This window comes from Phaenicophaeus curvirostris, chromosome 4, assembly GCF_032191515.1.
Source record: "Phaenicophaeus curvirostris isolate KB17595 chromosome 4, BPBGC_Pcur_1.0, whole genome shotgun sequence".
NCBI lineage: Eukaryota > Metazoa > Chordata > Aves > Cuculiformes > Cuculidae > Phaenicophaeus > Phaenicophaeus curvirostris.
This window is the reverse complement of record NC_091395.1, coordinates 72,633,000-72,776,472: the sequence shown is the minus strand read 5'-3', so window position 1 is coordinate 72,776,472 and position 143,473 is coordinate 72,633,000. Positions and strand designations below refer to the sequence as shown.

Below are 143,473 nucleotides of genomic sequence, written 5' to 3'. Positions count from 1 at the left end.
CACTGGGGTTGCTCCTGCTTTGCATGGAGGGGAGACACTGTGGGTCATTGCCCTCTCAGTATAAGCCTTTTACTAGATCACACTTCCCTAGCAACTAAGCAACAGCTTGGACTGACCTGAAGCGCTCTGTATATTTTCTGGAGCAGATCTGAAAAGTTCTTCCTGCATCTTCCATTGAATATTCTGAATGTGGGAATTTTTTTTTATCCATCATTTTCAATTTGACCCATCTCTACTACAATTGCATTATCTGCTTTAAGTAATGCAGTACTTTGTTGAAGTGTTATTATGGTTCTCTGATGTTGAGAGTCTGGGAGTCCAGAGGGGATGTGGGCTGCATTGATCCAGGGTCAGCACTCCCGGGAGGTGATGAGTCCTGCTTAACACAGATTGAGTGAATCCATTTGGCTCTTTTCATAAGGCTCCACGTTTGCTCGAGCTAACTGCTCACATAGCTTCTGAGTGGGAAGTTATATGAGATAAATCCTGTTACTGATGTGGTAAGACTAGGAATAAGTTGCTCCTAGTCCTGCTACAGCTGTCTGTTTGATCAGTGAAACAGGCACAGAGATAGATCGATAGATGGATAAATGTATTGTAGCAGACAGTATTTGTCAGTGCTTGGCCAGCCGTCTGGCTAAATAGCAATATTGATCCTGTAAATAATGACATCCCTAAAATACCTAACTTACTCCTCAAGCAGTAAATACAGGCCTTAGGGCACGAATTTCTCCTAGTTTTCTTGGGAAAGGCAGTCATCCACCACTAGACTAGAAAGACTAGAAAGGTATCAGGTTTCTTTTCCCTCTTATTTACTGCATATTCATTTTTGAGTATTATTTAATCCAGAAATGGTCAAGATTTTTAAGTGGTCATTCACTGGATGAAGTATATTTGTTCCTTTATAACTGGAATGTTCCCTATTTGTTTGATTGAAATAAGCTAGAAGAACTCGCATTAAGCGCTTAGTGAGTGCACCACTTCTATGAAACTAAGTGTAAAAGCTGTGTTAAAACACAGAGTGCATATAGAAATGGCATATGTTCCCCTTTGTGAAGTGTTGCCTGCTTAGGAGCTTAAAAATTTGTCCATTTGACTTCCAGGAAAGAAACATCTTATCTTTTCTGTCTTTTTTACAGGGCTTAAAACTAATTTAATTGAAAAACAGCAAAGGGAAGAAATTCCCCAGGCAGGATAGATAAAAAAAATACGAAACCTGTGAGTAGCATTTTGATGTGATTTTGATTAACAAGTGGCAAAATATTGCTGGCACCTCCAACTGTACAATCCTGTGAGCAGGAAAGAATATTTTAATGATTTTTCTACAACTAATGATGTTCAATCTGCCAAAAGCTTTGTGCTGCCTTGCTTTAAAAGCTATAAAAAGTACATAGTGCTGGCTAGAGCCTGCCTTTGGCCAGCACAGCTGCTGCCAAGGCAATAGTGTCAAACAGAGCATCCAAAGAATCATAGAATCATAGAATAACCAGGTTGGAAGGGACCCACCAGATCATCGAGTCCAACCATTCCTATCAAACACTAAACCATGTCCCTCAGCACCTCGTCCACCCGTGCCTTAAACACCTCCAGGGAAGGTGAATCAACCACCTCCCTGGGCAGCCTCTGCCAGTGCCCAATGACACTTTCCGTGAAGAATTTTTTCCTAACGTCCAGCCTAACCTCCCCTGGCAGAGCTTGAGGCCATTCCCTCTTGTCCTGTCTCCTGTCACTTGGGAGAAGAGGCCAGCACCCTCCTCTCTACAACCTCCTTTCAGGTAGTTGTAGAGAGCAATGAGGTCTCCCCTCAGCCTCCTCTTCTCCAGGCTAAACACCCCCAGCTCTCTCAGCCGTTCCTCGTAAGACCTGCTCTCCAGCCCCTTCACCAGCTTTGTTGCTCTTCTCTGGACTCACTCCAGAGCCTCAACATCCTTCTTGTGGTGAGGGGCCCAGAACTAAAAAGAACTGCAAGGGAATCCTGACACATGTGGGCATCAAGGGTATGTGGGATACTGGGCTTTCTCAGATCTGTTGGTGCCAACAGCAGGGAGGTAGCAAGGCCAGAAAAGGCTTATCTTGCAAAGCAGTTGAGGAAGATCGTGGTCTACAAATTGGTGGCGTTTGGGGCAATGTGGAAGTTTCACAGCCAGAAGCTGCTGCAGTAATATCAGATAAGACCACCTCGCCTGCCTCGTATCTTTGTGCCTAACTCCCCATCTGGTGACAACACAGCAGACTTCGTTGGCACCCAATAATCGACTTAGTCTCACCTTGCTAAAAATCACCAGGAGTATAAATCTGGCATTTAGAATCCTCTGCTTTGAGGATAGGAACTCCAATTATGACATCGGTCAACAGGCCTGAATCTCTCTCTCTCGTCCCCAAGCAGGGACACCTTCTTGGTAAGATTTCTGCCTCCAGCCTTGTTGGATGTTACCCAAGAAATTACAGCTAACTGTAAGTGCTTAATTTGCAGATCTAGCTTGATTTTGCCATGAGTGAATTTATCATCAGCAATCTTGAACTTGCTATACTTGTTGCTTCAATAAATTGTTTTATTGATTCACCTTTGTGAATCTGATCAATGAATAACAGGCTCTGACAAGCAAACATTGGTCCTATCAACCTGGGGAAACTGCTCAGTGAGAATCCTCCGCAGGAGGCCTGGTTGATCGAGTCAGGTTTGTGAGACTGTTCAGTGAAAGTGCCTCTTTGGAGGCTGATAGGCAAATTGACTCTCAGACCCAAAAGTCCCTCTTTGGATACTGACAGGTGAGTTGACTCTGATGGGACGGCTTCCTTTTCCTCAGCCACACATCGGATTCTTTCCCCTTTTAACAAGACAAGATACCAACACGTCAACCCAACCTGTTCCACGAGCTGGTGTCTCTGTGGACAGGGTGAAGGGTGGGGGAGATCTGTACTGGAAAATGCACCCCCTGTACAACAACCCCATGGATTAAAAGTCAATTTTTTTTAATGGTCTTCAGCAATTTTTCTGTCCTGGAGGCGAGGGCTGTTGTGAGGAGATGGAGGAAGGAAAAGAACTTTTGTGGAGTCCCAGTTCTGTAGTTACCAAGGATGCTCACAGAAAATACTGCTGTGGGGTCTTCACTGCAGGCAGAGCAGCGATGGCTGTCACAGGGAAACACGAGAGTAAGTGGAATCGGCACTGGGGAGACCACACCTCGAATCCTGTGTTCAGTTCTGGGCCCCTCACCACAAGAAGGATGTTGAGGCTCTGGAGAGAGTCCAGAGAAGAGCAACGAAGCTGGTGAAGGGGCTGGAGAACAGGCCTTATGAGGAACAGCTGAGAGAGCTGGGGGTGTTTAGGCTGGAGAAGAGGAGGCTGAGGGGAGACCTGATTGCTCTCTACAACTACCTGAAAGGAGGTTGTAGAGAGGAGGGTGCTGGCCTCTTCTCCCAAGTGACAGAGGACAGGACAAGAGGGAATGGCCTCAAGCTCCGCCAGGGGAGGTTTAGGCTGAAGATTAGGAAAAAATTTTCACCAAAAGGGTCATTGGGCACTGGCAGAGGCTACCCAGGGAGGTGGTTGGGTCACCTTCCCTGGAGGTGTTTAAAAGACGGGTGGGTGGGGTGCTGAGGGACATGGTTTAGTGTTTGATAGGAATGGTTGGACTCAATGGTCCTGTGGGTCTTTTCCAACCTGGAGATTCTGTGAATCCAGTTCCTCTGAAACACTAATTTCTATTTCTATTTCCTAGTTGAAAAACACTTTCTTTTTCAGTCAAAAGACATCTCTCCAGCCTCACATAAAGCTATCTGGTACCCTTCCACTTCCAATATCTAAGAGATACGGTGAAGTAAAGAAAAGATTAATCAGTTTTATAACACCACATTTAAAACAAAATAATTTGTGAAGCATGTTTTGCACTGACTGTACCACTCTGCTTTCCATGTTAGTGCAAATGCCCAAATGCCACCTTGAGTTTCAAATATTCCAGTAAAGTAAAACTCAAGTGGACTCTGCAAAGAGTGGGCTCACCAATGTTTTTCTTTCTTCATTAGAAGCATTCCCACGTCAGTTAAGTAATAACTAGAGAGACAATTCTCTATATTCCCAATTACTATTCCCCAGTTTGTTCTCCAGTGTAACCTTTTCTTTGTTTAAAACTTAGATAGAAAGGTCACCATTGATGAGATGTTAATAACTCTTAAAGGATCTTTAGATGCTGTTCACTTCCTTTAATTCATCTGTTGCTTTCCAACAGGGACAGGCTCCATCACTGGCTGAACAGCCCAGCACACAGAGCTGGATATATTTGTGGCATCCAGATATCTACAAGCCACACTGCCAAAATCCTTGATCACACAATGATTTTGTTGAAAATCCTACCCTGGGCTCCTAGGATGAGTTTCTGCATTCAAAGATACAATTGTAGGCGTGGCGGTAAGGAAGAGAATGACAGTCTCCCATTTGAAAAACAAGTCATGTATGGATTAAAGGAAGGCAAGACTGTCTTTCTTTCAGTAGGGAATTAAGATAGTAAGGAACACATCACATTGTACCATCTAGATTTACAGCAGGGTTTTTCAATTTAATTTGTCATTGCCACATACTTTATGTTGGGACTAAACTGTACGGGTTATTAAATACTGATTACAAGAAGGAAGTGCACTGTGGCAGGCAAATAACTTACTGAAATTAACGTTTTGAAAATGTTTTAAGGGAATTAATGTTTAATTAATGATTTTGATCTATAAGGCATTCCAGTAATAGCTTCAGTAAGAGATTACACAAACCTGTGAGACATTGGTAAGTAGAAAGGATACTTGATGTTAGCATTTTTTTTAATTAATGCTGTATTGGAAGACCACCACAAGGGAATTTAGAATTTAGTGCGCAATAAAAAGACTGTTCCAGTTAGCAGGCACTTTGACTTCTGTGATTTTTTTTGTGTGATCAAATTTATGTGCATGTATTTTTAACAATAGAGCATGAGGAGAACTTTGAATTTAGCATGATTAAAAATATTCCTAATTTGACACTTCAGGTGAACTTGAGTATTAAAGTGTAGAGAGATTTACAAATATGAGATAGTGGCTTAACACTCACTTTTTTTCTTCCACTGAATTTCATCTGTTACTGACTTCCAGAAACAACATAAATCATCAGGGCATCGAAATTTCCAATATGATCCATGATTTATGTTAGAAAACTTATCTTAAACTAAGACATTCTTGTTCAGTTTTTTTCTCTTTTTCTAAAAAAGTGGTTAATGTAATTTCTTATAGTCAAGCCCAAGTCATCGATCCTTTACTGTTTTGCTCACTATGTTTACCTCAACGATCTGACATTACTTTCACAAGGCTATAAAGGTAATAAAGGAACTTTAAAAGACCTTTGTATCAATAGCTGTAAAAATACAAATAGGAAAACCTACTAAACTGAAAACAATAAATATCTGGTATCAGTTTTCCTACAGAGGTGATGTTAGCATGACTCTTCTACAGAAAACTTTTCATTGGGGAATTTCATAGTATTTTATAGCGTCCTGCCAGGAGATAAATCCCACATATGGTTCAAGATACTGAAATAGCGGATCTTCAAGTTCTGTAATTACATTTTTGACTCTTCTGATCCTGATGGGTTATGGCGATATGGGGATGATACAATTTCTATCAAAGATACTGGAAGGGGAAATGAATAAACTTTAGAAGTTCTAGGTACAAAAAAACGGCTGTTTATAGGTCTTCAAGCTGAAATGCATCTCCTTTTTGCTGATGTACTGAGTAAAATAAAAGTGCAAAGACATTTTGGAGGATTCACAAGGTTTGATAAATTTCACAAAATCACTTTGGAAACGAGGACTTCTTTCCTTGCCCTCCTTTCCTGGCACAGCTGGACCAACACCAATGTCACTACATAATTTTTGGTTACAAAAATTCCCTGGTTACAAAAGGGATCTGGCTTTATGTTTAAAAGATATTGATACTCACTACAGCTAATATTTATCACTGGTTATAATATGCTTACTTTGTCATTATCACTTTGACTATAATCATTTGGTTTAATACACAAAGCGCTCATATAATCTAGGCTGCCTGCTTGATTATTTTCATCTCTTTTTATGTCACATTTCTCAGAACAATCATAAATCTCATCCTATAGTGACAATAATAAAAACCTGACAAATAGTAATAGCTGTTTTACAACATGGAAAAGGTGATTCACTTTAACTAAACGCTTAATTTCTTTCTACTTAGTTTAATTAATCCAGTTTAATTATTTAACCTATTAACCAAAGGTTAATTAAATTGAATCGGAAGCTGTCTCTTACTATATTTATATTGCGTATTTTTTTTGGAATGGGACTAGTGTTTCATTAACTCTCTTGCTCATTAATTTTAGTGCTGCTGTTGCTCTTTCTTGAAACGTTTGTTTTCTCCAGGGCCAAGTTAATCCATAATTCAGGGCTAGTGGTAAATCATTTGTGCATTAATTGCTGTGCACGGTCCAAAAGGTGACACCAGGGTTTATGTGCAGGGCTGGAACTGCATCGTCTCACCATGGTCAGCACCGGGTAACAGGACCCACTGCGAGAACATATTCTAAATAGGCACAGCCACCCTGCCTTGGGCTTTAAAATAACACCTCATGCTGGTCTCTTCTCTCAAGTGTCAGGTGGACAAGGGGGAATGGCCTCAAGCTGTGCCAGGGGAGGTTCAAATTCAGAATTGGAAAAATAGAAAAATTTTTCACCTAAAGGGTCACCAGGCACTGGTGGAGGTGGTTGAGTCACCATCCCTAGAGGTATTTCAAAGATGGGTAGACAAGGTGCTTAAGGATATGTTTTAGCAGCAGATAAATATGGTTGGACTCAATGATCTCAGAGGTCTTTTCCAACCTGGTGATTCTATGATTTTATGATTCTCTCCACCTGCTTTTGATATTTATTTTTCCAATGTCCCTGCTCTTCTTCCCACACTGCAAGGAAGCAGGGTGGAATAGAGGTGGTAGCCCCATTTCTAAAGGCTTATTAAGGCTCTTTTGAAGAGCACCTTGAAAAATCAAAGTCCAAAGCAAACATCGTAGTGTAAACCAGCTAAGGTGTTAAAATCAAATTCAACAAACTGAAGCTCAAAAGCTGTTGGGAGCAGCTCACTGGTGTGGCCACAGCTGAACTGCCCCTACAGAGGGAAGTCATAGGTACCTGCAGTGCCTGTCTTTATGTAAAGATTTACCATGCCATGCTCACCTATAAACCATTCTCTCTCCAAAAAAAACATATCTAATAGTACTGGTGATTGTCTAGAAAAAGAAAGATCAGGGACTAGAAATACCTCTGCTGCCTGTACCCTCAATTTTCACCATGCATGCTCACGGCCAGGCAGTGAGGCATCAACATAAACAGGCTATGTTAGCCACAGCACGCCAAAGCCGCACTGGGATTGGATGGACTCCCTGCACTTGTCTCTGTGCCCCACAGATGCAGGCAGACATATATATGGTCATATGACAGAATCATGGAATCATTTAGGTTGGAAAAGACCTTTAAGATGATCATTAGGTCCAACCGTAAACCTAACGCTGCAGAATTCAACACTAAACCACATCCCTAAGCACCAAATCTATTCTTCATCTAAGTATCTCCAAGGATGGTGACTCAACCACTTCCCTAGGCAACCTCTTCCAATGCTTGACAACCCTTTCGGTGAAGTCATATTTCCTAATATCCAGTCTAAGCCTCCTCTGGTGCAACTTGAAGCCATTTTCTCTTGTCCTATTACTTGTTACTTGTGGGAAGAGACCAACGTCCACCTCACTATGACCTCCTTTCAGGGAGTAGTGGAGAGGAAGGTCTCCCCTCAGCCTGCTTTATTCCAGACTAAACAACCTCAGTTCCCGCAGCTGCTCCTCATAAGGCTTGTGCTCCAGACTCTTCCCCAGCCCTTTTTTTACACACTCCAACACCTCCTGGAGGTCGAGGAGCCTAGTAGCCTCCAAAGGAAATGACCAGACCTTTCTTAAGAGCCCCTTAACTCAAAAATCCATCCACTCACTCTGCAAATCTGAGCTGCGGCAGTTTGCACAAAAGAAATCTGCACAAATCCTTGAAAACCGGTTCAGAAACCAAGTTTTCTCCAAAACTTCAGGGATGTTAATTCTACCTCTGTAGTACAGTGAACTCCATATTCATAACCCACAGCCCACAACCTCCTCAAGTCCCGCTCCAGCGGAGGCATCTGTTGCAAAAGCACCTACCAGTGCTACCTGCATCCCAAGCACCCAGGGAAGCTCAAAAAGCCAGACCTGAAAACCGTCAGGTGATTTAACAAGCCCCTGCCAAGCACAAATCTGAATGAGATCACAGCTGGTCCAGGGCCAGAAAGTAATGGTGCGGTAATGGTCTTATTGGCTTTTTGAGAAGCTGTTTGATTTCAGAGAGAGAGAGAGGAGAGAGTCAACAGCAACATTCACTCCTGCTAATCTCATTTGCAGAAGCATGCTGAGCAAGGCACTTGGGCACAAAGCTTTGCTTGATTGCTCTCTGTTTATCTAGGATTAAATTAGGAGCCCAAGTTGCATCTGAAAACAGCCCATGGCAAGAACTAGGGTTTTACAAACAGCTTCTGCAGCATCAGGTTTGTGGGAAGAGTATTCCAGTATTTCCAGCAAGTTGTTGGCTGGATGGCAGCCTATTTGTGCTTCAGAATTAACAAAATAGATGTGCAGGAAGTGGAAAATTTAAAGATGTAAAAATAGCTCATTTTTGTAAAAAAGCTTCATCTAGATGTGCAGGATTTAGACATGCAAACTTAAGACATGCAAATTTAAGTCAGTCTTGAGGCAAGTACCGCAGCTAACAAGTGTTGATGAGGTAAATTTGGTTCATTTAAAATCATGTATTTACCTTAAGTAAAAAGAAATTAAACACAGAATAGTGAATTTGGCTTGGGTGAAGGGCCCTTGTAAGAGAAAAACTACAGCAGAAGTCAGCCTAACTATGATCTGTCCCACTGTCTGCAAAATAGTTACTTTAAAAACCAAACTACCACCAACTCCGGTTTACCAGCTCTTTATTTCAGTGTCTACAACACAAAGAGAGGGCTTGCGTTTTGACACCAGAACCATGCAAAGCACCTATACACCGAGAATAAGATATTGAACAAGTGTCTCTCTCCTGCTACATGTGGAAAATTTACGCAGGAAGACTCAGTTTTCCTGTGCGTTCTGCTCCATCCTTCCACAACTTAACCAGCTGCAAGGAGTGATCATTAACGTTCACTCCAAATCAAATAATTTGCCTCAAATAACATTATTCCACGTTGCCCTAGCTGCTCAAATATGCTCCTGTAAACTTCATCAAGGACTCAGTTCTGCTCTCAGTTTACAAGGACGAAGTCCCAAATGTCTCCAGCTACAGGAACAAACTTTAATCAGAGGTACTGAATTAATGGAGAGCAGAATTTGGCTCAAAGGATGACTATCTCCTCCATACAGAGGCCCAGAAAAGGCCTTATTAGTGTCCCCGACAGAGGGATGTAGAGACCACCATTGGCTCAGAGAATTGTCATGTGCACAGAGGACAAGCAGACATCCCGAAGTATTAAAAAACAGTGGTATAGAAAAATAAAAGGCTTAAAATACCGAACCAAAAAGGTTCCAAATAAGGCATCAGCAGGTCCCGACTGGACGCACTCCCATTACGTGCATCACTCTCCCAGCCAGGGTGGTTGGGAACAACGCATTAGGATTGTATTTCTGACCTCAATCGTTAAGCACTATGAGCAACCAGAAGGGTTCAAGTTCTGTTTGAAAAAAAGAAATAAAACAAAAAAAAAAAAACAAAACACAAAACAGGGAGTATTCTTTTTGGTAAGTATTTCTTAGAAAATAAAAACATTAAAGCAATTTGTTTAAATGGTTCTTTAAAAAAAGACAACATTCCTGTAAAGTAAAAATATATATATATAGAAATAGAGTATAATTTCTTGTTGTTTTAAAAAAAGACATTCAGTATCACGTCAGCGGATTCTGATCAACTTCCCATTCGTCTTCTGCAATAACCGCTGCTCGTTAAGGCAAGGTTGGCATCATTACAACAGCTGAATCAAACTGGCGGAAGGCAAAGCAGAGCCAGCAGCGTCCTGGCATCAGCAAGGCTCCTTCTTCTGCACGCTGACTGAGCCATCCTCCATGCCAAAATACACCACCTCTGCCATATTGATGAAGAGTCCTGTCTCCACCACACCTGCAGAACAAGAGTTCATGTGCCAGTTAGAACCAGAGCCACCTCATTGCTTGAATCCTCTGTCCTCAGGGGACGAGAGGGAATGGCCTCAAGCTCCGCCATGGGAGATTTAGGCTGGACATTAGGAAAAAATTTTTCACAGAAAGGGTCATTGGGCACTGGAACAGGCTGCCCAGGGAGGGGGTTGAGTCACCTTCCCTGGAGGTGTTTAAGGGATGGCTGGACAAGGCACTGAGGGGCATGGTTTAGTGTTTGACAGGAATGGTTGGACTCGATGATCCGGTGGGTCTTTTCCAACCTGGTGATTCTATGATTCTATAATGCACAGTGAGTGAAGGCACATGTGTTATGGACTTGTGGGGCAGGCAGGGATCTTGGATCAATTCAAAGATAAAAGTTACAATAATATGTATTCAAAAGCTGATCAGATTTGAGAGCAGCCTTTACCAAGGTAACCAGAAATATATCCAGGTGTGGCTGTGCCAGACTTTATCAACTGCTTCCAGTCCAGTCATTGCCACAGCCCTGAGCAGACCTGGAGCACCAGAAGCAGCTCTGGCCTGCGCAGCCGTTCTCATGCAAGGCAGAAGTGCACATGGAAAGGCTGTTTTTATTTGCAGTGTGATTGGCCACTGCTCCTCTCTTGCACAGCAACAGCTACAGCAATAACTGAGATACGCTGTGCTCTCACAGCAAGGTGAGCCCGTAGGGCCACACAATGGTAATGGGATGCAGAGCTATAAGCAGGTTCTGGAAAATACTCATAACCAAGTATAAACCCTCCCTCCAGAGCCCACCACTGTTTCCCATTAAAAGCCTCTCTCTAAATGGATATAAGGAGAGGAAGAAAGAAAAGGACCAGCATGCCTAATGTAAAACAGTATCATAAGTTACCCGGTTTTGTCCCAGGTTCTCACCACCGCATGGGAATTGCACATGGGTACAGTTGTACTAATTCAGCTGACATAGCTCTCAAGTAGAAACAAACAGGTTTAGGCTGAACATTAGGAAAAAAATTTTCACAGAAAGGGTCATTGGGCACTGGAACAGGCTGCCCAGGGAGGTGGTTGAGTCACCTTCCCTGGAGGTGTTTAAGGGACAGCTGGACGAGGCACTGAGGGGCATGGTTTAGTGTTTGATAGGAATGGTTGGACTCGATGATCCAATGGGTCTTTTCCAACCTGGTGATTCTATGATTCTGTGAAAAAGTATGGACCCATAAGAGGGCAGTAAACACACATACGTTTCCTCAAACTAGCTTTTGCCTTTTTTAAAAAAATCATAGACATTACCTGGTATCATTTTTATAGCGGTGTTCACTTCACTCCATTCATGAACCCTGTCAAACTTCCAGTCCAGGATGAAGTTCCCGTTGTCTGTCACCACAGGGCCCTGGGAATCAAACCCATTTGTCAGCACTGTAAGCTCCTTGTCTACTAAGCACAGCTAAGGACTGTCACAGCCTCTCACCACAAGCTGCCGTCCCCACTGCAACAGTTTAGAGAGTCATCATTCAAGTAAAGGAAGGCAGTCCACAATAAGCCTGGAAATAAAAGCATCACCTATGGCAACTGCTCATTCTTCATTCTCCTGCATAGAGATAGTCATGCAAAAGCTGGAGAAAACAATGCAATTTCATCACTGAAACAGGGGAGCCTTTTCACAAGAGCAAAACAACATCGATGTCCTAAAAAGACTATTACAGGCATCAGAAACCAAAATAAGTCCCCTCCATCCCAGTGATAAGTGTGCTGCTGGATGCCATGGGGAGGTTTTGGAGTTGCTGGACTTCAGCATCCAAGATGTGCCCAGCACTCTCTCAAGCCCAACAAAACGACCAGCTGGGTCCTTTCAACAGAGCAAGAGACAGCTGGGACTGTGGACAAGGCATTTCAGCGGCACTGAGCACTAAGCAGGGTTTGGAACTACATGTGCCAGGAGAGACCAGCATCCTTCAAGGATACAGCTTGTGCTGGAGCAGCATCAATGTGCATTCCTCGAGAGAAAATGGTCTCAGGTTCACTGAGAACAACTGGTTTTCTCTTCTCAGACTCTCAAATGCAGTCCCTACAGCCTCTTGGGATTAGACACATGGAAACAGGTATTCAACGTTCAGGCATTAACTCCAGCCCTCACTGTAGACAGCTCTCCTCTTCCCTTTCCATGTGACATTGGCTGAAGCCCTGCTGCCCAAGTCAGGATAGGAGAGTGGCAGCGGAGACAAAGCAGCTTCAGTTTTAATTTAGTCTGGCTCTGTGTGGTACAGAAGAGCCTGGGACAGTGTGAGCTGTCCCCCCAGTTCAAGACCCTCTTTGGCAGCACAGACTGCCCTCCAGCTCCCCAACATCCCTGCAGAACAGCAGGTCAGACCTGGGCTGGCAATCCCTCCTCTCCCTGCTCAGGGATGCAGTTTAGGAAATGCAGCCAGAGAGGCTTTCCATGAGCAGCCTAAACACACAGTCCATTAATTGAAGTGTAATGAGGAAGAATTACAGGAGATGCCACTCGCAGGAGTGAAAGCCCAGATTTCATTAGATGAAAGGCCAGACCTCTGCTCCTCCGTTTGCCCACGTTCAGGTGGCTGCTTTGGGGAAGCAGGGCTGCTCAGGGACACGTACCGCCTTGCTAACAGCCATCCGCAGCTCCACAGTGCCTCCAAAGTTTTTGGTCAGGGCTCTGGTGACGGGGACATAAGCCATGGGGATGACTTCGATGGGAATCCCCTTCTTCCACTGCTCCCCAAGGCTCTTTGATTTTTTCCTAAGAACGTTTAGAGGTAGGATTAGTGTCAGACATTGCATTGTTAATACCATTAACAAAACACGTTTATCACATCACCTCTTGCAAACTCCTCAGGCATAACATCCTGGAGGGCACAGCAATCCATCCATATGTGAACATGTGTAGGAAGAACCTGTTTAATGCACGATGTTCTATTCACTCATAAGCCTTGTTTTGACATGTTTTGGACAAGCAGGACACGAGTTGTTTTTTCTACAGCCCTGCAGCTCTATGTACAGAAGGGGAAATTGTATTCCACTGCTGACTATCAGTGAGCTAAAAGAACAGAGCAGCCACTTCCCCACAAGCTCTGCTGACTCCTAACCAGTCTTGTCAAGGCAAAAATTAAGAAAAAAATCTAAATTGAATTGCTGAAGCACTGGAAGTCAGGCTCTTTTCCACCTATTCCTGCTCCGCTGGCCCACTGGAAGGACAATAACGGACTCATACAGGACCATATGAATCCTCCCATGGGGCTGATAGGTATAATGAATAGTAATATTTTCACCTGTAATCGGCAATAACGATGAAGCATTTTGCATATCCTGCAACTATCTTCTCCTGCGTCAAGCAACCACTGCAAAAGGAAAAAAAAGTTATAAAAATCAGAAAAGGGACTGTTCCAACAGCGTGCCCAACAGTCTTAAAGCCCAGAGCCCTCCATTGTGTTCTTGCTGGTTTTGGTGCTGCTATTGTCCCACAGCAGGGCTCTTAACCTTGTCTCTTGCTTTGTCCTCCTTGTCCCTTGCACACACCTTCAGGAAGCCACATCCCACTGCAAGTGTATGCATGGGATCCCATCAGCCTCTCCAGCCCACCCCAGAGTCATCCGTAGCCAGAAAAGGACACTCAGAGGCCACCCATCAGCAGCACTGTACACAGATTAATGGACAGCAAGGCTTACCCGCCACCCTTGATAAGGTTGAGGTCAGAGTCCACTTCATCTGCTCCATCGATGGCAACGTCAAGCTGCAGAAAGAGGAGAAACAGTGTGGAAACTTTTCCCACGCAGCACCCAGGCGCTACTCTCAGTGCAGCTCAGGTCCCAAGCAGCAGCCAGAAATGTCACTAGAACTGGGACCACCTTGATGCCAGTCTGACCAGAGATGAGCATCTCATCAGCCGCCCAAGGACACCAGCCCCAGCTAAACCACACACATGCAAGAAAAAAAACAAAACAACTGCTGGGCTCCAAAGCACATCATTTCCACCTCTAGTGTTGTCAGCTATGGGGTAAGGGGCTCCTGGGGAAAATCTTGGTCACAACACTTCAGCAACGCCATATCCCCATCTCTGGCCAGCAAGCCTGAAAGAGGTGGCTTCTTCAGCATGGAAGAGGTGCCAGACACCCAGAGGAAACACATCTTGGCAGCCTACTTGCCAGCTAAAGCAACAAGCCAAGAGTAAGGCTTGGGGACAAAAATCAGCTAAGCTAGCTCTCGCTCATGTTCAGCAGCGTGGCTGCCTAAACTCTCTTCCTTAGGGAAGGACAAAACAGCCTGGCAGTTTATGAAGAACCAGGTTAAAGGCAGGTCAGGTGAGGTCTCACCTCCGCAGTTCCAATTACCTCTGGATGTCGGTCCAAGTCACTTAGCGTTAAGCCATTCTGCAGGATCAGCTGACGAGCCTGTGTATCAAGAAGACAGTAAAAATCACTTACCGGCAGAAGGAAAGGAAAAGAGATGTGTGGTGTCATTCCCCCAGCTGCAGCAAGGATGGAGTCTCCCTGAGAGAGAGCTGGTAAGAAGCTGCAGCCAGCTGCGGGCACGCATGGTGAGAAGAAAATGATGCTCCCAGACCACATTATTTTAATAAAAAGAAAACCCTGCTGCTGATTTGAACTAAAATGCTCACATGGTGCCACAGGACTCCTGAGTGCAGGTATCTCCGTATTAAAAAGTGGGAGGCCCCACCAGAGCGGTGAGAATCACTTCTACGTAAGCATTAGAGCAGTCACATGATTTTTTGAGTGTTGTGTTGTTTCAGTTTGGACATCATTCTCCCTTGCACCCATCCAGCCCCTCTGATTTCCTTTGGCTGAGTAATGGGAGCAAGAAAATGAAATATTTATACCTAATACAGGACTAACAACGAAAATATTTTTCATATTGGAAAGAATCAAACTAAAAGTAAAAAAAGAAAAGCAAAACTCATGGAAAAGGCGTGGAAAGCCTCCTGAAACCACTGTTGAGTGGCTCTGATGTACTTTTACTGAAGTAGCTGTGTATTCCCTCTAGCGGCAATACAACTCAGAGCAGCCAGAATTACCCTGCACCTGAACTGGAGTTACCCTCCACTTGGTCAGACAGCTTAAATAAAAATTCAATATTAGAGAATCTTGAACTGGTTTAATTTCCTGTGTTACAAATAATCACCTGAATGAGACTTCCTCCTCGCACAGACTCTGCTCGAGTCTGAGCTTCCTACCATGCTGTAGCTACTCCAAGAAACTCCAGTGTAATAGCCTGGATCGATCCATTCCCATGAATTTTAGCCACTAACACCAACAAAGCGCATTGGTCACATGTACAGGCATCCCAGAAACCTTAAGAACTAGCAGGTGGTACTCCTGGCAATGACGTATGATTTGAATCCTTTATTGCGGCATTTCATAACATGCAGTTTTAACACCCATGGGTTGTGGGCTCTTGATCTGTGCACTAGGATTCCCTAAAGACTCGCAGAATTAAAAGAATAAAAACCCGTGGGTTTACATTCATCACACAGTCTCCTTGTAAAGAAGTATTGGGGAGCAGAAAGCACTGGAAACCACTGTGCTGCACATGCAGGCCAGATCCTGATCACACTTAGAGCCAGCAGTGTGGAAACGAGGTGGCTCTTTTCAGGCTTTTTGCTTGCCAGATGATGGGAACAGATCAGCACAAATCAAAAGCAGAGCTCCCTCAGCTAGGGGAAAAGCATTGGTAATTGTGCAGCACATGCCAAGAATGGTCTCACTCTGTGCTCTCAGCACACGTCCAGGTGAAAAGAAGAAACACCGCAAAAGCCAAGGGAGATACTTACCCCAGCACTAGCTTTACTGATGGTGATGGAATCACCCAACCTGACAACAGGGGAGGGAGGAGAATAAAACCCACTGAAACCAATTCTTCCTTGCCAGCGACCTCAGGCAGGCATTTACACCTGTACGTAGTGAAAATAAGATGCTGTTTTGCTGACCCAGGAATGCTTCACTCTGAAATGGTTGAGGTCTAAGAGACTGCAGAAAATACAAGGCAGCCCTGCATCCAGGGGATTTTGGCTCGTGCACAGGTAGGGCCTGTCTCTTCCCTTTATCAGCAACCTTTCTTCTTTCCTAGTAAAAAATTCTGTAGAGCTACAGGAACTATCTCAACATTTCAAGGTAGGGCAGGCTCCAACCCACGTTCCCTGTGAAAGCTTTGTCAATATTTTCTGTAAGACCTAATGACTAAACACAGAGCACTTCTCCAAGGTTGAAATGGACATGGTATCTCAGGATGGGGATCATTTTAGACAGATGAAAGACAGACACTCACCACATATCATATATGCAACAGAAGTACTGATATAAGTTAAGAAAGAAAAAAAAAATAATCAGATTTCACTTTTAGCCCTGTGCAGCATTTTGTATTGTACCCCAGCTGTGTACTGGCTGTTTGCAAGAGCTACAAAGAAAGTCCTATCACCCCACACTCACACCGACAGAACATCTGCAGGGGAGGAGGATGTTAAGTTTCAATAATATATTAGGGTAATTCAGGTTGGGCTCTATCCAACCTCCAGCTCAAAGCAGGGTCAGTCACCAGGTTGCTCAGGACTTTACCACCTCAGGTCTTGAAAAGGATGGACTCTGCACAGCCGGCCTCGCTGCTTGATTGTCCTCACGGTGAAAAAGTGCTGATAAAAGCACAATCCCAGGGACGGTGGGAAGAGCACATGCACAATTTCTAGACCAGGGCACTGTCACCCAACCTTGAAAACCCCACAGGTCATTCATTACGTCTCTCCCTGCCCAAAGGGGACGAGGTGACAGCTGCTCCTCTGCAGCACATTCCCAACCTAGAGAATAGAGGCAGAGAGACCAAAGGCAGATCCTACAAAGCATAGAAGCAGTTCAGAAGCTTCCCCAGCAGCTCTGACTTTCACCACCAAGCCACATTCTCCCTGAAAACCTCTCAACAGCTGGCTTGGTACAAACCAATCCCTGCAAAAGATGCACAACAGAGAAAAGATTAAGCTGATTTCTTTTCTGCAGTTTCTTATAAAAGCCAGTTGATGCACCACAAGTTCCTCCTGAAAAAAACATGAGCTTGCTATTATTGCTTGCACTGTGACTTTTTACAGCTTTCAGGGCTTGATACAGAATCAAAGAAGACTCAGTGTCTCCAACGAGTTTTGCATTATGAGTCTGGTGAACAGCAGTTTTCTGTAAGTGGAATCTAGAGTAAGTCACACAGCAACACTGACATAACCAGAGCTACTGCACAGGTTCAAAACACGCCTCCTAGCCTGCTAGCATCCCTGTAGCTCAGGGTAGCTCAGTCAAGGTAACACAGCACGATCACCACCACTTCAAGGCTGCATCACGGCTGCTTTCACCAGTGTTTCAGTTAAATCCCATGGCAGTGAGCCAATCCAGAGAGCGGCATGGGTGCCTCCCACAGCCAAAGGGAAGATGGCCTGTGTGAGTGTTTTAACTAGCAGCAAGCAAAGGAGGAAAGCACTTACCTGAAAAGATGTAGGGATGCAGACGGTTGTCAGGTTCTCCTGTTTAACCCGCTCGGCTGTGGGAGAAAAAGCAGAAGCCTCAGTTTGTTCTCAAGGAAAAAACACACCAACTTTCACTTTAACAAATCAGTCCGGAGCAGTACCTCTGAATCACTACAGTTACTTGCTTGGCTTGCTAATAACTCAGTCATGCTCAAAATGCAAACAGGTGCCACCCTGCATAGGCTAAGGCTCAGTTTCTACAGCCAGAAATGTTTAAACACCCACCCTAGCTCAGCCCAAGATACCATGAGCCATAAACTTTTGCATCTCCAGCAGCTGAAGAGCCTCGTCAGCAAATCAGCACCTGGGAAATCAGCCCCACTCCCCTCTCTCACTCCATTAGACAGGTTTGTGCTGCACTCCTTGTAAACAGAGAGCTCCAGCAGCTGTCTGAAAGGCTTTCTGGCTTGTTGCCTTGGGGACATCACATTCATTTATTATAGAACATTTAAATATATGGCAGGGAGAGGACTAATAAAATACAGTATTCCATTAAATGGAAGGAAATATTTCCTCCCTCAGGTTAACCTCAAATGACTAAAATCTATTACTAAGATATTATTATGGACAAAATGTTATTTTAGCAATTACAATACTTAGACATGAGCCGAAAGTCTGAGAGTCAGCAACAGCTCTCGCAGCAGAGCAAGCATCTGGGCTTCTGCTGCTGGAAGGACTGAAGATGTAACATACCGGGCTGTATTTTGTTACAACTCACACCCCAGTGCTAATGCACTCATGAGACGTGAAAGCTCAAGACTTTGCAGCCTGGAACAGGCAATGCACTTTCAAAACTATACCTTCTTTTTTAGGGATTGATTCTGTCTTGGAGCGGCTGCAATACTGAGCCAAACCCAGAAAGCTGAACTGCTGCTCCCAAACCAGCTCCCAGACAAATAAGTGTATTGCACACACAGCATGGGGTGAGGTGGGTGCCAAGGAGCAGGCACAGAATGATCTTTGCTGTTTCCTTGGGAAGCAAAGGACTGTGCTGCGCTCAGACCTCTGCCCCGCTCGCCTGCGCTGGGCTGGGGATGGCTTTGCTCAAGGGAGCTGGGGGTCACAAGGGGACTTTGCAGCCACATAGAGCCACTCAGGTGGGGGACACGGAACTCTGCTTTCAAACTGGAGCCCCTCTCTGTGTCCAAGCAAACCACTCATGAACAACAGGGCTGATACTGTACTCCAGATCCATCACACATGGCTGTTCTGGTTTGCAGCCAAGGTACAGCACCTCCCCCAGGCAGATCTGCCTTAGGGCTGAGAGTATCCTGGGAAAGAAACTTTAAACTTCTGCACCCTCTGTAATGAGGCGTGGGGATGATTACCCTCAGATTCAGTTTGCAAAAACGTATTTGTCTCACATGGATATTTTGCTGAATTTTTCTGAATCACACCTTATGCAAACCTGCACCTCCTCGGGGCAAGCGGATAAACCTAGCTTCAGGGTATAAAAGAAGCAGCAGGATTACATTCCTCATTTCCATTACACCTCAATGGGACCCTGAATATGAATAATGTGGATGAGAACAAACAGTGTCAGCTGCATACAAATGGGTTAACGGAAGCAGAGCAGCTGCATGGCCCAAAGCCACAAAGCAAGTTAGGACGAGGCAGAGCTGGAAGCAAACAGAGGGGTTTAGCTCCAGTTTCTGGTGGATGCCAGAAAAGCGCTTTGCCTGGCTGTAGAGAGAGAACACATGGCAAATCATTACTTCCTCAGGACTCTATGCAATAAATTTGGAGCACAAGACCCAGTTTTAACCTTCAGCTTTAAGAAGGACATGGCAGTGGGTAAACAGACCCAACATACCAGCTGTAAGTCAGCATCCAGAGGATTTAGCATGTTTTTTCAAGTTGTTGGGGACAAAGGAACTTTCTGCAGTGGGAGAGACACGAAGGGGAGCATCCTACCTAATCGATGCACCGCATGCACAATCGTAGAACCGCTTCCAATCCCAAGAACTTGATTGTTCTGCAAATTAAAGAGAAGCAGAGGAGAGCTGTTACTGAGGACTTGGCACAAGGGCTCTTCTCGACATTACAAACACATGCAAGAGGAACCTTGTCCAGCCATCTTAGCACGCTGCAGGCAAGGAAGGGAACACACTGTGCCAGCAAGGGTATGACCACTGCCTGTGGCAAAGGGGTTTTAAGCAACTTGCCCTCTCATTGACAGATATGTGCTTGCTAAATACCTCCACGGTCTGAATCCCACAATGCTCAATGCACACACTGCTGGTTGTTGGCACTCCATGCACCCTCTCCTGCAGGAAAGCTGGGAGTTTCAGACAATACCACAGAGGAGGAGTCTGAAACAACCTCAAGATAACATCTCCCAAGGAAGCCGCAGAGTAAAAGCATAGGTTTGCTGCCAATGGTATTGTTAGTAAACACTACGGATGCACCAGCGGCCAATGCAAAGAGCACAGCAGCAGTTCCTACTGTAGAATAAAACCTGCCCTCCAGAACAGAATATACAACTGCCTATATGAACAAAGTCCAGAAACACACTTGGAATATGGGTGAGGCTGGCAGCATGTGCCCTGGACACAGCTCAGCCCTGGACCTTCTCTGCTTGTGGTCTAGTTTAAGAAGGATCAGTACTATCTCATCCAAAACACAGACACGCTTCTAAAAGGTGCTGCAGGCTGAGGCTGGATGGGTGCAATTGTGTTACCTCTGCAAGAGGATGCTCTGTGATGTAAATCTCTGTTTATTATCAGCTTAATCTCCCACTCACTGAGAACTACCTGCAGCCCCTTGCATACTTCCAATTATCAAAGTACTTCCCCTTCTTTGGATGGAATCTAAAGCTTAAATTGACTTAAGGAGGCCCAATATCACTACAGAGATGGCAGATGAGAAAGACTTTGAGCCAGCCAGATATGCAGGTGCAGAGCTGTTGTGTGTTATCTCTTGGTCATTAGGCAGGTCTGGAGCTCCTTCTCTATGTGCAGCAAATCCAGAGGTCAGGAGCTGTGGAAAAAGCCATACTTGCAGCATTTCAACCAGGTAAAGTCTTACTGGCACACAAGCTTGCCTGGAAAGGTGGAACTTAAGGCAGGCCACATTTCCCTACGATTTACAATTTCCCTTGCTTCTGCAGGCTAAAAGCTTAAACACCCAAAAGTTCTCCGACACCCAACACACAACCAGAGGCTTATATCCCAGGCCTCACTGATCACCGTGACTCTGCAGAAGACAGGGAAAGCAACAGATTGCAGCTGCACACCAGCAACATTGCCAGCAGAAACCCAATAGCTCCCGAGGTTTATTGAAGGGCACGGCCAGCCAAGGAAGGGGCAAGCAATGCTGCGCGGAGGCTGGCATGACAAAGGCAGTACCCATGTTTCCAAGAGAGTTGTTTCAACCTGGGAAGAGGCAGTTTCTTCTCTCTGCCCTCATTTCTATAGAGTGGGACAGGTTCTTGGAGCAGCTGAAGGCCCTGAAGGCATGGGGAAAGCATCAGCCACTCCATTGTAATTAGGGAAGAGCTCACAAGGGTGCCAGCCGAACCCTGGCAATAAACATAAACGCATTTTATCAGTGAAGAGGGGTGAAGCCCACCCCTTCAGGCATTGGCAAGACCTTAGGCTAACCGAGTTTCCAAAAAAAAACCAGTTTAAATCAGACTAAACTGCTGTTGTCACAACCCCTGCCTCACCACGCCCCAACATCTACCTCCTCAGCTCCAATTTGGGCACAGCAGGGGCAAAACCAGCCCAAACCCATCCACTTTTAAAAGCAGAGACAAAGGGAACGCTGGTGACAAGCAGAGCACAAGGTCAGCATGCAAGGGACAGGTCCAGCTACCAGTTCCAAGGAGCAGCACCCCATCCAAAAAAAAAAAATAAAATAGACTCCACAAGCAGAGTCAGCAATGACCAGAACATTGTCCCTGCTAACCCAGAAGCCGAGGGATGCCCATCATTGGAGATGCCAACAAGGCAACACACACCGCGTAGCTGTCAGCAGCACCACACGGGCTGGCCGGTCTAACATCAGTTTCCAAGACTAACACAGTTCAAAGCCCAAAGTTTCCCGTCATTAATCCTCATCCCTTTGGGGCAGCAGGACCTACAGCTCTCACCTCTCTTTTCATTTCTAATGGAGCTGCTAACAAGGCCTGTCTTCGGAGTTGTATAAATGCAAAGCCAGCTCTCCTCAAGCAGCTTACGGCTCTAAAGCCCCAAGCCCTGTGCAAGCCTCGCTCCTCCAAGCCATGACAGCACCAGAGCCCACAGTTTCTGAGGTTGGTCTTTTCACATCTCCCACACATCCCCCCCATGCAAGGAAGGGAGTCTGCAGCTTTGCTTTTGGAGATTACGCTGCTCCCTCTGCTATCAGCGATAGCTCTAGCAGCCAAACACCCAACTATCCGTTACAAACAGCAGCTGCACCCTCCCAGTGCAAACCAAAGGGGAGATGGGTTTTCTCTGACAGCTGAGACCATCTAACTCCATGGTGACCCTAACCTGCTTCTCCACCATTCCTTGAAGCCAACTTGCACAACAAGCACTCCTGTGTTAGCCTGGACACTGCCTCTTTTAGTTAATAAGTATCAGTAGCCAGGCACTGAACTTTAACCAGCTGGGACACAGCCAGAAACATTATCCTAAGTTTGCTTGACTGTAACACAATGCAAAGGCCACCTTTTTCACTAGGAAATTTCACGTTTTAGCACAAATTGAAGGCTAAAATAACCCACAGCAGCAGTCATGCCTCAGCTCCACATCTTGCAACACACAAGTCCTTCCTCCTGCAAGCCCTTACGTGTAAGTTTGGGCTACAAATGAGGATTTTATGCAACTGTGGGTCCGACTCCCAAGGCTCCTTCCCCACACCACCCCGAGCAGCTTTTGAGCACATTGGCCTGGCAGGGGTAGGTCTCAGCATTGTAGGCAGATACAGACTGCTGAGAGGAAGGAGAGGCTACAAAACAAGTGAAATGTTCATGGGACACCATGGGAAGCCACCAGCAACTGTACCTTAAGGCACCAACCCAGTGGAGGGGAGCAGGAAGGCAAAGGGAATTTTGTTCCTTCCTGAGCACTATTATCGACCTCTTTGGCAGTGACTCTACTGTTTCATCACCGCTGTTGCGAAACGATTTGCACAGCAAACATTGCGATAAAGCACTGCATGACTTTTAACCGTTGATCTTCCAAGCATTCACGATCAGCCAGTGCAAAACCTCAAACAACTCCAGCCCTATTTCAGACCTCAAGAGGCTGATTAAAAGCTCCTCCCTACGATGGACAGGACACAACCCAAGCCCTCGGTTAGGGGTTGCTGCTCCTTCCTCGGGTTCTTGGGAACAGGGTGCAGCAGCAGAGCCCCCCGGACTTGGAGAAAGGAGCAGGACCCAGCATTAGACTGACCTCCCACAGCAGCCCAGCTTGCAGGACGGTGCATGGTGAAAGTTTAGAGGTGCAAGACACTAGCCCAAACTTGGGGTGCACCATGCTAAGCCGGACAAGGCACGCAGCTGCTGCCTGGAAGCTGATGCTGGGCAAGCTCAGATGCCATAGGGGAAAAGCAGTTTTTGCTCTTCTCTCCAGGCTAAAGGAGCACAGCCTGAAGCAAAGGAGGAAGAGTCTTGGTGGGGCCCGGCATTGCACTCCAGGACCTTCTGCGCTTCAGGGTGAGCGAGAAGTCTCTGCACCCCACAACCGATTTGTGCACCCTGGGGCTGCTCCATGAACAGGAGGAATCCATGCAACCAGGAGTCTGCCCGTGTGCTGGGAAACTCCATCTATCCCATAGCTGCTCCGTGCATTGGGAGGTTCGTGCACCCCAGAGCCTCTATATGCATTGCTGGGGGGAGAGGGGAGGAGAAATTCCTGCACCCTGGGGGCCACTCCATGTACTTGGGAACACTTTGCACCCCAGGGCTACTCCATGCACTGCAGGAGTCCATGCAACCCAAAGCCCATCCACACACTCAAGAAGCTCAATGCACCACATGGCCTATTCCTGCATCCCGGAGCCGCTCTGTGCATTCTGGGTTCCATCCCTGCACCTTACAGCCACTCCATGCGCTCTGGGGCTGCTCCATGCATTGTTGGGGACTGTGCACCCTGGAGCCCATCCATGCACTGTGAGACTCCGTGCACCCCACAGCCACTCCGTGCATTGGGGTTCCCGGCATCCCATCGCCACTCTGTGTACAGGGGGGTACCACTCCGTGTACTGGGGGGCTCTGCACCCTGATGCCACTCCACACCGGGGTCTCTACAACCTGAAGCCCATTCGTGAACCCCAGTGCCACTCAGTACACTGGAGGTCCCTGCACCCTGGTGTCGTTCCGTGTGTGTCTCTGTGTCCCAAAGCCCATTCCTGCACCTCGTTCCCGTTTCTGCACCCTGGGACCACCCCGTACACTGACAATCCCTGTACCCCAAGCCTATTCCTGCATCCTGGAGCCACTCCATGTACTGGGAGTCCCTGTACTCCAGTACCACTCGGCACAGTGGGGGTACCACTCCAGGAACTGGGTGATCCCTGCACCCCTATACCACTCTGAGCACTGGGGGTGCCGCTCCAGGAACTGGGGGTCTCTGCATCCCAGTGCCACTCAGTGCCATGAGGGTGCCACCCTGTGCCCCGGGGTCCCTGCACCCTGCTCCCACCCTGTGCCCCTGCACCCCAGTGCCCCTCAGTGCACTGGCGTCCCCACGCCCTGGTGCCCCTCGTTGCACTAAGAGTCCCTGTCCATGCACTGGAGATCCCAGCACCTCAGTACCACTTGGTTTTCTGAGAGTCTCACTCTGTGCACTGGGGTCCCCACACCCTCGTCCCACCCACTGGGGTCCCTGTTTGTGCACTGGGGATCCCAGCACCTCAGTACCACTCCGTGCACTGGGGGTCCCAGCACCTCAGCACCACTGCGTGCACTGGGGCTCCCACTCCATGCACTGGGGGCCCCCTACCCTGTTCCTACCCCGTGCACTGGGGTCCCTAACCGTGCACTGAGGACCCCACACCCTGGTCCCACTCCATGCACTGGGGGTCCCTTCACCCCATTCCCACGCCATGCACTGGGGTCCCTGTCCATGCACTGGGAATCCCCGCACCTCAGCACAACTCGGTGCACCGGCGATCCCTGATTCCTGGTGCCACTCTGTGCACTGGGGGTCCCAGCACCTCAGCACCACCCCGTGCACTGGGGGTCCCTGCACCCTGGTCCCACCCTATGCACTGGGGTCCCTGTCCGTGCACCAGGGATCCCCGCACCCCGGTCCCACTCTGTGCACTGGGGTCTCACTGGGTGCACTGGGAGTCCCACTCCTTGCACCGGGAGTCCCAGCACCCTGGAACCACTCCATGCACTGGGGGTCCCTGCACCCTGTTCCCACCCCGTGCACTGGTGTCCCCCTCCGTGCATTGGGGCCCCCACACCCCGGTCCCACTCCGTGCACTGGGGATCCCAGCACCTCAGCACCACTCCATGCACTGGGATCCGTGCACTGGGGGTCCCAGCACCTCAGCACCACTCTGTGCACTGGGATCCGTGCACTGGGGGTCCCAGCACCTCAGCACCACTCCGTGCACTGGGGGTCCCAGCACCTCAGCATCACTCTGTGCACTGGGATCCATGCACTGGGGGTCCCAGCACCTCAGCACCACTCTGTGCACTGGGATCCGTGCACTGGTGTCCCACTCAGTGCACTGGGGGTCCCCGCACCCCAGTCCCACCCCGTGCACTGGGGGTCCCAGCACCTCAACACCACTCCATGTACTGGGACCGTGCACTGGGGGTCCCAGCACCTCAGCACCACTCCATGCACTGGGATCCGTGCACTGGGGGTCCCAGCACATCAGCACCACTCCATGCACTGGGATCCGTGCACTGGGGGTCCCAGCACCTCAGCACCACTCTGTGCACTGGGATCCCATTCCATGCACTGGGAGCCCCTGCACCCCGATCCCACCCCATGCACTGGGATCCGTGCACTGAGGGTCCCAGCACCTCAGCACCACTCCGTGCACTGGGATCCCACTCGGTGCACTGGGAGCCCCCGCACCCCGGTCCCCCCCCGTGCACTGGGATCCGTGCACCGGGGGTCCCCGCCGCCGCTCCCCGCCGCGCCCCGCTGGGTGCCGGTCGCCGCCCGCCGCACCTGGACGTGCCGGTCGACGGCGGCGCAGGCTGCCCTCCGCTTGGCCTCCTCGGCCATGGCGCCGCCGCGCCTCCCCGCCGCCGGCCCCGCTCGCAGCCTGCGGGGCGGCCGGGCGGGCAGCGCCGAGCTGCGCGGCGGGGCGAGCCGGCGGGGGAGCCGCATGCCGCCGCGGCCCGCCCCCCGGGGGCGATCCCGAGCGGGCTGCAGCCTGCGCCCGGCCGGCCGCCTTCCTCCTCCTCCTCCCCCCCGTCCTCCTCCTCCTCCTCCTGAGGGACGATGGGATCTGTAGTGCCGCGAGACGCGAACTACAGCTCCCACGGCCCTCGGCGGGGACCCCGCGCCGCTCGGGGTCGGGGAAGCGTGAGGGTGGGAAAGATCCTTGAGATCCCGCCCAGACGTACCTGTCAGCTCCTAAATCATCTCCCTGAGCGCTTCATCTACCCATCTTGTGGGGAACACTCATTGACTGGTGAAATATGGAAAAGGACAAAGTCTTCCAAGCAAAGCTGGTGAGGGGGCTGGAGAACAGGCCTTATGAGGAGCGGCTGAGAGAGCTGGGGGTGTTTAGCCTGGAGAAGAGGAGGCTGAGGGGAGACCTCATTGCTCTCTACAACTACCTGAAAGGAGGTTGTGGAGAGGAGGGAGCTGGGCTCTTCTCCCAAGGGACAGGGGACAGGACGAGAGGGAATGGCCTCAAGCTCTGCCAGGGGAGATTTAGGCTGGACATTAGGAAAAAATATTGCATGGAAAGGTTCATTGGGCATTGGCAGAGGCTGCCCAGGGAGGTGGTTGATTCACCTTCCCTGGAGGTGTTTAAGGCACGGGTGGACGAGGTGCTGAGGGACATGGTTTAGTGTTTGATAGGAATGGTTGGACTCGATGATCCAGTGGGTCTTTTGCAACCTGGTGATTCTATGATTCTATGATTTATTTTACAATTCAGCACTGAACTGGATGCCCTTCTAAAAAAGGCATAAAATCTTACAAAAGCAGTGGGTACATATACTAGTTTTAGACAAAGAGCCACATAAATCAAAGAATGCTCATTATTTTTTGAATTATTACGTCTCGAGACTTCCTTCAGGTCATCTGAAAGGAGGTTGTAGAGAGGAGGGTGCTGGCCTCTTCTCCCAAGTGATGGGGGACAGGACAAGAGGGAATGGCCTCAAGCTCCGCCAGGGGAGGTTTAGGCTGGACATTAGGAAAAAATTCTTCACAGAAAGGGTCATTGGGCACTGGAACAGGCTGCCCAGGGAGGGGGTTGATTCACCTTCCCTGGAGGTGTTTAAGGGACGGGTGGACGAGGTGCTGAGGCGCAGGGTTTAGTGTTTGATAGGAGTGGTTGGACTCGATGATCCGGTGGGTCTCTTCCAACCTGGTTATTCTATGATCTCTTGACCTAAGACAACTACATCTTGCTAGGCAACTAAGCATATCAATAAATTCTTGCAACTCTTAAGAGAGTGTTTATTCTTTCTGGTTATTTATTCATGTCTGGATATTGTCTGCATATTATTTCTTCATACAAGACAGATTTCTATGACAAGATAATTAAACATAAAAACCAGCTGCAGCAAAGTTTATCAATTACTTCTCACAATCTCTTAAACACCTCCAAGGATGGGGACTCCACCACTTCCCTGAGCAGCCTGTTCCAGTGCCCGAGAACCCTTCCAGTGAAGCAATTTTTCCTAAAGTCCAATCTAAACCTCCGCTGGCACAACTTGAGGCCATTTCCTGTCCTCCTGTCACTTGGGAGAAAAGACCAACACCTCACTACAGCCTCCTTTCACAGACTTGTTTAATCGATGTGTATATTGAATCATAGAATCATAGAATTGGAATGGGTTGGAAGGGACCTTAAAGCCCATCCAGTTCCAACCCCCCTGCCATGGGCAGGGACACCTCCCACCAGACCAGGCTGCCCAAGGCCCCATCCAACCTGGCCTTGAACACCTCCAGGGATGGGGCAGCCACAGGTTCCCTGTGCCAGTGCCTCACCACTCTCATAGTGAAGAAATTCCTCCTTACATCAAGCCTAAATCGGCCCCTCTCCAGTTTATACCCATTGCCCCTAGTCCTATCTCTACAAGCCTTTGTAAAAAGTGTCTCCCCAGCTTTCTTGTAGCCCCTTTCAGGTACTGGAAGGTCGCTATAAGGTCTCCTCGGAGCCTTCTCCTCTCCAGGCTGAACAACCCCAACTCTCTCAGCCTGTCCTCGTACGGGAGGTGCTCCAGCCCTCTGATCATCCTTGCAGCCCTTTCTGGACCCGTTCCAACAGCTCCATATCCTTCTTATGTCAAGGATTCCAGAACTGGACACAGTACTCCAGACAAGGTCTCACAAGAGAGCAATAGAGGGGCAGAATCACCTCCCTCAACCTGTTGGCCACACTTCTTTTGATGCAGCCCAGGATATGGTTGGCCTTTCAGTGAAGAAATTTTTCCTAATGTCCAATCTGAACCTCCCCTGATAAAGGATGCTTGATTTCTAAAACTCCAAAATGAGTATTCGAGAGTTTCTTTGCCAGCATTTTCGGTATCAGAGAGATTGGGGCTTTCCCATAACGTGGGAGATGTTCCACTGTGAAGTGCTGGGGTAGAAGAGAGGGTGGCAGAGAGAGCCCCTGCCTGGTGCCAGGCAATACCATCAGCTCAGAGGGTTACTTGGACTCTGCCTGGGCTTCCAGAGGTGTTAAGGAAGAGTCTTTATTGGACTTTGACTCAAACTTAGTAGCATGATCTCACTGGACAGCTCTTCTGTATGGTGGGCAGTTAAAGACTGGTGATCCAGGCCCGGTGCTCACCAGAAGCAATGCTGCGCCGGCTGGGAGCAATGCTGTACCACAGGACTCACAAGTAGGAACCTGGGCATGACAAAAGGCAGCAGATCTCCAACCACATGTTTATCACCCAGCACTCACCAGTCCTTATCCCACTCTGCAGCAGGGTTGGGATAAAACCCAATGGAGGTCATCTCAATGAGCACAGAGCCTTTATTTAGCCGTGTATTTTCCCCTCTGTCCTGGGCTGGCATCTGCTGAAATCGTTCGTGAAAAATATTAGAGGCAGCTCATCCTTCAAGCACCCCTGCACCAGCATTTTCAGTCCTGCGAGCCATGTTAAAACCATGCACAGGCTTCTCAGTGTCTCTCCAGGCTTCAGTCCCACCAAGATGGGGAAGAACTGCAGGTGCTTCCCCCTCACTACTCACTCCAAGGTCAGACCACAATGCATAGGGAATAATTTTATTTGCACAACAGAAACACTGCTGTAGCCTTGCTTTTTTTCAAGTCTGTGCATGACTGGCTTGTTTTGTGGCCAACTGCTGTGGTTCTGCTGTTATTTTTTAAGGGATGGAAATGTTTCCTTTTGTTTTCCCTGGGTTGGCACACCACTCCTTGAACAATGGACTGGTATTTCAACAAAGACTCTATTATCATTACCCAGACTTATCGTGGTGAGGTAAGGCCATACCTTTCTGTACAGAGCAGGTGACTTGCTATTTACAGCATCACATGATGCTATACAGTTGTTTTCTGCTAAATGTTTGCTGCCTGAAAGGAAAAACTGTCACAGGGCTTTTACACTGATTCAGAAAGCCTATCCTTACATGTGGGCATCTCTCAAATCACAATGGAATGGGGAGTGTTAGTCCAGAATTTACACATAGGGCAATAAACCTGTTAGCATCCTCACAGCAATGGCTGAGGGCTTTGGTTTGAAACTTTTTTTGCAGTGCATGTGTCCAGAGGAAGGCAAAAGCTTCCACTTACTGATGATAAGCTTGCTGTTAGCAACTGCCAGTGAGATGTTTCATTTGTGATGTGCTGAGCCTTGCCTACACGCAAAAAGGCAGCGCTGGATATTTTTTAAATGTATTGTCTTTATGTTTTAGTGACAACCAGCTCTGCAAACAGCTCAAAGTCCTTCTGTACAAGCCTGTGCTTGCCCTGTGTCAAAGCCTCTCTGGAAGTCAACGTTCATCCTCTCTGCTTCAGTACTGAGGGAGGTGTTTGCCCCTGCTTTGTTTGAACAGACATTTTGCTTGTTTAACAGGGTGGTAACTGCCAGGTTTTAAGCTTAGCGAAATGCCACACTGATCAAGAGAATAGCTTGGTCCATCAGGCTGGTGAGGGTAGCTGCGTGATTCTGGGCACTGAGTTCTGCATCACAGGCTGAAATTACATGTTGGTAAATTATACAGTGGCCGAGATAACAGCTTGCTGTTGACAAAATGGGAAGATCCTGCTCTTTACTCCCTTCACCCAGCATCCACTCACAACCTGGGTACAGAGTTTATCCTCCTCTGGCATTCATAGAATCATAGAATAACCAGGTTGGAAGAGACCTACCGGATCATCGAGTCCAACCATTCCTATCAATCACTAAACCATGCCCCTCAGCACCTCGTCCACCCGTGCCTTAAACACCTCCAGGGAAGGTGAATCAACCACCTCCCTGGGCAGCCTGTTCCTCTGCCCTGTGCTGATTCACCGTGCTATACAGACAAAAAAAAAAAAAAAAAAAAAAGCAGTTTCTTCCTGCCAGGTGAGTGAGATTGAACTGGCTCACCCAAACTTAAAACATTTCTCTGAAGGGCTTAAGCTGCTCTGCTCTAAGCCAGAACTGTCCCCCAAAAAGGAGCATTTCCACCCTCTGGCCCATCACTTGCCAAAGTTTTCTTGATACTTCCATGTGTTGGCAGAGAGCTGGATTTTTTCTGAATGGTAAAGCAACCAACAAAATCAAGATCAGTTTTCTTTGACCTTTGCTGAGGAAATCAGCAAGATCAGCCGTCTGGGAGTGGGAAGGCTTTAGGACCATCTTCTGCAGGAGACTTAGCCCCCCTTAAACCTGGTGCAAAGGTGCCGCTAACCTGAGAGATATCCTAGTGAAGGCACTTCACTTCACTTTAACAGTCTGTCTCTCTCATTTGATAAGGCATTAAACAGCTAAAAATCAACAAGAAGGTAAAAGTTCACCAACATATTGGAGAAACTAAATGGAAAAATGTTTCTAACTCATCATGCCAGATAAACTCCCTCTCTCACTGACAGCGGCTCTCCAAGCCAGCCATGCCCCAGCAATGACATTCTTGCTACTTAATTTTTCAACCTGCAAATTCCAGTTCAGTGACATTTCTTCTGAATAACACCTACTTCACTGTTCATCTCTGGTTTGATTGGTTGGATGAAGAATTGCTTGGGTTTATTCTGTTAGTGAAAAGCCATCAGCAGGGGTGCTGGTATACTAATTACAACATATACGTCTTTTCGATGGTCTGAATTCTCCTAGAGGAAAATGCAGCCTATGATCATTTTGCAGGGGACTACGAATGGCCCTCGGTACAGGGCAGCCACGAGGTGGCATGCTGGGCTGTCACTGCTTCACCTCCAAGAGCAAGTTATTCAAGAAGAGCAGGCAGATCTTTAGAGGAGTTATGCAAAACACCATTCCCATTAACATCCATCCATTCTGCAAGAACCGGCTTTGATTTCCACATAAAGGGCCGGTCGGATTTAAAGTGATTGTCATGTGATGGAAATAGCTCTCTTATGTCAGTCAGTCAAAACAGAACGGGGAATGTGAGTCATGCTTTGCAAAAAGCAGGAAATTTGGTTTTGTCGTCACAAAATTTTAATACTGGGAGAAAATTATAAGGCCGTGTTGCTGTGTTTGTCTTGGGGATCTGTGAATAACATCATCCATGCCTCAGAGAAGTGTTTCCAAAAGGAAAAAGAGCTTTTAGATTACAATTGTTATTCCTTATGCCTCGGTGGTAAGGAATCTAGGAGGAGTCTGGAAGAAAACATGGATTCTCCTCAAAACTGTGAGAGCCCCCCTAAATTAAAAGGCTGCAGTGGGAAGACTGTGGGTCTAGGACAGGGAGATGAGAGGAAATACGAGAAAGTGAGGTAATGCTCATGGGTGTCATAGGGACATTTGTACAAGGCTGTTGTTGTTTTGCCTTAATCATAATAAACCTTCAAGAACCAGCACAAGGGCAGAAAGGCAAGTCTACTTGTGAAGTATTCCAATATTCTGACACTTGCTGGGGTCTGTGGTTACTGCATATCCATCTCTAAGCTCTCCAGATAACTAGTGGGACAAGAAATGAGTTACTGTAAAACGCATGGCACAGAACGAGTTTTTCTGCGCAGTCTATTAATATAACAGAGTTTAAAATTTAACTATATTAGAGATACCCTTCAACATGACTGTTCCAAACATCACTATGCAAGAAAGATTAATTTATATGTGAAGAAGTGCAGGGGAGGGCTAGTGAGACGAACAGGGGAGCAGAGAGCCAAAAGGGTAAGGGAAGAATGAAAGCCTTTGGCTTGATTTGCCTGGCAAAACAGAAGGATTTGATTACTCTTTATAAATATATGAATGGGTAGACACTCAAGAGAGAGGAGTTATCTAAATAAAGAAAATATTAGCACAACACCATACGGGCACAACAATAAAATGCTGTTTAGGTTACTTAAAATAACAAGAGCTGTTTGGAGTGGGGCACAAGGTGGACTCTGACAGGCTTTGTTATGATGAAGTAAGTGAAAGAACACCCCAAAAACCTCTGGATTGCAATTCAGTGGTTGTCAGGGCAGCAGTGCTCATGACCTGATTTTGCTTACATCTGGTCGTTTATAAGAGCTGTGTTTCCAACTTATCAGAAAATAAGACTGTAACCAGGAAGAAAAACTTAGGCAGAAACCTAAAAATGACAATTACAAGCTCATAAAAAGAGTTCATAGAGCAATCAAAGAGCCCCAATTTCAAAATCAAGAGAGAAAATCCAAGGACAATTCCTGTTTTATTAGTGGACTGGAGGGAGTGATTAAAGATGAAAAATAAACAGCCAACATGGGTAAAGCGGGAAATAAAGCGTTGGTATATATGAGAGGTTATGAGAAGCAGAGTAGTTATTGGAAGTGAAGCACATCAAAGGAAATCCATAGTTGGCAAGGCCAAATCCCAGAAAACTCTGGTAATGGTACAGGCCATTACTAGACGGACAAGATTAAAATGTCAATAATGATTCATTGAACTTTTATGATCTATGTTTGTAAAGAAGCATGGAAATACGTGGGTGGACTACTTAACAGTGATGTGATAAATTTCAGTCCATTAGTAATCAATGAAGCTTTTGTCTTCTAGGGATAACTATGGCCCAGTCCCTCCACAAGAGGTTGGCTGCAGGGGCCACTTGGCTGTCCACGTTCATCTTTGGTAAACCTTGGTATACTAGGGAAATTCTAGAAAGCTAAAAAACTGACCCGTTGGTATTTGCTTTCAGAAAGGACAGTTGTAGGGTATGTAGTAAACACAAGAACAATTCCTGACTAAACACCAAAACAAGTTGGTATGTGACTCAGATTAAAGAATTAGTAATGCCACTCAGAGGCCTAATAGAAATCTCATTTCATGCTTCAAGAAGATAACAAATAATTCAATTTCCTCTGGAAGGTGTAATACACTTTGTAAAGGATTTTTACTTAGAACTGCACAATACTTTAATTAAGAAAAAAACCAGGGTAATAAAGCATCAGTTAAGCATATATTAAACACTGTCCACATAGACTATTACTTTTTTAGAACTGGTTACAAATCAGCACAGGAAGGAAATGGATCTGTTTAGAGTGAGCCTAGAGGAGGCCATGAAGATGATCAGAGGGATGGAGCACCTCTCATACGAGGACAGGCTGAGAGAGTTGGGGTTGTTGAGCCTGGAGAAGAGAAGGCTCTGGGGAGACCTTACAGTGACCTTCCAGTATCCGAAGGGGGCTGCAGGAAGATGAGAAGGGACTTTTTATCAGGGAGTGCAGGGATAGGACACGGGGGGACGGCTTTAAGCTGAAAGAGAGGAGATTTAGGTTAGAGACTAGGAAGAATTTTTTACTATGAGGGTGGTGAGATAGTGGCATAGGTTGCCTAGATAAGTCATGGATGTCCCTTCCCTTGTGTTTAAGGCCAGGTTAGATGGGGCTTTCAGCAAGGTGATCGAGTGGAAGGTGTCCCTGCCCATGGCAGGGGAGCTGGAACTGCATGATCTTTAAGGTCCCTTCCAACCCAAACCACTGTACAATTCTGTGATTATAAATCATGACTGAATAAAGCTACTTCAAATGGGATCATGTATGCTATACCACACATATATGCAATCGATATTTTTATTAGTCATTTGGAAGCAAACACAAGATCACTCCTAATACAATTTGCAGATGACATCCACATCAGCAGGATGGTAGAGTGAGGATGACAAGGGCTGTTGTTCCAAACAGGTTAGAGTTGGTCAGGATCAAGGGCCTGCCTGTGTTTCTCAGGTATGCACAAGTACACAAAGATAGTAAAGCATCACTCTGTGTTCTCGAATGGCCTCGAGTCAGCCTTTGACCCTATGCCCAGGGGAGGCACACCAAGGAATACACAACAGCATTTTCTAGCCCTGTATACAGATGAGCACAATGCCCTGATCTCCATATTCTGAAATGCAATGCTGAAAAAAATGGAAAAGGAGAGGGACAGAAAACTGTAATTAAAGGGCTGGAGGAGATGCCTTACAAGGAGAAAGCTCTCAGTGAAACAATACAAGGAGTTCTGTACTTGTAGGATTCCTCTGATAGCACGTTTTCTTTCAAATGGTGTTTTTCCAGACACTGTTCATTCATTGGAGGTGATAACGTCTAGTGTGAAGGACGATCTGTGCTGAACAGATGTGTCTTCTCCTGTAATCGCCCCTGTTTGCAGCCTTCCACCATCTCCAATGCAAGGTCAGGCAGAGAGCTGGAGCCAGCTCTGAACTAGCAAGAATTTGAGTGTTGAGAAATTCATAATAACATTAAAATTAATCCTTAGAAAGTAATGGAGTATGCATAAGATTTCTAGGAAAGTTTACACACATGCCTGTAAGTGGGAAATACACAATCATAGAATGGTTTGGGTCAGAAGGGACCTTAAAGACCATCCAGTTCTAACCCCTTGCCATGGGCAGGGACACCTCCCAGTGGATCAGGAGCTGTAACCAGCTCTCGAGTGATGGAGATCCCTCCCTCGCCTGGCCCAAGCCTGATAAAGGATGCTCGATCACCCGTCCGACGAGTCCATTCCGCTCCCGGGGGAAGGGGGGTGTGGGTGTGTCCCCCGTCTCCCCCGCCGGGTGGTACGCGCCGCTGTGCCCGCCCCGCTGACACGGAGGAACAGCCACGTCTCCAGCGCGGCTGGGGGGGGCCGGCCGGGAAGGGGCGGGGCCGGCCGGCAGCACGTGCGGCGCGCCGGCCCCGCCAATCGCAGGGCGGCTCGGTGAATCATGCGCTCGCGATTGGCCGCGGCGGCGCCGGGGGGGGGGGCGCGGCCGCCATTGGCCGGCGGCTCTGTTGACAAACACCGCTCCTTCGCGCGCCGACCAATCAGAAGCCAGCGGCGCGCGGGGTCGACGCGGCGCGCGGCCAATGGGCGCGCTCCCCGCCGCCAGGGGGCGGGGCCGGGGGCGGTGGCGCGCGGGGCGTCGGGACGTGGCGGGCGGGGCGCGGTCGCGCCTGTTCGGCGGCGGCGGCGGCGGCGGCGGCGCGGGCAGCGGCGGCCGCGTTCAATGTCCTAACGGGCGGCGGCAGCGGGCGAGGCGGGGCCCCCTCCATGCGGGGGCCGCGGGGCCGCAGCGCTCTGGCCGCCCTCACGGTGTTGGTGCTGTTCGGGGGGGTGGCGGCGGCAACGGGAGCCGGCCCGGAGCCGCCGCCGGGCGATGCCGCGGCTGGGGAGGCCGCGTTCGGGTTGGGGGCGGCCGCCGCGCCCGCCGCTTTGACGGCCGGTTCCGCTGACGTGACGGTGGAGGACGATGAGGCCGGCGTGGCCCCCACGGCGCCCGGCGAGCAGGAGCCTGAGGAGAGCGGAGAGGCCCGCACCGGCGGCAGGTGGGCGCCCGGGGTGTGCGGTGCGAGCCTGGGCTGGGGGCTCCGTGCCTTGGTTGGGTGCCCCGGGGCTTGAGGGGTTGGGTGCCCGGGGTGTGGGGTGGGAGCCTGGGTTGGGTGCCCGGGGTGTGGGGTGGGAGCCTGGGTTGGGTGTCCGGGATGTGGGGTGGGAGCCTGGAGTGTGAGGTGGGAGTCTGAGCTGGGAGTTCGGTGGGATGGGAGTCTGGGTTGGGTGCCCCGGGGTGTGGGCTTGATGCCCTGGGCTTGAGAGGTTTGGTGCCTGGGTTGGGTGCCCCTCAAGTTGGAGGGTGGATGTCCTGGGTGTGGGGTGGGAGCCTGGGTTGGAGGTTTGATGCCTGGGTGTGAGGGATTTGCTGCCCCGAGTTATAGGGTGGGAACTTGAGTTGGGGCTTTGGTGCCCTGGGGTGTGGGGTGGGAGCCTGGGTGTGGGGTTTTATGCCCAGGTTGTAAGGTGAGACCCTGGATTGGGGGTTTGGTGCCCTGGGCTGTGGGGTTTGGTGCTCGGGACTGAGAGGTTCGATGCCCTGGTTTATAAGGTGGGAGCCTAAGTCAGAGGTTTGGTTCCTGGGGTTTGAGGGGTTCAGTGCCTAGAATGCGGTGTGGCAGCTTGGGTTGGGAGTTTGGTGCCTGGATTGGAAGTTCCGGGATGTGGGATGGGTGCTCTGGGTTATAGGATGGGAGTCTGGGTTGGGGGTTTAGTACCCTGGCATGTGGGGTGGGTGCCTGGATTGGGTGCCTGGGGTGTGGGGTCAGTGCCCTGGGCTTGAGGGGTTTGGTGCCTGGGTTGGGTGCCTTGAGGTGTGGAGTTTAGTGTCCTGGATGTGGGGTGGGAGCCAGGGTTGAGGCTTCAGTGCCCAGTGTGGGTGCCCTGGGCTGTAGGGTGGGTGCCTGGGTTGGGGGTTTGGTGCTTGGGTACGTGGGGTGGGTGCTTGGGTTGAGGACTGGTGTCCTGGGATGCGTGTTGGGTTTGGGTGTGGGGTGGTTGCCCCAGCTGGGGGGGTCGGTGTCCTGGTTTGGAAGTTCAGTGCCAGGCTATAGGGTAGGTGCCTAGGTTGGGGGTCAGTGCCCTGGAGGTGTGTGGGGTGGGTGCCCCTGTGTTAGGGGTTCGGTGCCTGGGTTGGGTACCCTGAATTTGGGGTGGGTGCCTGACTTGGGTGCCCTGTGGTGGGGAGGTCAGTGCTTGTGGCTGCTGAGGGGGATCCTGCCATCTGGGTTGGGGGTCAGTGCTTGGAGATGCTAGGAGGGGCATCTGTCAGTGCAGGCAGGCAGTCAGTATTTGGAGATGCTAGGAAGCGAGGACCATGCAGTGTGAGGTGAGGGATCAGCACCTGAGGTGCTGGGGAGGGTGGATCCAGCTGTGCGGGCCAGGGATTAGTGCCTGGAAATGCGGAGAAGGGGGATAGCACCCTATTTGGGGGTGCTTGGTGGGGGCCAGTCCCCGGGACAGAGGTCAGTGCTTCAGGGGGGAAGCGGGCAGTGTCCAGGGTCAGTGTCTGGGGATGCTGGGGGAGGGTGGGATGTGATTATGTCTAGGCTGGGAATCAGCAGCTGGAGGAGTGATGGGCGGAGGGGAGTTGGATAAGAAAGGAGAGGCATGGTCCCAAAGGTCGTGCAGGAGTGGGAATGGAGGGGTGCGCTGCAGGGGAATTGCACTTGAAAGGTTTGGGAAGAGTGGAGAGGGCAGGTGGGAGAGTTGGGCTGTAGGTGGTTATTGAAGGGAGTGGAGAGTTGGTAAGGTGGTGTGTGCAGAGACAAGGGTGCCTGCTGCAAGGTAGTGTGTGGGGTTGGACCACAGAGACGCGCAGCACAGTGTCTGAAGGTGAGAGGAGAAGCACAGGGGAAAGGGGAGGAAGGGATGAGTCCTGGGATGGGGCTGGAAGTAGTGCTGCGGTGATAAACAGGCTGGACCAAGGGGTGAGGGAGAGGCTGAAGTAGTAAGGAGAGGGCACGTCAGGACCTGGCCATCGCCATGGGTATTTCAGGACCTCACCATTGCTAAGGTGCTTGTTCTTTTCTGTGGTTGCTAGTAGGGAGAAATAGTGCCTTAGTTCTTAGCATGACATCTAGCAGCTTATTTGCCTGTGACATCTGGCCAGTCTGCTTACCCTGTAATACCAAGTCTTGATCCCTTCCTTGACTTGGTACCCGTGTAGCAGTGCTGTGCCTGCAGAAAGGAGACCCAGAAGCACAGCATCTAAACTCTGTCCAACACCTACAACTCACAGTTATGCAGAGCATTGTATCCCTTTCTGTCATTGTCTCTTTTTCTTTTAAAGAAAATGCAATTCTTCTGTTTACTCAATTGTCTGTTAAATGCAGACACTGCTGTGTGTGCTTGAAGGGAAACAAAATGTGGAAGACAGATTGCCAAGCAAGTTTCAGAATATAACTAGGGGAAATAAAACGTTTAATAACCACATGTGGCAAGAAGCTCTGGCAAAAGGAAGGTTTTAATGAATGAGTCAAGTGCAGAAATGTTACTGGGCTGTTTAAAGTCTGTTTTGGAATTGGCTGAGAAAGATGAGGTGATAAACCACAGCCGGAGTTTAAAGGAAGAAGAGCATGACTAAATGCCTGCTATATTTGAGAACCTGTTCTAAAAGTGAAAAGCCCACAGTATTTCATTAGCGTCCCCAAGCAGTCACTTAAAGCAAGAAACTGACTGATAACTTTGTGTGTCCCGTTTTCTGTCAGGAAAATTTATTACCTGTTAGCAACAGATCAGTCTTTTGTGTTTCAGGTCATCAAAACTCTACCCAGTTTTATTACAGTTCTGCTGTGTTCAATTTTTAATAAGACCTTAATTTATTTAGCTCTGAATATATTTAAATTTTTTTTTTTGCTTGACTACTAGAGCTAAGTAAAATACACTGAAGATGTTCAGTTTAGAAATTTAAGCCTGTGATTAAATGTAGCTGTTCTGTAATTGGTTAGTGCATTGGAATAGATTTACTGTCATCAAATAAAAATAGGATGGCTGCCTGGCAATGGTATTTGCCTGCATTTCTTTATTTTTTTTATCTGTGAGTTCTCTACTCACCTCAGCTAATTGTTCTTTAGCAATAAAATATCCTAGTAATATAACAAGTCAGTATATTCTGAAAAACCTCAACAAAACCAAACCCCCCAAACCAAACCCCAGCTGGTTTTGCTGTAGGCAAATGGAAGTGATCATCTAGGATTTGAGTGTTTTTTGGTGTTTTTTTTAATTTCCTAGAAGAAAATATGAGGGTTAGTGAATTACCATGTTTTTTACATGCAGGTTTTGAAATGGGACTAGACAATTAGAGTTCGGCAAACAGCCATATCTGAAATGTCCCAAGTGGCAGTTGAGGGCATTAGGGTTGGGGTTTTTTTTAAACTGAAATAGAAATAGTGGCAAATATTGTACCAAAACAATGATAAATTCTGCGTTGTTTTTCTAACAAAACCAACGTGTTTGAATAGACACAATTTTTTTGGACAGTGAAAGGGTGTAGATGAGCTAAATAAGTGTTCTTCCTCGATCCTGTTAACATCTTCCCTTGCGGTCTTGCTTTTGTTCTGTTCATAGGTAAATCAGATACCTTCACCTCTGTAATGTGGAGCAGAACTGTGTTCAGTCCACCTAATCTCAAAAATGTGTTCATGATGGAATATAAACAACTGTTTTAAGGCCCAGGACTGGCCTTTTGTCAGTGTCTGTGGAAGTTGTAGGAGGTATTTTGCAGTTTCAAGGGGGAAGTGTACTTCAATAGTAAGCTCACATCTTGAGCGAAAGAGTATAGAAAATGGTAAGAAAACACTTTTATTTAACTGTAGAGACTGTTTGTGGATGATCAGGGTGAGGGAAGTATATCCAGATGTGTTTTCATACTGACAAAGTGCAAATAAAATCTGACTGCACAGTATTAGCTTAAGCTCTGCCAGCTGCTGTGATTACAGTTATCTTCGTATAAGCGATGTTGTACTGGCCCCTTGCTTTAGTCCTTCTGCTGGCCATCTGTAAGGGCCCAGAAGGGATTTTCTTCTCCTTCATCTTTTGGTTCATGATACGTTCTGGAGGAGCAGCTGGAGGCAAGGTGAAGTATGTTAAGTGTCTTCGTCGTTTTACTGATAATTGTTTTTGAGATGCAAGGTTGATGGACCTTGGAATTTAAGTAGCTGCCCAGCGTGGAATGATTCCTTTCTGTAATTTTTTGTTCTGGTCTAGGCTTGTGGAGACTATTGCAATTCTGATTTTGTATTGGTGGGGCTTTCTTCCTTCTCTACTACATGTGTGATGTGATTCCAGGACTCGGACTCATGATCCTTGCGGGTCCCTTTCCGCTTGGGACATTCTATGATTCATTCCTTAGTGTGGCCTCTGATTTACTTTCAACAAATGTCCTGCCCTTTCAGGAACCGACAGCCTTGCTGCTGTTTGTCTCTATTGTCCTTTCTCCCTTGGAATTAAAGTTAGGACTTTTCACCCTTTTACTTTTGACCTTAAGTTGGGGTAGCGTTTTGTGGTTTGTGTGGGATGGTATGTGGAATTGGGGTCTAGCTTGGTAGTGCTCTTAGAGAACTTGTATATTGCTGGAAAGTGGCATCTTTGGTCAAGGTAGTCCTGAAGCTTTACTCAGTTGGGGGGGTGCTGATACACTCAGTGTATTGTTTTGCAGAGAACAACAGTGTTTGTCAGTTTTAATCGAAATAGACGCTAATGTGGGAATTGCTTTTTCTTGCAACTTGTCAATTGGGTATCTCAAAGATGCATTCACAATAACACTGGTTTTGTGTAGTGTAATGGCATTGCAGTACAGTCTGAATCTCTTCAGCCAGCAAAAGCTTGCAAAGAGATGGCTACTAAGGATGGTTCTTTATTCTTCTATCATGGCCATGTTCTACTGGTGATAGTAGGAATTTCCTGTAAGAACTGGGCATAACACACCACAGTAAGCTTATAATAGCACTGTAGAGTGACAAAAAGCAAGTTGCCTGCCTGTTTTTAAGCTCTGAAATAATTTCTCGAAGTACTCGCCTAAATTGTTTTTGTTTGATTAGACCACCTGAAAAATGGGAAGATCTGGAGTCCTCAGCACAGAAGGACATGGATTTGTTAGAGCAAGTCCAGAGGAGGGCACAAAGATGATCAGAGGGCTGGAGCACCTCCTGTATGAGGACAGGCTGAGAGAGTTGGGTTTGTGCAGCCTGGAGGTGAGAAGGCTCTGGGGAGACCTTATATCAACTTTCCAGTATTTAAAGGGGGCCAGCAGGAAATCTGTGAAAGGGGCTCTTTGTCAGGGAGTGCAGTGACAACACAAGGGGTGATGGTTTTAGGCTGAAAGAGGGGAGATTTAGATAAGGAATAAATTTCTTATTGTGAGGGTGGTGAGGTACTGGCACAGGTTGCCCAGAGAAGTTGTGTCTGCCCCATCCCTGGAAGTGTTCAAGACTAGGTGGGATGAGGCTTTGAGCAACCTGATCCAGTGGGAGGTGTCCCTGCCCATGGCAGAGGGGTTGGAACTGGATGATCTTTAATGTCCCTTCCAACCCAAACCACTCTATGACTCTGTTATTTCATATCTTGGTAAGCAAATCTGCACGTGGTGGAATCTCACAGAGAATGGGGGGAAACCTGAAAAAAAACGAAACCCTGCCACTAGCATGGGTCTAGGGCACATGCAGACAAATTGTAGATCTTACACCAATTAGAGTTCAAGTGACGGGGTTTTAACTCACTGGAGTCAGAGGTAGGGAGAACAGGTGTTAATATTTTAATTTATAGAAAAATAAAGTAAGTAACAAAGGATTTTATTACAAGAGTAAGGATTTTTAACAGGTTTTCTTTCTGACAGTCAGGATCATTGGTGAAGAGCAAAATGAAGGTGGGGCCCGAAACACAACTATTTAGTTAAAAATTAATAACTCATTTTAAAAAGGAGAGAGAAATGAATGCTTTTATTGCACCTAGTTCCAGTTCCATCTTCCACACGCAAGATTTAGATATAGCCAAGCTGGTCCTGTTTTGTGTCTCACCGAGGTGTTTGCTCAGTAGGTGGAACATTTTGTGAAACAAAATCCAGAGCTGGTGGTCAAGGGGACTAATCAAGAGAAGTCAGGATTTTTGGGGTATGCAAAGGTGGTTGGTTGAACCACTTTCTCCCTGCCCCCTTCTTAATCAGATAAACTTAAAACCTAAGTGCAGTTATATCGTAGTGTGCATGACTCGAAGTCATGATGCAGCTACAGATTCCAAAACAGATTCCATGGGTGGTGGAGGCAGTGAGGCTTAAATAATAACTCTTGGGGAAGGTTGAGGTTTGTACCTGGTGGGGAGAGATATTATGGGAAGATACAAAGGCGTAAAACATTTGTTACTTGAGGGAGAAGTTGAGCAGGAAGAGTTAGGTGAAGGAAAAGAATAGAGTAGATGGGAAGGAAACATTTAAAATTAGGATTTTTCTTCTTTAGAGTGTTACTGCCAAAATTCTCTTCATTCTAGCTATACTTCTACCTTTTCTTATACCATGGATCAACATAAAATTTAAGTAGACCCACTTGGAATAATGTTTTTATGCAGTGCTAGAGGACTTCAGATAAATTGTCTTAACGGTAAAGCAAACAGATTGTTTAATGTGTGTCTAAGGCCTTTCGTGTGTGAGCACTTGTACGCTGCTTGAGAATAGATAATCTGCAGTCCAGTTTATTATTAACCCGGTCTTGGTTTCTGAACAGTTGGAATAATGATATGTACTCAGCTTATAAAAACTCATGTAGTCTACTGTTCAAATATTTGCACAGTTGCGACTTTTCTGACAGTTTCTTTAAGCTTTTGGAGGAATGTCATACTTGCTTATTTTTGGTATAAGTTAAAGAAATATTTAATTTTCTATTTATTAGCAATACAGTGCTATGGTACAATATTAAGCCCTTAAACATATGGGTTGCTTTTACATGTAAAACTACAGTGTTTTACATGACCTTTGTTATAGGTGATGTGATAAGCCACTGTCCTTGAACGTGTTTTTAAGATCATGACTTTAGTTTTTACACTTTTTAAAAGACAAATTACAGCCCCATCATTTCCTCTCTAGACATACAGCTTACTACATGGGTAGCTTTGAGCAAGTAAATATATCTTGCTTCAGTTCAACGCAATGATTTATTGTCCCTTGTTGTTTAAAGTAATAATTTAAGCACATGTCTGTGTGTTACCTCCTCCTCACCCTTTCACCCCTGCCCAAAACCACTTAATTGACTGTCAAGTTTATTTGCACAATTCCTTGTTCTCATTGAAACTGATGTCTATAAAGGTCCTTCTGGATCACTGGGTCCAGCCCCTCTCAGTGCAAGCAGTCTGTAAAGTGATCAAGTTCTACTTCTACACCCTTTGAAGATTGGTGAGCCTGCAGCAAGCCAAAACTGGCAGCATATCCCAGCTTTTTCAGGTTGGCGTGAAATAATCTTCAAGGAAGAAAAGGCCCTTCACAAAGGCCTTGTCAGTGTTTTGTCTCTGATGTGTTGTTTAGCTTTCTGGGTTTTTTTGGCTTGTTTGTTTATTTTAATGCTTGAATTCTAGCCCAATCAGAAATGCTTATTCTAATTGCACAGTGCTGTTAGAAACAAGATTTACTAAAATTGATGAGCTTCAGGCGCTGTAGAAATCAAGAGCCAGCCTGCCATTACCATGTGTGCCCAGACAGACAGGCTCTTTAAGACCTCGGGTGCATAAGGCAGTTGGCTTGCTTTGTTGTGTGCTGACATTGGAGATTTTCTAGTGACCTGTGTATGCCTTGGGTTACCGTAAGACTTGTCAAATCTCCAGGATATCGGTGCCTCATCCGGGGGTATTGGGAACTTGGCTGTGAGCTGGTATTTATTATGTACTGATTCGCTGAGTTAATTGTTTCAAGTTTGGGTTGTTTTGAACGGATATATTAAAGATCAGTGTGAGTGCCATTGCAAAATGTAGGATCTATACTGTTCATATAAATATCTCAAAAAAAGATGATCTCATTCAGCTTTGTGGTCACCTGCATGTGGGAGCAAAAAGTCAACTATCTTCCCCTGAAACTGAACTCTGAAAGTGTCTTATAGCATTTAAATTAGTTTATGACATCCAGCCAAAGACTTCAACTTTTCTACTCTCTCTTATTGGTCTAGGTAGAGCTGTGAAGGTAAGTGGCTGTTCTGCAGGAATATATAGGGTTAACTTTAAACTTTGCACTCTGTTAAATACAGAAGACACGTAATGGATAAACTCTATGCTGCAGTAGTTTTGACTGTGAATGCTTCCAACTTGCAGATCACTAGTAATTATCAGCACTTTGGATGGACGAATTGCTGCGCTGGATCCAGAAAACAGCGGGAGAAAACAGTGGGATCTGGATGTAGGATCAGGTTCTCTTGTGTCATCCAGTCTTAGTAAACCAGAGGTAAGTCTTAATCTCTTCACTGCATAAATCTTTAAAACCAGCATTTTCTATAACAAAAATGAATGGATCTTCTCCCATATTCAATAAATGTTAAATAATGCAGAAAATTTAGTATCAATAAAGTTTGATAGCTGTTCTCAAACTTTTTTTGGAGCACTTACATCATGTTGCCATTTCAAACTGGAGTGTGTCAGCATTCTAGTCTTGCAATTGATGTATGTGATAACTATCAAACTAGATGATGTAACCGAGTTTGGTAATTGTATGCAATTGCTGATTGAAAACAAGTTACATGTAATTTGAAGCAAACTAAAGGATCATCTGCTTTGTGTTAGAGTGTGTTTTGGCAAGTACTGGCATTTATTTTTCCCTGAGAGAAAAGGAAAAGTCCTTGCGACTTAACAAATGAACAAAGGATTTGGGGTTTTTTTTATGCTAGATAAGCAGGCTGTCTATGAAATAGAATGTATTAGCACTGGAACAGAGTGCTGAAGGTCACCCTGAAGTACTGAATGGTAAAGGGTTGCATCACTTCTTGTGGATAAACTGTAAAAAGGTAATCTAAGGAGTTAAATTTCTTGTTTAGTGCTAGTTCCACCATTGGTTTGAATAAACTTGGGCTAGACATTCAAAGGAAGCTTTTTTGCCTTTTTTTTTTTTTCCTACACTGAAGAATCGAGATCCATGAGGCATCCTCTCCTAGAATTAGGAGGAGTAAATATACCAGTGAAGAGGTAGTTTGTGGTGACAACAAAGTGCACTGTCCTTCACTGTCATGGGTGGTTGGATTTGATGGCCAGACCTAAATTGTGCTTTCACATGATGAGCATCAGAGGATGAAAGTTGAATTCAAGGGTATTCCAACTGCCTGAGCTTCTTGGTTATCACTCTTCTGTTGCTGTCTAGTTTACTTGACCTCTGTGTTAAAATATAGAAGTTTTATAATAAAAGATTTGTCTGTTGCTGTGGTAGTGTAATTGTGCAAGCGAGGGATAAGCATCTTGGATTGTAGAAGTAATGTGAATGCTAACGCATGTTCCTTTGTTTCTGAGAGAGAATTTTATTTACAGATGCAACTTCTTAAGTCTTCAGGTGTATTTTTCTGTTTAAGAAAAAAACACTGTGGGAAAAAGAATCACAGAGTTATTTGGATTGGAAGGGAATTAAATGTTATCCAGTTCCAATCCCCTGCCATAAGCAGGGACACCTTCCCTTAGGCCAGGCTGCTTGTTCATGGTCCCATCCAGCCTGGCCTTGAATGCTTCCAGGGAGGGGTCATCCACAACTTCCCTGGGCAACCTCTTCCAGTGCCTCACCACCTTCACTGTGAAGAATTTCTTCCTAATGTCTGGTCTAGATCTTCCCCTTTCCAATTTAAAGCCTCTTATCCTATAACTATATGCCCTTGTAAGAAGTCCCTCCCAAGATTTCCTGTAGCCCTCTTCAGGTACTGGAAGGCCAGTATAAGCACTCCCCAGAGCCTTCTCCAGGCTGAACAGCCCCAACTCTCTTGGCCTGTCCTCATGGCAGAGGTGCTCCAACCCTCTGATCATCTTTGTAGCCCTCCTCTGGACCTGAATTTCCTTAAAAAAGATGACCTTTCTTAGAAACATGTTTGAGAACAGAATTGAAGACTATGAAAACCCTAGAGACAACTGTAAAGAGCTCTGGGAAGAGGAAGGTGCCAGTTATAAACTGTAGTTCTTTGCACATGTTTTCAATACTAGATACTTAAAATATTGTTCTGTTATCTGTCACTGTGAGTTGTTTCTGAAGAGAATAACCATTATAAAACACATTTGAAATATGTGCAAATATAAACTTTGTTTTTCTGTACCAATTAAGAAATGAGCCCACGTTTTTAAATATCTCAAGAATGCAAACATTTTATACTGTAGAAGTGGTTTTGTTGCTCAACTGACCTGTCCAGAATTGTCATCTTTTCCTGATGTGGTGTGACTGTAGGATCTAAAGGTTGGTGCTCAGACAACAAAAACTGTAGTTGTCCATGCAATATTTAATTCCCTTTTGTGGCTACAAGTTACTATGTTGTGGGAATCATAAAAATGCACTTTTGAAGAGTTTGATATACATATAGGAAGTTTTCAGATGGGCTTTCAAATTGTTGTTTTTCTACAATTGTGGCCAAAGACGCTGATGGATTTTGGCAGTTAAGATGCAGAGCCTACGAGAGAGCTAATTTTGGAAGTAAAACTTCATTCTGGCCTTTTAGAAGCCGTTAAACATTATGAATATGGGTCTTTTTAGACGTAGTGTCATGTAAACAAGTGCTGTTAAGATAAGACAGAACTTAACAAGAAACACAAGTGATGAATGTTCCAAATAAGCTACACTTCAACATTTAAATGTTTAATCTTCTGTCAGTATTGGCTGAAAGACTTCATGCACTGAATCTGGACACTACTTAAGTTAGTAATTTGCCTCATTGAAGTTGTGGAGACAATTATGTTTTTAACGATTTTAATATTTTGACCCAAGTCTCTGTGTCTGCCTCCTCGCTTTACAGTATTTCCTCTCTGATTTGGGCATGTGATGTTTAAAGTTTTACTCTCTCAGCCTAACTATTGAGGTTTTTTCTTCCTCTTCCAACGTTTTTGAGGTAAAAAAGGTCTCTGCTTGCAACCGCAATATTAAACTTCATCATAAACCAGCAGTGTTACGTAAGCTGTTAACCTACATCATCTTGTAAGCAATGGCAGATGAGAAACTTTCTGTGCTACACTTGGAGTATGTTCTGCTGTGTCTTAATTGTTTTGATGAGTTTTTTAACTATCCTGGATGAGAGTGCAATGAACTGTGGTTCCAGGTCCTGGTGTGAAAGCATCAATTTAATTTTCTTTTAAGAAAAGACATTACATCTTCAAACTTTCAGTGTTTAACAGAACAGTAGTTACTTCCTTTGCCTGACTGTAAGATGTCAGCTCGGCTGTCTGGAGCTCATGTGTTAATTAGGGAAGTGAGGTAGTAAAATTTCAAATGTTCCAGCAGCTCTGTCAAACACTTCAGATCTTGAAACTACTGCTTAAGACACTGACAAGTGAGATGTTCATCATTTGTCATGTGAACAGATCAATTAGGAAGGCAAGGCTGCTGAACTACTAATAGTGTGTCTGGGTAACGTAAATGGTAAAATTCGTTCTTTTGCTCTAAGCTCCAGCATAAACAATCGTGGTCGGGGTACCAGCACTGAAAAGTTATGACTCTCTGTTTCAATCTTGAGCATAAGAATTTAAAAACTTTCATTCCCTATCCATTGTGTTAAAATGAAAAGCCTTTCTGTATAAAAACTGTATGCTTTCCCCTCCAAGATTTCTTGTTACTTGTACATAAAGATTGCCTGTTGAAGTTCAGAGTAAAGTCACTGAATCTCAACTCTTCTAAAAGCGAGCTTCCTTTTAATGAAAACACTTTGGTTTACTCTTTAAAATTTAGCTTTGTAATGAATACGTTGCCTGTGCTTGGACAAAGAGAATACTTTTGGAAGAATCAGACTGTTAAAATAATGATGCCTAATCACAGTGAAAACTAAGAACTGTCTATCAAGCAGTGGCAGTGGTTCATAGCACATCATTATGAGACTGTGTTTACTATCGAGGGTGACACATCCTCTTACCTGCGTAGCTTCGTACTAAATTATTTAATGGGGTTTTGCCTCTTTCTTTTATGAGGATCTATTATGTGAGAGAGTTGAAAGCGTGAACTTGCCTGTATATGAAAATGACTGGCCAGTAGTGGCTAGCATGACTGTTGGGACAGAGGGAGGCTGGAGAAGAGATAAAGACAGAAAAAGGCTTGCTGTGAGATGGATAAGTGGTGGGGCTACTCCTATGAAAAAGCTAGTAGCTGATGTTTGATGAGAAAAGGGAAAATAGGTGGGATACTTGGTGGTGATGATGTGAGAGCGACAACTTGCAAGTACGTTTGTGAGTCACATAATTTTTCTTTGCGCTGTCTGGATTGCTGCAGGGAATTCAGCCTGATGGTGCAGTGCCAGTTGTAGTAGTTTCAGTGCTCTGGGCAGAGGCTGCACAGGGATGTACTGGGGAGAAGTAACTGCATTGGCTCATGATTTGGCTATTAGACTAATCCCTAAGCAAGCATCTTATTTCCTTATTTGAGAGGGTGAGGAACATGGAACAAAATGAGTTGCAGGTCCCAAGGCTGACAGTTACAGTAGTCATAGTAAGCATACCACTGTGTCCTGAAAAAATGAAATAAATGGGTTATGTCCTGCCGCAAAAATCAGTCAGTATCCTTTTCCCTCTAAAAACTCTAAGAATCTTTGAATTGCATCCTATACATATATTAAATTCTTGCCAATTTTTTTCTTATGATAGCCACATAAAATGAGATTTTCTACAACTGGCACCTGTGTGATCTTTTTTGCATGTAAAACTAGTGTAGTTTTTGGAATAGCTCAGTATTATATTTTTTTTTCTCCAGAGAAATGTCGACATGCAGAGAAGTTATAAACTCGGGTCAGCTGAAGACTAACTGTATTGTAGGCAAAGTGAACCCATAGATACCTTTAGCAGATTGTTCTTTTTTTGCCCTTTGGAGAGGGCAGGCTGATGCTTAGAGCAGTTAGTTGGGAAAGGATTTTGAAATCTTCAAAGCTCCACTGGTGACAGGATTTAATGTACAGTATGAATGTATCTTTTTTCTTTTTTCTCTTCCTTTTATCATCATCGTAAACATTTCCAGATTTTTAGTGCTTTGATTCCCTGAAAGAAATACTCAGCTCTGCAGGAAAGTGTCCAAGCACCTGGGAATCACTTTAAGATGATTTAAGTACTGCTGTGTTTTCCTCCACATTGGATAAGGCGAACTCTGTACCCAGTCAAACCAGAGCAGAGCCAAAAGCTGTCCTGGATTGCACTGGGAACACGAAGACATTCGCAAACTCTCATTTGTGGACCTCTTGCACTTCAGTGCAGAAAGAATCACAAAACCCACACTGCAGCGAGTCAGGGATAAGACAAGAGGACAAAACACCCTCTGAGGAGCTCAAATTGTGATTTCTAGGTTCTTTTATGTGTCCTCCCAGAGGTTAGGGGAGGGTAAATAATCATCTCTTTGAAAGAGAAATCTTGTGACATCAGGTTTGGGGAGGTCACACCCACCACTTGTGCACCCCTACAGCAGCGTTTGTTAGCCTAAAAAAAAAGAGGCTTTTGTTTGGTCCACGGCTTTGTACTTCAGTTATTTTTCAGTTAAGTCACTCCCTGTGAATATTATCCAAGGAAAAGCTGAGGCATGTTTGTTTTGAGCTTGGGTGGGGAGTGCTAAAGATTGTCAGACTGACTTGCCTATGTACTTTCAGTTAAAAGGTTGAATACAGTGCAGAATATTATGAAATTCTGTATAACTCTGTCCTGACTCTGCTAACAGTCACTGAACAAACCAAAAAAAAAAGAAATTTGTTTCAAACTATGCAAACATTCTGAGGAAGTAGCTTTCTCTCTGGTTTCTGCTTAAAAATGAGTGGGTCTATCTAGCTTACTAGTGTTCATCTTAACTTTTAATGTATTTGTGCGTTTTAAATCATCTGGCATGGGATGCATTGCAACAGAAGCATTCTTTCTTGCTTAGGACTTGGCAGAGTCTTTGTGCTTCATGCAGGCCACTTCTGGGAGCAGATGCTGTGGAGTTGGGTCAGGTTTCCATATACAGAAAATAGCAAGTTTGTTCTCTTAAGCCTTTGAGTGTGTGCAAAACTTTCTAAAGCAAAGTTTTACTCAAGGAAGTGAAGAATAAAAGTTGAAAAATTTCTGTTAACTGCTATGAAATTACTTTCTGGCTGTAATATGTTGTGACCAGATGTAAAACTCACATGGGCAGAGTGTAAATCAGTGGACTTATATTTGAGGTGACAAATCTGGGGAAAACCTGTTTCCCTGCAGATAAGGTAGAATGGTTTTAGTTGTCTGGAAGAGTATACTAGGAGAGTTCCTTGTATCCTGTAGCTGATCCATATTTTTGTGGGCTAATGACACAGGGGTAGGACCACCAGGTGCTCTGGCAGCTGATACATCGTTCCTGTAGAGGAAGGCTGGGCTGTCGTTCAGTTCTCCATCGTATAGGTTTTCTGTAATGGAAATGCAATTAAACTGTGCTAAATGAAATACAAGATGTGGAGATTGATAACAATTTTGTTGAAGGCTGGAGGCGATCAGTTTTAAATGGAGAATACTGTGTAGCATGAGATCCAGTGACGGGTTATCTGCTGCCATCTCGATGCCTCTGCAGGGGAAGGAAATGTGATCCTGTGCTGCCTACGGGTAGAGAGAGAGAGAGATTGGTGTTGTAAATGGTCCTGGAAAAGCTCATAATGAATAAGCGCGTGTCCAGAATTGCACTTCAAAGGAAGATAAATTCTAATTGCAGTCGAGGCAGAGAAGTCTGATTAGGGCTATCAAGGGGAGTGGAGCCTGTGTTTTGCAAGAAGACAATAAATGTGACTGCTGTTTAACTACATGGATGTATTATGATTCCTGATGGCCCAAGTGGTTCTTTTCATTTCTGTTGCTGGAAATGTGCATGGTGTGCGTGGCACAAAGAGGTGATGCACTTGGGAAACTTGTTGGAGAATTGTGAGTTTCTGAGTGTGGATTTTTGTTGCTTACTTGGTGAAGGAAGAAACTATAATTCTCTTGAAAATAAACTTCTAATTATGTTTAGTGCACAAAAAAATAACGGGCAAAAGACTAATTGTTTTCAAGTATCTGCATAGGTAGAAGTTCTGCTTTTCAAGTAAATGTAACCAAACTTTTTACTGTGAAGTGGTAAACCTGCAGAGAAGGAATTGCTGATGGACACCTGGGCTGAGTTAGTGGTTAGTATGATGCAGCATCATGGTTTTTGTTGGGGTGACAAGTGGGGCTATTGCTTAGATAAGTGATTTTACGTATTTATCGAAACTGCACAGCTTCAGACACATTTGTCTTAGCAAGGTCTTCGTAATTAAGAAAAAACCCAAAAGGCTTCCTCTAACTGCAGCTTGGTGGCTTTCTTGCTGACGCTTGACGTAGTTAGCACCGATAAAGCTCTCATGAAGTGCTGACATGTGTCCTCTAACTCGTCCTGTAAGGATGTTTGGAGGTATGTGAGCTTCCGCTGAGAGACATGTGGGAAGCTACTGAACGAGGTCTTGTGGCTTGTATAATGTCAGAGCTCTTAACCCCAATCCTCACAAGTCATTCTCTGCCTTGAACAAAGCCAGGAAGGTTTCTCAGAGTCACTCTGGGCTAATGTTTATCATCGACTTTAATCATGCTCACAGAAATGGTCAAAATGCATTACTATGAATCTCAGAAAGGATGTTTACCATCAGCTTGCTGTCTCTAGGCTCTTTGTTGTTTAGTTGTCTTTATAGTAGCTTGTAATTTATTTACATATTGTATGTTGCATGTTTTGTATTGGCTCTGTTTACAGATATTGAAATGGATCAACTTTAGTAATGCCTAGACAAATACCTGTTTCAGCATAGGGTAATTTAGATACTTGGAGCTTAGCTGCCCAATACACAACGAAGTGATTTATCCTACTCTAAAACCTTTTTGAACTTTCAACCTATATCTTTACTTGTAAAAGAAAGTGCCTGTTTCAAGCACTTTAGCCAGTTTAGCAGATCATTCCTCTAGCAGCACAGCTGCTGACATCTCATTTCCGAATTTCTTCTGGACTTTGACTTCCATACACAGGTATCTATTAGTTTTTCTGTCAGAGTCACTGCATGTTTCATGCTCTCTACGTTTTTTTGCATCCTTGAAAGAGGAGACTATGCATTTACCGTGTTCTGTTCTTCTCCTGTCCTGGCTTTGCTTTCCTATGGGAGTTGCTCTGTGGCTTAATTTTTCAAGACACATGGGCTCTGTTTCCGTATCTAAAAAAACCCACCCTGTCCAGGCAGGGCCAGGGAAAGGAGCATACAAGGTCTAGCAGAGACCAGCTTTAATCCTGGATCCCCAAAGTGACATGTGCTTCTGCTATTGCCTGTTCTCCCTTTCTCTGAAGAGACGCATCTTGCTTAGCTCCTAGGTGGTGCTATAGGAGCCCAGGGGGTCTGCAAGAAAGCTTTTGATGGGGAGTGGTGGTAGTGGTGGAATTAAAATGTCACGTTAAAATATCCCGATACTGGAGCAGTACAGATTTTGTCATGGTTGCTAAACAGATGATACATATATGTTCATTATGTGGAGGCAAGGTTTGGGTAATTTACTTTTCTTCACTAGTCTTCTCCTGTGTGTGCTATTAGTTTTAAGGAGCTTGGTGGTGGGCTCAATAGCAGCAGCTCTGGTTGGTCTCAGAAAGGACTGCTTTTAAGTTCCAGAAGACTGTTGCAGTCTTGTCTTATTAATAAAACTTGCCATGTTAAAGAGGGGGATGGAATAGTGTCAAAATAAAGTCTTTCTTAAAGCATCATGCCTGTTTTTTTATTATTATTAAGGAGAACAGTTTTTAAAAGTCTGTTACCATGGTAGCAGAGCAGGCTGGCATCTCTGTAGTCAAAACTCCAAGTCTTGTTTGACTATGATTAAAGTAACGGTGGTATTTTAGTTTGCTTGTCCTCAGAAGAAGACTTTATTTGATTGCACAGTAAACAGTACTTGAAGACCTGATCTTGTGAAGCTGGAACAGCCTGGTTAACACACTGCGGTTCCTCTGTTTCCTGCACAGCTGCCCAAGGGAGGGCAGAGGACAGAGTAGGGCTAATTCTTTCAGCCGCGAATTCAAAACCAGCAAGAGACTGTGCCCCTGATGCTGGAAAGGAGAGTATAATTCTCAAGCTACTGTGCTGCTATCTGTTGCATTTTGCACTATTTGTTTTTTCAGAAACTTCATGGCTTACACCCGATCAGATTTTAAGTTCTGAAGGGTAGAATCATAACAGAGATACCAGCAACTTTATAAATAGTTGGAAGGATGTTGCAGGTGTTGCTTTGAGGAAGGAGAAAAGTGAGTTTGAGTTGTCTGGTACGCATCCAGGCATGGGATTACAGCATCACTTCATGTGCTCATCATACACAAAATACAGGGCCATGAAAGTTATGTTTATGACTTGGCCCAGTCTTCTCTAATAAAGGGAAAATGAAATGGAAACTACCAGTTCATGGAGTCTGGAGTCTGGTGGAAGAAGAAAAGCCGCAATAGGTATGAACTTCTCATAATGAATCTTAATATGGGCAGGAGTAGGGGTCCATGTTTGGTTGCTGGACAAATCCTGTGAACTCCTGTTCTTGGGTGAGCCGTACTGCCTGATGGTAAAAATCACCCTGAGGTTTGAAAAACACTTAGACTCAGTATGGCCATGCAGAGCTGGTGTGCCTTTTCAGTGTGTTGCACCCCAGATGAGATAAAACCTATTTCCATGGCTCCTTTGATGTGCCGCTCTGGCTCAGGCTGGCTTTTAACTCTCTGAGGTGGGAGGCCAGATACATAATCCTGCCTCCATAAACTCTACCGTAAAATACTGATTTGTTAGATGTCGAAGTGCAGCTTTTCTCATGGTCCTGGTCTTGAAAACAGTCTGGGCACATATGCTGGTTAACAGAAACAGGAGGTGATCAGGAACAGGTATTCACTTTGAAATCAAGTCTAATGCTTAGATCAAAAGTAATGACATTTACAAGATGGAAAATGTTTTCTAGACAAAACAGACACCTGTCTGTGGGTATTTCCTGCTTCAGCTTCCTCATTGCCCTTGAAGAGATCTCAGAAGGTCATTTTGCTGATGTAAATCATGGACTCCCTTTTGCAGTCAATTTTCTTCTTCCTTGCCTGGTTAAACAGCACTGTATGCTCTGAAGAATACTCTTTTTTTTTCCCAGTGTGTTAGGCAGTGGAATAGCTTAACTTGACAGCCTTTATTTAGCGAAAGATTGTGCTAGTGCCTGGGTCTTTGTTCTCTTCTTGAGGAAGCAGTGAAGTTGTGGGCCTTGCAGGAAGTTTGAGGGAAAATACCTGCTTAGACTAACTGGCCCTACCTTCATGCCAGCGTGCTCCTGTTGGTTAGGGTTTGCCTGTTAGTAGTCTCTATTCCTTGTAGTACCCTCTGCATTAGGATGTCTGCAGGTAGCTGAAGGGAAAACAGGTGAATCAACGTCCTGAAATCCAAGTCAAAGAGGAGAGAGAACCTCTCCCGTTGGAAGGAAGTCATAAACCAGTGCATCTGTCCAGATACCTTCCTGCTTGCATACTAAAAAAGAGCAGACAATAAATCTGTTCCAGGCCAACCAGAACTAGGGACATCTCAAAACCTTGACCTGTGTGTGCACATGTGTATTTCACCTGAAAAATCTGTGAACTTTTATAGTAGGGATATCTGTTTTTCTAAAAGATGTGGAACACACAATGATTGCTTTCTCTTTCCCAGATTTGTTTGTGCAGACTCTTGTTTCTACCCTTTAGAGTGAAGCTACCATATGCAGCTTCTAATATATTGGCTAGATTAATTTCAAAGGGGCTTAAAAGGCAGTTCTTGTTGAGAAGCAGCTCTCTTAAGAGCATGCCTGATCTTGGCTTTGATCCTGTTTGCTACAGTGATCCTATTGTAGAAAAAAACCATAGTGGAAAAACTTGGTAATGTTATCATCAAAGATCACATAGGATAGTCTTAGTTAATTAGTAACTGGAACAAAGCTTTCACAGTTGTATCATAAGAGAAAAGTTTGAAAACCACAAGGTGAAGTGTTAGAAAATCATAAAGAATATAACACTTGTTAGTCTAGTGAAAAGCTTTTAGCTGTGCTTAGTGATTTCTTTGGATTTATTGGGAAGTTCAGCCCATCTGAAATTGATGATATTGACTGTTTTGGCACCAGACTGGCCTCGGATATGCCTGCATGTGAGCAGGCTTGATTTTTGTTGTATATGTTAAAGTATTAGGCATGGAAACTGAATATCACACTTTAAACAGCTCATGCAAGCTTTAGCTTGTTTTGATCTCTGTTTACATGATTTTTTTTTCCTCTCCTTTTCTTTATCTTTTTTTTCCCCTACACTGCTATAAATCAGCAGCTTTGTTCTCGCACCAACCAACCTGCCGTGTAACCTAGCGTGCGGTGCCCTCCTTTCCAGCAAAAAGTCTAGACAGCAAATTCCCTGGTAGCGTATGCCATTTCGGATCGTTATGCCTTTTTGCTTTTTTGTGAAGGCTTTTTAGAAACTGCATTACCTCACCCGTCGGCCTGGAGATTGAGCAGCCAGCGTCGCTGATAGGGCTGCGGCACCCTGTGCCGAACCAATGGAGAACTTCAGCTTCAAACTCTTAATGAGCAAAAGAGCAGCGTCTCATTTAGGGCTCGAGAGTTAATGTGGGGGTTTTTTTTAAGTGTTACTTCTGAAAGACAAGCCTCTTAACAATTATGTGCCATATTGCTGACCAGTGAAGCTGAACAAATAGCTATTTACATTGACAGATCAGAGGAATGTGTAAGTGCATCCTGGTAACCTACATTTTCTGTGCCAAGAGATTTGCAGCTGACTGCCTGGGTGACTCACTCCTTGGATTAGGAGATGAGGTAATGCTTTTGAGATACAGGGTGATGTCATTCCTTTACCTGAGCTGCATGCCGATACGAGTTGCTAGTACTTTCAAGGAAAGTCCCTTTGCTGCCGCTGATATGCTAGAGAATGAGCTGCATAACCTGGACATGAATTGTTATTTTTGTCTTTCTAAAGACAAGGGTTATACTGCTCTTTGAAACTATGTCAGCACAAGTGCCCACAAATGCCATTTGATCCATATTTCTGTGTGCACCTGCAAGTGTGCACATTTGCATACCTTCCCTGTCCTCCTGTCCTTCAAATAAAGCTATTTTAGTAAAAGTGGACCTTTGTAGTAATTGCAGTTCCTTGACAGCGCTGTGTCATTTAACCCCATTTATAGATAGTTTCATCTTAAAAGAAGGTGATTTTTTTCTTTTTTTTTGCCTCTGTTCTGTTTCTGTTGTGAAATGCCACCTTTGTGAGGGTTAGCAGCCAAAATATCTAGCTTGCACCTATGGTCAGTTTAACTCCATCTGCCTCCTTGAACTCTGGCTTTGTCCTTCACAGCAATAGCTCTTTTGCCTCTGCTCCCTTCCCTGCTGTGTTCATCACCAGCAGTTGTGTCTTTTCTCAACCTGTCTTTCCCAATGTTGTGCAGGATGTGCTGCTCCCATAGGTGCCCTCAAGCGTGGGAGCACAGGCAGGTGGTCAGCAGAGCTGACCAAAATGATCTCATCTGCCCTCCACAGCTTATTGGGACTGAAGTTTTAACAAATGAACAGGCAGTGCTCTGTTGCTGGGGAATTTTTGAAGGCATACAAGCAGTGACCTGATTTGACCTATATCTTGAGATTGTACAAGTATGTGTTGCCGAGTGAGCTTCATGCGTGTTGGGAATTTGAGTGTGTGGTTCCCAGAGATGGCCAACTTTTTGCCTGTTATTAGCTAGTAGAAAATTTCCTACTCAGGCCCTGGAGCAAAAGCTTCAGGACAAAGAAAATGCTTATGATGGTGTGTGTCACACTGTCCCCGGACCTTGCAGTTACCCGCCCAGAGTCCCTTCACTGCCCTCTCTTCCCAAACTGATGGGATGTTCTGCAGCCCTTGGAACATGCCATGTTACAAAGCCATTGCAGTTGCAGCTTCCAGCAAGCCTATCTGAAAGTCTGAACTTGCAAGTGGCTGCCTAGCTGCCACTGGCACACGTCTAGTTTGATCGTGCGATATGAATTTAGCCAATTGGTGGCCAGCAGAATGCCTTCAGGATCTGACTCAGTTAGTGGCTGGGTTTTCTGGGCTTGGGGTGCGTGTGCTGAATCAGTGGGACAGGAGCTGATTTGGCTTTCATGTATTTGCAAAGCTACTTATAAAAATACCCAAGTGCCAAGTACCAGCTCCATAGGCTAAAAGTTGTCGTCGAAATTACTATGCATTTTTGAAAGAATGTATTAGAAAAACCTTTTATGATCTTACTTTTCTGTGTTGAATGTTTTAAAAAAGATACTCCAACGTGGTTACAGCTGTAACTTTGGCACTGGCATCTTCAGATTTTGAAAAGGTATTTTCCAAAATCTGCATGCCTTTGTTTCTTAAGGTCACAAGGCTGCTCTTGAATAGGAATGTTTATGTGAACCTTATTTGTTTGCTTTATTTTTCTACTGGTGAGGTGATTTCTACAAATTACTTCTCCCTGCACAAGTTTTTGCTTTTTTTGTTGGTTTCAGTAAGTGTATCGTTGTTCATAACAAAACATTTCTTGTACATCACAGGTGCAAACCTCTTCCAGGCCTTTTTTGCTGTAAGGGAGATATCTGAGAGGGAACGAACATATCTCATTTTGCTTTTTGAAACTTTACAGTTAGTCTTAGGGGCTTATTTTTATCATATCTTCAATTACACATTGTGTTCCTGAGAGGAGTTTTTAGTTTGCCGGTTGTCATGATGCCAGAAAACATCGGTGTTATATCCTTTAGGGAATCGTAAATACAGTCACCAGCATTGTCGGGTAACTCTTCTAAATTTTTTCTTGGAGTGAAGTGTGTCAAACACTGTAAGAAGAGGTATTAGTCATGACATGCACAGATTTGCAAGATCTGTCTTTCCCTCCCTGTTTAGCTGAATCCTAACTTTGCCTAATGCTGTTTGCTCGTCTGTGGCTCAGTTAGAGGAATGAAATGTCTCGTATTAGAGACAATTTTAATCATTCAGAAGATGTGGTTTCAGATCATCACAGTGGTTCCAGAAATTATAAACAGAAGCCTTCTGGATCTTTTGTATGGCTTCAGAATACATATCTGTGCCTTGGAGTCTAAGCAGGAGTATTTTCTTTGAAGTAACTAATATACATATACCAGAAGTAGTGTTTAAATCCTGATGTGTGAAGTACCTGAATTTAATGTAGTTATGTTGTAGGATACTGCCCAAATAGACAGAGGTTCTGAAAAAGCAATAAAATCTTCCATGTTAATCCATGTCCTCAAAAGCTAAGATTACGTGGGTTAGTTTCTCACTGTGGTTGATGGGCACAGCCACTGTGGCTCCACAGTATTAGTTATGGTCTATCATGCTGATAATGAGTTTCTTAATAAGTCCCTTGACAGTGACTCATACTTCCGAACTAGGATCTCCTTGAAAATCTCAGTTTAATGGATGAAACACTGTATCCTAGTGAAGAATTTTTTTTTTTTTTGACTTGTGTGTTTGAGTAAAAGCCAGGCACCTTTTAAAGGAATGATATACTGTCTGGAAGAGCAAAGGTGAAAAGTGAACTTTGATCTCAGTAATAATGTGTTCTCCTCTTTACAGGAGGATAGAGGTTCTTGAGCAGTAGTTATTTGTAAAGGAGTTCACATACAGCCTCAGCTTTTCTTTTAAAACCAAATTCAGTTGGTTCCGATCTAGAGAGAATGATTGATTCTGTGTTCCTCAGTATACTAGCTCTGGGGAGAAAAACAACAATGAAGTAGCACTTTACCTACAATGCCACTGTCTTGAAACTATCACAAGTCATCTGCAAATCTTGCTCTTTACCCAGGGACTGTCTCTTCAGGAATACTTTCCTCATATTGTGTTCTCTACAATTTGCATGAATACTATTCTGTCAGCTGATTGAGCTCTAAAATGTTTTGCCTGAAATGAAAGAAATGTCACACACTGAACTGTTGTAACTAAGGACAATGAAATATGGATTTGATTTGAATGCCCAAAAGTCTTCTGTCTTCACTATAACTTTGAAAAATAAGACTCTGGGATTTAGAGCCTGTACAGCACTTCTGTTTTCAGTTATGAACTATGTTTTGATAAAATTGTGGTTAAATGGTAGCTAACCTTGATTCAATTATTTTAGGTATTTGGAAATAAGATGATAATCCCTTCCCTCGATGGGGACCTTTTCCAGTGGGATCGGGATCGAGAGAGCATGGAAGCAGTTCCTTTCACAGTTGAATCTCTTCTTGAGTCATCCTACAAATTTGGTGAGGACGTTGTCTTAGTTGGGGGAAAGTCTTTGACAACCTATGGACTGAGCTCATACTCAGGGAAGGTAAGAACCTGAAAAGTTGCCTTTTGTAGATGTGTTTCGAGCACTGGCCTGCAAATAGGTTGCTCTTGAGATTTAAACTGCAGTACAGTTCAATATATAACTGCACAGTGCAAAAGAGCAGGATCTGAGTTTTTGGGGTAACACCTGGCAGCGTGCTGGAGTAAGGCTGACAGTGCAATTAGATGGTATGGCTGAGCCCCTCACTGCAATCTCTTCCTGCCTCTGAGCTCTTCCTATATCCTCTCTGCCTGTCCTAACCCTTGTCTTACCCTTTGCTAAGCTGATTCAACTTACTAACCCAACAGAAAACTGTTCAGTTTTTATTGGATTAGTTTTGTGCTGAGTTATAGCTGTAGCCAGCTCAGCAAGGTGTTGTGGAGTGCCACAGTTGTAGAATTCACGCCCTCCTCCCCGTCCTTAATGTCAGATGTCATTAAGAATTATTGGTAGGTACTTTGTGTACTGAATAAGACATTTGCTCAATCAAATCTTCGGTGCATTATAAAATGAGTTAAAAAATAGATTCAGTTTAAAACTCTTAGGCTTCCGGTGTTTGTTTTCCACAATATCAGGGTTTTTTTTCATTTTGACCACACATTTTAATGTGAAACACTGCTATGGCGTGGTGTAGAGTGATCAGCAAAGATAAAAAGCATAGACTCAAAAGAAGAGTTTATGAAATCAGTTTGATTTCCTCACTGATAACAGAGGGCACTGTGCACCAACAGACTGCTCCTCCGTCAGTGCTCAGGAAGTGGAAATTTCAGTTTCTGCTTTGATTCCTGGCTTATGCTCACAGTAGCAAAATTGCCTCACACAGGAAATAGTGCCTGACTCTTCCTTGTTCAGAATCTGGGCAGTCTGTTGCCTTTGACAGTTTTACGTTGATTCATGCTTCCCAAAAGTGTGTTCAGTTCCCTTTTCAAAACACAGTTGCCTATCATATAATCAGAATTGTGTTTGAAATTAAGATTGTTGCAAAGTCGGTGTAACTGAGTCAAATAAGGTGTTCTTTCCCCTTTAATAGCTGACAAGGCAAAGGAGGAAGTCTGCGCTATTTTATAGAAATCAATAGTACTTTGTTTGAAGCTAGTAGAGTTATGCTGAGACAAATAGAGTACAAAAGCAGAATTATTCTGTGATTCCTGCAGGAATGTTCCTTTGATGTCCGTAGAACTGGTGGGAAAAGTGAGAGTTAAAGTTTCTATGTTAGAAGTAGAAATACATGCAAAATATAATCAAAAGGTAATCAAAATTGCCCAAACCATAGACTTTCTAGAATCTTTTGAAAATTCTAGTTCTGAAAAGCCCTTGTCTCTTAAACCATGCTGTTCAGTATCCCTCAATTGAGCATTTAAAATTACGAAGCTTCGGATTGCCTGTGAGCTGAACATGTGTTATAAGTATTGTTAGCTTTGCATTTTGCTATTAGTTAATTTGTTTATCTTGAAGTTCTTCAGAACTTTGAAGCATCTGTGAGTCTCTTACTTTGTCCCTTAGGTGAGGTACATCTGCTCAGCCATGGGCTGTCGCCGGTGGGATGACGATGAATCAGAACAGGAAGAGACACTCCTACTACACCGAACCCAGAAGACAGTTCGTGCTGTAGGACCACGCAGTGGCAATGAAAAGTAAGTGTAAGAATTGTTCAGCAAGAATCCGATGGAGGAGTTTTCAATCTGTAACATATTAAGGATTTGACTTTCTTTTTACTCGCATTAGAGTTGAAATTGCACAAAGGAGTTTAAATTGTTAACTGAAAGAATGCACCAGACTGTTGGCTAGGATCTAACCCTTTTGCTGTTCAGTACTTTTGAAAAAATGTCTTGAACTTCAGGTTTATAGGCAATTAGACAGAAAAAGATATGTGCACATTTTTATTCCCTCTAAATCAAATGAAAATTGCTTTCCTTTTCCTTGCATACCTCAAAAGACTTCGTCACTGCATTGATTCACCAGGCAAATGCCACTTACATTTGTTCCAGCTGTTGACTTTTGTACAAAAGAAGACAGTTTAAAAGTCGTCTTATGACCTACTGATTCACTTTTAAGTTCTTTACCTACTTACTGTAACTATCACAGGTTTATAAGGCTGGTTGGGGCGCATAGATAGTAACTGCCTCACAATTTAGTGGAGAACTAGTCATTCCTTGTTTCGCTGCTCCCTCTTCTGGTCACAGCAGATTGTGCATTTGTACCGTATCCCAGAGAACCTAATTAGAACTCCAACAGATTAGCAGATCAGTTGTCTGAAAAGAGAAATCTTAGGATCTGTGGTTCTTGCAGACTGGTATTGGCAGGGAGAAGTAGATCATAAAAACATGCCTTTTCCTTTGTAAATCTCCTTCAGAAACAGAGTATGACATCTTATACACCGGAATCCTCCTGTCTTTGTAGTCAGAAAGAGGTGCTTTCATGGCAACAGTATGTCTGCTATGGAGTTTACAAGATAGATCTCAGGGTTTAATTCTGAGAAAGAAAAGCTTTTAATAAATCAACTGAATATGTAAAATATACCAAACATATCATTTGGGTGTAAATTCTTTAAGGAGCCAGTTTGGGCTCCTGGTGATTGTCAGACTGGTCCTAAGAAACTCTAGGTACCTGAACATACTGTTCAAGAAACATATTCCCCCTTCTTGCTGTTCAAGACACAGATTTGCTGTCCTCTCTCATCTGTATCTTCTGTACAGCACTGGACTATATGGAAAAAAAGAAAAGAATTATTCTTTCTGAAAATAATTTTCAGTTTCTGGAAGAATTTGTACACAAAAAGAGCTTTTGGGTATGCAAGACAACTATGTTCCTTATACAGTTTTCTTTTTTAGGTGTTAACCTTATGGGATGTGAGCAGTCCTGGTTACATGAAGTACCTGTCAAAAAGACCCTGTGTGTTAGGCTGTGTGGGCAATTAAAACAAAAAATAAGCATTGTCCCTACTACAGCCTGAAAAACCATACATTTCAAATTTGATCCACTTGATTAATCAAGATAAATGTCTTGTGTAGAATGCCGCTTCCTAAATAATTCATAGTTATTGCCTTCAGTAGCTGCATAATGTTTGCCTACTAAACAGACCCAGCTGTACTACTTGATGGTTTTAATTGCCCTCTCCATGTACTAAACTTTTAATGCTGTTGGCCCTACTTCACCAGCTGTTTTCTTATCTCACCCATCTTGTTGGACAATATTTCTGTCCTCTGGTATATTGGTATTATTCTGGCAATCTGAGAGTTTACTGTGAAAATATGGGCCAAGTATAGGTAATTCAGTTTAAGAATCTTCTGGATGGAAGATTTGGGACTTCCTTGAAATATATAAGTTGTTTGTACAAAGGTTTTCTCTTTTTCTTTTAAGGTGGAATTTCAGCGTTGGTCACTTTGAGCTGCGCTATGTCCCAGATATTGAAACCAGAGCGGGATACATTGAGAGCGATTTTAAATCAAGTATGAACAAAGAAGAAACAAAAATAATTTCAGATGTGGATGAGCAGGAAGCTATCATGAAAGATACAGTGATAAAGGTCTCAGTAGCTGACTGGAAAGTGATGGCTTTTAACAAACGAGGAGGACATCTGGAATGGGAATACCAGGTAGGGGAAAAGACAGACTATTAAATATTAACAAAAGTAGTTTTGCAGCATTACAGATGATGCATTTCACCTTGGGTTTCAGGTACTTTTCAGAAGCAGGCATTTGCTTGTTATTTGCTTTAACTAAAGGTCTGACTTAGCTTCATCTATTACAAAAACTAAACCAAGGAATTTAAGTACATCTAAATTATTCTTATATAATATCTAGTTAATACAACATTAATATTCCAACTGTTTCTCTTCAGTTTTGCACTCCAATTGCTTCTGCATGGCTTGTTAAGGATGGCAAAGTTATTCCAATCAGTCTGTTTGATGACACAAGCTACACTGCGAACAATGAAGTACTGGAAGATGAAGAAGATCTTGTGGAAGCTGCAAGAGGGGCCACAGAATCGAGTGTCTATTTGGGTGAGATACTGACTGCAGCATTTTCTTCTGCAAACATTACTCTGTTCTCTGAGGATGTAGTAAAGCAGATCTTTCTGTGCTGGTAGATTACAGTTATGAGGAACTATAACATGTCCAGTCTGATATTCTGCATAATGAAGACTGTTGGATTTAACCCACGTAGCTTTATAAATTGCAAAACCTGAAGTTTCACTAACATACATGTATTGCAGAAAGGTGCCTTAACTTGATTTAGACTTTCAGGAGGTAGTGGTGTGTTCTGTTCTCTTCATAACCTGCTCTGGTTATCTTTGCTTTTGTCATTGAAAGTCAGAATTCTTTGTATCCATCTTAGGAATTCTGACAATCACAGAAGGTACAGTATACATTTGACTATGGAAAAAGTAATATCTATGTTTAGCATAAACATTGATGGCTTGATATTTTTGTGTGTGATTTTTGTTATTTTCTTTTTTCAAAACCAAAACATTTCAAACCCATAAATCTTTTCTATTTTGATTCTAAAATGTTCGCTGCTTTGTAGTTTCAGTACTTTTGACATTATTGAAAAGCTTTGAAGCTTTTAGAGATAGGTTTATAGCTAACAAGGCAACCTTATTTCTCAGTAAGCAATAAGCAACAGCTCCCCTCGGCCTGCTAATTGTCATGTTTGTTTTTTCCTCTACACCGATTACAGTAACTTTCCATAAAGAAATTTCAGTTAAAATTTTATGGGACTAAGTTTTCACCCATCTGTTAGAATTAATTTCATGCAGCTTGTGTCAGGAGTGGTGCTGTATCCTCCTTCTCAGCTGCCTGTGTCTTAGGGAAGCAAATCCACTTTCTTTTTCTAAGACTTCGTTTGTCTTAGCCTTTTTCTGTAAGTCTTTACACCTCGTAGCTTTCTTGTTAGTGGTTACACAGATAAAGAATGACACTAAGAAGTCAGATTGTTCAAGCCTTCGTGGTAATGGCTGCTAAAGAGTAACAACTGCTGTTAAGCAGCCCAAGCTGCATTATAGCTCTTAAAAAAAATTGCTGGCATTTTTCTGTAGCACCAGCTCTCCAGCTGTGAGATTGAGATGTCTTGATTGCTTGCTTTTCTAGAACAGAGGGAACATGCTACTTGAATTCATAGTATTCTGGAGCAATCAGAGTATCTCAGAATATAAAGAAGTATTTTCAAAAATGTTTTTAACCCTCTGTTTTAACTGGGCAATTCTATTTTGGGGATGAAGAGAACTAAATCTTAATACTAGTATGCTCTCTGGTTTACTACTCAGGTATGTACAGGGGCCAGCTGTATCTGCAGTCATCAGTCAGGATTTCTGAGAAATTCCCAACAAATCCAAAGGCTCTGGAATCCAGGAACGATAATGCAATTATTCCTCTTCCCAAAATCAAATGGAAACCTTTAATCCGTAAGTAGCCATTCAGTTTCATTTACTGTCTTAGCTGTGAAAAGACAGGACATCTTTCTGGTTTCCCATGTGTTTCAAACCACTCTAAGTGTTTCCTGCTGTAAACCAGTTCAGGAACTCTCTCTGTGCTTTATTAATTGGCGGTATTTTTTCCTAATTATAAGTTTAATGTCTGCTTTCTTTTACTATGGATTTGAGATAGTCTTTTTTTTTAATAATGAAATCAAATTTTTCAACAAGAAGAGGAAGAAGTTTTTTTTCAATGATGTGAATATGACTGAATTGACTTGTCCAAGACTAGTGTTAAGTAACTGTCACTTTAAAATACCCTTCTTAGTGCTTCATTGCATTAATTTTTGTGGTCATGATCTGGTCCAAGAGACATTTCCTGAAGTTATGTAACTGGACTTCTCATTAAATTAATACAAGAACAGAATTTTTATAACGACTCAGCTCAGAAAATTGTCTTTTATGTGCTTAGATTCTCCTTCCAGGACTCCAGTGTTGGTGGGTTCTGATGAGTTTGATAAGTGTCTCAGCAATGACAAGTATTCTCATGAAGAGTACAGTAATGGAGCACTTTCAGTCCTGCAGTATCCGTATGGTAAGTAGAAGTTGCAAATTTTGAAGGGTTTCAAATTGCCAGGTTTACCCATTTGTTATCTATGAAGTTTAATAAATGGCCTTATGTTTGATCTTTAAATATGTGTATTTTTTAAATATTTAATGAACTAAGAAATTATTGCCCAAACCTGGATTTCCAGATTGTGTAGTATGTACAACTAGTGCCACATGAAGCACTTTAGCGAGCCAAAACTTGCTACTGCAGAGGCATTGTATGTGCTGCCATTGCCACTGGTAGCTGGTGTGAGTGGAAAAAGCTTGTGAACTACTTTTTTCAGAATTTGCTAACAGTACTAGAGACTCAGCCTGACAGTACAAGGTTTTCCATGTGGAAGATATTCTGGTTTAAAGCTGTTGGTGATAAGGCCTTCTGAAGTGGTAAATTTTGGGAGACCTAGTTTCTGTCTATAACCTTGATTAACTGGATTGGCTTATGCACCATTTAAAATCACGGGGCATGCAAACAAAAGTTGGAGAAACCTAGTGATATGAAGACAAAATTGTTTTGTAGTTATCTACAAGTAAATCTATCCCGTTTGTGCTTTTTATACGTAGATAATGGTTATTACTTACCCTACTACAAGAGAGAGAGAAATAAACGTAGCACCCAGATCACTGTTAGATTTTTTGATGATACAAATTACAAGAACATTCGCAAAAAGGATCCTGTTCTTCTGCTTCACTGGTGGAAAGAAATTGTTGGCACCATTATATTTTGCATTGTGGCCACAACTTTTATCGTACGGAAGCTTTTCCATCCCCATCCTTACAGCAGAGTAAGTATTTCTTTCTGAATTCTCAATACAGAACATATCATTCTATCCTTTTCTTTTGGTTTTGAATCTGCAGTGAGTAGTATTAAGAAGTTAATAACTAATGAAAAAACAAAATCAAAAGTCTAACTTTATTGTTTAATCTGTCTGTGAAGGCTGTCAGCTGCCATGTACAATTTGCTTACCTGCTTCAGCAAGCAGATAAGACTGTGTTTGATGTCTTTGGAGATATTTACATTGAAATTATCCAATCCCATATCTAGGGGTACAAGCTGGTCTCAAGTACTTAAGGAGCTGAATTTGTTGTTTGCTCTTGTTTTGTTAACCCTTGTTAGCTGCGGAAGGAATCTGAAACACAGTGTCAGACTGATAATAAATATGAGACCGCTTGTGGAGATGTTAAAGATACCAGCTGGAATGACGTCAAGAGCTCTGGATATGTGTCAAGGTGAGCTCAGTTCAACACAACAGGGGCAGGGTTCTTAGCCAGTGTGACAGCTTATACCTACCTGGAAGAAAGAGTAGATGTTCTCTTGTCCTTACCTACCCTGGTCCTGGTCCTCCAGCTTCATGGGATAGTCAGCAACTGACACAAAGAACCCTGTCAGCCTTTTACCAATGGGATATTGCAGTTATGATTAGTCGGAGGAACCCTGGAGGAGTCTGCTGGACACCTGTGATCAGGAACGTTGCTGTCATATTTCCTACTGATATGTAAAATGGAAGATTGATTCTTTAAGATCTTAGTGTTTACTCTCTCTGTTTCTGTGTTTATGGATTAAAGCAATTTCAGACAGAAACATATTTTTATACGCTCTGCAGAATAAGCAGACTGCATTTGGAAGAAATCTTTGTTGCTTTCTGAAGGAGTTGGTTAAAACAGCAGGGTGTGTAGGGGCGTGTCGTGATACTCTGGAGAACATTTCTCACTCACTTGAGTGTTTAAAGTAAGCTTGAGTATTTAAAATGAGGAAGGATAAGAAAGGTAGTGAGATTTAAGAACAGTCATGCTTCAGAAGAGATGCTTAGGACCAGTTGCAAAAATAGTCATTTGAAGTGAAGGCAAACCATGATTTAGATAATACCTAGCTGTCACTACCTAGTTTGGAAATAGAAACATAGGCTACATGTTTTATGGTCTGTGATCCAGTAAGCATGAAACTTGATGTTCTGAAAACCTTCAGTTTGTCATGTGCATGCAGAATGGATCTTGCTGGGTTGTGATAGACACTGAATAAATGCATAATCAGCAGCTGCCCAGTTCATAAAGAGGTAACTATCTGACTGCCTCAGTGGGTGAGCAGGGAAAAAAATGATAAGAAATGCTTCAAGTTATTCAGCATGTTTTGCCTGTACAGAAATATTTCATTTTTAGTCATAAATTATTTTTCTGTCTATACTAATGCATTTTTCTACGCTGTCCCCACCTCATTCTTCTGTCCCTTCCTCACACCCAGATATCTAACAGATTTTGAACCAATTCAGTGTCTGGGTCGTGGAGGTTTTGGAGTAGTTTTTGAAGCCAGAAATAAGGTGGACGACTGCAACTATGCTATCAAAAGGATCCGTTTACCTAACAGGTAATGAAGGAACGGTGAGATCCCATCCTACACTGAACCATCTGTTCCTGAACTGATTTCTCAAATACAACATTAGGATGAATGACAATTTTCTGGGGGAGGCTGACTTAGCTTTGGCATCGAGAATTTGGCATGTGTAATTGCAACAGAAGGGTAACCATAGCTGGACCCTTGTGATGATACTGCAGCTACATGGGACTCTTTTTATTTCCTGAATAGTGTCTTTGATAACAGGACCGGTTATTTGTTGTAGCACTGTTAATTTGCTTCTCTCCTTCCTCTCCTTACCTTTCCTATTTTACCTTCTCTTTATTTTTTCTCTCCCTCACCAGCTTTTCTGACTCCGTTTGCCCATTTGTTTCATTTCTCTGATCCCACAACCCCTACCTTTTTTCTCAGTCATAGGTGGTCAAGCCATGCTGCTGAATTACCCTACCCAGAACTTGCAGCACTTCCTTTTAGTGGGAGATGGGAGACACTGCTTCTGGAAATCTCAAGTTAGAACAGCAACAGGCAGGCCAGTAGAGGGAGGGGGCAAAGCTATGAAATTTAGTGTGCCTATTTTTCTGAATGTGTTTAATAAGCGTGACTGTTAAAGATTAAGGTAGCCTAAATTCATCTTTTCCCAAACGTATTCAAACTCATTAAATGAAACCATTTGATCTGACTTCATTTGATCCAGTTATGGTCTCATGAAGAGAAATTATTTACTTCAATAAGATGGCAGGCTACCTGCTTTCCTTTCCACAGAACAGACATAGTCTTAAAGCAGTCTCCTCATATGCTGACAATTGAAAAAAAATTACTAAGGTATTACTTTCTGTCTTCTTTTGTGTCAGTGTCTTCTACATCCCTGTGTAATATTGCTGTTTATTAGTCTTTTTTTCTTTCCTTGTAAACAATTGAGAACAAGATAAACCTTTTCTTCTTAGTTTTGCTGTCTGTAATTACTTGAAAAGGGATGACTACTTAGCTGTTATGTGCACATATTGCTCCTCCATGCTTCTAATCTAAAGGAGTTACTCTAGAGAATGTAAGACACATCTGTCTTTTTGGTGTGATGAGCATGGTGGCCTGGTTTATACTGGGCCGGCTTTGATTAATTCCTTTGCAGAAAATTCAGTACTATGCTGCTGCTTTAAGTGACCAGATCTCTGTTTTCCTCACCCCAAATCATAGGGAGCTGGCTCGTGAAAAGGTGATGCGAGAAGTCAAGGCGTTGGCTAAACTTGAGCATCCAGGTATTGTTCGGTATTTCAATGCGTGGCTGGAAGCTCCACCTGAGAGATGGCAGGAAAAGATGGATGAACAGTGGTTAAAAGATATAAGGTAACTCATGGGGTTTTTTTTAAACAATCGAATTTGAGATTTGTACGTCAGCAAAACTGGATAGATGATACAGGAGGATAGAGACTGTGTAGGAAGTTATTAACTTAGCCAGTCAGTTTTTCAACTGAACAAGGTACAAATACATCACACTGTGTGTAGTGTCTCTTGATTTTTTTGGGTCTTCTGTTGTGTTAATGTCGCTCTTTCATCTTAGGAAACATCTTGTAGTTCTTAATTTAACTTGTGTAATTGAATCTCTGGGTGATTGGAAGGTTGGAGAATTGCTGCTGTGATTTGGTTTTAAACTTTGTCATTTCTGTCCTCTTTGTTCCTTTCCACTACTTTCCTCTCTTTGTTGTCTTGGTTTAGATGGATCTGATTCAGTGTTCCAATGCTTCAATGATTTTTTTTTTCACCAGAAATGCGTGAGGGATAATCAGAGTGATGATTTATAATGCTTGGTAGAAGTAGGTTAAAAATGGAAAATCAGATAAAGGAGTTGGAGAGTGTTAGGAAAAGTGGTTGTCTGTTAGCATTCAAAGAATGAGGCATAATAAAGGACTATTTAGTGGTTTCATAATAACATCTTAACAATTTTAGAATGTAGCAACCTTAATATTTCAAGCATCAAATTAACATTTCACAGCTGTAATTCTTCCAAGGCACTTTAAATACTCTTTGCATTGCGTGTTCTAAAGGACTAGATTTTTTCAAGCTGAAGATGAGCCTAATTGCAGATTGGGAATCCAGGCGTTAGAACTCACTAAATTTTTCTTTATCAACACTTTTGTCTCAGTGAAAAAACATTATACGTGCCAAGAAAAAATGATGCTAAATCCTGGTTATTGGTAATTCCCACACTTGGGCAGTCATTTACTATTATGGTACGACATGATTCTTGGAGGTAGCAGTTGGTAAAACCTGGGCTTCTGAAAATTCATTTCGAATGGAATGAAGTTACGTAGTATTCCTCTCCCAATTTTGTTCTTCTAGCACTGACTGGCCACTCAGTTCTCCCAGTCCGATGGATGTCCCATCATTTAAGATCAGAACAGAGCCATTTTCTACAAAGGAGCACATTGAAGTTATTGCTACTTCATCGGAGATGGTAAGGTCTGTAGGAATACCCTGTGGTCAGTCCGATTCGTCTGGAAGCCAGTTTTCTCCTCTGGAATTTTCTGCCACAGACAACAGGGACTTACACCAGTCAGAAGATCCACAGTTGAACCTTCAGGACAGCGTTCTTACAGGCTGTGGTGTAGAAGATGGTACTGTCAGTAAATACGAGCTGGGTCACTCCTTGGAAATTTGTTCTTCAGCTGTTCCTGTTGTACACCTGAGGGAAGGGACCTCCTCTTCTATCGTGTTTGAGGATTCCGGTTGTGGAAATGCTTCTAGTAAGGAAGATAAAATTGATGTTTCACATGATGAAAGTGTTTCTGAGAATAAGGTGAAAAGTACAAAAGAATCCAGTAACCAGAAATCTGCTTCAGGAAGTCCCCTCTCTGTTTCTCCACCACGGCCAACAAGTTTAAGCCTGGACCTTTCTAAAAATATTACAGAAAAAGTAAAGCCCACCTCTCCAAAGGTGTATCTTTACATCCAGATGCAGCTCTGCCGGAAAGAGAACCTTAAAGACTGGATGAGCAGAAGATGCATGATAGAGGAGAGGGAAAGGACAGAGTGCCTGCAGATATTTCTGCAGATAGCTGAAGCGGTTGACTTTCTCCATAGCAAAGGATTAATGCACAGGGATCTCAAGGTTTGTATTCATAGGTTACTGTAGGAAATGTGTTGGGTGGTTGGTTTTTTTTATTTATTTATTGGCATAATCGTCACTGAATGCCTGAATTTTAACTGGTTATCTCACTGGCTTCATCTTATAGGCAAATATTAGTTTAAACTGACAGATCACGAGTGTATGGATACAGGTAAATTTTTTTTGTGTGTAGGAGTAATATGGCATTGGAGACAAATCCCACTAAAACATTTGTCTTATCAGTGACCTCAGCATGGGTGTTCAAAACCTGAGTTAACATCTGTGCAATAATCTGGAGATATAGTGCTCCAGGAAAGAAACATTAATCATTCGTTATTGCAATAAAGTCTTTCTTACTACAAGACTTCTTGTACCTGGCACAGATCCGCTGCATTTGTTTTATGGCATTTTTAATTCAGATTCTTTATGCAGGGTTGCTCACTGCTGAGTCATGTGGCAAAGCAAGCTATCCTGGATCCTCTTCTGCCATTTCAAGTGAAGCAGATAATTGGCTGCGTTAGCTTTACAGTTGGACTTGATGATCTTAAAGGTCTTTTCCAACCTAAATGATTCTAACTGGTGTTTTCCTCCTTCTTTCTATAGCATTGTTACCTGAGAACAGCAGTGTCACTCCTGGTTTGAGAAAGTGAAATTAAGTATTGCTGCTGTAGTGTTGACATGTAAACTGCTCTAGTGTTGAATTCTGAGTCAATGCGAACTATCATAATACAGCTTTGTCAAGGATTCGTCATCTTTTAATGTCTGATAACACCCAGATGGTTAAGACTGGGAAAGGTGTTTTTTACCTCTGACGTTCAGTGTAACTGAAGTCAAGAGTAACTTGTTGTACCTCTTCTTTCATTTTCCTTCTGGTCCATCCTTCCTTAGTGCCTAATCTTACTGGAACTTTTAGCACTGAAGTGTTGGTATGTGTTACCAAACATCAGAATTCAATTAAAGAGCCCAGCTGAAGTTAGTCTTATTATTACAAGCTCTGAGAAATGGATTGTTTTTACCCAAACAGTGGAGAAGCAATTCCTGTTTCTCTTTGCTTATTTGAGGAGGCATTAATACTTCCCTCAGCAGAGTAAATACTGAAATGATTTTAACCATTGTTGGGGATTCTCAGATGTTAATCATTTGGTATCAGTAGAAACAAAATAAAAAAAAAAAAGCCATCTCAGATGTGACAGTAGAAGGGGATTTGAATTCAGTAGTACTGAAGGGATATGTCACTTAGAAAAACTCATGAGCCCATCCAAGTATTCTCATTGCCCATCAGCATTAAGCAATTACCTGACAAATCTTTAGTGCTTGAGAACCTGACCAGAAAAGTAATTAAATCCCTATACTAACATGTTGCTAGGCATGTTAATAACCTTTCTTAACAGTACTGTCAGCTGTAACTCTGCAGTCTGTTGAGGTCACTGTTCAGTAAAGCTTATGTAGTTCTTCACGGAAGCCTGTGTTGGTCTTTATCAGTGGTTGTGTAGCATTTTGTTGGAACAATGTTCAGTGTTGGCAGCAATTTGAACAAGAGATTTTATTTTGCTTACTTGGTATAAACAATTTGGAAAGGCTCCTCCTGAACAGCTTCCTGCTTCAGAAGACTTCCCATGCATGTATAGATGTTATTCTTGGAAGTTTATTTATAGTCTGTTAGGTGTTCATTTGGTCAAAACCACAGCCAGTATATTTAATGTTTTTCTATATTTTTCATAAGCTCCTAGGAACATATCGCACCGAATTTCATAATTAGTCCATGAGACTGGCTCTGTACCCCTAAGTTTATGCCAGCACTAATAAGCAAATAACCTGCAAAGATGTTTTGTCTTTACTGGAGGCAGGGGTAGCTGATAGAAGAGGCCCGTTCTTGCTCCTGTTGGCACCTCACTGATCTTTGTGAAAATAAATTTGTATGCATGCCTATTGAAAGATTCAAGAAGATCTTTTAAATATTTAGATTACCAGCGCACATTGACAATTAGGCTCCTACTAATCAGAGATACCATAATGACAAGATGGCAGGAATTTACGCAAGTGCATAGGTTACAGTTCAAATTCCTTTGAAGAAAATGAAGTGCAGAAACAGAAGTCTGTCAAGTGAGTTTACTGTTATTCCCAGGATAACCTGTTGGTCATGCTTGACAGCTCAAAGGAAATTAGGAGTTTCATAGAACTGCAGAAACAGTTTTAGATAGGTTTTGCAGCATTAATTAAATTAAACAGTAGTCTTCCAGATGCGAGTAGCTTATTCATGGAATAAGTAGCTTATCTGTCGGAATAAATGGGAATTCTTATTCTGGTTGAAGAATCTGGAGAGAAATTTCTTTGTGCAAGTGACGAGATAACTAAACTAGAGGGTGGTTGTATTCTTCTGATTTAAATCTAGGTTGTGTTCATCTGCTTAGACCATGTCTTTCTGAATGCGTTCGTGATGGCCTACTTTTGCTTGCTATTTATGATAGCAGAGACTCCATTCTCCGTAATTTGTGGAAACTATACACAGCCCACTCAGAGGCACTCTGTTTTCAGCCAGAGAAGTACAAGAAATAAAACTCTTTTCTTAACAGAGTTTTACTTCATGAAGCAAGACTGGTCTTGCTGACCTCTTGTGTGTTTATTGGAGGAGGAATCATAGAATAGAATCATAGAATGTTCTGAGTTGGAAGGGACCCACAAGGATCATAGATTCCAGTTCCTGTCCCTGCATACACACTCCACTATTCACACCGTGTGTCAGAGGGTGTTGTACAAATGCTTCTTGAATATTGTCAGGCTTGCACCACAACTGCTTCCCTGAGGAGTCTGTCCCAGGGCTCCATCACCCTCTGAGTGAAGAAGCTTCTTCTAATATCCAGCCTAAATGGAGTTCAAGGCAGTGGGATACAAATCACTTATAGACTGTGTCTTGAACATTAAAATTCTGATACAAAGATTTTTGATGATGTGGATGCTGTATAAATGCTCCGTAGAGCCTGGAGACACTGAGTTTAAAGAATAGTAGCTTTTGAGCGCTGAGCAAGCTGAGACTTTGAAGGGCATGACATTCATTACAGGATGGTACAGCAGGAGATAAGACCTGGCTCAGAAGGCTTTTTTAGAGGCAGGATGTGGGCACTCCAGAACTAATCTAACTATTTCTGTAGTGCTTATCTTGGGGCTGTCCATTGCTTAAAAAAAGCAAGGAGACTTTTTTTCTGTCTTGTTCTGCTCCTGCACAGAGTGGATTTAACTTGTCTTTAATGGAGGAAGTTGCATGAACTTCGAAGTAGGTCAGCTTTGCAGTCCTTTAATCTTGTGGAAAAATATGGCCCTCTATCTGTCTGCCTCCTCCTGTTCTAGGGTTTATGTGAACAAAGCAGGGACTGTGTTCTCCCAGACTTGATAGTTCAGGAGCTCTGAAAGGAGCTTGCCCAGCACCACCTGCCTCTCTACTACACCTCAGCCCTTTCCCTGTACTTAATCCTGCTGCTGCTTCCTTCTGGCAGGATCAGTCTGTTCTTCCCCCAGAATTGCGTTTCTGTCTTTATTTATAACTGAGATACAGCAGTTATGTTTCAAAGAACTAATCATTCATTTGGTGGTTGCTATTCTATTAGCCAGAATGCAAATCTTCTAAAAAGCCGTCTGAGATAGGTTCCATTAGCATGGGGCCATTTCTTTTTATCAGCGGATGAAGCCAAGGACTGTGGTACCTGGCAAACAATCAAAGAGAGTTAGGTGAGATCATCACGGTTGCTGCTTTTGTGAACGACAAAGTTCTTAAGCTTCTATCTAAACCAAACTGTTAATTCTGTTATGGAAAGAGCATAACACAGTTAAACTGCACCACACCAACTGAAAAGCAGGTCTTGTTCCCAGATGTCCAGTGTCTCTTTCACATTAAGATGTCGTGCTGTGTGCTGGTAAGTAATATGGCAAACAAGTTGAGTGCTCAGATTAGAAAAAAGAAGAGGCTGGGAGTCAGAGCTCCAGCATGTGGTGTGAATTTACCACATGATGGAGAGTTGGATAACTTCTCTGTGCTGTTCCCAACAGCAGTTGCTTTCTATGTGTTACTAAGCAGACTGAGGTAATGCTGGTAAACCTCTACTGGAGAACAAGAAATGAGCAGTCTTGAGCTTCAGGAAGGGAGGTGCAGGAGTAATTCCTTTTTCTTCCCTGGTTCTGCTGACCTGATGTTTAATGGATGTTTTTAGCCTTGACAGTGTGGCTTATCTGAATTAGATTCAATGGTTGTATTTACTGAAGCACAGACTTGTATTTTACTTACTTTTTTTTTTCTTTTCACCTGTTTGTTTTCTTAGCCTTCCAATATATTTTTTACAATGGATGACGTAGTAAAAGTTGGGGATTTTGGACTGGTAACTGCTATGGACCAAGATGAAGAGGAGGAATCAGTACTTACCCCAATGCCAGCTTATGCTAGGCACACAGGACAAGTAGGGACCAAACTCTACATGAGCCCAGAACAGGTTTGTGCCCTCTGCTCTAAAGCTGTATCTTGTAGTGCTTGGAAGACACCTCTGGAGCTTGAAGATCAGGCACTCCGCCTAGTAAATTGTTGCAATCAAGTTCCTTAAAACATCCTCCATCCAGAAGAAGAGGAGGGTGATTGTTGTAGGGGACTCTCTCCTAAAAGGAACGGAGGGACCCATTTGCAGACCGGACCCGCTCCACAGAGAGGTCTGCTGCTTACCGGGGGCATCAGGGAAGGAGGTAGCTAGAAAACTTCCTTCCCTGGTTCATGAAACAGACTACTATCCTTTGATAGTGGTCCAAACTGGTAATGATGACCTAACAAACAAAAAGGCCAAAGCCATCAAGAATGGCTTCAGGGCAATTGGGAAAGTGATGGAGGGCTCTGGGGCACAAGTAGTATTCTGCTCCATCCCAATGCTAAATAGAGAGGAGGGGGAAGCCAGGAGGAAGAATTCGATTAATACCTGGCTCCGAGCCTGGTGCGAGGAGAGGGGCTTTGGCTTTTTTGATCATGGGGGGGCTCACGCACCCCCAGGCTTTCTCGCTAAGGGCGGGACACATGGGTCTCCTAGGGGGGCTAAAGCCCTTGCCAGAAACCTAGCCAAGCTCATAAATCGAGCTTTAAACTAGATGTGAAGGGGGAGGGGGTTGAGCCCAGGCTAGACAGGAATGAGCCTGGATGTGGGGAATTGGTGATTGGGAGAGGGTGCGCGGGCGAGGACCACCAGTACCTCACCGCACAAAAAGTGGGGGAGAACACACCTCGGGGTGTTAAGGGAGATGCAGGCACTCTGGTGTCAACTGATCCAGTTACCAGGCAGTTGGGAACGAACCCTGTTCCCTCTAGGAGGGCTGAAGGCTTGGCAGCTCAGCTGAAGTGCATGTACACCAATGCACGCAGCATGGGAAATAAGAAGGAAGAGCTGGAAGCTGTCGTAGGGCAAGGGGCCTATGATGTCGTTGCCATCACGGAAACGTGGTGGGACGACTCATATAACTGGAGTATGGCTATGGTGGGGTATAAGCTTTTCAGACGGGACAGGAAGGGTAGGAGAGGAGGTGGGGTAGCCCTCTTTGTAAGGGAGGACTTGGACATCACTGAGATGGATTGTGGAGATGAGGAGGTTGAGTGCCTGTGGGTCAAAATCAGAGGAGCCCACCAGAAGGTAGATTTTGTGATGGGAGTCTGTTACAGACCACCCAACCAAGGAGAAGCAGCTGATGAGCTCTTCTATAAACAGCTGCGGTCAATCTCTAGATCGATGCCTCTCGTTCTGGTGGGAGACTTCAATCTGCCTGATATCTGCTGGGTGTACAACACAGCAGAAAGGAAGCAGTCTAGGAGGTTCCTGGAGTGCGTGGGAGATAACTTCCTTGCACAGTTGGTGAATGAACCAACCAGGGAAGGTGCCCTCCTGGACCTCCTGTTGGTGAACAGAGAAGGCCTTGTAGGGGATGTGGCGGTAGGTGGACGCCTAGGACTAAGCGACCATGAGATTATAAAATTTTCTGTTCTAGGTGAAGTGAAGAGGGTGGTTAGCAAGACGGTAACATTAAATTTCCAGAGGGCAGACTTTGATCTCTTCAGCAGGCTGGTTGGTGAAGTCTCATGGGAGACAGTACTCAAGGGCAAGGGAGCCCAGGAGGGCTGGGAGCTCTTCAAAGGGGTGGTCCTAGCAGCTCAGGAGAAAGCCATCCCTGTGTTCTGGAAAAAAAGCCGGCAGGGGAGAAAGCCAGCTTGGTTGAATAGAGAGATCTTGAGGGATATCAAGAAGAAAAGAAATGTTTATGGCCTCTGGAAGAAGGGACAGGCCTCTTGGGTGGACTACAGGAGGGAAGTGAGATTGTGTAGGGAAAAAATTAGAAGGGCTAAGGCTCAGCTAGAAATTGGATTGGCCAAGTCAGTGAAAGATAACAAAAAATCTTTCTACAAATATATAAATAATAAAAGGCGGTCTAGGGAGACCATACAGTCCCTATTGGACACAGAAGGGACAACAGTAACAGGGGATGAGGAAAAGGCTGAGGTACTTAATGCCTTCTTTGCCTCAGTCTTTAGTCGTAAGGAGGGTCGTTCCGTCTGTGTACAAACCCAGGAGTTAGAGGAGCAAAATGAGGCTCCCATGATCCAAGAGGAGGTGGTCAGAGCCTTGCTAGCCCGACTGGACAGTCACAAGTCTATGGGGCCGGACGGGATTCACCCTAGGGTACTGAAGGAGCTGGCGGATGTGCTGGCCAAACCCCTTTCCATCATCTTCCAACAGTCCTGGAAGACTGGGGAAGTCCCACTGGACTGGAGGCTGGCTGATGTTGTGCCCATCTACAAAAAGGGCCGCAGGGAGGACCCAGGAAACTACAGGCCTGTCAGTCTGACCTCAGTGCCAGGGAAAGTCATGGAACAGGTGATCTTGAGTGCTATCATGAAGCACATGCAAGAGAACCGGGTGATCAGGCCCAGTCAACATGGGTTCACAAAAGGCAGGTCTTGCCAGACTAACCTGATCGCCTTCTATGACAAAGTGACCCGGCTACTGGATGAGGGAAAGGCTGTGGATGTGGTCTTCCTGGACTTCAGCAAAGCCTTTGACACAGTTTCTCACAGCGTTCTGCTTGAGAAACTGTCAGCCTCTGGGCTGGACAGGCGCACACTCTCCTGGGTGGAAAACTGGTTGGATGGCCGGGCCCAGAGAGTGGTGGTAAATGGTGTGAAATCCAGCTGGAGGCCAGTGACAAGTGGGGTTCCCCAGGGCTCAGTGCTGGGTCCAGCCCTGTTCAATGTCTTCATCAATGATCTGGATGAAGGCATCGAGTGCACCCTGAGCAAGTTTGCGGACGACACTAAGCTGGGTGGAAGTGTTGATCTGCTGGAGGGTCGGGAGGCTCTGCAAAGGGATCTGAACAGGCTGGACCGCTGGGCAGAGTCCAATGGCATGAGATTTAACAAGGCCAAATGCCGGGTCCTGCACTTGGGGCACAACAACCCTATGCAGTGCTACAGACTAGGAGAAGTCTGTCTAGAAAGCTGCCTGGAGGAGAGGGACCTGGGGGTGTTGGTTGACAGCCGACTGAATATGAGCCAGCAGTGTGCCCAGGTGGCCAAGAAGGCCAATGGCATCTTGGCTTGTATCAGAAACGGCGTGACCAGCAGGTCCAGGGAGGTTATCCTCCCTCTGTACTCGGCACTGGTGAGACCGCTCCTCGAATCCTGTGTTCAGTTCTGGGCCCCTCACCACAAGAAGGATGTTGAGGCTCTGGAGAGAGTCCAGAGAAGAGCAACAAAGCTGGTGAAAGGGCTGGAGAACAGGCCTTATGAGGAGCGGCTGAGAGAGCTGGGGTTGTTTAGCCTGGAGAAGAGGAGGCTGAGGGGTGACCTCATTGCTCTCTACAACTACCTGAAAGGAGGTTGTAGAGAGGAGGGTGCTGGCCTCTTCTCCCAAGTGACAGGGGACAGGACAAGAGGGAATGGCCTCAAGCTCCGCCAGGGGAGGTTTAGGCTAGACGTTAGGAAAAAATTCTTTACAGAAAGGTTCATTGGGCACTGGAACAGGCTGCCCAGGGAGGTGGTTGAGTCACCTTCCCTGGAGGTGTTTAAGGCACGGGTGGACGAGGTGCTGAGGGATATGGTTTAGTGTTTGGTAGGAACGGTTGGACTCGGTGATCCGGTGGGTCTCTTCCAACCTGGTTATTCTGTGATTCTGTGATTCTTAAATTCTTTCTCATCAAAGTGGAGTTTTAAGCTAAATTGAATTCCAAAATTAATATTTTTATATATATATATAAAATAGCAAAGAAGTATCTAATTATTCATACTTAGATGCATTTATTTATCTTGCTTTTAATGTAGTAGGAAAATAACTGTGTAATATTCAAGTTAATTGAACAAGAACACACTATTGTGTGTGACATTTAAGCAACTTGAAACACATTACGTTACAGTTGGGTCTGCAAAGAGGAGCTGGTGATCAGGACCTTGCTCACCCATGCTCATTGGATGATATTTCCTGGTGTGCCTATTCTGTAGTTTTCAGCTCTGTTCATGGCTGATCACTTCCATATGTTGGAAAGGGGGGTTGTTTACATTGTACATAATTACATACAGTGAGTTGCTTGATTGACCTAACCTTAATTTTGAATTTTCAGATCTGTGGGAACACATATTCGCACAAAGTGGATATTTTTTCTTTGGGACTGATTCTCTTTGAGCTGCTTTACCCTTTCAGCACACAGATGGAGAGAGTCAGGGTATGTATGGTATTGGATTATTATCAGTTTGATCAGCTGTTTGCTTGGTGAAACTCTTGCAAGAGGCTCTTCTCAGTTTTGAAAAAGCCTTACAATTAGAAGCATAACTTCTTTATCAGCCTTGTACAGACCCTCTGAATCATTGGAAATACATTGCGGTGTTCCTAATGTGTGCAGTTGAATCGAGGCCTTAATTTCTTTACCAAGCTCCTCTGTTGTCAAGCCAAGTAAGAGAAACTATTGAAGTAGGATATCCAAGAACTCAACCAACAAATATAGCTTGTGACTTTAAGCCTAGCAGCTTGTTTTTCATTCAAGAATTGGAACCATGCTGTGCGTTTTTACCATTTCTTCTTTTGTTTGCATCTGCAGTGCTTTTTCATACAAAGCACTTAGTGAAAAATTGCCATTCCTTTTCCTGTAGTAAGTCTTAGCTGTGAGTCTCACTCAACTTCAATCACAGTCTTCTCAGGAACTGATGATTTTCCTTGCATCAGTTGTGAATCTGGGAGGTTTGATGGTTTTTAATAACTTCCTTCCTGTTAAAATGCATGTAAGATCCATCTTGCCAAGGAACAAGTCTGTAGAGAACAGGAGCTACAGCAAGAAAAGTTTCTTCTCTTGTATATGGTGACCTATGCAGAAAAGAAAGAGTCATTAAAATCTTTATATGTGCTTGGGTGTTTTTTTATTCTTATGTGAAGATGGATTGGCCTTGCAGAAATTAAGAATGCCACCATGAATTCACCTGACAGAATGCCTCACCTATGCTGGCACTGCATTCTCTTGCTTAAAATGCTCTGGCTTTCTATGGTACAAAAGAGCGTGATCAAGAGGAGGAATTATTATGCTTAACTTCAACCTCTTGCACTGGAACCAATTTCAGTTTCCCTAAGTAAAATCAGTGTTACCAAGTCAGATACTCGATAAAGAGCTGCCCTGGATTATCAAGATTTCCTGCAGCAGTGACCACGGGCTTTGTCCTTGCAGTTTCTGTCCTGGGTATAGAAGCTAAACAGTTTATAGAAGTGAATACTGAATTGCATCTAACTCTGTGTTACTTGGTAAGAGGGTAAAAGGCTGACTGAACTTGCTAGGATTTTCAGTGCCATTCCGCTCTTTCTGATAAAATACAAAAGAAACTTCCACCCCTTAATTTTCAAGTTCTGGAGCTTGACTATTTCAGTAGTTGTTTCCGAGATTGTGCTGAAGTTTTCATTGGCATCAGCCAGACATTAACACTGCTTGCTGAAGCAAACATGTTCTGCCTGACTAGGTAGCCTAGCAAATTCTAGGAATCCATGACAAAGGGCTGGAAAAATCGCTGGAGGAGGAGCACGAGACCTGCCTCTGTCTCTAGCTGTTAGCAGTTAGTCTGTGGCAGTGCAATTTATTTCCACATCAGATGTTGCAAAACGGATCACTAAATGCAGACTGAATTAGTAGAGAAGGAGAACAATTTTTTGAAGCATTTTATTATCATAAAATTTGGTTCTCTTGAATGGTAGTCTGACTGTTGCCCATCACTGTTAACTAGTCAGTTCATACTTTCAGTGAAGTAATAGTGAATTGAATTTTGTTTTAACCTTAGAATTCTCCTATCTTTTGCAAAAGATATTATTTCCTGAAAGAAGTTAAGTGCTAAATATTGCCCTCCTGCAGTAAAAGCACGCTGAAGTGGGTCATGGCTTGCTGGAAATTACAACAATTAAGGTAGCCTGCTACAAATAATTGTGGGGCTGGACATGGAAAAATGCTGTCACTAGATGGAGCCTGTGGGCTTGTTATGTAAGAAACACAGGAGACCAGCTGCTGTGTGTGGACACACAAATACACAATTTGAACTGCTTTCAAAACTGCTGATAAACTTGTTCATTAGTCCATAACCATTAAAGACAAGTGCTTACGTTGTTGAGACAGAGCCAGTCATTTCAGCCAAGATCAGTAGGTGATCTTGGGTATTATGGGCAGTGCACAGATTTGTTGATTTTGTTGAGCCGAAGTGAGAAGTTACAAGTTTGTGTATCTGGCTCATTCAAAACTGCAGAGATCAGAATTCTTGCAGCATGATTCTTAGTGCAGGCTGTATATCTAGGGAAGCAGCAGTTTGCCCATTTAAGTGTGCTGTGACTTTTAGCTATTAAAGCATGACTTTAAATCATTTTTTTTTTTTCCATCAGGCTCACTTTTTTTGCAAAATTTACGTATTTTTTAAAAATAATAGAATAGTAATATTGAAGAATGCTATTATGGAAAAGTTATTCTTTTCTTAATCTTTTTGCAGACCTTAAGCGATGTTAGAAATTTGAAATTTCCACCATTGTTCACTCAGAAATATGCACAAGAGGTAAGTGTATCTGATGCTATTATTTGTAGCTTTCTCTTTAATAATTGTAGCTATTTTCTTTGCTTTCCAATTCCTTTGCAAGTAAAAATGAAAATAAAAAACAACTCTGTCTTGTGTTAAGACACATATCTCTACCCATGTACTTTTTACTACATTTCAAAGCTATAACATTACAGTAATATGGATGGTGATGTTTTTGCCACACAGTTTCTATCCAGGAACTATACAATATTACCTGCTTTCCCTTTGTCACTTTATCATTCATTTCACATGCATTTTGACTTGGTTTCTTGCAACAAATCCATATTCACAAAGACAGGGTGCAGAGTGCTAGACAGGCAAAGGGGAAACAGAAGGGAGCACCATGGCTGTGTGGGATCTCGCTCCAGAAACTGAATCTCTCTGTTGCAAAGCCATATGAGCAACCTGCGCTGTGTTCTTATTAGTCAGACCTTTAAAGTGATATGGTTGCAGGTAAGAGGAAGTGATGTACAAAACCTCTCCAATAAAAAGCTGAGATGGTTGCTTCAGAGCAGCAGCTAAGTGAGATGAAGCTTTCTCTTTAAAGCTGCAGGCTGGTGAAGGTGGGGGAAATGTGATGTGCTGTGTTCAGCTGGAGCAAGGCACTAATTCTGATTAAATTTAAGAGGAATATTCACACTACTTGTGTATTTAAAGGCAAAGCTCTAATTCACAGTGAAAAATTAATGCGTGGCTTAAAACATGGTAGCTTAAACACAAAGCTAAGAATTACTAAAAATATATTTCTTATGTTTTTAAATTCTTTTGATTGCAAATTAATATAAAGGGTTTGTAACTCCATTGATTCTCAGGTCAGATTTGATTTGCCGGATCAATTGTAGTCCTGAACAGTGAAAACAGTTTAAGAGGGATACATTTTCCAATGTTTAATGCATTTCTAAGTCCTGTGCCAAACCACTAATACCCAAATGACTCAGAAAGCAACTGGGGACGTTTTCCACTTGTTCATACAGCCGCAATTGAAGTTAGAACATTAAATAATAAAGAATTTATGAATTGGTTCATATAGCATGTGTCATGTTTTCTTTCAGTACACCATGGTGAAGGAAATGCTCTCTCCAAGTCCCACTGAAAGACCAGAGGCTGCAGCAATCATAGAAAATCCTGTATTTGAAGACTTGGAAATCCCACCAAAACCAGTGCTTAGGCAGAGGTCACGGACAATGAGTTTATCAGGAAATAAGCATTCGAGACAACCAAGCAAATAATTATCCTCAGGATCACTTCTTCCACTCGGCAGGTTTTTACAGGGATTGTTCAGCAGAAGGGTCCTATGATGCAGAATGTCTGTCTTGGAAAGGTTTACTTAAACTTTTTTTGCCATGTTTAATGTACAAGACGTCTTGGACAGATTTTTGTTTACTTTGACAGCCAACGAAAGCCAGTAACCACTTTCAAATTCCATTTTTCTTACCTTAATTCTCCTAGGCGGATGAGTCCAGCTACTGTGCTTACCAATGTTGTGCTCCATTATCAGTTTTTTTGGGTTGTTTGGGGTTTTTTGAAGCTTGTAAATGTCAGCTTGCTGGGTAAGTGAGAGATCTGTAACATGTAAATAGAATTAAAGTACTGTATTTTTATAGAGCAAATTACAGTCTCTAAGCCTAGTGAGTATCTAGCTGGATCACTTGCTCTTTGGTGAAATGAAGATGATTTTGAAATGAACTATGACTCCATTTTTGTCCCTGGTGGGTAAACTGGGAATCTGCACTATTTTTAAAGCAAAAAATTACCACAGTTGTATATACTGTCACTCTCCATAATCAGTCATTAGATGAAATCATTTCATACTTCTGCACTATAGTAGATCTTAGGGAATGCATTTTATACAGATAAACCTGTAGAGAAGGAAAAAGAGCTTTTTGCCATTAAAAAAAAGGGCGTTTTATGAGCAGTGATTGGAAGAGCCATAGTAAAAATTATGTATGAAAATGTTGTGATTCTGAAAATTTAAGCCTAATGAAGTCATACGTGTCGTATGTAATCCTGTAGATTTGTACTTTTTAAAAGATCGACTGGTAGGCATTTGTGTAATCTGCTAATTTAACTGCCTAATGCCATGCTTTTATTTCTCATTGTAAATATGTTAATTTTTATTTATAAAATACAGAATCAATCCATTTGGGTTGGTGGTGTACAGAATGCACTTGCTGTTAATTGCTGAGTGCGTTAATTATTGTGACTTCTTTCAAGTCTAAATGATTTAATAAACATTTTTATTTATAAAAAACCAATGTCAGTTGCTTCTGTTCAAAGTCTGCCTCAGTGGATGCTGATGGGAGCCTTATGCAGGCGGAACAGGAGGATAGATTCTATGTTTTGCCTTGCTTTCCTGCCTCATACTTGTCACCATATATGTCATGATGTAAGGCTGCATATGCTGCTTGGAAGTGAGAGAATGTCTGAAGGAAGAAGGGAACTGAGCTCCTAAACTGAGTGGAGGCAATCTCTGAACTGTTAACAGAGAGGGAAGCTTTGAAGGGATATCTCCGACACTGATTTCTTAAACTCATTTTGCATAAATGCATTTTCCTGTTCTACAGGCTTAAATTTTTGAAGTTGAAGGCTCTGAAAGCAGTTTCTTAAGATGTTTGATTCAAATCCTTCTGGGTATTGCTGTACTGAGTTGGGACACTACGACTGGTAATTGAACCAGCTGACACTCTACAGCCTCATGATAAAGCCAGAATGGGTTACAAAGATTGTTTCTTGTGTCCTTGGATAACTCTGCTTGTCCAATTGAAGCCAGAATGCGGCAGTTGGTCGGAAACAGAACTTTATTGCGTTAAGCTGGGTTGAAACAGAAGATAGTTAAGTGTGTCTTCTTCCCTTGGATTTCCCTATTCGTGTCTGCCATAAATGCACAGTTCAGCGATCATGTTTGAAGCTTCTCTGGCTTCCCTGCCAGTTGGTGATTACAGCTGGAGCACAGGAGACGCAGGATAAAGAATTTTTAACGTGCGTTCTGTCTGTGCTGGATGTAAGTAGCTGCCTGGTCCAAGGGCCCTGCAGCATTTCAGTACCAAAAATGGTGTACGTGTTCACACTAGGTGTGTCTATGTATTCTGGGATGTTGCACTTCTCCTTAAAGGCATGTGCAAATCCTACCCTGTGTGGTGCATGCCCAGCCACAAAAGCATCTGGCCCCACTTAGCCATGAACTACCTGTGCTAGTGCATCTTTTCTTCACTTGCCGATGGATGCTAGTGTGTTTTGCTTCAGGCTTTGACTAAGAAAATCTTTTCCCTAATGAGTTCTACTGCGCTTCCCTGTTATGCCCCTGTCCCTCTCCTGGATGATGTACAACCGAATGGTCAACCGTGACTAAAAGTCTGAAGGTCCTTGGTCTAATGTGCCTTTGCTCTGTGCTCGCATCTTGGAAGAGACAGCAACAAAGGCTTTTCTTGGGTCTGTACAGACAACAGCTGGAGCTTTCCACTTGCTCTGTGAGATCTCAGTCTTTACGCAACAGCTCTGGTGGCAAAACCAGCTGGTGGCTCACAGACAATTTTATCTGACTTCTTTCAGTTATACAGAAACCAACTTTCAGACTGTCTTGGATCTTCCAGTGGCCAAGGAAATTGGTTTGTACCTTCCTGCCAGCTGTTTTTGCAGAGGGAGACGTGAACGTAGAGGCTAGAACAGCTGCCAGCTTACAGCCGGGCAAAAGGGAGCTCTGGTCTCTGGCTTTGTGGTCCTAGCCTGCAGAGGATGTTGCCTATCCCTCAGCTTCATTCCCCTCATGGTTCTTGGGGCTGAAACACAGTTCTGTGTTCTATTTTATCAACACAAACTGGGTGGCAGAAGCAAGAATCTTGCCCCCATCTCCCCTTGTGCCCACTGGACCTAGGTGCTTCCTCCCAGAACAAGGGCAGGATTGTGTAGTTATTCTCCTTACCGCTTCCATGTTGTTACTGGAGTCGAGCAGCTGGGAGGCCTTATCTACTCCCTGAAGGGTCATTTGATAGGAGTATCAGTGTTGTAACACCAGGTCAGGGCTGTTTCTTCTACCAGGCTCATAAGAGAGAACTTCTGACCTCTGTACCAGCATCCTCAGTAGCCGAGCTGCTCCAGGCAGTAGCCACTTGCTTTTTGCTACATCTCTGAAGAGAGCCCTCTGCTGCCTTTGAGCTGGAAGAGCTAAGGGACTTGAGACTTTTAGTAACTCCTTCTTTTTTTTTTATTTACTAACAAAGAGACATTCTTCACCCATTTGAGTGCCTCGATCCAGCAGTTTTAGCATTGAATTAGCGTGGTTATCTTTCTTCTGTGGTTGCTTTCCTTCTGAGGCTGCAGAAGCCTTGCCTACCCCAAGTAGGTGATTGAGCACTCAGAAAAAGCTCTTTTAGAAACCACCTTCAAAGTGTTTCATGTCCACAGTATATCAGTCTAAGAGCAGGCTCCCAGTGTGGTGACTCTCCCCTGTAAACCAGCATGAGGCCCCACCAGAACCATGCTGGGGGAAGCGATGGCTGTTGTCTGAGCAGGCACTAATCCTCTTGTGACCTTGCTACAGAAAAACTGTGGTTCAGCTCCTGCTTTTACTCTCTGTTAGGATGCTACAGAGATGTTCAGGAATGGTCCTGCCTTTTCACGGTAATCCCTTGGTGAGGTATTCCATGGCCTTCCTGTGGCAAGCCGGTGCTTTTTGATGCTGTTTGAAGTCCAGACAAGCACTTGGGAGTGATAAAAATGATCATTCTTCTTTAGCATCATATTTTTATGGCTGCATGGCCCAGCTAGCAACATTCCCAGCATCAAGGTATAGACATCACAGTGCAAAACACACCAATAAGTAATAATTCCTGTTCATATTTCCTCTTTGGCTGGTCTTGATCACCCTTGGACCCTGTGGGCACTTGGTGCTCTTGGTGTTAGAGCATGTCTTGCTCATCTCCTGGGATCAGCAACGTAGGATATTCGCTTCCAGAATCAATAAGAAAACTCTCTGATAATTCACAGAAAGCCAATGAAAGCTCTAAACCTCTCAATATTTTAGAAGCAAGTGAGCTGGACTCTGAGCAACAGCCCAGACTGCAGAGTGGTGCCTTAGTAAAGAACTGACTTCTGCTCTTTGACCACTTCCCTCCTAACTCCCAGACACAGACTCGACACACGTGGAGTTATTAAAACTGGTAAAATTTGTAATGTAAGCTGCAAGATGAGAGCTACAGTGGGTTGATAGGAAAGAAATACTCTCCCACTTCACATTGTAGACCACCAGGATGTACACAAAGAGACGTTCACATTCTTACACTGACTTTTTTTTCCACACCATGAAGACTGAATTTGTCTTAGGAAATGCTCATTAAAAAATAATTACCCAGGAAGGAATTAGCTCCATTAGTTATACAAAATTGCCCCTAAAATATCAAAGTTCCTTGTTCATAAAACTGTAGAAGATGAAAAAATGCATCTTTGTTGTATACCCCCAGCTGTAATATTCCAGTCCCTCCTTCCCTTGTTATTTTTCCATTAGAATGTGCTCTGGCACTTTCTGTACCACCACCTCCAGCAGCCGATTCTGAATTGCTGTTACTTGGGTTTGCCCTTCAGAGCACCGTTGGGCACCGGCACTGCAATGCTGTATTCTAGGTCTGGCGCGGTCTTGGAAAACGTGGCTATGGAGACCATGTCCTCTCCAATGTCCACCTGAGATCTGTGCCTACAAATGAGCAGCTTCTTCAGGGCTCGTTGGAAGTCCCGGTTCAGGAAAGCGTAGAGCATCGGGTTGATGGTGGAGTTGCAGTACCCTAACCAAGTGATGATCTTGAAGGTGTCCACCAAGGCGGCGCTGGTGGAGTCCATGCCTCTGGCAGCAAGCCAGACGTTCAGGACAAAGTACGGCAGCCAGCACAGCACGAAGACTGAAATGATAATGCTGATGGTCCGCGTGGCCTTGTTCTCCAGCTGCAGGTGGTTCTGCCGCTTGCTGTTGGGGTGGTAGTGAATCTCCAGGGTCTGAGACATGATACGAGTGGCCTTGAGCCGTGAAGCTCGGTAGATGAAGAAATACATGCTGCACATGACCATGAAGGGAACGAAAAACGCCAGCGCAGAAGCCACAATGGCAAAAATCCAGTTGGTGACAAAGACGCATTCTCTGCCTGCATCAAAGTCCACCCCAGGGATCTCGTTCCAGCCTTGCATGACAGGAAGGAAGGAAATGAGGGAGGAGTATACCCAGACCATGCAGGTCATCGCGATGCATCTGTGGAAAGAAAGAGATGGGGAGGGGAGAGAGGGTCTGAGTTATTTTGAGTTGAGAACATCCAGTACGATTCAATCCCCATGGTAACCCGTGTGGGATATCACTGCTCAGCAGTCCCACAGGGCTTGGAGAAGAGAAACACCTGGGGTACAAGTCTATACATGAATATCTCCAACGACTGGGGAGTTGTGTCGGTGGTTTACAGAACTGGAGTCACTGTAAGGCATGCTGAGAGGTGGCTGAAAAAAAGAGGAGGGAAATTTTTACAGAGGATTTTAGTTAATATGTAAAACAACAGCTTGTAGATTTTTCTGTTTGGTTTCAGCTTTAATACCTGGCATTATTTTATCCTCTGAGAGCAACAAAAGTGGAGCTGATGGCTACTAGATCCTCAATACCCCCCCAGCACTTGCTCTGACACAGTATGCGGTGCAGCGCCCGCCTTGTTTTCACAATCGACTACACTCCACAAATCCAAACATAACCCACAGAGCCCAAACTTACCTTGTAAAGCACCCTGCAAACACAGCATCTTCTCTGCCCACCCTCAGACCAGTTTTCCCACCCTGCAGTCCTCAGTTCAACATTTCTCATAAAACCTTGAAAAGAGCTTAGAAACTCATCCTCTTTTCTATGCCTTTTCCCCATGAATATAACCTCAGAAAATATTGTAAGTTTAAGAGAGGGGAGGCCACTACTACCACATGAATTCTGCTGGGTGTTGTTTTCCTCAGTCCTTGCGGAAATTCCTATGAAATGCCTCCAAAGGGCAGAGGTTGTAGATACAAGTCAGACTACACCACTGGTTTCTACTCCATTTTGCAACCCATCCTTAACTCCAGGCAGGCTGGGAGAGTTGGAGTTGTTCAGCCTAGAACCGAGAAGGCTCTGGGGAGAGCTTCTAGCAGCCTTTCAGTACCCAAAAGGAGCCTACAGGAAAGCAGGGGGAGGCTTTTTATCAGGGATTGCAGGGGTAGGATGTGGGGTAATGCTTTTGAGCTGAAAGAGGGGAGATTTAGATTAGAGATTGGGAAGAAGTGTTTTCCTGTGAGGGTGGTGAGGTCCTAGCACAGGCTGCCCAGAGAAATCACAGATGCTCCATCCCTGGAGGTGTTCAAGGCCAGGTGGGATGGGGCTCTGAGCAACCTGTTCCAGTGGGAGGAGTCTCTGCCCATGGCAGTGGGGGTAGAACTGGATGATCTTTAAGGTCCCTTCCAACCCAAACCATTCTGGGATTATATGAACTCAAAACGTGCTTTCCCAGGGGCACCATCAAACCAGCTCAGCTGCATTCTCCTTTTCTCCTGCACCACATTAATAGTTTTCCACAAAGTTTTAAATGGTGTAAAGATCCTTTTAGCCCATCACGCTTCTTTTGGGCAGCAGCTGTCACTAGCTTATTCTGTCCCTAGTCAATACAGGCCATGGCCAAGTCACAGTTTGGAAGGACCCAAAATGAGGAGCAACTCCACTCACCTGCCACGGGACATCCTCCTGGAATAGTGATATGGGGTCACCACGGAACAATATCTGTCCAGGCTAATAAAGCACAATGTGACAATGGATGCAGTGCAGAACATGACATCAAAGGAGATCCAGACTTTGCAGAACAGCTTCCCAAACAACCACATCCCTGTCACCTCGTAAATGATACTGCAAGAGAAAATTGGCAAAAAACAAAGCAAGAAGGACTGATTTCATTCATTTCTTCAAGCCTCAACTGAGTTAACATCATATTGTAATGTGGAGGTACTAAAGAAAGGTGTGCAGTGTAGGGAGACTCATTTACACAGCAGGGATTTGTTCTCAGGGTACAACTCAAAGCAATAAACCACAGGTGGGGTATGGCTGAAGAAGACTAGTCCTGTGCTCCTTGCCTGCCCTCTGTTGTAAGAACCTGTTGAGAGAAGTGCCTTGACCCCCTAAGCTCCCCAAATTTACACCTGCACAGCTTTGTTTATCACAGCTTTTTCCAGCACCCTATTCAACATAGACTTTTATAGGAAGGGTTGGACTCGATGATCCGGTGGGTCTCTTCCAACCTGGTTATTCTATGATTCTATGAATTCCTGGGTTACGGAAGATGCTTCCTCCTCCAGGAAGGAACATATAGCAGCCATGGGAAGGCTGATGCATATTTCTATACTGCTCAATTAGATGCCATTCACTTCCCTTTCCTTTCACCAGCTTTCTGCAGCTCCTGGGGGGCTGCTGAAACAACCATTGTGTGTGCACTTGATGCGAAAGGCTGAGTTACTACCCAGTCCTGCAAAGCTTTAATTATCCTGTAACTTCACAGCTTGCTGGTCAAATCCAGTGGCAGCAGGGCTGCTGTGCTGCAGTGCACTCAGGGGGGCTCTGCCATCCAGCAAGGGCAGCGAGAGTCAACTCAGTGTCGGAGGAGTTAGAAACCAACCCCTGCTCTGTGTCTAACAAGCAAAAACTCATTAAAATGACTTTATGAAGGTTCTTTTAAAAAACAACTAATGTAAGTAGTTACAGTGCTGGCTGAAGGGCCCCAGCCTTCGCAGCTGGTTATGCAGGATGCTACGTGAAAATTCAAGCAAATGTTAATCTACAGCAGAACCTGTCTCTACACCATTTCTATGTGTGGCATGGAGAGTCCCACTGCACACACAAGCTTCATGGCTCTTCTCTAGATGGGGAAACGAGACAGCTGGATGAACATGAGCCAGCAGTGGCCCAGGTGGCCAAGAAGGCCAATGGCATCTTGGCTTGTATCAGAAACGGTGTGACCAGCAGGTCCAGGGAGGTTATTCTCCCTCTGTACTCGGCACTGCTGAGACCGCACCTGGAATCCTGTGTTCAGTTCTGGGCCCCTCACCACAAGAAGGATGTTGAGGCTCTGGAGCGAGTCCAGAGAAGAGCAACGAAGCTGGTGAGGGGGCTGGAGAACAGGCCTTATGAGGAGCGGCGGAGAGAGCTGGGGGTGTTTAGCCTGGAGAAGAGGAGGCTGAGGGGAGACCTCATTGCTCTCTACAACTACCTGAAAGGAGGTTGTAGAGAGGAGGGTGCTGGCCTCTTCTCCCAAGTGACAGGGGACAGGCCAAGAGGGAATGGCCTCAAGCTCCACCGGGGAGGTTCAGGCTTGACATAAGGAAAAAATATTGCATGGAAAGGTTCATTGGGCACTGGCAGAGGCTGCCCAGGGAGGTGGTTGGGTCACCTTCCCTGCAGGTGTTTAAGGCATGGGTGGACAAGGTGCTGAGGGACATGGTTTAGTGACTGATGGGAATGGCTGGACTCAACGATCCAGTGGGTCCTTTCCAACCTAGTGATTCTATGATTCTTTGATTCTATATAGAAGTTGAAGCATGAGTTCGGTACTGGACGTAGGCGTCTTGGTGTCACTCCTGAGAAGCCCTCTTTATCTCCAGAGATGCTGCAAAGCTTGCAGTGTGAGCACCATGGCTTTCCAGAAGTAGACCCTGCTGCTGTCATGAACATCCCTGCACACAGATCCCTCCGGAGCAGGTCCCTGGTTCTCATCAGCACACATCCAGCAGGATGAGCCTGACCCAGCAGATGTTCTCACAGCACAGGGTAGTGGATACCTGTTCCCTCTTCTCTGATGTTAAAAGTCTTTAAATGTGATTCTGTGATTCTTTGCAGCCTGGAAATTAAGCTGGTTTTAAAAAAGAAATAATAAAAGCCCAAAGAAATGCACGGTATGAGCAGGCACACTCACACTTGCAAAGGAAAAAGGAGAGAATAGCTGGAAATATTCCACCTGGAAATGGCTGGGCTGGCTGGAGGACCCAGATGACAAGCTAAGCAGAGCTGAACCTCTTCTGCAAACAAGCCAAACCAGGAACAAAACAGAAGTGGTACTCTTACAAAATTAAGGCACCAGGAGACAACCTTGTTTTTCCTTTCTATTACAAAACCTCTTTTTCCTGAACCTAACTGCCTCCTAAGGTACTTTCTTTTCCTTCTCTTAGGCATGTGCTAACACGCCCACCGAGGAGCAAACTGCAATTTGAAAGAGCAATATGGACATGAAACTGAGACAGCAGGGAAGATGTGGACCAACAGCCACCCCATCAGCAGGACTGAATAACACCAGTGAAGCTGGCAGGGTCTGTTCCTCACCATGTGGCACAAAGGGAGCCAACAAGACTTCACACCAGATGACACCAGGTCATTCAGAAGGGGCAAAAAGCATCAATCGTGCTCTACTCTTTGCTCCCCTTTGTAACTTTTTTTTTTTCTTAAATAAGACATACCTCTCCTACATAGGCTGTTTTCTCTCTGGCTGCATAGAGAAGCTATTGGTTTTCATGGAAAAACCTTCCCACTTTGTAATGCCTGCTACCATTCTTTGATAAGATAATGGGTAGTGTTAAAAGAGGGTAAATCCAGGCTAGATATAAGGAAGAAATGATTTACAATGAGGGTGGTGAAACCCTGAAACATGTTGCCCAGAGGGGTGGTAGGTACCCATCCATGGAAACATTCAAGATCAGGTTGGTCTCTGAGTGACCAGACGCAGTTGAAGATGTTCCTGTTCATTGCAGGAGGGGGTGGATTAGATGGATTTTCCCTTCCAACCCTAACTGTTCTATGATTCTATGATCTTTTCCCTTCCCTCATATTCCTCACAGCTGTGGTCTCCTACTCATTTCTTCTCCTTTCTTGTTGGGCATGAGAGGCCACAGACAGATTTCCAAATGAAACACATTTTCAGCTGGTTCTTCTCATTCCTTCCACGCTTTCCTGGGAGCCTAGAATTAGGAATTGTCCAGTTTCCTTCTCCTTTGCGTTCCTAACTGAGTAAAAGCTAGTGCCAAATTTCCTTTTTGTCAAGGAAGAGGTCTTACTCCAGTTATGGGAGATGCTATCAGTCTATAAGGGGGAAATTACAACTGCCGAGACACCTAACTGTCTCCCTCTTTGCTACTGCTCCTTCCCTTCACCCAAATTGCAACTATCATGTCAGTAGGTGCAAGGTAGAAGTGACGAGGATGCTGGGTAACTGGAAATGCCCAAACTCCATTTATAAGAAAGAGAAAGAAGAGAAGAGCCTAGAGAGGAGCCCTTGAGACACCTGGGATGGACTAGGATGAAACCCTGGAGCCCTTGAGACACCTGGGATGGACTAGGATGAAACCCCGGAGCCCTTGAGACACCTGGGATGGACTAGGATGAAACCCCTCATTTCTGGGCTTAACAAGAACATGGAAAGAAGAAAAATAGCCCAGAGAAATGCCAGGTAGCAGAATATTTTTGCTTTAGTTAACCTTTGGTGGCTGACACAGTGTGTTTCTCTTTCTAGGGGGCTGAAATGGTCTGCCACATTTTATTGTGGTGACCTTCTCCATGCAGTGGGAAACATCAGAGCTTCTGTTGGGAAAATAATAGCTTGTGCTAGTGTTGACAGAAGCACATGGATAGATTCTGCATTCTCATCCAGGCAGGGCAGGGAGAACCATGCTGTTCTGCACGCAAGTCCAGCTCAGGCCCTGTAGACTCGATCAATCAGAGTTGCAGCTGAACTCCAGCCCAATTTAGCCTGGTAGCTGGAAATGGGGAAGGTGGTGGATTGACAGACTGGAGATCCTCAGGAAACAAGATCAGCAACCCTGGAGAACCTTCCCACCCTCATCTGGCAAAGAGCCTCTTCCACAATCCCATCTTTCCCCAACATGGAGCAAAATCCTCCATATAAGTTATAGTTAAGTTATCTGGTTAACTACCACTCTGATTCCCACTTACTTTAATAGGGTAGGAGAGGTCAGATCATCTAAGCTGCAATCCAGCCCCCTTGGGCAGATATTTGTAACATCAGGTGGAGGGGAGAGACAGGCGAATGCAGATGGATGATTTCAGATCCTAAACTTAAAAATTTGCCAAGCTTAGAATTGAAATTGGCAGAAATACTCTTTAAAAAGAATCATTAACTGCTTTTTTTTTTCTTTTTCATCTGACACAATAAACTTATAACTCAGCGTGTAATTGCTTATTGGAAAAATATCTCTCAGTGCCAAATTCAGAAGTGTGGGCAGCCCTGTGAGAACTAAAGCACAGAAGGTGAAAAGAGTTCAGCTTGTTCCTATCGCTCCAAGAACACTAAAGAGGGTGCAGCCCCTTGCTTTACACAATCCTATGGCCATTTTTCATCACGAGACAGCCAGAACCTACAAGTAAATTGGTTTCTAGATTTATTTTACTATGCTTTAGCCAGTGAAGTACTAAAGCTCTGGTAAATATAAACCTCAAGCAGGGAGAACTGCCCTCTAAAGTGCCTCTTCTTCCTTTAAATATAGAAGGAGCCTAATTTACCCTATTTACACTCAAATAAAATCCTTACATTTACATAGAGAGAGGGAAGAGCACCTCTTTTCCCATGTCAACACTGCCAGCTATTGATGTGCAATGCAGTCAGGCAACAGGGGCAAAAGAATTCTACCCAGTGCAGCGAATCCCTTTTGTTATCCTCCTGCAGACTGCAATTCTTCTAGTCTGTTTATGCACACAAGAGATTTATTTTGCAAATTCACCAGCTTTCCCTGTGAACTCCACTGGTACATTGTCTGCACCAGAAAGAACAATCAAATTTCTGTGTTTCACCAAGAATATGAAGAATAACATCTCTGCAATAACCTTTCGAGTTCGGTAATATGGAATCACTAATTTTCTTACATTAGTAAGGACCTTTTTTAGTTCTCCCTCCCACTACCAGCAAACAAAAGATAAGGTTTAAGAAGTGTAAAATCAAACCCACAGAATTTAACTCCACTGATCTCAATAGTCATTCCTGACTGAGAAAAAATGGGGGCAAAAATACACTCTGTGATTTCTTTGCCTTTGAAAAGTTAGCAGCATCAACAGAGTCATTACGCTTCATGCTGACACACTGGTGCCAGCCCTCATCTCACAAAACTCCCAAACACTCAGAGCAGGCAAAATCATCTAACAAGCATGTTGGCCTCACGTGCAACGCAGAGCTGGTCTTGGCAGAAGTGATTCATTGCACTGGAGCCACCTGGAAAGCTGGATATCGAGTCCAGATCAACAGCCAAGGTCCCTTTATAGCCCACAAGAAAAATACCCTTGGGAAAGTCTCCTCCGGTCATTGTAAGGCAACTTGTTATGAAGGATAGGGAAACTGAGGCACAGAAGCACATAGAATTACCAACCTACAGTCAAGTGGACGAGGTGCTGAGGGGCATGGTTTGGTATTTGATAGGAATGGTTGGACTTGATGATCCAGTGGGTCTTTTCCAACCTGGTGATTCTATGATTCTATGATTCTAAGTTCTTTAGCGCATCCAGCCCAAAGCACGGCATGTGAACTTCTAGACATCCCTGCTCAAACAGGGGAGCTAGGAGAAACCGTGTTGCACATGCACCACCAGCTGATCTTACCTTATAAGCACTTCTTACCTAAAGGGCATGACCAGGCAGGCTACAAGGAAATCTGCCGTGGCTAAGGACATGATAAACATATAGGTGACAGTGCGCAACCTCTTTTCCACCACCGGGCAGATGAAGACGACTGTGTTTCCCAGGAGAGTGATCAAGTCAATGAGGGATAGTATCAGCCCAACAACCACCTCCTGGAGGCCAATCCCTACCCAGCTGCCACCTTCCTTCACAAAGGAGGAGGCAGCAGAAGAGAAATTAGAGAACCAAGACTCGTTTCTGTCCACCAGCATCTTCCCACTGTTAAAATCTGAAAGAGAGGAAAGGGAATAAAAAATAAATAAGGACTTTAATGCACATGACTTGCAAGTCTATGAAAGGAAGTACAGAAATAATGGTTATGCTTCAATTACTTCAAGAAAAATCCACGCACCCTGCTGTGCTTGTGCCATCATTGCGCCATGGTTATCAGAGTGTTAGAAGTGTCTGAAATCCTGAGGGTGAGGATCAATATGCAGCACTGGCTGAAGTCCTTCATGCCAATTAAAAGCCCTCCTGTGAACAAAAATGCATCACCAGGTGAAGCACGATAAGAAAAGAAAAAGACAAGGAAAAGCACTGACAGCAGAGAGAGGACAAGCAAGCATCTGAAATCCAAAATTAAAGCAGCTCTGCTAAATCTCACTGAACAGCATGCCATGTCCACAAAATATGGAAGTTGGAACTAGATGTTTTTAAAGGTCCCTTCCAACCCAAATATTCCACGATTCTACATTCTCGTGATCGTCTTTGCCACCCACAGGCTGGATGAGACCTGCTTGCCCAGGCTGGCTGTTTTCACAGCCTCACTATTCAGTACATGTTCTGCCCTGGGTTGTCCTGGTGCTTTTTTTAGACTCTGAAGTAAAGAGCTTTTTACTACCATGGTGGGAAGCTCCATCGCACAGGCTGAATGCAGAGTAACCACAGCAGCTTAATGCTGCAAGTAATTGAGGCATTTCAGGTGAAACAGTGACCTCAGAGTCATGTCCCCTTCTATGCTCAGCAGGGAGAGGATGCTCCCAACTCTATAAAGGGGGCTTTTAAGTAGAGGAATTGCACATGCTTGTGTCCATAGGCCACTTCCCAGACTTTGACCGAGCGGTCACAGCTACCTGGGAAGGTGCGAACAATGTGCTGCAAAAATCCCAGCAGTTCAGAATTCACTGGCATGGTTCATGGGAACAAAAAAGCAGAACTCGCAGGAAAAAGAAGATTATACAAGTATTTCCATATTTGTTACATTTGAACACCACTGCTTCTGTGGCTGGGCCCACAGTACCCTCAGGTCAACCCCACATTCCCAGAGCATCACTACTAAGCATGGTGTGATAATGGGTCAGGATGAATTTCCATGTAATCCAAGACGCCTTATCTCACAGTGGCCAAGCTTGGTCTTATGAGGATTATAAGAACAAGGCAGCATGCAGCAAAATTTTCCTAATATCTCTTTTTCCTTCCAGCAGCCTATGGCCCAGAATTACCTCTAAAGATGGTTTCAAGGACTTTGAACTCATGAAGCTGCTCTGCTTCCCTTTTGGCTTATGCAAACTTTTAGCATTCATGACCTCCTATAGCAACAGCTTCCACAGCTCAGCTATGTACCATGCAAAGAAACACCTCTTTTCGTTTGTTTTGAACCCAGCAACAGATAGTTTCACTTGATGCCCTCTGGTTCTTATAGTGGAAGAGACATCACACAGACAATCTCCATCCACTCTGTCAATGACACTTTAATCTCTCTCATATCCCCCAGAGCCCTTGTTATCTCTTGGTAAGGCTGAGGGTCTTCACTAACATGCTTGTTCATTGTACAGAAGCGATTGCATTCTCCTGACCATCCTTTCTGCTCTTCTCAGCCTCTGAGATGGACCAAAAGATAAGGAAAAAATTCTTCAATGAAAGGGTCATTAGGCAATGGAACGGTCTGCCCAGGGAGGTGGTTGACTCGCCTTCCCTGGAAGTGTTTAAAGTGCAGGTGGATGAGGTACAGAGGGGCATGGTTTAGAGACTGGTGGGAATGGTTGGACTCGATGGTGGGTCTCTTCCAACCTGGTGATTCTATGATTCTATGAAAACTGCAAACGATTTCCAAGTGGTAAATGCACTGTGGATTTATATAATGGCATAACAATGTTCTGTTTCATCCTGCTTCCCTTTCATAACAATCCTTAACATGGTTTGCTGCTTTTGATTGGCACTTAGCACCAAACTGACCTTGCCACGGAACTACCTGTCAGCATCCAAAGATCTCATTCCTGAGCAGCAACAGTCATCTCAGAGCCCACTGCTTTAGATAGGACAAAATGAAGTAAACAGGTTCTCTCCATCTTCCCCAAACTCCATCACTTCACAGCTGGGTTTTTTTCCTTCTATTTTAATGCTCACTGAGCCTGATAAAAGCTTTTCTGCAATTCTTTAAGTCAAACCTTATCCTTCATGCCCTGACTCAGTTTTGTCTCATCTGCAAATACCACCACTTCACAATCCACAATTTTTCCACTTAGAGATTTACTGAACTCCACATATGCCAGCCCCTATCCCTATAAAGAGCATTGCTGACCTCTCTTCCACTCACCATGCTCTTTCCCCATGCTTTTCACCTTTTATGTAAGTATTTATTCAGAGGAGGAGCTTCCTTCTTAATTCAGGACTATTAGGTTTCCTTAAAAGCCCCTGCCATGAGGAACAATGTGGAAAATCTTTCAGAAATACAAGCAGACCACACCAACCTGGTGCTTCTCATCCACTTTTCTTCTTCCAGGCACTCCCGTACAATTATGAGGCTGGGCTGCCTTCTGTAAAAAGAATACTGACTTTTTTTCTTGTATGTAATCATGTACTACGTGCACCTACTCATCCTTCAGAAGTCTCAACTCCCACCCCTGATGTCTATTTCCTTGCTAGATTTAGTAGTTTCCTTTCTTTCCAGTTAAAAAAAAATAAATCAAGAAATAAATAAAGCTGTCTAGGAAAAAATAAGAAGGAAAGCTCCTCTGCACCTCCTCACCACTGCTGGGGCTTGTTGACTGAGATTGGAAGCTATCCTTCTCCAGCACTGACAACAAGCAGGTTTGCTGGACATTAAGCTTTGTGTCAGGCCCTTGGGCAGGTGCTGCTACAAGTCTACAGGGTGTCTTAACTACATCAGTCATAATGAAAATGTTCTTTGGACAACATCTCACATCCTCTTGAACACCCCATAAAACTGTAATAAAAATAAACCTCATCTCCAGTTTTCACATCGTTGACAGGAAAGGGGATAATCTACACCATTCTTTCTAACAAGCTCACTGAGGATGTCATCAGACTGGATGAGCTCCTGTGGAACTGTTTGTTTCCAATGGAACCACACTTTCTGGCAAAAAAAAAAGAAAAAATGTTCAGCCCATTCTCCTTCCTACGTGGTCGGCACAGATGGCACAGTGACTGCTGGTTGGCAAAACCAAGTGGTGACGACGCGTGGCTCCGCAGCCAGCCAAGACACAGAACCTGCCACCACAAGGTCCATGTCCATCTTGCAGCTCATCTGGTCACCTGCCGTCTCCCACACCTGCTGGGAGATGCTGGTGTTCTCACATCTCTGGGGCCTCTGCAAAGTCTGGAAACAATCCTCTGATTTCCACTTTAATTTGACCCCTAGTCAGTTTAAGCCCATGAACATCACTCAGCCAGCCTTGTGTTCTCCTAGAAGAACACACAGCATTAAGACAGGGTCCCAAGATGTGAACAGCAAAAATGAGGTTTGCTTAGTGTCACTTTTTTCCTCCTTTTTTCCTTTGGCCTCAAAGATGAGAATGTTGGATTCATTGTCTGGGCTTTTTAGACGTAACACTGAAGCAAGAAGCTTTAAAAGCCACATCTTCCTTCTCTTGCAAAGAATGGCTGTGTTCACACAGTTAAGTATGTATCAGTGTTAGTACAGCTCTAATTAAAGCAGATCATTACTTACAGAACGTTGCTCTAGTATTGAACCATGAACACACACTGCACTCAGACCTTAAGCAGAAGTAGGACACAGCTATTAGCATTCATCTTTGCAAGCTCTCTCTGCAACTCAAGCACCACTTTAGCCACCAGCCTGGGCTAAAGGTCTTTTCAAGTGAAAAACCAACAGCAGGTTGCTTAATGCAAGATACATACAGGAGCATGACATGATGTACAGACAGAAGAAACAAAGGTGTCCACACTCACATGACATTAGAAAAACTCTCTCGGTCAACACAAGGACAGACTGCTGGGCTGGAAGAGAGGTTCTCCTCATTCTACCTCCACAATTTCTCCAACAACAAAAAGAAAGGTTGATGGATGCTTGAAACTTCAGGTTTGGGTTCAGACTACAGACAACATCCTGCTGCTCCAGGCTCCCTTTCAAGGATCCCCAGGCAGAATCCCTGAAAGCTCATCCGCAGCCTGTGTCATTGCCAAGCACCCAAGCTTGATGTCTCTCACTACTTTTGCCTCCAACTAGGCAGCCAGAAACTTGTCCCTTGTTAAGATGTGAACTATCTGGAGAATTATTAATACAGGAAAACAATCTTAATATCTCCCAGCTCCTGGGGTGCAAAACCTGCCATCCCCAGGGTGCAAAACCATAGCCTTGGGGTGCAAAATCCCACCTACTCAGGATCAAAAACCAGTCCCTGGGGATCAAAAACAATCACAAACAATCTTAATATCTCTGTGGAAATCTTTGGGACAAAGCAGCATGTGCCATCATTCCTAGGGATATACTCCCACAACTTAAATATTGGAGCTTTTGAATTCTCCTATGAGCTGCAGCAGCTCCTATTGTTGCTCTGCAGATACAGCACAGGGTCTTTCTCAATACCAATCTTTCAGCCTTTCCTGTAAAGAGCCCTTTTAAGTCAATGGGATAATGCCCAGTTGTACTATGATGTGGGATCATCCAGGTTTTCTGGGGATCTCAGATGCCGTAGGGTTTGCATTGTTTTCATTTGGACACCACAGTTTTGTTTCCCTTCAAAAAAGTTTTCCTTTAACGTACAGAAAGTTTGACCTAATTTATTCAGCAGGCAAATCCCAAGTAACAGGTTAATTTCATCACTAAACAGTATCTTTTGATGACAGGGGAGGGGAAAAAACCCCAAGCTCTGCAATCTCAAGGCTGACTGTGCTTTAAAGTCTTAGAGGAACTGGGAAAACTGGAAATATATTTGCTGACAGACTCTGCTCCTCTGCTAAACCCCTATGAATCTGTGTATGGCAGCGTGCAGCCGTACCTGCCCAGGGACCTCAAAACACATTTCCCCCTCCCCTCTGCAGCAGCTTGGTAATTTTGTCAAGCACTGCATTGCTCGGCAAGGCTGGCATGCAGCGAGAAAGGAGGAGGAACATCCCTAGGGATGCTTCCACCTGTAAAGGATGCACTCAAGGCGGCCATGCAGCAAAAGAGCCTTTGCATTGACTTTCCTTTTCTCTCTCTTCTCCTCTATCCAACTTTCCCCTTTGAAGGGCAGCATTTCTCAGGGCACAATTGGTTTCTTCCCCCGGCTCCTCATACCAGTGCAGAACAACTCCTATAGTCTCTCTGACAGCTAACCAGCCCTAGCTCTGGAAACCCAGCTGAGGCAAACATGAGATCTTTACCTTCAAAACAGACCGTAGAAGGCAGACAGGCAGCTTGAAGCAGCTCAGCAGCACCGCTGGGCAGAGCGTGTTGTGCTTTTCCAGCAGCAGGGTACAAGGGACTCGTGCCAGCTCACTGGGCTCCCGTGGAGCTGCTCCCTCTGACTGTACAGAACTGATGGTTTCTGCCCCTCACGGGATGTTGAACTCACACCTACGAGGCACCACACAGGTTTATCCTTTGAGATCTCCCCGCTAAAGAAGTGCCTGATCTTCTACAGCAAAAGCAAGTTTATTGCAACCACCTCTCTGAAGAGCGAGGAGAGACTGAGGTGCGATCGCAGCAGTAAAACTCAAGGCAAAGCTAAACCCACGCTGCAAACCCAGAGGTGGCTGCTGGCACCAGGGGAGCAACGAGTGCCCAACCCTGACCCCCAGGGGGTAAAAATCCCAGCTCCTGGGGTGCAAAACCTGCCATCCCCAGGGTGCGAAACCATAGCCTTGGGGTGCAAAATCCCACCTATTCAGGATCAAAAACCAGTCCCTGGGGATCAAAGCCCCCAGTCCCCCGGGGGAGAGGGAGAAAAATTGAGTCCCTGGGAGAGAACAGTCCCCAGGGAGCAAAATCCCAGTCCCTTAGGGGGAAACAATTCCCACGGAGAAAAACTCCAGGCCCTGGGGACAAACATACATACACACAATCCCTGGAAAGCAAAACTCCAGTCCCTCGGGGGGGTGGGTGGGAAACAATCCCCGGGGAGCAAAACCCCCAGCTCAAAGCTAAAAGCCCATCGCCCAGAGGGCAAATCCCTAAGGATGCTGGAGGGCACATCTACCCCTGGAGCTGCCCAGAGAGGGGGCTGGGGGCTCCTGCCCAGAGAGGGGGGACTGCCTCGGAGGGGAGGGAGGAGCAGAGAGGGGAGGGAGGCAGTGTTTGAGGGGCAAGGGGGGTGTCCTTTGGGAGAAGGGTACAGGACCTACCTGGGAGGAGCCCGGGGAGGGGAGAGGAGTTACAGTGGTACCTTCAGGGAGCCCTGACCCGGGAGGGCATGGCAGGATGAGGATGGGGATGGGGATGGGATGGGGGATGGGGATGGGGATGGGGTGGGGATGGGATGGGGATGGGGATGCGATGGGGGATGGGGATGGGGATGGGGATGGGATGGGGTGGGGATGGGATGGGGATGGGGATGGGAATGGGGATGGGGTTCGGGAAGTGAATGGGGATGGGTTTGGGATGGGGATGGGGATGGGGTTCGGGATGTGAATGGGGATGGGGATGGGGATGGGGATAAGTTTGGGGATGGGGATGGGGTTCGGATGTGAATGGGGATGGGGATGGGGATAAGTTTGGGGATGAGGATGGGGTTGGGGATGGGCATGAGATGGGGATGTGAATGGGGTTCAGGATGGCGATGGGATGGGGTTAGGGATGGGGTTCAGGATGGGGATGGGAATACGGATGGAGGTGGGATGAGGTTGGGGATGGGGAAGGGGTTGGGGATGGGGATAGGATGAGGTTCAGGATGGGGATGGGAATGGGGATGGGATGGGATGGGAACAGGGTTCAGGATGGGGATGGGAATACGGATGGAGGTGGGATGAGGTTGCGGATGGGGATAGGATGAGGTTCAGGATGGGGATGGGAATGGGGATGGGGTTGAGGCTGGGGCTGGGATCGGGGATGGGGAGAGGAATGCCGTCGGCACTCACCGGCGCTGCAGCGGGTGCGGGGGAGGCACCGTGGGAGCCGCTCCGCCCCGCTCCCGGCCGGTTCAGCCCTCTGGGAGCCGTGGCTCCCCGTGGAAACGCCGTTGGTGTTTTGTTGGTTTGTGGTTTTTAGTTTTTTTATTTTTCTTTTTCTCCGCTGAACCAGCCCTCCCTTACACGCAGCAGCTGCACGGACACCGCGACCGCCCAGGTGGAGAAAAGCAACAGCAAAAAAAGAGAATTGTAGAATCGGGGAACGTCCTGAGTGGGAAGGGACCTGCAAGGATCATCGAGTCCAACTCCTGTCCCTGCACAGGACAACCCCAACACTCACACCATGTGTCTCAGGGCGTTGTACGAATGCTTCTTGAATATTGCCAGGCTTGGCACCGTGACGGCGTCCCTGGGGAGCTGCTCGCGTGCTGCACCACCCTCCGGGTGAAGAACCTTTTCCTAGAATCCAAACTAACTCTCCCCTGGCACATCTTCCTGCCATTCCCCCAGATCCCATCATTGATCACCAGAGAGATCAGTGTCCGCTCCTCTTCCTCCCCTTGTGAGGAAGCTGTAGGCTGCGATGAGGTCTCCTCTTCTCCAGGCTGAGCAGACCAAGTGATTTCAGCTAGTCCTCATATGTCTTCCCCTCTAAACCCTTCACCAATTTTGTGGCCTTCTTCTGAACACTCTCCAGTAGCTTTATATCCTTTTTATACCTTGGAGCCCCAAACTGCACGCGCTGCTCAAGGTGGGGCCACACCGGTGCAGAGCAGAGTGGGCAGTTGAACTGGCTTCCCCGTTGCTAAAAGCTTTCTTCATCAACTAAACCAAAATGCTGAAAAAAATCCCAGTCTTTGAGAGGAACCCGTTAACACTGATGAAGAGCGATGGAATGGTAGCCACTGGATTTTGGAGCAGAGCTGGCCAGGCTGGAAGTGAGGCACTGGATTAGGTGGGCATGCCCCTAGGGAAAACCTAGCTAACTGGCTGCTTGGAAAGGAGAGGTCCTCCTTCCAGCTGCAGGTCTAGGCTGGAAGGAGTCACTGGCACTGAGAGCTGATTCAGCTCAAAGGTCTGGCAGAAAATGAACTCCACCAGGAAAGGTGTAAAAATTGGGTTGTTTGAGAGTCTGGGTGAGTATCATACACAAAACTAGGAGTGCGTAAACCTCATCCACAGCTCCTGTCAGAAAACAACCTCCTCAGATCATGCCCAAATACATCAACTCTTCACTCCCACTTGCTATCACCAAAAAGTTCCTCTCCTTTCCTGCTTCTAAAGTTGCTAAAGTTTTGGACTGTGGTTTAGTGTTTGATAGGAATGGTTGGACTCAATGATCCAGTGGGTCTCTTCCAACCTGGTTATTCTATGATTCTATGATTCTATGATTCATCCATCACCAAAAATGCCCTTGGAGAATTTTCTCAGTGAGTCTGGAGAGGAAGCCTCTTGAGCACAGCTGCTGGAAAATATAGAAGCCCAAATTTACTGTCCTCTCCCTAAAATAGTTCACCTCTTGGCTGGCCATTGGTCTTTCAGGTTTCAAACTGTGATGGAGGAATATGTCTGAAACATTTTTTGTCTTATTTATTGACTCAGAAATAGCAGATTACACTTTGAAAATAATAAGATCTACTTTAAATGATGCTTTTTCACTCAAGGAAGGAAGGCAGGAGAGAGGAAACAATTTGTATCACATCCAACCATAATTTCTTCTCTGTATTTTACTTTAGTAAAGATCAAATATTTTCTGTAAAGTTGAAGAAATAACTCATGCATGCATCAGAGTATTTTCTCAATCTGGATTGATTTAATTGCTTTAGTCAACATAAACTTCTGTGTATTTCTAAAAGAAGTCAGTTTTGACAACTTCTGTGTGAAATGCTTTAACATTGTTGTTTTTAAAGTTATCTTCTAATTTACATTTTATTTAAAAAATTAAATGCTTCTCTGAAACTTGAAATATGACCAAAATATTTTATTTATCAAAAAGAACAATTTTCAAACCTGAAGAAAAGGGTTTGTGTACTGTTCTCTAACCCTCTTTGCAGGCTGAGCTCTTGTAAACACTTTCTGACCTCTGTCCAAAAGCTGTTAGTGTCACTGAGCCAAATGGGAGCACCTGACCCAGGAAGAGAAGTATCATACAATTATAGAATAATTAGGGTTGGAAGGGACCTTAAAGATCATCTAGTTCCAAACCCCCTGCCATGGGCATGGACAACACACTATATCAGGTTACTCAATACCCCATCCAACCTGGCCTTAAAAAACTCAAGAGATGGGGCATCCAGAACCTCCCTTGGTAACCTGTTCCAGTGCCTCACTGCTCTCACAGTGAAGAAATTCTTCCTAATGTCTAATCTAAATCTGCCCTCTCCAGTTTATACCTGATCCCTCTTGCCATATCACCACAAGCCTTTATGAATAGTCCCTCCCAGCTTTCTTGTAGCCCCTTTCAGGTACTGGAAGGTCACTATAAGAACTCCTCAGAGCCTTCTCTTCTCCAGGCTGAACAAGCCCAACTCTCTCAGCCTGTCCTCGTATGGGAGGTGCTCCAGCCCTCTGATCATCCTCTGGATCCATTCCAACATCTCCATATCCTTCTTATGTTGAGGATTCCAGAACTGGACACAGTACTCCAGATGAGGTCTCAGATTGCTCCAAGACAGGTGCAGGACATTGAACTTGGCCTTGTTGGATCCTCCCTTTTCTCCTTCTCTATTTCCCTTGAATTTACAGTGCAATAATAGTTCAAATCCCCTGAAATAACTCACCACTGTCCCTAAATCAGAGTTAACTGATCATCACCATGAGTTGGAGGGGACAGTGAGAGCAGCAACCGCTGTCCATGAGACCAAAGGTTGCGCTCAGGGCATGGTCTTGTCCGGCTCACCCATCATGATGTTCCCCTCGCTGTGACTTTCTTTTTCTTTGTGTAACCTAGGAAGGCTGTGAGACTCAAATAACAGAGTTTTTACAGCGTAGAGAAGAATACTGAAGGCTTGCAGTTCTTTGAGCGTAATAGCACCGAGCCCAAAATACTGAGATGACAGATAACGGCAAGAAAAAAGAGATTTGGACAAAGTGCTGTGTCAACCACTCGTGTCAAAGTCATCCGTGATCAATATCACCTGTTAGCCCGTCACAAGCCATCAAAAAACGTGGCACGATTTAATATTTATTGGAAGATCTAGGATTTCATCAAGCAGGAAGAGGTTGCATGTGTTGCTGGGGTTTTGTGTTTACATGATAGTCCATGCTGTCTGGAGAGGAAGGAGTGAGGAAAATTGGAATTTAATTAAATTTCTGATCTTGGCAATAAAAAGAAAAATAGGAAATATACATTCCAGAGTCTTATGCATATCAAAAGCAGCTTGATCTCAGAAAATCTGAACCATAGTAGAGCTGGGTTAATGCAGACACCAAGGTACAGCCAAAGGTAGAATGCAAGAAATCTCTTTAAACTGCCAAACAAGGAGATACAAGGTGTGAATGGCTTTGAGACTTCATTTACTTTTGGTGCCCACTTGGAAGAAGTTGATAAAACCTCTGGGAAGGATCTCCAAGAAATGGTATGTTGCCAAGTGGAAGGATACAAGGAAAGACTTTCCTCAATGGGTTTTAGACATCAAGGCTTCAGCAGCAGGGATGCTGTCATGGCATATGATAACCCTGTCACACAAGGAGATCTGCCCAAGGCATGGAGAATAACAAATGAGAAAGGCTGATAAATCAAACGTCACTGGGTAAAGAGGCTCTGGGTGAATAGGAGTCCTATTCTGCAAGCCTGTCCTGCTGGTACTGCCCCTCATTAAACACCATCCTTAGTGTAGCTGCATGAATGCTAGAAGGAAGAAATCAACGTTTGCTTTCCTGTCTGTGTTGATTTAGTCAAGTGTGAAACTGTACAAAGAGTTGTCTCTACTATTAAACGACTCTTTAATAACTCTGCTGATCGACAGGGTGTCTGAATAGAAGCCACCAAAGACACTTGCTAACCAGAGCTTTTCTAGGAGCACTATGGATCGGAGACAGCTGCCTCCAAGATGTGCTTTCTGTCAGGTTGCATTGGCATGTTATGCTTGATTTCTGTACAAAGGGTGTTAGTCATCAGCTCAAGAAATGAAGTTCCTTTGACACATTATACCTGCTGTGCTCCCTGATTGTGCTTTTAGAATACCCTATGTGCTGTTGTGTCTGAGACATTTCTTGAACTTGATGAATTCTATCTGACAATTTCCCTTTCAATTTCTCCTCATCAGACCCCATATATTTGTATTTTCTCTTCCAGGCAGACTTCATAATCCTTCTACCTTGTCCTATTCACTCCTAAAATGAGTGCTGAGGGATTATTTCCATTGCCTGCTGCAGGCATTCAGCTCAGCTGTCCTATGCTGATTCCACTTGCCCCTCTGACCCTAGAAGTGGTCCCACTCTTCTTGAATAACTGTGTAGGGGATATACACTCCTAATTTTTACTGTGTCACTTGTATCTAATTTATATTGTGTGAGTAAGTACTATAGATGCTCCCACTAACCTTCCACATTTGGCCTCCAGTAACATTTCTGTTGTTTCTAACCCTGCATATATAATGCCTTCTTATTTTTTTGCAAGCCCTAGCGGAACTGTGGCTCGTGTCATTCTGTTGAAAAGTCAGGATCCTCCTTGTTTTCAAGGAAACTAAAAAACCCCAAAATATTCCTAGTGAAACCCATGAGAACTACTGGAGCGTGGGATAGAGTTTATCTGACATTTGTTATCACAGCAGCCAGTGAAGGCAGGAAGAAGGGGATATAGTTATGGAATTATAGAAAGAATAAAAGAAAAGCAATTCTCAAAATTCAAACTGGAGCACAGCAAGTGCTCATAAGTATTAGGAGGTTTTTATGGAAATGTTTAATATTTTTGGTCTTAAGAGGTAATTTGGGGTCATTGGATCAATCCCACTTGGAGAGCAGGAATAGAAATTGTCATTTAAAATTTCAAAACCCAAAATCTAAAATGCTGTAGAAGTCTCCCCTTCAAGCGCTAATCCAATCCAGTCTGTTTTGCTGTTGAGGATGAAAATCTAATCTCTGACAAAAACGAGGATTGGAGGGCTGCGATACAGATCAGGGCAAAGAAGAGGGCGGTTTTGCAGGGGATCTCGTGAGGTATAATCTGTGTGACTCCTGTTTAGACGACAGGAGTCCTTGCTAGCTGCTTGTTCATGAAAAGGAGTTTCAAAATCCTTATCCTGTTATTCTACATGAGTTTCTCATTAGTACAAATAAGCAAAATGTAGTTACCAGAAGGAGCTCTGGTCACTCTTCCCATACGTCACAACTCCTCAGCTGCAGGGCTGTAGGTGTTGAATCAAATTACCTAATATAAGCACCCACACATCCAAATTCTGCTCCATTACCAATTCTCCCTTAAGCTACAGAAGAGTTCGAGGCTTGTAAGCTGCAAAAGCATTTTCAGAAACAGAAATGGCATAGAGCTGCCCATGACCTGCAGTGGTGACAGTTCTGAACACTCTCCTACTTTAACATTTGACTTGTGGCTTAATTTCAGCTCAGCCACACACAGACTTCCCTCCACAAGGAGTGAGTAGCTCCAGCTGAATCTTCATCATACCTTGAGGACCCTTTGGGCATTTTATCCCATAGAGAAATGATCATACAATAGAATCATAGAATTACCAGGTTGGAAAAGACCCATCAGATCATCAAGTCCAACCATAAGTCCTTTCACACTGAGTGATAATCCAACAGCTGGAGTTGTTCCTGAGATATTCTGTAATTCAACAGAACTATCTAAAGCTTGTAGGAAAATACTCCTGGGTTTACATGAAAGTAACCATGATTTCTAAAGTAGGACCAACTGATACATATCAGGAGACTTTCTGGGAACTTTGGTCAGCTTGCATTGAAGCATCTGCTGTATATTCTAATGAAATTGCTTGCTCACCTCTCTGAAGTGGCTTGTTTATCTCTTTGTAGTTACCGGACAGATGCCTCATCTTTGTGGGGGAGATTTCTCCAGAAATTTGATGGTACTTCTAAGCATAATGGTTTTGCCTGGAAAAGGGCATGTCCTACTTATCAGATGGTCAGGTTTTCAACACGAACATGCTCCTTTCCCTCATTTACACCACTGCACTTTCACCTGAGGTTCACTGTGTTTTGCAAACAGAAGCCCATTTTCAAGAAGGAGCCTCAGTATTTTTACCCTTGTGTTAATGAGGAAGAAACCAAAACCTGGTGAGTAAGACCGACGTTCATCAAAGTGCTCTTTAATTATGGGCACCTCCATTTCTAAGCACCCAGATTGGGATACCTTGGCTGGGTTTGCAGCAGAGTTGTGTAACTTAGTTCTGTATGTGCTTTGGGCTCTCACAGACCTTCAGAAAATTCAAGCCCAAAAGGTATGATGATGCTCAGACTGAGTCATCAGAATGAATGGATATCTTTGTAAGCGTTTGTCGCTTGCCAAAACCTGAATAATTACTCCATATCATGGTCTGAAATAAAAATCCCTGAGTTCTGTGTATTAACTATTAAACTATGTCTGATGTAAGAGAGGGGGAAAAATATATGAATCTAGAGAGAAATCCTGCTGAGTAAACACCAGAGATCTGTTGTGGAGACCATCAGGGGGACTTGCAAAGGCTTTCATTGACCTTAGAATCAAAGACCTGCAGTGGCTACTGTGATATTCAAAACACTGTCCTGAGAGGGAGGAGAACACTGAAGGCCCACAGACAAAAGGTCTGGAGGAAAAAAGACAGTGTGTCCTGCACACTGTATCAGGATGCAGCGTCTATTTGAATAGCTGCTGTATTTTCACTTGTTTCCAACAAATCTGTTTCATGGCTCTATCATGTATTTCTAGCAACAGCACAGAAATTATTTTATAATTCTTTGAGAAAAAAGCCATCTAAGAAACTTGTCATCAAAATCACTTTTCAGGCTGAAAAAAGTTGCCAAAGAAAATTTTCTTTTCCCTTTTTATTGTCTTCCTGACAAGCTGGACAGGGGTTGTTTTCTCTTGTGCTATGAAATCTAATTATACACGTACATAAAAAAATAGACGGCACTAACCATTTGTCTCGCATGACTCACCACTGTCTTTCCAAATGTCATAAATGCTGGCAACCACAAAACATATTAGTGTCTCACAAGGCTGCTTGGCTTGATTACAGGCTGGCAAAGGTTAGGCTGAGTAATTGGGAGAAGATAGGAGGAAGATTTCACTGGACGTCTGGGATCATTGTGTGCTGGAAACATTACAGAAGATAAAGCACTAAAAGACAACCTAGTGTCTTCAACTGCAATCCCCACAGCAGGATGTTATGGTTTGTACAGTGTGGAAGACTTGAAGAAACAGAGCATTGTCCAAATGGAAGAGGAGATTCTCACGTTTGGCAAAACCGAAGAACGATGTCTTATACACAATGCTTCCTGGGAATGGCTTTCTTCTTGTGCCTCCTGTTACTGCAGAAGCCACAGAAACCAAACCCCAGACCAGCTCCTACAGAGCCACTATCAAAACTTGAACTTCTTGCCCCCATTAGACTTCAGAAAGCATGCTGAACAGGAACGCAAACTGCACTTGTATCAGAAACACGAGCTGAGTGTTTCTCCAGAGCTGCCCTGCCTTAATCAGGCTACCTAGTTTTAACCCATCTGAAACACCTTGCATCTAAAATAAAGGTCTGTCAAACCATAATGTGGGCCTCTTGCTTTAAAACAGAAAGTTTCCCTCTCTGGATTACATCTTTACACCATCTCCTGTGCAGGAATGAAGCTGATATCTGAAAGCCCTGCTCTGGATCAAGGTGGTGGGGAGGAGGCTTTCCAGTACATCATCACCAGAATGCACCTTCTTTCCTTGCTGCAGGCAGCACTGAACAGTAAATGCATTTTACCTTCTTGCAGACCTCATTGGAAATGAGGGTCCTGCTGGGAAATACAGCACAGCTGCTCCTCTGCCCTGCGACTATGCATGTCAGGACAGCCCAGAGCCAAGGATGAGTCCACTGGGCTGAGTAGAAAATGGGTTCAAAAGAATAAGCCTCAGTCCCAGAGCATTGGACCCAAGGAATCTCCTATAGAGAAGCTTCTTAAGAAAAAAAAAAGAAATCAAAATTACTTCTGAAATCCCTGGAGAACTTTGAAGAAACTCATCCCTTCATAGCAAGGTGGGCAGACTGTTTCTGCAACACAGTGTTTCTCCTTCCTCAGCTTCCATGTCACTGATTTGCTGGCATAGATCCTGATGCAAGGACCTGTCTGTTCCAGCAAGAGTCATTGCCGCTTCAATATTATAATCTCATTTGAAAATTCATGTCCTTGCGCTTTCATTTCCCATCCCTGTGGTGCAGAACTCTCTCTCATTCGCATGCACATCATTTCCCAGGGCAGTTGGAGCCAAGGCTGGTTGCTGAGCTGTGAAATGTGTGTGCTTCGACTTCGCTGGCTGCTTCCGACGCGCCTGGAGCAAAGACTTTATCTCACTGGACGATGTCAGGATGGTAGTGCCTGATCTTTGGAGAAGTTTCACAGTAGTATATTACAAACCAGAGGGAAACAGGTACACAGGGAAATTATGGGAAGTAAAAAAACAAGGCGTGATGCTTCTTTGGCACTAGACTGTTTAAATCTCAGATCGTCCTATGATGAATTGAGATATTGCGCTCTCCTCTACAAACAGCTGCATTACGTTTTTGTCACTTTGTAAACATAACTGTGGTTTATTTTTAGCTTTAAAAAGCTATTTCCTTTCAACTCTTATCGCTGACCACCCACATCAAGTGGAACGGACATAAATACAATCATAAAGTAGGCTGCCTTAGCTGAAGAGCACAGCAACAGCAAATTAATAACCTTTTTTTCCAAGGCATTTCATCTCGAATTCAGGAGAGAATTGTTTACTGATATGATTCATAGCTGAAAAATAAAAATGTTGTCTGGTAAGGCTGATATTTCACATTTTAATATGGATTTTCACCTGAGGACCTCAAAATATTTACAACCCTTAAAGCCTGATCTACACACAATTTTTTTTTTTTTGCAGAGAATACCCTTTTTAAAATTAAGAACAGTATTTTTCTCCTGCAGTACCTCTCAATAAAATCACAATTACAGTTACAAAATACTTCAGAGCTATACAATTTAATTTCCTTGCCAATATAGAAAACTTTTTTACTAACTTCAGTAACTTGGTGATACTGAAACCATAAAGTATTTATATTAAAAAAACATAACATCATTTGTCTTTTTAAGTTTAACTAGTGCTAGGATATGCTCCATGGCTGGAAGGTTGATCAGAGCAGTCAAAGTCTTGCTGTTCCACCAGAAAGTGTGGGATGATTGCCCAGGGTTGTGCTGGGAATACACACCTGATCTGAATATCTATGGGAGTGTTTGTAGAAATGAGGATGTGTTTAAACTAGCAGGAGGAGAAACATGCTGTTTCACTGTATTGGGAAATCAAATTCTGGCAATCAGATTTTGCTCCAAAGGTAAGTAAGCCCTGGGGAGGTTAAAGGAGCATGTGCTGGAAATTAGGTGTTATACTCCGTGAATTTTTTATTATAAAACGTGTAAATCTTACTAGATCATAAATTCTGGATGGCATGAGAAGGGCTATAAATGCAAGGTCATTGAAGGAAGCTGAAAAATGAAACTTTTTGGGAACAAGCAAGAATCATTACCTGCGTTGGCTGGTTACGATTATGTGTGCAGTGTGGTAGCAGCTCCTGGCACCTCTGCTGGGATGCACATCTGTGTCCATCTGTGCCCTCTGCCACTGTGTAATTACATCTGCTGGGTCTCAGAAGGAGAAGGAGAGAGGGAAACTTCATCTGATATGTTATGGTATAAAATCATAGAATCATTCAAGTTGGAAAAGATCCTCCTGTCGCTTGTTACTTAGGAGAAGAGACCAACACCTGCCTCACTACAACCTCTTTACAGGTAGTTGTAAACTAAGATGCTGAATAGAGGATAAGACATCCCAGCTGCTGAGAAGATGAACTACAATGAGCTGAAATACAAGGTTATTTTGGAACGTGATAAAAATCCATTTCATCAAACCCCTGCCTTTTCCAGGAATAAAAGACAGTTAGGAAGGGAATGAAAAACTTACACCACCACTGATGTGGACAAAGAAACTGTGGGGGGACATTGACCTGCCAGAGTGGCAGCAGATGTCTGTATTGGCTTCTTGGTTTCTTGTATTTATTTCTTTTTTGGTTCCCCGTGATCTTCCAGCTCGGTAATTCTGTTCTGGGCATTCGCATAAAGGAGTGCACCAGATGCTGCCTCTGTGTGGATCTATAGCACAAGTTACTTTAAACAGTAACTCATGAACAAGGTCCAGAAATGGATTCTGTTGATACTCTGTCGCTGAGTCCTACAAACTCCCAAAAGCATCTTTTCACAATAATAGTCTATCTGCTTTCTGCTGCCTGATCTGGAATACTCTAACAGAGATTTACCTACTTTTTGTTGCTCTGTTTTTCATTACTGGCTCTGACTCTGGCAATCTGACCTTCATAGAGTTTGGAAACCTTTAATTCTGCCGAATGCTTTTATCATCTCAATGGGAGAACATCCACTTTTCTTCCATTTCCATTTTATTTGGTTTTGGAGTTTGAGCTTCTGCGACTGAAGTATCAAAGGCAGAGTATATGAAGATGTGACATATATCTTTGTGTGTGTATTTAGGGAAGCTCTTTCATATTTTCCAATCAAAGGACTGCTTTTAGGGCAAATTGGGAATCAGTGTTACAATTTCTGTAACAGAAGGAAAATACTCCTCTTCTTCCGATTTCTTCCTTGACTTTCATTCCCACCCTTTGGAGACCAGAGTCCTGGATTAAAAGTCTGTATGATTTAGTGTCTACATGGACTCTGTGGCTGTGTTACACTCAAATTCTGTCACTTGCACAAACCAGGAAACTTCCTGCCTCCTTGGCTGCAAGGGGACATTGCTGGCTCATCTCCTACTTGGTGTCACCAGGACCTCTAGATCCTTTTCTGCCAAGCTGCTTTCCAACTGGGTGGCATCCAGTGTATTTTGGTGCATGGGGTTGTTCTTCTTCAGGTGAGGCACTCTGCGCTTCTCCTTGATGCACTAAATTATTGTTATTATTCCCAAAAAGTCAGCTATTTGCTCCTTTCTGTGCGTCCTAGATGCACTGTGTGTGATTTTGACAGTTTTTAACTGTGGATTTGCCTTATTCATGAATTCCCAGGCATTATCAGTCTAGAGGTAAGTAGCTTCGTGTCTACGCAAAGCCATGGCCTGGGCTTCTCTAGATACACATAGGAGGATTTTATATTTCCAAGCAAGTTTTCCAGGTAGAAATTCCCTGGGACAGGTGTCTGTGACATCTCAGGTGTATGACCCTCTTTATGTTCTGGCTGTTTGTTTTAATACTTGGTCTGTTGTACCTAAACACGTAAATTCTTCCAAAGCTGCACTTTAAATCTTTCTAAATTAATTTGCTCCATGTCCAGTGGAGCTGCTAGATCAGACTCTAAATAAAGTCTCTTTTATTGCTCAAATGATGTATTTTCCTGAAGGCTCTGCCTGTATTCCCAGCAGTGGCACTCAGGATTGTGGCTGCATTGCACAGGATCAATGCCCCATGTTCCTGTCCCCACATATCTTGCTCTTTTGCCAGAGGACTACCTGTGTGCACACATTAATATCTATTTTAGTCAAAATCAGCTGCTAGATACAGACTTGCCAGCTATGTTTAAGGTGACTTTGGGAATTTAGACTAGCTGGAACAGGCTGCCCAGGGAGGTGGTTGAGTCACCTTCCCTGGAGGTGTTTAAGGCACGGGTGGACGACGTGCTGAGGGACATGGTTTAGTGTTTGATAGGAATGGTTGGACTCGATGATCCGGTGGGTCTCTTCCAACCTGGTTATTCTATGATTCTATGATTCTATAAATAGCTCAGATGGAGAGGAGAGAAGAGCAGACACTGACAGATGAGGCGTCCTGAGTAACTCTCTTCTGTCCCTGAATGTGATTACAGAGATGCACCCTTCTAATCCAATCAGACAATGTGAAACACAGGGGCACTATTCCTTCATGCAAGCTAGGCTGTGTTGTTTTATTTGGCACTGACTTACACCGGATAAATATGATTTATGCCAGATAAATACAGGTTGGATACAAAGAATTCGTATTCAGACTATTTATGTTAGCAGTTTTACTGAATCAGTTTGAATAAAGTTAGATAATAAAATCTGAATATGGAAAAGGAACCAGATATAAGCAAGAGTAATGGTTATAAGATGTTCTGACACATTTTGTTTTCTTTGCAAAGCTACATTTTTCTATTTAGTATGATGATGCCATCATTCACCCCTTGAATCTAAGGTGACACCCGTCATGGCCACAAAGTCAGTGTTTCCAAAATCAGTCACATCCACAAAATCATACTAAGGACAGAGCAAGTTTCAGGCTCACCAGGACACTGGTTGGAGGCACTGTCATGTTTGAATCTAATTACTAACACTTCTCGAAGCAAAGCTTTACTCTCTGCATCGTATTTCTCAGCCTTTGCAGCTCTTTCATGGTCAGGAGAGCCAACCCAAAGAAATCACAGCTGTGCCCTTCCCTCCTCTCACTGGGCTGAACACCAGCGTGCTTGAACTTCAGCAAGTCTGGTATAAGCAAGGCTTAGTTTGGAAGAAGACCTAGGGGGTTGCTTTATCTCAGTTTCCTCAAGCTCCTTAAGAAGTCTCTTTAGCTGAGAAAGGTGCGTGCATCGTGACATGTGCCTGAGCTCCTGGTCCTTCTGAAGCTGTGAGCTGCCCAGCTCAGCCTCTGTAGTACAGGTTTTGATCTTGTACATTTGCACTGTACATCTACATCCTCTCATAGAGGATCAGGCAGGTGCCTCTGCCCTCACCACAGCAAACCCAGAAGCAGGATGCAGCATAGGCGATTTCAGGAAGACTTTCTCAGCTCTCTTCTATTTCAAGGGCTTCTCTTATTAGAGCAATTCGAGTGCTTTCCAGTGAGGTGACTTCTTGGGAAATGCTACTCCATTAAGAAGAAGAAAAACAATTACAGAAATATAGACCCCTCAAAAAAATATAATGTAAAAAAAATTGTTGGGGAACAGAAAACAAAATATAGTTTCTGGTAAAAGAAAAAAACCCTGTAATAATCCAAGATCCCACCACCACTGCCCCATTCAGACCCGGTTGTCCTGCCTGCTGCCCTTTTGGCTCTTTGACGGATCTTGGTATTATGCCATGTTAGAGACTTCACTTTTGTAAAACACAATCTTATTTTTCTGGCTAGTGCTTGTTACAATGGCCTCAAGGGAGCTTTAAATGCTCATTTACTTTACCAGAGTTCAGAAATACTTATCTCAAGCCAATAGATTTTTTAATTAAGCATGCATTATGAGGAGAATCTTGAATATGACATTTCTCCATATATTTTTAAGAGACACAGCAATCAGTAAAGTTTGGCAGTCCCTGTATTACAAGAAGTTAAAGCCCAAGAATATTTTTAACCTTCACTTACGAATTGCATGACTCACAAAATTGAAAAGAACCCTGCAACTCTTATTTCTTTTTCCCAATGTCTTGATTTCTGTATTGACCATATACCCCAGGTTCCTCTGATAGAAAAGATGCCCTTCAAAAAAAAAGCAGTATTTCATTTGTGGGCACTGTACTTCTGTGGATTGCAAAGTCAATATATGCAATTCTGCAGCTAGGCTGCTAAAGCAAAAGCGTGTTCAGTAATTGATCTGCGCCAGCATCCTCCGCTACTTGAATAATAATACATGCTTTAAACAGGTTGGTCTAAAAGACTAGTGTGACCCTGGAAAAATATGACTGAAAAGATCAAAAAAAAGAAAGATATGATAAAAGAAAGTGTTACAAAGTTTGTTGTATGCAATGTCTTCAGAGGGTATTTAGACATTTTGTGTACAGAAGAGGTGGCTGATGATGTTGAGTCAAAAACCTCTTCAGTTTACCTGTTGCTTTGTGCTTACTCAAAATACACAAAATCCCACACAAGTGGGAGAGCAGGTTACAGAAAACTTTTCTGTTAGCAGGGTGAGTTTGAAACTCAGTCTTTCACGCTTAATAGCAAGGAGAGGCAAACTTATTGTTGAAGCTTCATAAATTTGATTACATGTGGGTTGCTTATGCATTTAGTTAGAAAATGAAAAATCCCACCAAAATGCAAAAATCTTTTCAGTTTGGTTGAAAAATAAACCATTGAGAGTAAAAAATAACCAGCTCCAAAGTAAAGATCTCAGTTGAAACTGCTTTTCTGTAAGACTCAACGTATATGAAAGCAGTGAAGGGATGGTCTAGGACACCCCTCTGTGGCCAGCTCTCCGTGGGACAACTCTCAACAGGGACAACTTGGCATGAGGACAAGTCTGTGCTGGGGACACCTCTAACCCTAACACTGACCCTAAGCCTAACCCTAAATCTAACAGCTCCTTAAGAACAGATGTCCCCATGGATAGTTGTCCCCATGGACAGTTGTCCCCACAGAGAATCATCCCATGGAGTATCGGCTGCAGGGAGTTGTCCCTTCGCAATAAAGTGAAAATCCAGTGCTCATATCTTTTAAAAGAAAGAAAATCCACATCTTTGAACATTTCCTAATTTTCTAGCAGCACATCTTCAGTGGCATGTGGTACAACATAAAATAATGAAAATATGTTACTGCAGCAATGTGAAAATTCATTGTAGAGGCAGAAGTGGGTCATCATAGGCAGGGAATTAATAGTGCTCACCCACAACATGCTGCTGAGGTGCCCAGGAGAGCCTGTGAACTTCCATCAGCGCAAACTAGAAAATGTATTGATTGGCTTTGAGTATAAGAGTAAACAAGTAGCAATTCTCTGTGTATAATTTGTAGGTCACTGGCAGTAACGTCACGCTTGGCTATTCCTTCTGAAGTGGCATCGTTCTCCTATGATTCACCCTCATCCTTATCAGGGATAAAAGTGGTATAAAAAAACTGATACTGGAGTTAAACTATGTTTTTCATTTCAAACTTTGACACATGAAAAATAGCCTGTTTTGATTTAAGTGCTTGGGCTTAGAATTTCCCCTTCCACTTGTATGTTTAAGAAAAAAACGCCTGTTTTATAGAATGGTAGGATCATAGAATAGTCTGTGCTGGATGGAACCTTAAAGATCATCCAGTTCCAACCTGCCCCGCAATGGGCAGGGACACCTCCCACTGGCATCCTCACAAAACAAACCAAAACCCTATGAGCTTAATATTTCATTCACAACATGAAATGCTGAGGCTTCCTCTTGCCCTTGGCACAAGAGACTGACTGAAGCAAGACCCTACCCTGCTCTATAACCACGCGATGCCCACTGACCTGTAACAGCCTTCAGCAGCACATGGATGCTGCATTTATGGTCACAGGACAAGAGACAAAATCAGATTTCATGAGTTGCTGGTGGAGATTTATATCCAGTTGGTTAGTATCTCTGAGCTTTCTTCACAAGAAAAGTTATTTTTGTTGTCACTGCATGTTGCGCTGTGTGGACAAGCCTGGCGATGCAATTAGTGCTAACCTGGAGGTGAAAGGCATGCAGGGACCACCACAATGCTTCTGGCAGTGCCTATCACCACTTGTGAGCTGGCAATTAAATACTCTTCCTTCCCATGCTGTGCCAGGTATGTAACCATCCATTTCACATCTCCGCAATCTCTGCTGCCAGGAAAACTAAATGATGATGATGCTTGACGCAGGCTGGAAGAGATGAAATTTTATCATTGCTGCAAATCTCTTACTAAATATCTATAAAAAGTATCACAAGATAAGCAAAAGTTGGCCTCAAATAAGCAGTGCTGTTTGAAGAAATGTGCGCAGCCAGAAAAGATCCAGGTAGGGCATTAAGTGCTTGAATCAAACTCCCAAATCTGATAATTAATGGAGCTTGCCTGGGTGCTTATCAAGCAGATAAAAGGCTTGCATTGATGAACAGTTTGTGACAGACAAATGACAGATGGTAATTGGATGCAGGAGGTACAGCGTGATGCACACGGGACTGATTAAGAGGAGCTGTAACTTGGACACTTTGGATGCCAGACGTTTGGAGTGTTGGATGCACACGTTTCTTTTTCTGCAAATACAGTATCGTGCCTGTAATTGGTTTGAGGGACACATACACATGCATACACACACATATATATACACAGTGCTAAATAAAAAATGGTCCATAAAAAACCCTGTCCTTAAGGTTGAGCAGCCAGAACTGACTTTCATCCATACTAATTAAATCTAACCATCTATAGCAGATTTATCTTGGAAAACTACAGTGGACCAGTGCTTCAGCTGATTTCCCTGGCCCTCTTGTTTAGTAGCATAGATATGCCTTCAGGATTCCTTTTAACCCAAATATCCATGGTTTGTTTAAATGTGGAAACAACAAAAAAAAAACCAAACAGTTTTCAATGTTATCCACCATATAAAACTATTAATTATTCTTACTGTCCAAAGTTTTGCGTGAACAAGGGGCAGTGGAATGGTTTCCTGCCATCTCCAAGGGGAAAACAGTCACAGTCCTTGAATAGGAAAACATCTATTACAGGATGTGCAGTTACTGTGGAAAACGTCAATCCAGTAACATTTTTATGAGGGGATGACTCAGACATTGGTCATCCCCAGAAGAGTGGTCAAAACAGTAGGGAAAATAGTGATGGGAAGGCACTTGCATTGCAGAGCTTAGGTGACTCAAGAGGAGATTTTCATCTCCAGCCTCTGAGTTTTCTGTCCTGTCATGCAAGCCCCATGCCTAGGAACATTCCAAATCCATCCAGTCCTTCCTTCTCCAGCAGCTGCAGGCTTGGGAGTCAGGGGTACTTTCCCCCTCCATCCCAGGGGTGGAATGTGGGAGAAGGGAGGGTTCCCTTCGATGCAATGTTCATTCAGAATGAAAAAATGTTTTGGTTGCAAAGCCATTTAAAAATTCAGATGGGTTTCACCAAACCCCACATGCTGTCTTGGTTAGGACTATGCTGACTGTAAGGACAGCTGGTTCTGCCCTGGGAAAGGTGACTGATAAAATTAGGTCACAAATAATAGAAAAATAGCAATTATTCACTTTTCTTAAGTTCCACTGCTTTCCTGCCCTCTTCCTTAAAAACTAGAGATGAGCCAGTGAAAGAAGAAGACTTGATTGTACCCCAAAGACTATTTTCAAATGTATCTTAAACAATAGCAGTTTGCTCCCCACTTCACAAAATGCCTCATCCTTGCACTCCAGACCCCAGTCCCAAGCAGGATGAGCTGGTCCCTGCACCCTACAGTCACACCAGCTGCCTAGGGATCTCCAAATTTTTCTTCAACCCACAAATCTACACTACCACCCTCTTCTAAGCCCTCCAGCCCTTTCTCAGTCAACAAAGGAACTCTGTAAGATCTCCCTATTATCTCCTCCTTTCATGTATTTCTCACTGGTTTCAGTGTGACATCCAGAGAAGACTGGAGTTAGAGAACTTCCGATGATTGCAGAAATGCTGCTTTGATGTTTTTCCTCTGAAAACAATATTGGGTTGAGAAAGAATTGTATGTAAAACCAAAGCATGAGGGCTGGCATTTCTCAGGCTGGCTGCACAGCTCCATTTGGAATAAAAACCATTTACTTATTACTAAGCAAACAGGAAAGTGATGCAAGCAGCACGACTGCTGAATACCTATCATTCCTTCTATGTGCACTGGCTGGGTTTCAATGCAGCACTGTACAGGCATGAATACGCTGATATAACTAACAATTTAATCACCAGCAACTGACTCAGGCACACGTACCACTATACCAAATAATCCACCATCCTTCTTCACACCAAAAGGTCCTTGAAATGTCAGGATCTCTGGGGTAGGCAGTGTGCTCACTGCTCCAGTGACTCCACAAGGACCTTCATCCCATGTAATCAGCCCCTCATGCTCCTCCAAGCTCAAGGTCTCACCCTTGTATAAGATGTCCAAGTCTCTATACGGTCCTAAGTTATCCACATCTGCCCCAGCTCCAAGTGCTGCATGGACTCAGAAAGCATCTTATTCCCCAGGTGCATCAGCTGCAGCTGAACTATTTTCCTTTTTTTTTTTACCAATTCTTCATTTCTTTGTTCGGTTTGAAGCAGTTTCTCCCAGTTCTCAAGGCTGTCCTTCTCCAACAGCTTCAGGGGGTTGTTTGTAGGTCCAGGGTCTCTGTTTTCAGCAAGCACCCCTATTTTTAAGGGCTCTGCCATAATCCCAGCTTTAGTGCCCCATCACACTTGTTACCCAGCATCAGTCCATACAGCGTGATCTTGTAAACATGCCTAAATCTCCAGTGACATCTCGCAAAGCCAGTGTAAGGCATGGTTAGCATAAAACCTGCAGGCTGAAATTAGTAGCAGCAATATTGGTTTTACTGGTTTTATTGGAGGGCGCTGCAGTGAAGGGTAATAGGGAAAGAAAGCACTTTCAGCCATGGGACTGCACAAAAGAAGCAGGAGGCTTCTTATTTTTTTTTGAGTGCTCTATGCCTGAGCCTCTCAAAATAAGTCGAAAACTTTCTAAGGAATTCAATAGCCTTCAGATGCAGCTTTCAGGGTATGTGTGAACACTTTGTTCCTGCAAGAATGCACAAGGGTGGTTATGTCATAGTGAGAAATGCAAACTGATCTGGGGAGATTCTCTGTCATCTGGGGTGCGATGTGGCTGATCTGACCCTGCAGGTAAGCTCGGTTTTGGCCAGAAGGTGTCACAGCTGAATTGAAGAGGGTGTAGCAAATTGCACACAGTAGCAAATCTCAGCTTGTATTTGCCCTTCTACATGACACTCAAGACAGCCTGATTGAAATAAAATACCTACATGCTTGTTTTCATCTTTTGTATTTATTTATGTCTTCTATGTGCACATTCCTTAGGTAAATACAGTGAAATGTCATAGAGAGAACCAAGATTGAAAGCACAAGCAGTTGGCATAGCCAGGCTGGAAGACTTGCATATGTTGATTAGACCAGGAACTTTGTGACATGACCATTTCCCCTGCTGAACTATTTAATTAATTGGCTCATTATCAGCAGTCCAGCCAGAAGCCATGTATCATCCACGAGAATATCTTCTCTGGATATGCAGCCTATAGAGAAATAAAATCTATTTCTGTTTCCTATAGCTTTGGTATCTCATTTTGCTGTTGAGCAACACATACAGGTGTATGTTTCCAGCTGGCCACAGAAGGATGAGAAGTGAATTTGCAAATATCGTAGCACATTTCAGCTTGACGATATTAAAAAAAGAAAATGTTTCATGTCAGCTTAGTTCAACGTAAGATTGGGTTCTCCTTAGGAGAGCAGGCCTGGCTGGATGGCACCACTGTTAGCCAGGAGCAGAGCAGTGCTTAGGTCTTATGAAGGTCAGTTGATCCCAGAATAGCTGAGATGTGTCTTCTGTGCCAGGCATGACCTGCAAGGTAAAGGAAAACCTCAAACCACCCTAGAAGAGATCTAGTGACTGAGCAGCTAAATGGGAAAGTAAAACATTGGGTCAGCCCAGCCCTTGGTTGAAATATTTTGTTTTGATCTCACCAAAGGAGAACTGAAAATTACAGGCAAAATCAAAATATTAGTATTACAGAACATGTTGTTTCTTTTAAAAAAAAAAAAAATTATCAGTGGAAAATTCCAGCAACTTTACCAATGTGGCTTATATCTGCTGATAAATCCAGCAAGAAACATACAAGCTGATCATGAAGTGAGCAGAGGTGCCAAACCCAATGGCAGACATAAATGTTTTCTTCAAAAAAAGGCAAAGAACTGAAGCAAAGCATTTGGTACCTGCCTCTAAACTGAACACAGGTCAAGCAGTTGCATGTAGAGGGGTTCCCATCATCACGTAGAGTTGTAAAGTTGTGGTAGCAGCAGGGTGGTCTATACACTCAGTAATACACATACATTCTCTTTCATTTTCTACTGGGTGATTCATAGAATCATAAAATAACCAGATTGGAAGAGACCCACCGGATCATTGAGTCCAACCATTCCTATCAAACACTAAACCATGCCCCTTAGCACCTCGTCCACCTGTGCCTTAAACACCTCCAGGGAAGGTGAATCAACCACCTCCCTGGGCAGCCTGTTCCAGTGCCCAATGACCCTTTCTGTGAATTTGTTTTTCCTAATGTCCAGTTTAAACCTCCCCGGGTGGAGCTTGAGGCCATTCCCTCTTGTCCTGTCCCCTGTCACTTGGGAGAAGAGGCCAGCACCCTCCTCTCCACAACCTCCTTTCAGGTAGTTGTAGAGAGCAATGAGGTCTCCCCTCAGCCTCCTCTTCTCCAGGCTAAACACCCCCAGCTCTCTCAGCCGTTCCTCATAAGGCCTGTTCTCCAGCCCCCTCGCCAGCTTCGTTGCTCTTCTCTGGACTCGCTCCAGAGCCTCAACATCCTTCTTGTGGTGAGGGGCCCAGAACTGAACACAGGATTCGAGAAGCCGAACCAAAGAGTCTCTTTCCCTTTAAGCAAGCTCAACAAAGGCAGTGAAGGCAACTTAAGGGCTTACGAATTCCTATGAAGATAGCGTCCCACATTCAAGCCCTGAAGGTGTGATCCTGGATGGTAACAGAACCTGAGCTGCCACAGAGAGAAACAACACGGAAACTGGCATGAGGGCAGTCAAGGCTGGTTGGGAAGGAAAGGACTTATTTTTGGGAAAATTGGGAGGAATAGCTGACAGTTGTTTTTGCTTTTGATTGCCAAGCTACCAGTTATTTACTTTCTCACTTCTCTTTCTTTCTCTCCATTTCTTTTCAACCCCATGATTGGCCCAAGGAAAAAACTCTACTACTCTACTACTCCCAAAGCGTTGTTTAACCATCATCCCCTGACAAAAATCATTGTTTGGTGAAATATGTTAATTAAAAAATTATTTCCCTTTGCTCAGGCTGGTGGCTGAGCCATGGTCAGGACTTACCAGAGGACGCCTGACTGCAGCAGAAAATGCTTTTCCACCATTATCTCTTGTACCTCAGCCTCCTCTGAACAAAGGCATCTCCCACCCTCTCTATGACCGCTACATTATTAAACATTACAAGAAGAGCTCATTCCAACAAAATCTTAAATGCACACTAGCTTTAAACACATGGTTAGTTGTCTTGTGATTAAGAGAACAGAGATGCTGCACTGGTGGATTCCCCTTCAGGGAAGCATTTCTCCACAATGAACCATGGAAAATCTGCTTTTCAGGCCATTAAAACCACGCGACTACTGATGTGCTCAAAGTTATTTTACTCTATTCATTGCCAAACAAGGTAGTAAGGCTGTTCACAAGACTTAATTTTAGGTACGTGCTGAAGGATTTATTGCTTAATTGCAGGTTGTGTGGTGGCCATGGGAAGAATTGTCTTTGAAACGGGAGGAAAAGTTGATTGCTCCATGATGGGGGTAACATCGACCTTTGTATGCCCTTGCAGTCTTCCAGGAAATGGTGGCTTTCACTGAGCAAAGCAGACAATGTAGGTGTCCAAGCAGTGTCCCTGCAAGCACTTTTCTTTTATGAATTTCACATTATACCAATGGGATCCTAAGCGCCTATGTTTTGACTCTGCTGGGTTGCATTCAGCTATTAATTATATTTGTACAAACACCTCTGAAAATGTACACCTGTCACAACCCCCTAGTTTCTCCTAACCATGTTTTTTCCAAGGAAACTGTTGCAGTGGGATTTCTGCCTGTTCCCAAGCAAGCTGCAGGCAGCATCAAACACAGTTGAGGGTTCATTCACCCCTTGGTAAAGCAGATGTTCTGTTGTGGAGATGAGCATGATCACAGGCATATTTTAGCCTGTCTTTCAGCACTGTGTAATTCATTAAACTATTCAACAAGGAGTTTTCACACCTCTCAAGTCCAATGAGAGATCTAGTAAGCCTCAAAGCAGAGAAACAGTCATCATTGGATTAGCCTCTGATCATTTTGAATGAGTTTTCCCACAAAGAATGCACAGAGTAAGTTCAGCATCCAGTCTGTTAGAATCATAGAATCATCGAATCACCAGGTTGGAAGAGACCCACTGGATCATCGAGTCCAGCCATTCCTATCAAACACTAAACCATGCCCCTTAGCACCTCGTCCATCCGTGCTTTAAACACCTCCAGGGAAGGTGACTCAACCATCTCCCTGGGCAGCCTGTTCCAGTGCCCAATGACCCTTTCTGTGAAGAATTTTTACCTAATGTCCTGACTAAACCTCCCCTGGCGGAGCTTGAGGCCATTCCCTCTTGTCCTGTCCCCTGTCACTTGGGAGAAGAGGCCAGCACCCTCCTCTCTACAACCTCCTTTCAGGTAGTTGTAGAGAGCAATGAGGTCTCCCCTCAGCCTCCTCTTCTCCAGGCTGAACAACCCCAGCTCTCTCAGCCGCTCCTCATAAGGCCTGTTCTCCAGCCCTTTCACCAGCTTTGTTGCTCTTCTCTGGACTCGCTCCAGAGCCTCAACATCCTTCTTGTGGTGAGGGGCCCAGAACTGAACACAGGATTCGAGGAGCGGTCTCCCCAGTGCCGAGTGCAGAGGGAGGATAACCTCCCTGGACCTGCTGGTCACGCCGTTTCTGATACAAGCCAAGATGCCATTGGCCTTCTTGGCCACCTGGGCCACTGCTGGCTCATGTTCAGTCGCTGTCAACCAACACCCCCAGGTCCCTCTCCTCCAGGCAGCTTTCTAGACAGACTTCTCCTAGTCTGTAGCTGCACAGGGTTGTTGTGCCCCAAGTGCAGGACCCGGCATTTGGCCTTGTTAAACCTCATGCCATTGGACTCTGCCCAGTGGTCCAGCCTGTTCAGATCCCTTTGCAGAGCCTCCCGACCCTCCACCTGATCGACACTTCCACCCAGCTTAGTGTTGTCTGCAAACTTGCTAAGGGTGCACTCGATGCCTTCATCCAGATCATTGATAAAGACATTGAACAGGGCTGGACCCAGCACTGAGCCCTGGGGAACCCCACTTGTCACTGGCCTCCAGCTGGATTTCACACCATTTCCCACCACTCTCTGGGCCCGGCCAGCCAACCAGTTTTCCACCCAGGAGAGTGTGCGCCTGTCCAGGCCAGAGGCTGACAGTTTCCCAAGCAGAATGCTGTGAGAAACTGTGTCAAAGGCTTTGCTGAAGTTCAGGAAGATACATCCACAGCCTTTCCCTCATCCAGCAGCCGAGTCACTTTGTCATAGAAGGCGATCAGGTTAGTTTGGCAAGACCTGCCTTTTGTGAACCCAAAGCATGTTCTTCCATGCTACGAAATATAAAAGACAAAGATGGAAAACAGTTCTTCAAAATTCGTGGTGATGGTGAGGGATGAATTCAGAGCATCCACTTCCCTGAACAGACACCTCCATCATGTATCCTAAGGAAGACATTTACTTAGCAGTTTATCAGAGTGGGGTATCCAATGCCACACTCGCACGCCCAGTTGTTAAATGATTGAGCCTGCACAGCCACACCTTGCACCTCCAAAATGAGAATTTCCCCTTCCACCCAGGAGATGGCACTAAGGCACTCACATGGAAAGCATCGTTTCCGCCTTAACAAAACCCACTTTTCCCTGAAGTTGTGGGTTGGGGAGAAAACCTGCAATATTTGCATTCATTGTGTTGTGCATCTTGTGATGGGACTAACTACCTGAAAGCAGGTTGTGGAGAGGAGGGAGCTGGGCTCTTCTCCCAAGTGACAGGGGACAGGACAAGAGGGAATGGCCTCAAGCTCCGCCAGGGGAGGTTCAGGCTGGACATCAGAAAAAAAAATTCACAGAAAGAGTAATTTGGCACTGGAACAGCCTGCCCAGGGAGGTGGCTGAGTCACCATCCCTGGAGGTGTTTAAGGGATGGGTGGATGAGCTGCTGAGGGACATGGTTTAGTGATAGGAATGGTTGGACTGGATGATCCTGGGGGTCTTTTCCAACCTGGTGATTCTGTGATTCTGTGACCAGCTGAGTGTCCCAAGAGGAAACATGTTTCTGACTTCTCTGTGGATGCTATCACCTGGATTTGAAGTGGATTGCCCTTCTCATGGCTCTAGTGAGTTTCCCACCAGAGCAACCCCCAGCCAGGGATGTTCCTCTATTTCAGACAAAGAGCAGCACCACATGCTTTGAAGAAATACACCTATGGCAATAATGAGGCAACACGGTCCTGAAAAACATCTAATCTCCACAAGCCACAGTCTGACTTATGCCCAGCTTGATTCTTTGTGCTGTTGGTTTGGTTTCTTTTTCCCCCCTGGGACTTTGTTGTTAGTGTAAAACCTGATATTCTCCGTATAAATGCTGCATCTCATTTTGCATCCTGGTGTTATCTGGTGCCGCAAGCCTAGGCTGTGCAGAAAACAGACTGAAAATGGATGGTGTTGAGGTAATGCTCTTCGATTTTAAGCCTGTGGCACTCAAATGAAGAGGCTCTGTGTGCCAGGTAATGGGAGCATCACTGGGGACACTGGGGAGACAGGGAAGCTGTCTCTGTGGCTGCTGCCTTCTATCACGTGGATGTATTTGCATGTAGACCAAATCTCCCCGATTACGACATAGTCATGACTCTGTGCGGCAGTGTGAGAGCTCGCTGAAGCCACACATTTCACTGTGCTGACTGCTGACCACTGTCTTATGTGCTTGAACTGGCTTGGGACCATCTCTGTGTCTGGAGTAGGGAGTTGGGGGTCGGGGAACAAACAAGCATTAACAGTGATCATGGCAAACATCAGGCATACCAGCATTGGGATGGATCAATGAAGGCTGGAGAAACAAAGGTTTGAAAGACAACACATGTAACTCTGGGAAGAGAAACGGGAGGAGGTGGAGATGCAACAGTCTGGATCCTTTGTGCAAGGGCTGAAATGTGCAAGCCCAGGTTTCAAAAGCCCCTGCTCTAAGTCAGATCTCCAAAGCTGGGAAGTGCCTAAACAAGCATGCTGCTAGAATACCCAGGAAGGACATTTATCTTCAATACCAGCAGCTTCCATCCTTCTCCTTGGCACACAGTTAAGGACGGCATTAGAAAATCCAGCATCCCTCTGCCTGATTAAATATCTCCATTAGTGTGCATGACAGGGTGTATCACAACCATATATTCTGATTCAGCCATTTGTTTCCACCGTGGTTGCCCATTTTGATTAGCATTTAGCAACGCACTTTTTCTGAGTGAAGATGACTTGAAATTACCTTGTATATGTGCCTTAAGCATTCGTCTAGACACAGCCCCTGTCAGCGTAACAAACCCTTGCAGCACAGCAATGTTGAAATCAGCTCCAGGAGCCCGTCTCCAGCACAGGGAGGCAGGATAATGACACTTTTCAGAAGAGAAACCTGTCAGTGAGGCCATAAGATCCATTTTAGGTAGTGCAAAAGTACACGTCCCATTAAGAACGTGGGAGTTAAGCCCATTAAGTCCCATGGTAAAAGCAGTTTCATCATTTCTGCCGTCCAAATTCTGCAGCCACTATATTTAGCTACAGTGGAAGTACCTTATGCCACTCAAAAGCTGCATGGGGTAACATCCCATGCCAGAGCAAAGAGAGGGGGCAGCTTGGCAGAAATATCTGACTCTTGTACCTCCCTGTATCATCTGCTTGGGGCTTGGCCTTGCCAGACATCATTTTGATAATCTCCCAATGCTTCTCCTGCAGGGAAACAACCATGGACTCGGCTTTCCTAAGGTCCTGCAGCAAGTGAATGATAAAATTTGCTCCTGGGTAAGTGGTGATGGGTTACAACACTTGTGGGGTTTAAGGAAGCAAGAGAGGCAATTGCCTTTGATGATAAACTCCTTGGGGCAGGGACCAGTGTGCTGTTGTGTGTATATAGCCCCTATATTCCCTGTCACCATCAGGTCTAGTTATGTTTGATATTACTGTAAGAAAAGTTATTTGTTGTCGTTATTTTTATCTTTCAATATTTTGGCAGCATCCGTTAGCAATCTCTTGCCTATTGCTGAAGGATGTCTCATTAAAAGCGGTGTATTCTAGGTGCTAGGGAGGGAGGTCTCAACATCATTTACTCCAGGCTAATTTTGGCATCAATTCAGAAGACCCAGAATCAGATCACTAAAGCCAGACCTTCCCAGAACTCGGATCAGCAGCTCTGCATTGCCATCTTCAGGCTGGGAGCAGCCTTGCTCCTTCCAGAAATCCTAGAAATCTCCCACACAGACATGGAAAATTCAAGTCTGGCTCACCCAGCATTAGTTGGGATTGACGGTCAGATCCTGGGGAAAAAAAATAATATGAAGGAGGGGAAGAAGCTCTCAAGGCTGGTATTCAGCTGCCCTGGATAACATGGATTTTTCCTTCCCCATGCACAAAACTTTAAAGAGAGTTAATTAGCACAAGCAACGCTATTTAACACATAATACTTCTTTCTGTGAAACAAAGTTTATTAACAAGTTTACATTAAAGTACGTAAACTGAAACTGCCTAAGTGATTGAAGTTCTGTAGCCTGTAGCTCTGTAGATGTTTTTCTGACAATGAAAATTGCTCAGGTACTTGGAATATCTCAATACTAATATGTGTTTTAAAAGGTCTACACCAAACTCATAACAGGTATTTGATAAATACAATGAAGGGGTTGGAAGAGAGTTTTCCAGGCTTCCAGGGTGATGGAGCAGTCATGATGGACAATAACACACAGACACCTTGGAGGGCAGAACAGCACAGGAAACGCATCCTAGAATAAATCAGAAAATCATTAAATAACGTCATTGTCCTGGACAAGCAGGGCCAGCTTAGATGAGGTTGCTTAAACCTTGTCTCATCACCTCATGAACATCTCCCTGCAATTTCCCCACCTCTCTGGTCTCCAGTCAGTGTTTGACTGCCCCAGCGGTGAAAAATACTTTCCTAATAAGATTGAATTTGAAAATCACTTTCTAGGAGTGAACAAAATCATAGGATCATGGAATTTTGGGGTTGGAAGGGACCTTTGAAGGTCATCTAGTCCAACAGCCCTGTAATGAGCAGGGACAAATGCTAATGCTCAGAAGAATATTCCAGCAGCAAAGCCCTTACGGTTTTATCTCAGGTCTTGAGGTAGTTTGTATCAGGTCTCAGGATGGTTTATACCTTTTCCCCACTGCCTCAGTCCCTGAAATCCCACTCATAGTCCCAGTTCTTCACGCAAAATGAGTAATCCTGCTACTTACCACAGCCACCTGCAGCAGCGCTCACTGGGCTGTGGGCATCAAAATCCCTTTCCTGAAGACAGCCCCAAGCACAGCCCTGCAGAAGGGGTTTGAGATAATTGGTGCCTCTTCTTCAAGAAAATGCTGTAGCTCTCCTCGTACTCGGATACCCAGTCATTCCTGCAGAGAACATGGAGAAGGGGATGAGAAGGGGATTTCCATCATCTACTTGGTGCATCAGGACAAGGGAGCCATCTCCCCTCCTGCAGTAGTTGACCACCCAGCCAGGAAACTGTGTAGAGCAAACAAAAGTACATATCAATGGCATGGGGGGACGGGGAAGAGCCTGTCTCCATCAGGACTGGCACAGATGCTGTGATTGGGAGCAGCTGTCATTGGGAGCAATCTCCCACCTAGATTCACCATTATACAGGTACAGTCTCCATCCCACTCATAACTCCAGGACCATAGATCAAAATCAAGAGCTGAAATATATGTGTATGTTAGGGGAGGTGGGGGAATGAGGCAGCAGGGAGGAATTGCCTTTCCAGTGAGAAACAAGAACTCAGGAGCAGTTTATGCCTGTTTGTTCATAGTGTGCAGATGAGTCATGTTGCAAACAGCTTTTGCCCTGTCTGATTTGAGAAAGCCCTTTCCCAGGGGAAGCCCAGGTGGGGAAATGTTGAGACATGCTCCTGCCCCCAGCCCCGTGGGGACCTCAGTATCTTCTTTCCATGGGGACAAGGCTGAACCAGGAGGAGTTTCCTTGCTCCCATCAATCCCACTGCAAAACTTTTTAAGAAAAGACTGAGCAGACTTTGAGGAAGGATTTGGCCCTGAGGGAATTAATTTGAGATCATTGCATAACACAGACAGAGAAATATGCTTGAGAAACACCTCCCAATCATAACCAGCTCCAAAACCTCCCTGCCCTACTCCCCACTCCTACTTGCCACCCTCTCCCCAGTCCACTGATTCCGTACTTGTTTAAGGTGTCATCTTCACGAAAAAGGTGAGAAAGGTTCTTATTTGCTTTACGGTGTTCACCATAGGGTCCGTCGCAGCGCTGGAAATCTCTGTTGTAAGTGCTTCTCCAGTCACGGTCAAAAGGCGCTAGTGAAAGAGAATCAAATAATTCATAGAATCATAGAATCATAGAATAACCAGGTTGGAAGAGACCCACCGGATCATCGAGTCCAACCATTCCTATCAAACACTAAACCATGTCCCTCAGCGCCTCGTCCACCTGTCCCTTAAACACCTTCAGGGAAGGTGAATCAACCACCTCCCTGGGCAGCCTGTTCCAGTGCCCAATGACCCTTTCTGTGAAAAATTTTTACCTAATGTCCAGCCTAAATCTCCCCTGGCAGAGCTTGAGGCCATTCCCTCTTGTCCTGTCCCCTGTCACTTGGGAGAAGAGGCCAGCACCCTCCTCTCTACAACCTCCTTTCAGGTAGTTGTAGAGAGCAATGAGGTCTCCCCTCAGCCTCCTCTTCTCCAGGCTGAACAACCCCAGCTCTCTCAGCCGCTCCTCATAAGGCCTGTTCTCCAGCCCCCTCACCAGCTTTGTTGCTCTTCTCTGGACTCGCTCCAGAGCCTCAACATCCTTCTTGTGGTGAGGGGCCCAGAACTGAACACAGGATTTGAGGAGCGGTCTCACCAGTGCCGAGTACAGAGGGAGAATAACCTCCCTGGACCTGCTGGTCACGCCGTTTCTGATACAAGCCAAGATGCCATTGGCCTTCTTGGCCACCTGGGCCACTGCTGGCTCATGTTCAGTCGGCTGTCAACCAATGCTGCGTGCATTGGTGTAAATGCACTTCAGCTGAGCTGCCCAGCCTTCAGCCCTCTTAGAGGGAATAGAGTTCATTCCCAATTGCCTGGTAACTGGAGTAGCTAGCTCCAGAGTGCCCGTATCTCCCTTAGCACCCCGAGGTGGGTTCTTCCCCACTTTCTGTGTGGTGAGGTACTGGTGGTCCTCACCAGCACACCCTCTCCCAGTCACCAGTGCCCCACGTCCAGGCTCACTCCTGTCTAGCCTGGGCTCAACCCCCTCCCCCTTCACATCCAGTTTAAAGCTCGATTTATGAGCTTAGCTAGGTTTTTAGCAAGGGCTTTAGTCCCCCTAGGAGACACACATGTCCCATCCTTAGCAACAAAGTCTGGGGGTGTGTGAGCCACCCCATGATCAAAGAAGACGAAGCCCCTTTCCTCACACCAGGCTTGAAGCCATGCATTAATCGAATTCTTCTTCCTGACTTCCAGCTCCTCTCTATTTAACCTTGGGATGGAGCAGAACACTATTTGTGCCCCAGAGCCCTCCATCATTTCCCCAATGGCCCTGAAGTCTTTCTTGATGGCTTTGGTCTTTCTGTTTACTAGATCATCATTACCAGTTTGGACTATCAGAGGATAGTAGTCTGTCTCATGGACCAGGGAAGTAAGTTTTCTAGCTACCTCCCTTCACTGATGCCCCCAGTAAGCAGCAGACCTCTCTGTGGAGCGGGTCCGGTCTGCAGATGGGTCCGTCCATTCCTTTTAGGAGGGAGTCCCCTACAACAATCACCCTCCTCTTCTTCTTAATGGAGGATGTTTTTATCTTTTTCTGAGGATGGTGTGGCCTAGGGAAAGATTCTAGGCTGTGGGAGCCATCATCCTCATCCTCAGGGTTAGATTCCACCTGGAGCACCTGGTACTTGTTCACCAGGGGGATCTGGGGTTTTGCTGTCTGGGTGAGGGGAGCAGGTTTCCTTCGTCTGGCAGGAGTTTGCTGTCATTCCCCATTTCTTGTTCCCCCAACCTTGCAGTTTGCAGGTGGGTGGTGTTTGGACACACCAGCCCCAGCAGCCTGCTGAGTTAGTGAGAGGGCCCTGCTCCACTGGTCTATCTCCCTCTCACACTCCCTGATGGTCCTCAGCCTCTTTACCTCCTCCCTTAGCTCCTCCACCATAAGACAGAGTTCCTCCACTCGAGTGCAGCTTTCACAAGTGGAGCCAGTACCAGAGGCACGAGCTGGTGTGGGAGGGGGACACTGCCTGTAGCCCAGGGTCTGGGTAGCTGCAGGCACCCACTGTGGCTCTGGCTGGGTGAAAGCTTTCTATGAGCCTCTGTCTCTTGTATTACACAGTCTGACTGTTCCCTGTTCTTTTGAGCCCCAGCAGCTGTTCGTGCTTTCAGTGCTCCTGTTGGAGCCACCACAGTTGAAGGTTTAGCCAAAGGAAAATGCAAGTAGTGCTTCCCTGGTGTAGAGAAGGCCCTTTAGATAAGACTGTTCAGCCCTTATTTTCTGTAGCCTTTTATGTGTGATGGAAGTCACACAAGGCAGATCTGGAAATGGTATCTTCTGCTCTTCCCTTTCGGACATTGACTTGTCATCTAGTATGTATTTTACCCAACTGTCTAGATTTTCTCCTTTATCATGACAGAGCAATTGTCTCTGCTTTATTTAATGAGGGAATAAACCAAGGAAGATATCCAGGGTCCATTTAACTCCCAAGCAAGGACCGTCACATCTGTTCTGCTCTCTTCCCCCAAAATCCCCATAAGAGCTCGTTTGAAGGAGGTGACATCTCCTATCCTGCTTTCCAGAGATCTGCCCTCTATGTGCCTGAGTGTGTGCCCTCCTGACTGAGCAGATCCGCCTGCGGAGAGACTTGCTGCCACCTCTCGTAACAAAGCAGGCAGGACATGCAAAGAAGAGCCACCAATTGTAGATGTTTCCAATTTTAAAATTTTGAGCCCCAGCAGCTGTTCGTGCTTTCAGTGCTCCTGTTGGAGCCACCACAGTTGAAGGTTTAGCCAAAGGAAAATGCAAGTAGTGCTTCCCTGGTGTAGAGAAGGCCCTTTAGATAAGACTGTTCAGCCCTTATTTTTAAATTTTTAAAACGAGCACTTCCTGTAATGAGTCATTAGTAAAATATTTTTGTTGTTTTCACTAAGGCTGAAGTCACAGGTATTTCACGTGCTCATGACCATGTCAGGCTGTTAATGGAACCAGAACAGTTGCAGCAGCAGCTCCTGTGCCGCGATGTTATTTCAGGCAGACCACACCGAACAAAGCTGAGCTGCATGGAGTGGCCCATATGGAAATGAGGATGAAAGAAACACTATTTACAATGCTCTGATCTCTTCTAGAAGATAATGGTTTTACTCTGCCCTGCTTCTCCCCACTGATGGACAGGTAGTGGACTCTGTGGACCTTTCCCATGTCATTCGCCTCCCCTTCCCTTTTCATAGAATCATAGAATCACTAAGTTGGAAAGAAACCACTGGATCATCGAGTCCAACCATTCCTATCAATCACTAAACCCTGCCCCTCAGCAGCTCATCCACCCGTCTTTTAAACACCTCCAGGGAAGGTGACTCAACCACCTCCCTGGGCAGCCTGTTCCAGTGCCCAATGACCCTTTCTGTGAAAAATATTTTCCTGATGTCCAGGGTGTCTCAGCCTCTTCCTGAATTACATTAAAAACCACAAGTCACGCACACGAGGCAGCTGCCACAGCCTCCATCAACTTACCTCCCACCAAAACAGACAAGTTCCTGTCCCTGTTTTGCTGAGCTTTGCGCTTTGTTGCCTCATAGGTCTTCTGGAGAAATTGCTGGTAGGAAGCCCAGCTTGGGGCCATCTTCTCCCTGTGCAACAATGGCCCTGAAATACGGGAGAAAGAGCATATTAGTCAGGAAGCACCATCAATTATTCCCTCAAATCCTATCCTTGGGTGGGAGCAGGCAAACAGCACTGGTGAGTTGGAGCCTCAGCTGACATAAATCAGGGAGGCACCCACTCTCTTCAGAGAATCTTCCCTGAAGTGCATCAGTTTTGCATCAATTTGTGTTATAAAGCCAGTAAAGGAAGGATTTACGCTGATGTGAGGCAAATGGAAGAAGCCATGCTATCTCCATGTTGCTCTGGAGTGCTAAAAGGAGCTAGAACTGTCTGCAGGAGATTCATATATGAAAGGGAAAGATTTTGTGGGAAATACTGTACTGCTGGGCTACACAGGGGCAGGGCGGGAAGTGAGAAGCCTCCAATAGTTATGTCGTTAGCATAAGGCAGCTTCAGAGGGGCTTGGCAATGGGATGCTTGAAGCCCTCAGATATTAAGTAAAGTCTAAATGCACAATCTGAACAGGCAGCTGTCCAAACGGAGACACGTCCACCTGAGCTGCTTGTCCAGACCCTCCTCCCAGTGAGTGGCGAGGCAGAAAACCTGCCAAGGCTTCATCTCATCTTCAAGGTAGCATTTAAGCTATGGGAGGTGGCTGTGTCTTTTCTCTCACAGCTCTAGATAATTGGCTCCAGATACAGACAGGAGAGGGATGAACTGAGAGAGATGAGCTCAGAGAACAGAGAGGATGTCCCTGCTCTTGTCCTCCTGTTTGATACTGGAGCACTGCTGAGCAATGTTGCCCTCTTCTCTCTCACACAGGAACTCAGAAGAAGATCTCCACAGCTTCAAGAAGGTTGAACATGGCTGAGTGATGTCTGCTGACCACTAATTTTGTTTTCCTGGCTTCCCTAAGCAGTTTAATCCATGCAAGCAAGCTGTTAAGTGGTGTAAGGGCTGGCTACAAGCACCTTTGCTGCATTTGCTGCCAGTTTTCTCTGGCAGAAGGGCAGTAAGGGCTGCTGGTCTGAACCAAACAAGCTCCTTTTTGTCCTTTTCCCTCCCTACACTTCTGTTCTCAACCTGCAACATAGGGTTAACAGCCTCTCCCTTATTCCTAAAGAAGCTGTGAAGACAAAAGCTCTAGAATTTGCAGTGCTGATCCTTGCTAGTAGCGGCTCTTCATGCACCAAGCATGGTTCTGCAGATGTTTCTAAGACTCCAGTTCACTATGTCTGTGCTGTGAACTAGCCTGGGAGATGCATATTTGTGGTAAGAAGGTGCTGTGTCCATGCCACTAATCCTCAGCAGGCTTAGCCCAGCATGGATTCTCCATCAAGATGCTGCTATCTGTGCATGTCCCACTAGCAGGGGCCATAGACAGGGGGAGTTCAGCTGGCAAAGGCCCAGGCAGACAGCCCCTCGGGTAGCTGGATACGGCCAGTCAGCTGTTCATGAGTGTCTGGCGTGGGTGCAGGGGGTTACCTGCTGTTCCAGAAGTCTGAGTAACAGCTGGAACACCCGGGCAATGGGACGGCTCGTTCTTCAGCTCAGCAGGAGTCTGAGGCTTCTCTGATTTCTCTGCCTGGGTTGCTGCCAGTTTAGTGGCACTATGGTACTTTGGTGGGTGGCTTTCTATGGCAGGAAGGACTAAAGTAGCGTCTTTTCTCTCCTGCAAGGCGCTGGGGCCAGAGGCACTGCCTTCTACCTTTCTCTCCCCTGCATCATCAGCAGGGCTGCTGGCTTTGATGCTTATTGCTGGGAGACCTTCTCTCTTCTGCCAGTCAACATTGTTGCTGTAGGACCCCACCTTCCTCTCCCAGGGTACGGAAAAATCCTTAGCCTTTAGCTGAGCATCTGCAATCTGCAGCTTCTGCAAAAAAAAAATCTCATGTGAATGGAGAGGCAGCGAGTGGGAAGGACAACTGCTAAAGCATCATCAGTTGCACTCAATGATCTTAAAGGTCTTTTCCAACCTCGATGATTTTATGATTCTGTAAGCAATGCTACCTGCCTGAAGCAAAATCCAGGCTTTGGTGGGTCAACACCCCTGGGGATACAACAGCCACAAAGCAGCTCCATAACTCTCATTAAAAAGGCACAAACCATAACGGTTTCCTCTTTCTGCCCTTCCCACGGCTTGTCGCACTCCTGGGCCCCAGGGAGGGAGTGAGCCCTGGCACAAGCAGTGGTCTGACAGGGGGAAAAGGAAGGAGGCTCCAGGGTTCATGTCGTGGAAAGGCTACTGGGGCTGCTGGCACGGCTGCTCTAGGGGGTCTTCTTGCTCCAGACTCTTCAGCCATGCACTACAGCTCTGTCACGAGTCAATTGTTCCTTTCTAGGCGTTCAGAAATAAATTCTCCTGCTGTGAACTCTGTCAGGCTGCTGGACCCAGGAAGGACCATCCTCACAGGGTTTGTCCATTATTGTTTTGGATTTCCATGAGTTTCCATTTGTCCCTCAATCTCCAAGACCCCCAGGACTCTCTTCCAAGTGGCTTCCCTTCACCATGCTGACAGTAGCGCAGGTGGAGGCTGAGAGCCACAGGAGCTACCTGTATCTGGGGCTCCCCTCCACCGAGGATGTCCAGAGATCCTCATGAGTCATCTCCAGAGAAATAAGAGTCTCCAGGAGCTCATGGTAGGGATGCCTCACCAGCCAGTCCTTTCTGCCTTAACCTAAGGACCTCCCCACCTTCCCCTTGGCAGTAGGCTATTGTCCAAAATTTCACAGATGAAAAAAACACCACTGTGATTTCATCCTCTTCAAAAAAAAAATACCCTAGCAGGGCCAAGAGGGAAATGTCAGGGAGCAGCAGCTTGAGAAAAACAGACATATCTCAGGTGCTGCCTCCCTTCTTATCCCCAAACACATCATGACCTCCACAGTGTACAGCCTTCAAAAAAAGAAAAAGAAAAATCAACTTAAAAAAAAAAAAAGAAGGAAAAGCAGTAGAAGTCGAGATGCACAGCTTGGAAGCTGTGCTCCAGCAGGCAGGGGTTAAACCCTGCCTTCCCTGCCAGGATCTCCACTGGTGGAAGCAGAGCAGCCACTCAAGGCTGGGGCTGCCAGGGAAGTGCTGCAAAGCCCTGGAGAACAGAGGGAGCCCAAGTGGGGACCCTTAATGAAGGCTGTGGGCAGCAGGAGCACTCCCTGGAGCAGGAAGGGAGGAGAGGGGAGCAGAGGGGTCTCCAGGCTGATGCCCAGGCGAGGATGGCAGAGGTGGCCACAGACAGCCCCTCTGCGCCAGCGGGCACCTTCACACAGTGATTTCTCCGCTGTTGTCTCCCCCTTTTTCCTCCTCGTTCTGAACTCTTTTTTTACCCTCTTTCATGATTATACGAGCCCAAAGCACTTCAGCAAGCGAACATGCCCCCCGCCACTTCTCTGCAGTGGCCCAGTGCAAACCGCAGCTGTCCCTACCAGGCTGCCACAAGCAATTAAGCCAGGGCAGGCGGAGCGAAGCAAATCAGATTAAATAGCTCAAGGGGTTGCTCACGCTGCAAAGAGATTAGGAAAAAAGGCACCTCAGCTGCCCCGCAGAAGCCTTCTCAGCCCCATGTCAGGGCAAGGAGCCATCTCCATCCTAAATGCAATCCCCCTCCTCAAGGCAGGACCAGGATGGGTCTAATCCTGATGCACCCCATCAGCCTCCACAGGGAGAAACAGGAGTCCAATCTTGAGACCGGTTCAGCAAGGAGTTGTTAGAGCCCTGACTTAATGAGTGTAATTAGCATCGCCTGCCCCAAATAGCTTTAGCAGAGGGCTGAAGGGGGATTTCCAGCAGAAGGGATGGGGACATAAAACAAGGGCTTGATGTGACTTGCTGGTGGGTCACAGCGGTGGGGACCGAAGCAGACCCTGCCAGTGCAGGCAGCACCCCTGCCTGCTGCCCCCTCGCCACTGACTCTGTCCCCATGTCTCCTGTAGCCACCAGAGTGGAGATGAAACCATAGGCTAAAGATCCAAGCAAGGAAAAGCACATGGTACCTGCATCTTCTCTTTGCGTGGCTTGTACTCCGCGGGCCACTGATAGTCTTTCCTGTATGAACTGTCATACATGCCTGGTAACACAGGCAGCTGAAATGGGAGGAGGCAAACACTTCGTGTCAGTCCAACAGGGGCAACCCCTTTGCTCAGCTGAGCCCCAGGCAGGGTGGCCAGGAATGTCCTATGCTTTTTTGGCAATGGTTTCTGGGGCTCTTGCCTCACATTGTCCTTTGCAACAAACACCTTCTCCTGCCTTTCCCCAACCTTCTCTCTCTACTCAGATGTCCCCAGGGCAGAGCACTAACATAAAGCCGTCAAAATACTTTGATCAGCTGCTGAGGTCCAGTGTCACTCAGGTTAAATCAGCATGTGCTTCCATCTTCTGTTTCAGTAGCATTTCCCACAAGCTCATCAGATATTTGAAATTAAGTGCTGGCTAATGTTAATACTCATTCTGCAAAGCGACCAGCAAAATGATGGAGGAAAACTCTGCCAGAGGATATTAAGCCTGTGCTAACACCAAAAATCACTGTAATGTGAACTTCTGTAGATGGGGAGAGGATTTTAGGGAAAAAGCACTGTAAGTGTGTCTTTTCCCTCAGCACCCACTACGGGCAGTGCTGGAGCCAGGAGACTGGGTGAGATGAGCCCTCTTACGCAGTAACTGAAGGTGTTACTGTGATCTCCAATGCTACATGAATCCATCCACCACACAGAGGTGGCTTGGCTGGCCAAGATATGGATCTGCACTCCCATGTCCCTGTGATAAAAAGGAGCCAATAACTGTACCAGCACACAGCACCTTAGGGAGAGCTCCTTGTGCCTTGCCAACGAAGTCAGTCATTGTGGGAAAGAATATATTTTATATTTATTCCTCTTTTCTAACATTTCATTCTTTTCCACCTCTAGGATTTCCAGACCAGTGGTCTGGACCCAGAACAATTCTGCTACCAACTCCCGTTATCATCCCAGCCCGGCAGACTCTGAAAACCCATTAGTCAAACACTGGTGAGGATGAGAATCCCATATATACTTCACCTTTAAGTGCGTCGTTTTCCTCATCATGTCCACCATGGTGAACCAGGAACTTGGACTGGAAAAGTTTTTTGATTAATCCTCTTCTCCAACACTGCTGCAAGAGATAACAAATCTGGACACCTAGAGTTGGGTACTGGCAGGAGGAAGGAGATTCAGCTGGGGCAGTAAGACCCCTGTGCACTCCAAACCTGGCAGCTGAAGTTCAACATCAGAAATGCAAAATACACTGATCCAGCCCAGCGACCAGCATGTACAGTTGGACACCTCCGGGTATGCAGTCTGCTGGGACGCAGCAGGGAAGAAATTGTGGCATTCCACGACCACCAGCCCTAGAGGCAGCCAGAAGGCTGACACCTAGAACAGGGTATGTGTGGAATGGGGTTCACCAGCACCCGAGTGGCTACAGCGTTTCCAGGGACACAGAACTGTGCCCCTCTATGACACATGCACACTCTAGAACCCTGGAGGCCTTGGCAACAGGGCAGTACCCCAAAGGTGTGGGGTGAGGGCTTCTTGGAGGAGAAACCACACCACAGTCGTAGCTAGGGAACTGCTACACACTCCTGCAGCTGCAGCCAGCCATGCTAGGGACACGTGGCCAGGAGAGGGACAAAACCTGCCCTTCATGAGCTCTTGAAGCATCTCCAGCTCCTGCTAAAGATGGGAGCAAGGGATGGCTAAACTGTGGAGGAAAGCACCTACTTCGTGGATGCACTGAGTGGAATAAAACAGCATCTTCATCTGACAGCATGAGAGGGTGGGGAAACATCACAGAATTAAGGCAGGAAGGGATCTCTGCCTGGTCTCGGAGGGCAGCAGAGCACATCTGAACTGTCCTGTCCAGATCCTGCAGTTTTCTTCCTCTAATGACCTGCAACATAAGACAGTGGGGAATGCTCAGATTTGCTCTTCTGTCCCACAAATGGACAGGGACACCAGACCAGATCCACAAAGCAGTGTTTAGTCTTTTGAAAATATCAAGCATCAACCAGGTTTGGATGCACCTCATCCAAGACTGATCTCACCCAATTTTAGATGTCCACAAAGAGGATGTCTCCCTCTGAGTTGACCCTTCCTGGCTTCCTAGCTCCTTTAGCAAATACAGATCTATACTTGGGGATGAAATAAACTACTTTCTCAGAAAGCCTGGGTTTCTCTTGCTGAATCTCATCCAAGACGAGATTGTGTATTTACATTGTGTGAGCCTGGCTGTCGGTTCAGAAGTGAGATTCTCTGGCACTACAGTAATTCAAATAGTAGTAAATGCTGGTGATGACGTGAGTCAGAAGGATGACATCTAAGCTCCAGGATCGTCCACAGAGGACAGCCAGTCATGGACCAGTATTCATAAACACCATTGGAATGAGCTGAATTTGTAGGGTTATTTCTCTTTGCACACTATTAGGCACCAGTGCATAACTGGAGCCCAAGGATGCTAATGCTCTGGCAAAGGTTGTGTACTGGCATGAGGCAGAAGGAGAAGCCCTTTGTCCTCACTGTATTTTATGCAAATTAATATTAGAATAAATGAACCAACAAGGAAAGAAATTATTTCCAGAAATGTGAAACTCTCATGTTTTCCTGTGCTTATATTAAAGGGATTACACTCCATTTCCTTCTTAATACAGCTAATGCTCTATGGGAAGCCCTCAGGGCAGGGATTAAAGCGCTTATTCAATTAATTAGGAACAAACTTCTGCCTTAAAGTCAAACACACAAATATCAGCAACCCCTTGAGAGTGTCTTCCTTTGAGGCAGGGAAAACCATTCCTATTTCTGATGTAAATGAAACCAAGTCTGCACCTTAGAATTATCATGAATAATATAAGTAAAAAAAGATTCACTTTAAAAAGATTGCAGTTCTGTAAAGCAACATGGTAAAGGGCGGGCAGTCCCATCATCTTGAACTCAGCATCTGAATTTCACCAGTTATAGTGAAAACAGAATCAGGTCCTACGAGTGTAATATAATTGAGAAACAATTTTTTGGATGTAACATTGGCAACCAGCTACAAGTGGCAGGCACAGCAGTGTTTGGATATATTTGAAGTAAGTGGTGAAATCCTGGCCCTGCTAAACTCAAAAACCAGGATGCTTATTCAGTAGGATCCGAATTTCACCTAAAGTGTCTGATTCATTACTGAGATGGGAGACAATTTCCAAAACCTGTCTCTAAATCCTGATCTTCTTTGATGATGGTTTGATCCTTCCATCTTCTAGCAGGTACAGCTCACATGCAATTAAAAGGCATTTTGCCAGGGTAGCTCTTGCAGGAGCAGCCTACTATTGCTGTTTATCTTCTCAGTTTTTCTTCCCAAATACCAAATGGTGGAGCTGATAATTGCCAACAAAATCTCAGTTAGAACTGGGTATGAACCTAACTCCAAGCTCTCATCTTCCTCTGTCTCCACGAGAGCTTATTTTCTTCCTCGTTGCTAATTCAGATATGGAGAAAAAGTAAACCAGCCACATGCTTTTTTTTTTTTAACTGTTTTTATACATATGGACTTCTATGCTTCCTTCACAGATGACTGTGTGCTGCAGTGCTGTTATTTCTATTGCAATATTAGTTCCCTGCAATGGTCCCAGATTTCTCACCTGATACAAGGAAAGACAGCAGAAGGATGCTTTTGTGGGTCAAATCCCTTCCCTGCCATCCCCACACACAGTGCTCAGCACAAGCTGCACATGAGAAGCACCAGGAGGGAGACATCCAACTGGAGTGAATGGAAATACTATGTTGGCTTCACATAAGCTGGAATTGCCCCTTCCCTACAACATTAACCGCTGCGTGATCTCTCAAACTCTGTTGGGCTACACAAAGCAGCACCAGGCACTGTGAATCTCAGTGGTGGGGTTGCTTCGTCAGCATTTTTTTCCAACCAGTTAGCTTTTTCTGTGCCTTTTCCTCCCCATTTTCCCCTAGCTAAATACTTTCTACCCATATTTTTAAAGCTTCCCCACCCTAGGAGCATTTCATTGAAGAGGACTCACTGTGCCCTGCACGTCTGCTGTCTGTGCAATTGTCTGCACATCTCTAAGACAGAAGTAAATGCTAAAACCCAACGCTGTGCTATTAACACCTGCAGGAGAAAACTGCACTTAAATAATTGATTTATTTCACAATACTCCGGGGAGGCAAAGGCTGAGATTCCCAGAATCAGGAGCCTAAACCACATACCTGAATAGAAGTGCCCCTGTTTCTCAGAAAAAAATTATCACCTCAAAGTTCCAGGGGCAGTTTCAGAGGGTGCTGGTACTTTTGACCCCTCCCTATCCTGCTATGTGCATGGATATAAAGGAATAATTATACAACAAACAGCCAGGTCTAGATTGTCAAAAGCAGACAGTTTCATGTTTCAACAGCATCTTGGGAGAATTTTCTAACGGGCGCAAATGTGCAATAGCTGAGTTCAGATCCTTTAAAATCAGATGGGAAGACTTTAAATTAAAATCAAGGACTCTCATTATAATGTAAAACAATAAGATTTGAGTACCTGATCTGTACAGTTCCTTCCCAACATCCTCCTGGATGTTTCCCTGTGCTTAGAGGTACCTGTGTACCTCTGGAATGTCAATCTCATAGCATCAGTAATATCGCACTAGCATTTAGGATGTGACACAGAGATGAATTTCACCTAAATTTGGCCCCAGTTTCCCGTATCTGTTGGTTTTGGGTTTGGGGTTTCTTTCCCTCTCCTGAAATGGCAACGGTGCTATCTAAGCCTCTATTGCTCTTGTGCAAGATGCTGCATCAGGTACTCATAGGGTGCAGATGAACCATCTCTGCTATTAACAATTCGATGCAAGAAAACACGGCCAAGAAGTACATACCTCTCTGTCAACCCAGCTCTTGACAAGTGTTCTTTGGGCTGGGAATAAGATTCATTGCCCCTGCAAGGATGTTGAAAGAGGGAAGTAATT

The 143,473-nt window shown here is 44.7% G+C and overlaps 3 protein-coding genes across 3 annotated transcripts; 1 reads left to right on the top strand and 2 right to left on the bottom strand.

Annotated features, from left to right (window-relative positions):
• Positions 1-9,957: 9,957 nt before the first annotated feature.
• RPIA (ribose 5-phosphate isomerase A) lies at positions 9,958-26,035 on the bottom strand. Its single transcript, XM_069856546.1, has 9 exons — positions 25,874-26,035; positions 19,662-19,722; positions 17,706-17,761; positions 14,563-14,622; positions 13,900-13,964; positions 13,504-13,572; positions 12,833-12,974; positions 11,507-11,606; positions 9,958-10,214 (listed from the first exon to the last, which is right to left on the bottom strand). Exons 1-9 carry the CDS (start codon positions 26,033-26,035, stop codon positions 10,117-10,119), a joined length of 813 nt encoding a protein of 270 aa, XP_069712647.1. The 3' UTR covers positions 9,958-10,116.
• A 9,375-nt stretch (positions 26,036-35,410) lies between these two features.
• On the top strand, positions 35,411-84,289 carry EIF2AK3 (eukaryotic translation initiation factor 2 alpha kinase 3). Its single transcript, XM_069856548.1, has 17 exons — positions 35,411-35,786; positions 44,074-44,203; positions 59,061-59,255; positions 60,756-60,886; positions 62,613-62,847; positions 63,093-63,255; positions 64,518-64,655; positions 65,137-65,259; positions 65,835-66,055; positions 66,388-66,500; positions 67,510-67,632; positions 68,812-68,961; positions 69,955-70,723; positions 75,031-75,198; positions 79,346-79,447; positions 81,732-81,794; positions 82,868-84,289. Exons 1-17 carry the CDS (start codon positions 35,512-35,514, stop codon positions 83,042-83,044), a joined length of 3,276 nt encoding a protein of 1,091 aa, XP_069712649.1. The 5' UTR covers positions 35,411-35,511; the 3' UTR covers positions 83,045-84,289.
• Positions 84,290-85,556: 1,267 nt separating this feature from the next.
• On the bottom strand, positions 85,557-101,162 carry LOC138719628 (histamine H2 receptor-like). Its single transcript, XM_069854931.1, has 5 exons — positions 101,083-101,162; positions 95,867-95,988; positions 95,455-95,743; positions 89,524-89,700; positions 85,557-88,047 (listed from the first exon to the last, which is right to left on the bottom strand). Exons 2-5 carry the CDS (start codon positions 95,886-95,888, stop codon positions 87,372-87,374), a joined length of 1,164 nt encoding a protein of 387 aa, XP_069711032.1. The 5' UTR covers positions 95,889-95,988; positions 101,083-101,162; the 3' UTR covers positions 85,557-87,371.
• Positions 101,163-143,473: the final 42,311 nt, after the last annotated feature.

What these genes read in the sequence shown, in the direction of transcription:
- LOC138719628 (XM_069854931.1), bottom strand. Translation starts at nt 95,888, where the DNA reads ATGATGGCACAAGCACAGCAGG. An exon ending in GATGGCACAAGCACAGCAGG is followed by an intron (nt 95,744 to 95,866) that starts GTGCGTGGATTT and finishes CCTCTCTTTCAG; the next exon opens with ATTTTAACAGTGGGAAGATG. An exon ending in AGGAGGATGTCCCGTGGCAG is followed by an intron (nt 88,048 to 89,523) that starts GTGAGTGGAGTT and finishes TTCTTTCCACAG; the next exon opens with ATGCATCGCGATGACCTGCA.
- RPIA (XM_069856546.1), bottom strand. Translation starts at nt 26,035, where the DNA reads ATGCGGCTCCCCCGCCGGCTCGCCCCGCCGCGCAGCTCGGCGCTGCCC. An exon ending in GCATGCGGTGCATCGATTAG is followed by an intron (nt 17,762 to 19,661) that starts GTAGGATGCTCC and finishes TTTCTCCCACAG; the next exon opens with CCGAGCGGGTTAAACAGGAG. An exon ending in GGATGGCTGTTAGCAAGGCG is followed by an intron (nt 11,607 to 12,832) that starts GTACGTGTCCCT and finishes TTTGATTCCCAG; the next exon opens with GGCCCTGTGGTGACAGACAA.
- EIF2AK3 (XM_069856548.1), top strand. Translation starts at nt 35,512, where the DNA reads ATGCGGGGGCCGCGGGGCCGCAGCGCTCTGGCCGCCCTCACGGTGTTG. An exon ending in CCACGCAGTGGCAATGAAAA is followed by an intron (nt 60,887 to 62,612) that starts GTAAGTGTAAGA and finishes TTTTCTTTTAAG; the next exon opens with GTGGAATTTCAGCGTTGGTC. An exon ending in ATCCCCATCCTTACAGCAGA is followed by an intron (nt 66,056 to 66,387) that starts GTAAGTATTTCT and finishes AACCCTTGTTAG; the next exon opens with CTGCGGAAGGAATCTGAAAC.